The sequence below is a fragment of the Rhineura floridana genome, chromosome 1, assembly GCF_030035675.1.
Source record: "Rhineura floridana isolate rRhiFlo1 chromosome 1, rRhiFlo1.hap2, whole genome shotgun sequence".
Classification (NCBI taxonomy): domain Eukaryota; kingdom Metazoa; phylum Chordata; class Lepidosauria; order Squamata; family Rhineuridae; genus Rhineura; species Rhineura floridana.
Genome location: NC_084480.1, coordinates 293,358,893 through 293,479,774, shown reverse-complemented (window position 1 = coordinate 293,479,774; position 120,882 = coordinate 293,358,893). Strand labels below are relative to the sequence as shown.

Genomic DNA, 120,882 nt, shown 5'->3' with positions numbered 1-120,882 from the left:
CCTGGTTCATACATAACCCTAAGCCATAGTTTGTTTAATAAACCATGGGTTTTCCCACAGGCAAACCACAGTTTGTTCTCTAAAGTTTGTTTTGTTTTTCAGCTGCTCTTGCTTCATGCCTTTGTATTATTAGTATTACTATTACTGTATTAAATTTATATCCTGCCCTTTATAGCTTGGTTAGTGGCCGGGGGGGGGGGGGGAATGAAATGCACTCCTTTCAAGTTGATTCCGACTTATGGCAACCCTATGAATAGGGTTTTCATGGTAAGTGGTATTCAGAGGTGGTTTACGATTGCCTTCCTCTGAGGCTGAGAGGCAGTAACTGGCCCAAGGTCACCCAGTGAGCTTCATGGCTGTGTGGGGATTTGAACCCTGGTCTCCCAGGTCATAGTCCAGCACTAACCATTATGCCACACTGGCTCTCAGTGACTGGGGGAGGGGTAACCAAAGCATAATTAAGGAAGGTTGCTGAGTTCACAGATAATACCAAGCCAATTAAAAACAAACCAAGGTTTTTAAGCAAACAATCCATGGGTTGAGATCACGGTTTGTTAGCAGTAACTAACTCTAGTTAAGCCACTGGGTAGGGTTCATACCTAAGACACACATACAAACCAGGCCAATGTAGGTGAGCATTAAGGCACCTTTCAATAACAGATTTGACAGGTAGCTTTGTTACTCTTCTGAAGCAAAAACATTTGCCAGAACCTGCTGCTAGTGATCTAAAATCATGATTCTTCAACAAAACTTTAATGAGACACTAGTGAACTGGAATTGGTTAGCATATTCCATCCAATTACTGAATACAGAGACGGTTGAAATTAGGAGTATCCAATTAACTACCTCTCTGCAGGTAGGAAGTTATATGCCCTTTAAATGTTGTCCCAGCCATGTGGATAGCACTTGTCACAGCAACTGCTGTTGAGCATGGCCACTCCATTTTTAACTACTGCTACTACTTGAATTTCATGTATGTTATCCTGCCACTTGAGGATAACATGAATCACAGGAGTGGGGAACTGTAACCCTCCAGATGTTGCTGGACAGTAACTCCCATCAAACCAGCCAGCAGGACCAACAATCAGGAAAGATGGGATTTGTAGTCTAACACCCAGAGGAACACATCTTGCCCATCCTTGCTGGAACACATCACATTACGTGAGGTTTAATCCTAAACAAGTTTATAGCATACTACATCTATTCATCTTTAAAATGCTACATGCCTTGTATTTTTTTAATCAAAGCTTGTATTCCCCCCCCCCATTTTCATATTGTGTCATATGTTCACAAAAACAACTCAAGAAGCCAACATTCACTGTTTTTCTAACCTCTAATTCCAGGTTCATTTTTTAAAGGAGCTAACAAAAAGTTTTTCACATTTCAGTAAACAAATTTGGAACAGGAATACAGAATTAAGCTGAGAAATAACAGATTAAGCGAAAGCTTGGCATTCCAAAATATACTGAACTAAAACCGCACTTATTGGACTTAGAATCATAGAATAGCAGAGTTGGAAGGAACCTATAAGGCCTTCAAGTCCAACTGCCTGCTCAGTGCAGGAATCCAAATTAAAGCATACCCGACAGGTGCCTGTCCAGCTGCTTCTTGAATGCCTCCATTATTGGAGAGCCCACCACCTCCCTAGGTAATTGGTTCTATTGTTGTACTGCTCTAACAGGAAGTTTTTCTTGATGTTCAGCTGTGCACTTCTCAATAAACATGCATTACACACCTGCAACTGAAGACCAGGAGCTTTACGGTTTAGTTGCAATGTCACTGTCATTAATTTTTATAGCCTGGATCCATGTTTACTTTAAAAAGTGGGATTTACTCATGTAACTTAGGTCCAATTACTTCAGTGGGTCTACTCTGAATAAAACTTAACCACCCATAATTTCTGTAAATGCTATTCTGTAAATAGACACACATCAATCTTAAGCAAATTTGCTCAGCATTCATTCCACTGAGTTCAATGAGACTTTCTAAACATTGTCATTTTGCAAGTAATGAATACTTGCTATCAGGGTAAGACTGATTAGGATTTCAAGGTTCTCAACCAGAACTTGAGATGGGGGAAAAGGCCAAGACAGCACTTCTAGCATCTAGATTTCTTCTTTTCCTTCTAGGCCCTGATGCCACAGGCTATGAATATCAGAGGTACCTTTGATTCCCAAGACCACTTTCCACTCTCAGCCTCATAGGCAGGAAAACTAGCTTAGTGTATGGTCAAAACTGCACTGAAAAAAAATCACACAGTCTGGCATCCATTGCCATGACAACCTCATATCCCTCTGAATCTTGATTGATTCTTGTAGAAGCAGCATACGACTTTCAGTTCAGCCTCACAATACATGCAAGTTGGTGTAGGCCATGTCTGCAATAGGCTTAGACAGCCTTTCCCAATGAGGTGCCCCCCCATGTTGCTGGAGTACAACTCTCATCCCCGACTGCTGGCCATGCCGGCTAGGAATGATGGGAATTACAGTTCAAAACACCATGAGGTCACTATGTTGGGGAAGGGTGGGCTAAGAGTACATTCAATTTAGCATAAATTCTGAAAGACAAGACTTTTCCCCCCTATGTACCACTATTATGTTCCTTCCTGATCCTATGGGCATCATTTTTTCTCTCTGTTATTAACTGAAAGCTTAAGCATGTATTTTACAGCTACTCCTTCCGCTGCTGTACTTTAAGAGAATCATTAATAGAGATGAAAAAGATGTTGATACACATGCCAATCATATTAAGCCGCACAATATCCTTTTAGGGTAGGAAATGTCATCTCTTTCCAACACACACCCCCAGATTGGTAATTTCATTTTATTTTTTATTAAAATAGCAAGATTAAGAAATCAATGTAGCAAAGTACGCTTCCAGTAACTAAACATTTTTTTTTTTAAAAAAGAAGTGAACGTTTAACCCTAAAGCATGGAAAAATGTCTTCCAGTTTCTGGCATGATTCACTTAACACAACATGGTAAGGCTCAATGAAAGAAATCAAAGGCTGGCGTGTTGAGCAAGGAATGTTCTTATTCTCTGTAGAAGTTCTTTCTTTACACTGTCGGGTACCAAGGCTGAAAAACAAAAAATAAAATAGGTAGCAGGAGAGAAGAGTGGGAAAATATGTAAAAAAAATCAAACTGATGCATCAACAATTATTAACAAGTGTTGCAATACAGATACCTCTACTTGCTTTATTTTTATACTTATTTTATTTAAAGGCATTTCTATACCATTTAATATATCAAAAATCTTTAAGTGATGTATATAATACACATGAGCACACACAAACTAAAGAACTCTATTTGAAAACGCCGAGATTTATCCTGCCAGGCCCACGAGACACAACTTATGACCCACAATGCTCTACGGACTCAGCCAACCAGCCATGTATAGCAGTCCACTGGGTAACTTGATATCTCTGGCTTTGCTGCCTGCCTGAGACAGAAATGTGGCAGAGTTGCTGAGCAGCTGGCAGGTCACAGCGTGTAGCCAATGGGCTGTTTTTGGCTTGATGAGTCATAAGCCTCTTCTGTGGTGACACCATGTTTGTGAAACTCTCTTCCAAGAGAAATGCATTTTGTTTATTTATCGCTTCATGCTTAAAACAGCCTCCAAGCAGTTTACAAAAGAAATCCACCAATCTTAATGTTTCTGGGTTTAAATAAAAAAAAACCCTGTTCTTGTTTTTGTTCTGCCAGGCAGTCAAACTAGACTGAAGTCAACTTTGATGTTATCTGATCTTAACCGTATCTATTTGGCTTTCTGCTGTAATTCCTTATTTTATGTGCTTTAATTATTGCTAATTGTTTAATTTGCTGTTAACAATTGAACAATACCTAATCCAGCAAGGTGTTGGTAGGGAAACTTAACCTGAGGGTTGAATTCTTCTGGGGGCCACATTCTAATGATGGGTGGGGCCAGAGGAAAAAGTGGACAGAGCAATGGGAGTGACATTTAGTCTTCTACAGTAGCAACATTTCCAACACGCAGTAGTCAGAGTTCAACACACACACACACACACCTTCATCTAGGCAAGCAAGAAGCATTGTCACAGTTGACAGACACATTCCAGCCAGGAAAAGCACCCGAGGAGGGTGCAGAGTGAGATTGGTGAAGGATGTTGCCCGGAAACAGGGTGTGTGGCCTGGAGAGGGGTATGGTATGAGGAGAATCCCAAGGGCCAGACAGAGAGGCTGGGAGGGCCACATTTGGCCCCAGTGCCTGAGGTTTCCAACACCTTCAGTAAGAGACGACTGATGCGGAAGTGCATTTCCACGTTAGAGAAGCCATATGGTGCAATAAGAGTGTTAGATTAGGAGTGGAGAAACCAGGTTCACATCCCCAATTCTGCCATGAAGCTCATTGGATGATTTTGGGCCAGTCAGGATCTCTCAGCTTAGTTCACAGGATTGTTGTAAAGACAAAAGGGAGTTGGGAACCTTGAGCTCCTTGGAGGAAAGGACATATATATCGGAAGGACAGGGAAGGACGTATTGGTGGCGGAGTCGCTCTATACGTGAAAGAAGGCATTGAATCCAGCAAGCTCGAAACCCCAAAAGAGGCAGACTCCTCCACAGAATCGTTGTGGGTGGTGATACCATGCCCCAGGAGGGACTTAATACTGGGAACGATCTATCGTCCCCCTGATCAAAATGCTCAGGGAGACCTTGAGATGAGATATGAAATTGAGGAAGCATCCAAACTAGGAAATGTGGTAGTAATGGGTGACTTCAACTACCCGGACATAGACTGGCCGCATATGTGTTCCAGTCATGACAAAGAAGCAAAGTTTCTAGATATTCTAAATGACTATTCCCTAGATCAGTTGGTCATGGAACCGACCAGAGGAACGGCAACCCTGGACTTAATCCTCAGTGGGGACCGGGACCTGGTGCGAGATGTAAGTGTTGTTGAACCGATTGGGAGCAGTGACCACAGTGCTATTAAATTAAACATACATGTAACTGGCCAATTGCCAAGAAAATCCAACATGGTCACATTTGACTTCAAAAGAGGAAACTTCACAAAAATGAGGGGATTGGTAAAAAGAAAGCTGAAAAACAAAGTCCAGAGGGTCACATCACTCGAAAATGCTTGGAAGTTCTTTAAAAACACTATATTAGAAGCTCAACTGGAGTGCATACCGCAGATCAGAAAAGGTACCGCCAGGGCCAAGAAGATGCCAGCATGGTTAACAAGCAAAGTCAAGGAAGCTCTTAGAGGCAAAAAGTCTTCCTTCAGAAAATGGAAGTCTTGTCCGAATGAAGAAAATAAAAAAGAACACAAACTCTGGCAAAAGAAATGCAAGAAGACAATAAGGGATGCTAAAAAAGAATTTGAGGAGCACATTGCTAAGAACATAAAAACCAACAACAAAAAATTCTATAAATACATTCAAAGCAGGAGACCATCTAGGGAGACAATTGGACCCTTGGATGATAAGGGAGTCAAAGGTGTACTAAAGAACGATAAGGAGATTGCAGAGAAGCTAAATGAATTCTTTGCATCTGTCTTCACAGTGGAAGATATAGGGCAGATCCCTGAACCTGAACTAACATTTGCAGGAAGGGATTCTGAGGAACTGAGACAAATAGTGGTAACGAGAGAGGAAGTTCTAAGCTTAATGGACAATATAAAAACTGACAAATCACCGGGCCCGGATGGCATCCACCCGAGAGTTCTCAAAGAACTCAAAGGTGAAATGGCTGATCTGCTAACTAAAATATGTAACTTGTCCCTCGGGTCCTCCTCCGTGCCTGAGGACTGGAAAGTGGCAAATGTAACACCAATCTTCAAAAAGGGATCCAGAGGGGATCCCGGAAATTACAGGCCAGTTAGCTTAACTTCTGTCCCTGGAAAACTGGTAGAAAGTATGATTAAAGCTAGATTAACCAAGCACATAGAAGAACAAGCCTTGCTGAAGCAGAGCCAGCATGGCTTCTGCAAGGGAAAGTCCTGTCTCAGTAACCTATTAGAATTCTTTGAGAGTGTCAACAAGCATATAGATAGAGGTGATCCAGTGGACATAGTGTACTTAGACTTTCAAAAAGCGTTTGACAAGGTACCTCACCAAAGGCTTCTGAGGAAGCTTAGCAGTCATGGAATAAGAGGAGAGGTCCTCTTGTGGATAAGGAATTGGTTAAGAAGCAGAAAGCAGAGAGTAGGAATAAACGGACAGTTCTCCCAATGGAGGGCTGTAGAAAGTGGAGTCCCTCAAGGATCAGTATTGGGACCTGTACTTTTCAACTTGTTCATTAATGACCTAGAATTAGGAGTGAGCAGTGAAGTGGCCAAGTTTGCTGATGACACTAAATTGTTCAGGGTTGTTAAAACAAAAAGGGATTGCGAAGAGCTCCAAAAAGACCTCTCCAAACTGAGTGAATGGGCGGAAAAATGGCAAATGCAATTCAATATAAACAAGTGTAAAATTATGCATATTGGAGCAAAAAATCTTAATTTCACATATACGCTCATGGGGTCTGAACTGGCGGTGACCGACCAGGAGAGAGACCTCGGGGTTGTAGTGGACAGCACGATGAAAATGTCGACCCAGTGTGCGGCAGCTGTGAAAAAGGCAAATTCCATGCTAGCAATAATTAGGAAAGGTATTGAAAATAAAACAGCCGATATCATAATGCCATTGTATAAATCTATGGTGCGGCCGCATTTGGAATACTGTGTACAGTTCTGGTCGCCTCATCTCAAAAAGGATATTATAGAGTTGGAAAAGGTTCAGAAGAGGGCAACCAGAATGATCCAGGGGATGGAGCGACTCCCTTACGAGGAAAGGTTGCAGCATTTTGGGCTTTTTAGTTTAGAGAAAAGGCGGGTCAGAGGAGACATGATAGAAGCGTATAAAATTATGCATGGCATTGAGAAAGTGGATAGAGAAAAGTTCTTCTCCCTCTCTCATAATACTAGAACTCGTGGACATTCAAAGAAGCTGAATGTTGGAAGATTCAGGACAGACAAAAGGAAGTACTTCTTTACTCAGCGCATAGTTAAACTATGGAATTTGCTCCCACAAGATGCAGTAATGGCCACCAGCTTGGATGGCTTTAAAAGAAGATTAGACAAATTCATGGAGGACAGGGCTATCAATGGCTACTAGCCATGATGGCTGTGCTCTGCCACCCTAGTCAGAGGCAGCATGCTTCTGAAAACCAGTTGCCGGAAGCCTCAGGAGGGGAGAGTGTTCTTGCACTCGGGTCCTGCTTGCGGGCTTCCCCCAGGCACCTGGTTGGCCACTGTGAGAACAGGATGCTGGACTAGATGGGCCACTGGCCTGATCCAGCAGGCTCTTCTTATGTTCTTATGAAAGGCAGGCCTTAAATGCAAACATAAACCCACATGTAACCAGCACAAAAGCATTCTGTGGGTGGAGTACTGACCATGGGATGCTCCTACTAAAGTGGGGGCAGCTTTCCTCTTCCCTCTGTTCCTCCAAAATATTTTCTGGATGGTTGAGGGACCTTCCTAAGCAGAAAGGGGAACAGCGCAAGGGGCTGCAGGGGCGGGAGATTCCAGTTCCTTTAGCAAACTGAAGAGGCCCTTCCGTTCACCGAGGACTACTTAGGATCCAACCCATAATTAATGTGCATTAGAAAATATTGAATTAACTGGGATGCATTTTTGACACCAGTGAGGACACATGTCCAGTTGTTACAAGAGACTAGTTGCTCATTCCTAGAGCTGTGTTGATGCCACTGCTTTAATCTGTACTTTTTTTTCTTTTTTACAATAGCCTACAGCTGATCACATGCAAAACACTTTCAGTTAATTTCTTACCAATTTAGTATATGAGCACATTCAGGTACAGGCATCAAGATGAAGGAGAAGGGCCTCACATGCTGTTTAGAGTAAACTGAATTTTGCATTCTCCTGTAACAGGAATGGGAACCTGTGGTTCTTCAGGTATTGTTGGATTCCAACTCCCATCAGCCGCAGCCAGCATGGTCCAATGATCAGGGATGATGGGAGTTGCAGGCCAGCAACATCTGCACAAGCATGGGTTCTCCAATCCTTGTCCTGGATACAGCACCACATACATCTGGGTGAGATACAAATCAGTGCTCTACTTGAAACTGTCAAAGCAGTTTTACTTCTCTTACCTCTGCCTTTTGGAGTAATTTCTGCCACCAAATCATCAACAGTGACATGTTCTAGTCCTTTTTCTTTGATGACATCTAAGCAAGGTCAAAGGAACCACACAGTTTTTCAGGTTAGGTAGAAAGTGATAGGCCTGTCCAGGACAACAAAACTTGACACACATAGAACATGCTATTATGGCACAATCTGAAGCCCGTTCACATACTGAATTTGATAGAACATGCTTCCCCATCTCTCTCCCTTCCCCCCCCCTCCCATGCTGTGCTCAGGACTGCAATCTTGATTATATTCACAACTTGTTTTTTGTGACAGTACTTACAGGTATGGAGTACCAGCACCTCTTTTTTTGCTGCCCATAGTAGCCATCTTATGCTGTCACCTACAGTACATTTATCAAGATTACCGGCACCTCATTTTTCATCAAAAAACACTGATAACATATGAATCCATACCAGGATGAAAACACAAACACACTACACTCAAGTAGTGCTGTGCACCCAAAAAGAACTGTGGACTCTTTTTGATAAGTAGTGCAATCTTCATCCCATAGCACAAGACTTTTGAATTGGAGATCAACTAGTGTCCATATGTTACTCATACACTGGGTTGCACCCAAAACTGCCATTCCACATATACAACAGGCTTCTGCAATGGAACTTCTCTCTTCTGCAGCCCTCCACATATCCTCAAAACTTGCTCCAGAGTGTTGGGAGACCCCAAGGCAGATTTTGGGACTGCATGGGGAGGGGGAGAAGAGGAGGGGAAAGTCTCATGATGCTTACACAACATTGGATACAACCCACTGTGATTAATGTGGAAGAGTGGAACAAGCAGGCTCCCAGGACACTTTTGATCTCTTAACCAAGTTTAAGAGATCAGAAGTGTCATGTCTGCACTGAACCCATACAGAAAAAGAAAGGAGAAATATACTTGAACTAGTCAGTCAACACAATGATGAAGTCAACATAAAATATTATAAAATTTAGCATGTTGGATGCATAACCTGGGCCTCTCACAGGTATAAATATAATAAAAAGATAGGAAAATAAAACATTTTGCATATAGAATTCTTCAGTAGTCCATTATTATCCTTCAGAAGATGGAACACATCTGGGAAACAGAGGATCTGGTTCTAGAAGGAGATGGATCTAAAATGCAATGCTTAAAACTACTAGAATGGGAATGCAAAGAAACAGCCATTTTTTAAAATTTGTCAATATTTAAAATGTAGGTATCTGAGTATTCATTTCCAACTTTGCACTGATGACTTAGCTCTGTCAATACATTCACGATGTTTGAGATCAACTGACAATTACCTTTACAGTGTGCCTTCAACTGGTCTTTCCAGCCACATTCAATTAATTTGGCCCTCAGTAATTCTTTAAGGCTGTAAAAAGACATGTAGTTAGAAGTTTGCTAGAAAAAAGAATGTCAATTAATGCAGGTTAACAGAAAAAGTTAAACTGGACTTCATTTTCCCCTAAACTGTTTTTAAAGCACTGTAGAACTGCAATTTTAGTTTACCATGCATAAGAGAGATGAACAAATGCTTGGAATGTCAAATCTGTACTCTGAACCAGGGCTAGTTAACCTGCGGCCTTCCAGATGCTGTTGGACTACAGCTCTCATTACCCCCTACCATTGGCCATGCTGGCTGAGGCTGAGAGGAGTTATAGTTCAACAGCAACCCCTGAATTAGAAAGTTAAAATTGGCTCAGTTAAGGTAAAACAAAAATGAACTCCCCCTCCCCCCCTTTCTATTTTCATCCAAGGAGTACAGAGGAGCATACAGGCATACCCCGCTTTAACATACGCAATGGGACCGGAGCATGTATGTAAAGTGAAAATGTACTTAAAGTGAAGCAATTATCTATGCATGTACTGCACTGCAATCGCCACTAGATGGCAGCGGAGTCAAGCCATTAAGTGTCCGTAATTGCAAAGCACGCGTACGTTAAGCGGGGTATGGTGGCGTATGGAGCATGTACGTTATAGCGAGCAGACGTTAAGTGAAGCGACGTTAAGCGGGGTATGCCTGTACATTGTCTCTATCACCCACCAGTTTTGTCGTCACAACCCCATGTAGTAAGTGATGTTGATTTGGCTAATGGTTACCCATGGACCTTCATGGCTGAGCACCACTTTTTTTAAAAAAAAGTTACAGAATACAGTTGTTGAGATCAATATCCCTGATCCTTAACACAACCTTGCAGTTTTTGTTTCCTATGAGCTGCCTTAAGCCTCCTTTGAACTGATGTTAACCATGATTAACTTTATAAGACCATCAGTTTCAAAGAATCCAAAGTTAGTCATGGCTAACACAATTCCACTGATTTCAATGGGTCTTCTTCCAAGATTTAGTCGGATATACCACCCGTAACAAACGGTAACTTGAATCAACAAGCAGAAAGCTTTTATTTTCATGGCTGTATCAATTTCGTTCTAAAGGCAGGATTCAAGCCAATGAGTATACTACATTGTTCCTCCATCCACATAAGACATTTCTACCAACTCCTTTCCCCATCTGCAGCTGCCTCTCCAATGTCCCACACCATTACCAATAGTCCCCAACTCCCAAACTCAGATTTACAGGGGCTGCAGAGGGAAGGGGAAGGCAAGAAAGCCTTGTTACATGAATGTGAACTCTGTTCCATTCACAGAAGGGAAGATTCAAGCAAATATCTTCTATTACTAGTAAAGTGTAATCATTTCACACTGTGCCCCTGAACTTCACTTCTACTCACCCCTTCACTTCATCCAACACACTTCTTTTTCTTAAGCAAGGAGCATAACAGGCTGCAATCCTAATCATGTCTGTTCAGAATCAAGTCCCACTGAAATCAATAGAGCTTCCCCCACCCTCAGAGTAAGTGGGGTTCGGCTTGCCGCCAGAGTGATGCAATATATTCCTACAACCGGAATAGGAAACAAAGGCCACCTACCGTTCCCGTTCTCCTGTTTCAATGAGCTTCTGGTTAATGGTTGCTCTCATTTGTGCATCTTTATTCATTGTTTCCTCCAAGTCTATCTGTGTACAACCAATCCACTTAAAAAGAAAAAAGAAAGAAAAATATTGATGAACCGCACTGCCACCAAACATCTACTCTTCCATCTAAGCTGTGTGTGCACAGAGAATGCTGAATACAGGCACTCCACAGACTTCCGGGAAGGGTGACTTCGCTTGTGCCTGCTTTTGAGACGGGCTCCCGCCTCAAAAGAAGCTTATTCAGATATAAATCAGTCAGAACATTTTTTTTTTTGACTGATGAAATTTCTCCCGGGCAGGGAGAAACGTAGAGATCAACCTCAAAAGCCTGTTTTTGTTGGGAGGACTGGATTTCATTAATTTATGGGAAAGGTCCAGCCAGCAATGCCGGACGGACTTCCGAACAAGCTCTATCTGATTAATGCGATACGTTTATCTTTTCTTCAAAGAGAAAACGGACTAACAGGCAAGCACCCTTCTTTCTATTATTTTTTTTACTTGGTTTAAATTGTTGCAGCAAAAAGAGATTTGTCAAATGAATCAGCTTTAAAGAACTTCTGGGTGAGCTATAACTCTTCTCTGTTATTCACAAAATTAACAGCTTATCTCTGTTTCTATTGCAAAAAGCTGTCCTGGAAGTGCATTCTAAAGATATAAACAGAAGAGGGATTTCTATTCCGAGGAACATTATATTGTCTGGGACTATTCTCTTTTTGGTCTATTTTATTTTGACGAATCTGCTTCTTCACGACGCCACTAACTGTTTTGATGCTGGGAACTAAATTTGTTTTGTATTCTTGAACATAGAGAGATAAGGCAGGCTGCTCTGTTTATACTGTGATGTCATCAAGCCTGGAATATTAACCCAATTGTTGCTGAAATAAGAAGTGGTTCTTCTTTATTTTTGTTTTGTTTTCGTGGTTTTAAAAATGGCAATCAAGAAAGTGGCTGAGAATCTGGAAGTAATTATGTTTCAGAAAATAATGGATGAGATTGAGATAACGAAACAAACCCTGCGACAGGGCTGTAAGGAGCTGAAAATTGAACTGAGCAAAATGACGCAGGAGCTTAAAGAAATAGGGGATCCTGTGAGAGAGGAGAATGAGATCAGAGATGAGAAAAGAAAAAATAAAGGGAAGATACAAGCCCTGGAGATTGGAACAAATGTGGAATTAGAAAAAGATCTGGAGTTTATGGATATTAGAAATAAAATCTACTGTTTGGAATTTAACGTTATCTCTGAAGAAATTAATGAAGATATTAGAGATAAAGTTATCAATGGCTTGGATAATCTTCTGGACTGGAATGACATGATGGAGCTTGATATAGAGAAAATCTATGGAATTAACTGCAGCCATGTGACAATGGAAAAACTCTCAAGAGATGAGCCAGTGCATTTTGTAAAAAAGAAGAACAGAGATATGACTTTACAACAATATTTCAGCAACTTATTCAGAATTGATGGCAAGAAAATATTTGGGATAGAGGAAATTCCCATCAGACTCTTATTATATGACTATGGCTATGACAGCAAGATTATTATGGAATACTGATAATGGAAGATTGGACACTGAAATTACTGGACTTAACAGGACTATTGAAGATGGAAGATGGAATTAATAGGGATAATGGAATAATGGCTATTGAAATTATTGGACCTAACAGATTTTGATGAGATGGATTAATCGATATGTTTATTTGGACTATGGTTATGACAATAAGATTATTATTATTATTAACAAGATGGATTAATCGATATGTTTATTTGGAGAAAAATTGATAGATATATTTCTTAAAGAATTGAAACCTCTCTTTGACTTTTTGTGGAAAGAATAAAGTAATGTTTATGAGATTTGATGATTAATTAAGATAACTACTGGAGGAAAGTGATTTTATAATATAATTTAAGAGACAGGATTGTTATATATTGTAGACCTATAACTGATTTGATCTGCGACAAATGGGAAGTCAACATTTTATTTTTTTGTTTAATCATTTTTGTTTTGTTTTGTTTTTTGTCTTTGAATGTTTTATGATTTTGTTTTGTATGTTTTATGAAAATTTGAATAAAAATTATTGTAAAAAAAGAAAAGAAAGCTGAATACAGCCCGACAGGCATGTACGGCTGTTTGCCAGAGGACTTGATAACAAAAATGCTATTAAGCCTCAGCAGGCCAGAATGCAAAGCTGGATGGGCAGAGTCTGGTCAGCCAAGTGGTGTGAGTGTGTCACAAACTGCACTGACCTGTTCCAAGATTTTCCAATGCTTTGTTTGTTGGTTCAATTTTTATAGCCTAATTAAACAATAAAGCTATTCTTCCCATCAGACGCAAAGATCTTGATGGCAAGACAACTTCTGTTGTTGATTCCAGCCCAATGATTTTCTTAGACCAGAACAGTGAGATCACATACGATTACTATGTTTTATGAATAGATTTCACCCTTTCTAAATCACCCCATAGATGTGACTCTTTGTTCCCTGCATTCTGATCCAATGCTAATCCTAGACTGTCCAGCTTAACTCAATGCAATTACTCCCAAGCAAGTACATACAGCAGCCTTTGCCAACCTGGTGCCCCCCAGCTGAGCCCTGGCTAGGGTTGATGGGGGTTGCAGGCCAAAACATCTGGAGGGCACCAGGTTGACAAAAGCTGCTGTATACAGGATTATAAGCTAAAATAAACATCTGTCAACTTTTTTCATGAGACCATATTATTTTTTGGGAGGAGGACCTGTTCTTATGAAAAAAAAATATTTAAATGTTTATATTTAACATTTTCAGTGTAGTAAATTCAATAAAACAGCAATAAAACATTTCACTGGGGAATAGGGGAGGGGAATACGGAAAACAGAGGAGTAACAAAGGAATATATATGAAGGGGGAAAGTAGTATATTCAACTTCATATCAGAGAATATCATATTGTACAGTATAGCTACATTACTAACAATTATTCTTGCAGGAGATCCTTTAAGACAGTGGCTCTTAAACCTTTTTTGGGTCATAGACCCCTTTGAGAATCTGATGAAAGCTATGGACTGCCTCCCCAGTAAAATGCACATAAACATATACATACAAACGTTTGCATATAATTTATTTTATTGCATTGGAAATTGATTTTTTTGGTGCCCAGTTCACAGAAAGCCTTAAGTCCATCCATGGATGCCCTATAGTTCCATAGACCACAGGTTAAGAACCCGCTTTAAGAGGATCTGACCAGTTTCTTTAATATAAAGAATATTAATTCTTTAATATTAATATTCTTTAATTCTGGGAAATGCTAACTGAGCACTATTTCATTATCTGCTTCTCTCAGCAAGCCTGGGTGGAGTGGACATAACAGGCCCTGTTCCAGTATTTATTTACTGGCATTTCCCCACATGGAAAAAGTTTTTTGGGGGGTGGGGAGGGAGTTATGGAACTTACACATTGCACAAGTTCGCATGACACACTAAGCCAAACTATGGCTTACTGAGACCACAAGGATGTGGGAGCTCCTATAGAGGAGCTCACAGCCACTTTCCTACTGCTGAGTCCTTTTTACTTCCTTGCTGAGCTAAACCAAAATTTGGCTTAACAGACTGTGCAGACGGGACCCATGGTTAAGTTCTTTCTCCTCACTTGGCTCCAGCTCACAGTCAGCAAAGAAAAAACTTAACTACCGTATATTCCGGCGTATAAGACGACGGGCGTATAAGACGACGGGCGTATAAGACGACGGGCGTATAAGACGACGGGCGTATAAGACGACGGGCGTATAAGACGACGGGCGTATAAGACGACGGGCGTATAAGACGACGGGCGTATAAGACGACGGGCGTATAAGACGACGGGCGTATAAGACGACCCCCAACTTTTGAGAAGATTTTCCTGGGTTAAAAAGTCATCTTATACGCCGGAATAACAGCCCCCCAACCACAGCCACAACTCTTCAACCCGCTTGCCCCCATAGCAACCCGCCCCCAGCCGCAAAAAAGACCCTGATCCCCGTTTAAAAAGCCAGCATCCCTCTCCCCTTTCTTCCCTGCGTGGCCAGCGCTCCCTTGCCCCATAGCCCGCACCGACCTTTGCCCACCAAGAAGTGGATGTCGCTGAGCACCTCGTTCTTGAAGAGGAAGGCGAAGCGCTCCTGCACCGTCGGCTTCGTCGCCTGCCAGTTGTAGGCCGGCTTCCGCGGCGCCAGCAGGCCGGAGGCGGCGGCGGCGGTGGAGGGCGCCGAGGAGGAGGCCGCAGGGGCAGCTGTCGGCAGCGGGTTCCCGCCTCCCGCTGCTGCTGCTGCTGCCGCCGCCCGGTGGTTGTGCATCAGCGGAGGTGCCGGCGCGGCCTGCGGCGGCAAGAGCAGCGAAAGCGGCCCGCCGTTGGCCGCCCGAGGAGGAGCAGCCGCCGCCGCCGCGGCCCCGTCGCTCACCTAAGCAGCCGCTGGCGGAGGAGCAGCAGCAGCGGCGGGAGGCGGCGCAGGCGAGGCCGCCACGGAGGAGAAGGACGCGGGGAGGCTGCTGCTGCTGCTGCTCCCCACCCCGGCCGCCATTTTGCGGCGGAGGAGGCCACGCAGGAGATGGCGGGGACGGAGGAGCAATAGGGATTCCCCTCAGGGGAGGGGACGCCGGGCCAGGCTGCAAGCAGGAGAAATACTATATTCCGGCGTATAAGACGACACCCGGCGTATAAGACGACCCCCAACTTTTGTGAAGATTTTCCTGGGTTAAAAAGTCATCTTATACGCCGGAATATACGGTACATGCGCACTAAGCCAAGCCATTACAAAGGACCAGGGAGGAGCAAAGCAGCTGCAAGCTCCTCTCTGGGAATCCATACACTTGCATGGCCCCAGTAAACCATGGTTTGGCCTGTGTAAACCAGGACATTCTTTTATTTAATATGATAGCCAATATTTTCTAGCAAAACTAAATGTGGACTTTTTCCAGCTGTTAGGAATGGGGGAAGAGATCATGGGTGCAAACTGTAGCATGGTGGTGGGGGAAACTTTGTTTCTGCGCCATTTCCCCTACATTTAAAATAAGCCCCAAGGCAGCCATGAGCCACAAAGGGAAGAAAAAGGAAGGTACAATAGAAGTACCAGTCTTGTTTCTTCTATGAGGCTAGTAGCAGCTGGGGTGGAGGGGCAACTTAAGTTCAGGAAATAGTGCAGAAGAAAAAGGGTTAAACTCCCTCCTCCAACATCAGTCTCAATATCTCCCTCCCCTTCCTCCGCATCTGCTCTTAATCAAAGCAAAAATTCTTTTGGAGTTTTCATAACAGATGCCCCACATCATGTTTTGTTTGATTTTGAGTTCAGGGCAAACACAGATATCAGATGTGCCAACACTGGACTCTCGCATAATCTTGACCCAGGAACGGCGCAGTCTCAAGTTTAATCAACACACACACACACACGCACACACACAGCTGCCTTATACCAAGTCGGACCATTGGTCCATCTAGTTCAGTATTGCCTACACTGATTGGTGGCGACTCTTCAGGATTTCAGCCAGGGAGACTCTCCCTACTTGGAGATACCAGGGATTGAACCTGGGACCTTCTACATGCAAAGCAGATGCTCTGTTGCTGAGCTTCATTAAACCACAAGGCTATATGAAGGTAGATGTAAAATGAGAGAGAAACAGACAGGAGCAAGAAGTCATACATTTGACTTTTTAAAAAATGTTTTTAATTGCTGTAAACCGCCCAGAGATCTTTGGCTATGGGGCGGTATATAAATGTAATAAATAAATAAATTTTTGTCTGGAGGCATGACAAGAAACTTACATTTTAAGAAAGGAACACACAATACCCTGTTTCCAAACAGACGTCAATCACCGCGGATCTCGACACCACTGCTGTAAGGAAGAAAAATTTCATCGTTTTTTAAGTTACAGATTTTTCAGAAATAGTGACACAAGGTTATTCTGAAGACTAAACAAAATAAAAAACAGCATTCCTCTTCAAAACAGTACAGGTTTTCATGCAGCTGATTTAGCAGCTACATAGCTCTTAGTCTTTCTGCATGCGCAGAGAGCTTAGGGTGGCATGCAATCAAAGCTCAGCACAAAACAAGAGTTTGGAGGGCGAGAGAGACTTCAGCTGCATCTGTCTGCTTCAAAGATGCCCCTTCCCCCAAAGCCCTATAGCACATGCAGAGGAATTCAGGTGAGGGAAGGAATTATCTAGCTTCACTTTGCACTCGGTTTTGGAGAAGGAAAGAAGTCTCTAAAGCCCTTCTTGCTTCTAGTCTTCTGGGAATCCAACTCGGACCACTTTCATTTTCCATGATCTTTCCTTTGAGTTATTTTTGAGTGCAAAATAAACCCCTTAGGATAAATAAGGGTTGGTCTCTTGCACCCATTGCAAAGATCCTTTGACTGAGTTCTCTGCTACCCACAGAGAATTAGAACAAGCAGTGGGAATCTTTGTGCTTGGCATCTAGCGCAGAGGCAGTTGTTATTGGTGATTCGAGTAATAGACCACTAGTCCCACTGAAATTAGTGGGGCTTACTCCCAAGTAAGTATGCATTAGACTGGGGCCTTGAAACCATCCATGCTAGCACCAGCTTCAACAATATACTATTTCCCCCCTCTGTTTAATGAAGAGCTTGTGTAATTTGAGAACAGCCAAGTATATTAACGCAGACTAAACTTTTATCCAGTCCATCATCTTCTACCTTCTACTGAGAGCCTCCCAATTTGTTGCACAAAAGCTGTAAACATCAACATGATTTTTAGTTCTGCAAAGCTTCGGACAAGGAAGTAATGAAGAGGGCCCAAAGCTTTGGACAGGAGTAGAAGACTATTACAAACCAAATCAGGTGATCTCATTGTTTGTAACTACCAGCCTGAAACTATTTGAGCTCTTCTTGCAAGATGAGAACCTCACACCTGTGGTCCAAATCCATCTCATTCCTCAGTTTCTCTAGCTGGCTCATTGTAACTTCTCTGCATGACAAGTTTTTTACCTTGTCAAACCATGTCTCTATAGTCTGCATTAGCCAAGTTAGAGAAGGTCAACACCAGTTCAAGAGACCTCAGCAAATAATGTTGAGGAGAGGATCCTAGCAAGAGAAGCAGAACCACAAATGTGTGTGGCCACATTCACACTGCATATTTATTCCACTTTTAACAGTCATGGCTTCCCCCAAAGTATCCTGGGAAGTGTAGTTTGTGAAGGACTCTGAGAACTGTTAGGAGACTCCTGTTCTCATCACAGAGTTACAATTCGAACAATCCCCATTCCCAGAGAACTCTGAAATTGTAGCTCTATGAGGGGAATAGAGATCTCCTAACAACTCTCAGCAGCCTTCACAACCTACACTTCCCATGATTCTTTGGGGGAAAGCCATGACTGTTTAAAGTGGAATAATAGCAGAATAAATGTATGGTGTGAATGTGGCCTCTGTGTGTGCACACAATGAATTGTTACCACTAGGGTTGCCAGGCTCAGGGCCTGAGACTGATCCTGTATCTTTAGGAGGAGAGAAAGTCAGCAAAGTGCAGGTGTTCTTGAACAATGTAATGGGAAAAACCGCAAGGTGGAATTCTCCCTTCCCCCTGCACAACTTTTAAAGATACAGAAGACCTCTTGGAGGCCGGGCCTGGCAACCAAGAGGTCTTCTGTATCTTTAAAAGTTGTGCAAGGGGAAGGGAAAATTCCACCTTGTGGTTTTCCCCATTACAGTGTTGCAAGAACACCTGCACTTGGCTGACTTTCTCTCCTCCTAAAGATACAGGATCAGAGGCCCTGAGCCTGGCAACCCTAGTTACCACCCACTTTAACACCAACACACACACACACACAACCATCCAACTGGTAAGATTTTGACAGGTTCCCAGAGCTGAGAGCTAAGACATAATAGTGACCAGCCTGACAAGGAAAATGTGTAGGGTTTACAACTAGATATGTGATAACTCAACAGTTTTGGGAAGGACTGAGATTTTTGGATTACTAGGAATTGCTATTGCTGTTGCTGTCGGTCAGAACAAAGAACTCCTTGAAATTCTTTAAGCTATGAAGAGCTGCAACAGTGGGCTGTCAAAACAAACACCAGTGAGTTTTGAATACTTTTTGATTGCTCATATGTGGCTAATTCATCTGGAATAATACTGAAATGCATGAAAGGGCAGACCAGAATAACTTGCATAGTTCAGGGGAAAAAATACATTTCATATGTATATATATATTTCATATATTTGAAACCCCCTATAGGTGCTGCCAATAAATAACACTGAAATTGCTGGATCAAATAGGCAACAAGGCAGCTTCCCACATAACTTAGGGCAGCTCTACATTTTAGGAAACAAACCCAGAAGCCCATAGATAGGGTTGTGTAAAGGCAGGTACGAATCATCCAGGCTTTGTGTGTTCACCGAAGGAAAACTTTGGTGTGCACACACAGCAATCCTGTTTTCTGCACGTGTGAATTCAGCCTTAATTAGTAACCTATTTTAAATGCGTGCATATTTTTAGCTGCATGACAAATTTCAAAATGCATAAATTATGCACAGTGTACATCCGTAATCTATTAAAGGTATAGTAAATAAGGCGAAATTGCAGCCACTCTGATTTCATACTCAGAGAACAGGGAAAGCAGCAAGTTCAAAGGGGATCAGAAAAGTGAGGGAGGAGAGGGAGCCTCCTTCAGCCCCGGCGGCCAAGAAGAGACCAATGCCCGCATAAGGAGGTAAGTCCTCCACTACCATCCACCACCTACCACCAACAAAGGCGTTACCTGTCCTGGGAGAAAACTGATTCCTTCCCGTCTGCTACCGAGACCAGAACTAGCCTCGAACCCACGACACCGTCGCAGCCTCCCAGGCGGCTAGGACTTAACCCAACCAAAAAAAAAAACCCAACGCCCAGCCTCAACTGCTGCAGGTGCACTCGGGAAATGTAGTCCTTGACTACAGATCTCTAACCCCTAGCTACCGTGAAATAACTACACCTCCCAGGAGGCTCCGCTCTCCAGCCGCTCTTATGCCTTGCTCTAGATCACCCGAGATAAAACTATGTCTCCCAGAATCCCTTCCTGCCCTTTCCTCTCTGACATCCCGTCGCGAGTCCATAGAGGTAGAAGAAATGAGCACAGCAATTCTACGTAGGTACGCAGAATTGCGCTGAGTCAGGTCCGACTTCAATAGGGCTAAGCTTCAGTCCAAAGCACCCTTTACATGGGAGTAAGTCCATTGAACTCAGTAGGATTTAGCTATCCCACAGAGAGTTACTCCTTAGTAAGTGTACAGATCTACAGCACAATTATGTGCATGTCTACTTGGAGGAAGTAAATCCCATTGAGTTCAATGGCGCTTACTCCTAGGTAAATATGTTTAGCAATCCTAAACTGAATTACTGTATGAAAAAGCAACAATCCTGTAAGTGCATGTAGCACGCTTATTGGGTTAGTCCTCCACTCTGTTATCAGGAAGTAAACCCCAGTCAAATCAGTGAAATTTACTTATGAGTAACTTCCACAGAACTGGATTAGTAAAACATACTTTTACTCCACAGTCCTTTATAAATTTCCATTTTTTTGTATACTGGTATTCCATCTTTTTTTTAAAAAAATCAACAAGTAAAAAACCATTGAAAATACAGTAACAGCAAACATCAAACGCATATTTTTTGAAAGTAAACAGAAAGTTGCCTTGTACCAAGTCAGGCCCCTGGTCCAACTAATTCTCTATATCTCTACTCGCTGACTGGCAGCAGCTCTCGAAACTGGCTTCTCTTCCAGTACCAACCCTACCTGCAGGTGCCAGGGGTCTACCCGGTGTACGCACCGTACATTTGAAGCCCATTTTCCCTGCAAAGAATCCTAGGAACTGTAGTTTGTTAAGTGTGCTGAGAACTGTAGCTCGGTCAGAGCTATAACCTACAGTCCCCACGATTCTTGGGTGGAAATGTGCTTTAAATAGAATTTACTGCAGGGCTATGGCTCTTCTCCGATTGAGTGCAATTCGGCTTACTCCCAGTCATTATTGTTATTTAGATTGGTTAGTAGCTTGTTATTACCCGAAGGTCTCCAATCGACTTGCAACATAAGACAGGGAAAATGTCCCGGCACAGGACGCTAGCTTTCCTTCACCCTGATGCTCTGAATAGCTGCGAGTTAGAAACACGGGGGCGTTCAAAAACTACCATTCCCAGCATGCCTCCTCGAGCCCGTGTCTCAATACCCAGAAGCCATAGCGGTTGTAAGTCGCTTTCCTGCCCTAGCAGCGACTGAGACGTTCGCTTTTCAACAACAGCTTTATTGTCCGCTGGATTTCCTTTAAGAACAGGAAGTATGGAGACGGCGGCGAACTGTTCCCTGAGCGTTAAGCGGCTCCTTTTGGACCCCAAGTTTGAGGGCTACAAGTTGTCGCTGGAGCCGCTGGCCTGTTACCAAGTGGGCCTGGACTCGCGTGAGTGGCGATGAATAGGGTGCGGGGCGCGGGGCCACTTGCAGCTCCGTGGAAGAAGGCATAGCATGGAAATAAGGATTGTACGCCATACTAGAGTCATTGCTGATTCCTTTTCTCAGTTATATTAATGCTTATTTATGGTGGCTTTTAAAAATATGTTTATAAAAAAGGTACAATAAAAGTACTGGAATTTTTTTTGAAAGATATTGAATCATAGAATAGTAGAGGTGGAAGGGGCCTATAAGGCCATCGAGTCCAACCCTCCTGCTCGATGCAGGAATCCAAATTATAGCATACCGGACAGGTGTAATAATATATTGGAATGATATAAGCTGTTAAAAATTAATAGCAGGGCTTCGTGACCACCCCAAACGCTTCTTCCAGGCCAGTAACCTAAAGCTTTTTGCGTAAGAATCTTTTTTTTTTAAGTATGTCTGTATGTGCCTTCATGTTAAGAACATAAGAACATAAGAAGAGCCTGCTGGATCAGGCCAGTGGCCCATCTAGTCCAGCATCCTGTTCTCACAGTGGCCAACCAGGTGCCTGGGGGAAGCCTGCAAGCAGGACCCTAGTGCAAGAACACTCTACCCTCCTGAGGCTTCCAGCAACTGGTTTTCAGAAGCATGCTGCCTCTGAAGCATGTTGATTTTGACTTGTGACAACCCTATGAATCAATCATCTCCAGTAGCATCTGTTGTAAACCACCCGGTTCAGATCTTGTAAATTCAAGTCTGTGGCTTCCTTTATGGAATCAATCCATCTCTTGTATGGTCTTCCTCTTTTTCTACTCCCTTCTGTTTTTCCCAGCATGATTGTCTTTTCTAGTGAATAATGTCTTCTCATTATGTGTCCAAAGTACAATAATTTCCTAATTTTAGCTTCTAGCAATAGTTTTGGTTTAATTTGTTCTAACACCAATTATTTGTCTTTTTCACAGCCCATGGTATCTGCAAAGCTCCCCTCCAACACCATTTATTTCAAATGAGTTGATTTTTCTCTTATCCACTTTTTCCACTGTCCAGCTTTCACATCCATACATAGAGATTGGGAACATCATGGTCTGAATGATCCTGACTTTGGTGTTCAGTGATACATCTTTGCATTTGAGGATCTTTTCTACTTCTCTCATAGCTGCCCTCCTCAGTCCTAGCCTTCTGATTTCTTGACTATTCTCCATTTTGGTTAATGACTGTGCCGAGGTATGACAAGTTCAATATCCTCATTATCAACTTTAAAGTTACATAAATCTTCTGTTGTCATTACTTTAATCTTCTTGATGTTCAGCTGTAGTCCTGCTTTTGTGCTTTTCTCTTTAACTTTTATCAGCATTGGTTTCAGATCATTACTAGTTTTTATTAGTAATATTAACAGGGGAATGCACTGACTGACCAAGATAAAATAAAAAGAAGATGGAAGCAATACACTGAAGAATTATATAAAAAGGATGAAGGGATGACAGATTCATTCACGGAGGAACCGTATGATGAAGAACCAGAAATTTTAGAATGTGAGGTGAAAGCTGCATTTAAAATACTTGGAAGGAACAAATCACCAGGAATAGATGGCATACCAACTGAGTTGCTACAAGTTACTGAGACTGAATCTGTCCAAATTTTGACAAAGATTTGTCAACAAATATGGAAAATAAAACAATGGTCCACAGACTGGAAGCATTCAATAATAATAATAATAATAAATAATAAAATTTTATTTATGAGTCGCCTATCTGGCCGAATTAACAGCCACTCTAGGCGACGTACATCAATACAATAAAATACAATATAAAACAATGAGGGCCACAATCAATAATTAGACTAAGCACTACCATTTTGATTAATAACAGTATTAAAAGCTAACCCACCGCAGGGATCCCATAGGCCTGCCTGAACAGCCAGGTCTTCAAGGCTCGGCGGAAACCTATCAGGGAGGGGGCATGGCGAAGGTTGAAAGGAAGGGAATTCCAGAGGGTGGGGGCCACAATCAAGAATGTCCTCTCTCTAGTCCGCACCAGCTTCGCTATTTTAACTGGTGGGACTGAGAGAAGGTCTTGTGTGGCTGATCTCGTCAGGCGGCATAATTGGTGATGCTGGAGGCGCTCCTTCAGATAAACTGGGCCGAAACCGTATAGGGCTTTATAGGTCAACACCAACACCTTGAATTGGGCCCGGTAAACAACTGGTAGCCAGTGTAGATCTACTAACATTGGAGTGATATGATCATGGCGACGGCTGTTCTTAATCAATCGTGCCGCCGCATTCTGTATCAGTTGTAATTTCTGGACTGTTTTCAAGGGTAACCCCACATAGAGCGCATTACAGTAGTCTAAGCGGGAGGAGACCAGGGCATGTATCACCCGTGGGAGCAGATGGACAGGAAGGTAGGGTTGCAGCCTCCTTATCAGATGTAATTGATACCAAGCTGCCTGGCTCACTGCTGAAACCTGAGCCTCCATGGACAGTTGGGAGTCAAGAATGACCCCGAGGCTGCGGACCTGGTCTTTCAGGGGTAATCTTACCCCATTAAACACCTGGTCTATTTCTCCTAACCTTCTCTTGTCTCCCACGAGCAACACCTCGGTCTTATCGGGGTTTAGTTTCAGCCTATTCCTTCCCATCCATCCACTTACGGATTCCAGGCACTTGGACATGGTGTCCACAGCCAGCTCTGGTGAGGACTTAAATGAGAGATAGAGCTGAGTGTCATCCGCATATTGGTGGCACTGCAGCCCAAATCTCCTGATGATGGCCCCCAGCGGCTTTACATAGATATACATCCCAATTCCAAAGAAAGGGGCACCCAGGGAATGTAGTAATTATCGAACTATTGCCTTAATATCCCATGTAAGTACAGTAATGCTCTTACCATATATAGAGCGAGAAATGCCAGCTGTCCAAGCTGGATTTAGAAAAGGAAGAGATACCAGAGATCGTATCGCAAATATTCATTGGATAATGGATAATGCAGCCCTGGGCTCCTGCTGGAAGGAAGTGCGGGATATAAATCAAATAATAAATAAATAAAATAAACTGACCAAGGAATTTCAGAAGAAAATCAACCTGTGTTTTATGGATTACAGAAAAGCCTTTGATTGTATAGATCATGAAAAACTATGGAATGCTTTAAAAGAAATGGGGGTGCCACAGCATCTGATTGTCCTGATGCTCAAACTATACTCTGGACAAGACACTACTGTAAGGACAGAATATGGAGAAAACAATTGGTTCCCAATCGGAAAGCATGTGAGACAGGGGTGTATTTTATCACCCTATTTGTTTAATCTAGATGCAGAACATATCATATGGAAAGCGGAATTGGACCAATGAAGGAGGTGTGAAAATTGGAGGGAGAAATATCAATAATAAGATATGCAGACAATACCATACTACTAGCAGAAACCAGTACTGATTTGAAACAAATGCTGATGAATGCAAAGATATATCACTGAACGCTAAAGTCAGGATTATTCAGACCATGGTATTCCCAATCTCTATGTATGGATGTGAAAGTTGGACAGTGAAAAAAGCGGATGAGAGAAAAATCAACTCATTTGAAATGTGGTGTTGGAGGAGAGCTTTGCAGATACCATGAACCACTAAAAAGACAAATAATTGGGTGTTAGAACAAATTAAACCAGAACTATTGCTAGAAGTTAAAATGTTGAAATGGAGGTTATCATGCTTTGGACACATCATGAGAAGACATGATTCACTATAAAAGACAATAATGCTGGGTAAAACAGAAGGGAGTAGAAAAAAACACAGACATGAACTTACAAGATCCGAACAGGGTGGTTTATAACAGATGCTACTGGAGGTCGCTGATTTATAGGGTTGCCATGAGTCGAAATCGACTTAAAGGCACATAACAACAACCAATGGTATCGTCTGAATATTTTAAATTGATATTTTTCCCTGCAGTTTTCACATTTCCTTTATCTTGGTCCAATCCCGCTTTCCATTTGATATGTTCTGCATCTAGATTTTAAAAATATGATGATAAAATACACCCCTGTCTCACACCCCTTCCAATGGGGAACCTGTTGGTTTCTCCATATTGTGTCTTTACAGTAGCCTCTTGTTCAGAGTATTCCATAGTTTTTCATGATCTACACAATCAAAAGCTTTGCTGTAATCTATAAAACACAGGGTGATTTTCTTCTGAAATTCCTTGGTCCATTCCATTATCCAACATATGATTGCGATATGATCTCTGGTGCCTCTTCCCTTTCTAAATCCAGGTTGGACATCTGGCACTTCTCGTTCTATATATGGTAAAAGCCTTTGTTGTAGAATCTTGAGCATTACTTTACTTGTATGGGATATTAAGGCAATAGTTCGATAATTACTGCATTCCCTGGGATCCCCTTTCTTTGGAATTGGGATGTATATGGAACGCTTCCAGTCTGTGGGCCATTGTTTAGTTTTCCATATTTCTTGACAAATTTTTGTCAAAATTTGGACAGATTCCCTCTCAGTAACTTGTAGCAACTCAGTTGATATGCCATCTATTCCTGGTGATTTGTTCCTTCCAAGTATTTTAAATGCAGCTTTCACCTCACATTCTGAAATTTGTAGTTCTTCATACGGTTCCTCCGTGAATGAATCTGTCATCCTCGCGTCTTTTATATAATTTCTCAGTGTATTGCTTCCATCTTCTTTTTATTTTATCTTGGTCAGTTCACTATTCTTGGTTTGAATTTGCCTTTCATTTCTCTAATCATTTGGAACAGGGCTCTTGTTCTACCTTTTTTGTTATTCTTTTCTATTTCTGTACAATAATTATTGTAGTCTTTCTCGTTGTCCCTACGTACTAGTTGCTGTATTAAAGGCACATGAGGCCAGCATCCTGCTGAAGCTAAGCAGGGTCAGGTCTGGTCAGTGCCTGGATGGGAGACTGCCTGGGAACCATACATAAGCCGGCTTGGGTTTCTATGATGAAAAGAGAGGCAGGGTATAAATGTAATAAATAAATAATAATAAATAATATCACGTCTAATTTTCAACAGAAGCTCAAAATGGCTAGCAAATCTAAATATCAGTAAAGGTAAAGGTGTCCCCGCACTTGTAGTGTGAGTCGTTTGCGACTCTTAGGGTGACGTCTTGCGACGTTTACTAGGCAGACCGTATATATGGGGTGGGATTGCCAGTTCCTTCCCTGGCCTTTCTGTACCCCCCAGCATATGTCGGGTACTCATTTTACCAACCATGGATGGATGGAAGGCTGAGTGGACCTCAGCCCCTTTTACCAGAGATTCGACTTCCTCCTTCCGTTGGAATCGAACTCCGGCCGTGAGCAGAGCTTCGGCCGCATTACTGCCGCTTACCACTCTGCGCCACGGCGGGTATCTAAATATCACACAGTATCAAACTAGGTCACAGTCTCCATTCCTACCCATAATCATATGACCAGAATATTGATTTAGAGTGTATTAATAATTTCCCAAATAACTATCAAAACTAAAACAACATCAGAAATATACCAAGGGGGAAGAAAAAGAGGAGTTTATGAAAACATTTAAAAAAGGCACATTTTTGCCAGCTGCCTGGAACAATAGGAGCACACCTCACTGGATTCCACAGGGTGACCACTAGAGTTACTGCCAGCAGTGCTTCAGAGGATCAAAGAATCTCTTGACACTTCTTGAATATAAGGTTGAGTAATGGCCTTTAGAATGTATGTTTGTTTGTTTGTTTATTTGATTTATATCCTGCCCTTCCTCCCAGTAGGAGCCCAGGGCGGCAAACAAAAGCACTAAAAACACTTTTAAGACATCATAAAAACAGACTTTCAACTATATTAAAACAAAACATCTTTAAAAACATTTTTAAGAAAGCTTTGAGAACATCTTTTTTAAAAAAGAAAAAAGTTTAAAAACATATTAAAGAGTAATTCCAACACAAATGTAGACTGGGATAAGATCTCAACTTAAAAGGCTTGTTGAGAGAGGAAGGTCTTCAATAGGCGACAAAAAGATAACAGAGATGACACCTGTCTAATATTTAAGGGTAGGGAGTACCACAGGGCAGGTGCCACTACACTAAAGGTCCGCTTTCTATGTTGTGCAGAACAGACCTCCTGATGAGATGGTATCTGCAGAAGGCTGTCACCTGCAAAGCGCATGAGAAAGGGAGGAAGGAACAATCTTGTATTGCATAAAATAAAAGGAAAGGAAAAGAGTGTCCCATGCTCATCATAAGAGGTCCTTGTTCAAGTCTCAAGAAACTTGTTCAAGAAACTTCAGGGATCATCTGCTTCAACCCCTGCTAGTGCAGAAAACCCACTGATAGGTGACCATCCAGCCTCTTCTTAAAAACCTCTAACAAAGAAGAGTCAGCTGTCTTCCAGGGCACTCTGTACACAGTCCATTACCTTGTTCTATGAGAGATGTCTTCTTAATCATCTGTGGGATAGCCATCTTCAAATATTTGAAACTGGCTCTCATATCTAATCTTAACTGTCTCTTCTCCAGGCAAAAAATATCAAATTCGTTTCCTCATAGGACTTGGTCTGCAGGCCTCTTACCATTTTGTTGTTCTCCAGATTGTCAATATCCTTCTTAAACAGTGGTGCCTAGAACTGAATACGGTGCTCCAGTTGATGTCTGATCAATGCAGAATAAAACAGTGTCATTACTACTTGCAATCTGGACACTATGTTTCTGTTCATGCAACACTGTGTTTGTGCACCTGATTCTTCCTATTTAAATGCAGAGCTTTACATTTATCTCCGTTGAAATCCATTTTATTTGTTTTGTCCCAGTTCCTGATCCTGTCAATATCGTTTTGAACCCTATTTCTGTCTTTTAAGATATTAGCTGCCTCGCCCAGTTTGATGTCATCTGCAAATTTGATGAGCATCTCTGCTACTGCTTCATCTAAATCCGTTTTAAAAAAAAATCAGTTCAAAAAGTGCACAGTCTATTGGTGAGACTCAATATTGTGTCAGCAGACATGATGGGGCTTCCCCTTCCATTTCTCCCTCCTGTGGTCCCTGCGCCAGTTTGCTCCAAAGAGTCTCCCAATGCTCTGGAGTGGATGGGAGGGCAGATGCAGCGGGGAGAAGAGGAAGGGGAAGCGCTGTGCAATCAGAAGTTTGTTGAATGCCACCCAATAGCAGGAAAGTACAGCTTAGCCAGAAAATGCTTTCAGAAAGAGAAAAAGAACCCTTCACTTTCCTGTGAACTAGAGAGTTAGGCAGGTGATCTTCATTGGATGGGCATTCCATCTGAGGTGTTTGCTTCCACTAGTACACCACCCAAAGTAGCCACTGCTTATGCTATTGTATATAGAGGCTTTGCAGTTACGTGTGTAGTAGTGGGAACACTGCACAAAACCTTTGAAGTTTGAAATGAGAAGTCATCCTGAGTGGTGATGAGAAGCTACTGTGGAACTGTTGCCCGCAGGAGTGAAATAACAATGGCCCATTAGAGCCAGGACAGGACTAGGAGCTGGATATATGAATAGAGCAGGGAGTGAATACTTCTTTTCATTCCATTATTTGGAAGGCTCTGTAAAAAAATCCCAAGACAGCCTTTCCCAACCTTTGCGTCCCCAGATGTTGTTAGACTACAACTCCCATCAGCTCCAGAAGATATACTGTAAGCCATTAGTGAATTATGTAGTGCCTGCTGACTTTTGTTTCTCGCCCCCAGAATACTGGATTTGGTGGACACCTTGATTTGATCCAGCAAGATGGCAGTCAAGCAAGAGGCAGCATAAACGATATCACTTAACACAGATTAGTTAGCACTGAACTGTGAAAAAATCTTGAGTATATACTCTTGCCTAGCAAATTTGAAACTTGTGGTTTACTCACTATGAAAGGCTAGAAGCAGGCTAATGCAAGGTACCATGGTCCTTTTGAGCTTGTAGTAGCAGGAAGATACCACACTCTTTTGTTGATATTAATTTTACAATGTTCTAAAAAGCATACAACTTGAAAGTAGGGCTGATTGATTTGATTTAGATAGGTGGCTGGTGGTAAGATAGGGGATGGTCCCAAGCAGGGAAGAGAGACTGACAAGGCACTTGAAAGGAGTGAAGAATCAGTACATAAGAAAAGCCATCTAGTCCAGCATCATGTTCTCACAGTGGGAAACCCGCAATCAGGACCTGAGCACAAGAGTGCTCTCCCCTCCTGTGGTTTCCAGCAACTGGTATTCAGAAGCATACCGCCTCTGACTCTAGAGAGGCAGAATATAGGCTCCACAGGCTTTAGCACCTAGCACATCTAGCGTACTTTAGCATCTAGCACAGTGCATTACAACGGCTAAACAAGAGGCATAAAAAAATTAAGTGGTGCATGAAGACTCTACTTGTCAGGAGGGAGAAAAGTTTGGGAACTACCGGTTTAAAGTCCTGTGTGAACTGAACCACAGTGTTTCTAAGCTGTGACAGGTTTGATCCACAGGGTGGCAGTGCAAACCAATCTTGGTTAGAATAGCTAATGCTTTATGCTTAAGGATGATTGAGAGAGAAGTTTTATACGTTGATATCTTAGTGCACAGCGAATAATCCAGAGGCTATAGAAGACCACCAAGGCTTTCCCGGATGCTGACACCAGTTACCTGGCAGGTCATTTGACTGATCCTTTCTAAGGAAAGGAGTTGCAAAGGTTTATAGATTTAGATGTGTTCCAAAGCTAGCTTTGTTCACAAGACAGAGATTGGTGGGAAACTACTTAATTGATTTGCCCCAGGGCAAAGGTTCAGTGGCAGGCGGGGGGAAGTAAGCCTAGTGACTTTATTGTTGAACCTGTCTTGAAGAGGAAGTTTAGAGTAACCAGAATAATTGAGGGTACTACACTTGTGCAGAAGGAATTATGTTCCAATAGTTATGTATATGAGTGGTTAACAGTTATTTTTTTTTAAAAAAATATTCTCTTTCTTTTAACTTTAACAAAATGTGGATCCTTTGAAAATATACTCCTTTTATTTATTTATTTTAAAAATGTGAAAAGGTGTGCTTACAACACTAAATCATAGTTTAGTGTTAAGTAGGTGAGCCTTGGGCTTGTGTGCACTCCACAGCCAGCTCCTCCTCTAGTGCAACTTCAAGGAGGAGGTTGGAAGCATCTGCTTTCTTTTCCACTCATGGTTTGTTTTGTTCAATACAGGAACTGTATTTTGTTTATTATAGTTCATTATAACAAGCCAGGAATGTTGCCTATAATATGTTGAAACTAGCTAACAGTAACCACAGTTAGTCTGGCTTTGGACCTACCAACAAACTGGTTAGTTGGAAACAGAAGCAAATGCTTCCCATCTCCTTCTGGCCATGCTGGAGGGCATGGACCCATGCATATAATACAAAGCCGACGCTTTAATATTCATGCAATTCATTTGCTATCAGATGATGACAATTTCCCAGTATTCAGTTTGCCTGCATTTCAGCTTGCAGCACATTGAAAGTCAGCCATAAGAAACTGTTGGATATTGGGGAACTGGATTTGGCAGTCTAGTACACTAGCAGTGGAACCTTAACTGTTTCTTCTTTCTCTGTCTGTGTCCAGTAACGACTGCAAACCTCATAGAAATCTGCAAGTATGGGAGATTAGTGTGATATGTTGCTAAGATGCAGTACTGGGGGACTGAAGGAGGCCTGACCCTGACTGCAAAGAGAGGCTGCAGTCAATCTTGCACCCTCTTGTATCAGCTCCTGGCTGGGTCGGGGCATAAAAGCCTGGATGCCCTTGGGCGGCAGGTGTGCTGCTGGCAGGGTCACCCCTTGGGAAGTCCCTTAGGGAGTCGTGCGAACGCTACCCGCTGCTATTTTTTTAAAAACCAATCTAGAGGAGATTGATACTGGGGAGGGTGCATGGCACATGTGTCATTCCTGCTTACTGGGTCAGGGTATCACCAACATGTAACCCTGCTGCTGAAAGAATTGCACTGGCTGCCTATTAGCTACCAGGCTAAGTTCAAGGTTCTAGTTTTTGGTGTGCAAAGCCCTATACAGCTTGGGAACAGGATACCTGAAAGACCGTCTTACTCCTTATTACCCAGTTGATACTCTGCGCTCTGCAGGTGAGGGCCTCCTGCAGATACCATCTTATGAGGAGGTTTGTTCTGTAAAATATAGGAAATGGACCTTTAGTGTAGCGGCACCTACCCTTTGGAATTCCCTCCCCTTAAATATTAGGCAGGTGCCATCTCTGTTATCTTTTTGACACCTACTGAAGACCTTCCTCTTTCAGCAAGCCTTTTCAGTTGAGACCTTATCCCAGTCTGCATCTGTGTTGGAATCGTTTTTTAATATTTTTTTAAAGCTTTCTTTTAAAAAAAAAAAAAAAAGCTTTTAAATATGTTTTTGTTTTAATATGTTTTTAAGGGTTTTGCTTTAATATACTTTGAAGTTTGTTTTTATGATGTTTTAGAGTGTTTTTAGTGCTTCTGTTTTGCCGCCCTGGGCTCCTACTGGGAGCAAGGGCAGGATATAAATCTAATTGATTGTATGTTTGTGGGGCTTTGAAGTTGGGCCTCTGCAAGACTCCATTACGTCTCTGTTGCCTTTCCTTTCCTCTGAACTTTTGGGATACTAAGGAAATGTCAGCTTCGATGGCAATAGGAGAAAAGACCTAGAACCTTATACAAAGTTACATCTTCTGTAAATTTGAGGCAGCAGATGGCACTGTGGTGGTGTTTTCATTTTGTTTATCAGATCTGCTTGAACATACTTTTTAACATTTTTTAGTACTTTGCATAAAACATCTAGATCCAGTAATTCACAGACTTAAAAGAAAATTCTATTTTTCAATGCAATTATTATTCAGAGAGTGGTTGTTTGTTAAATATAATTTGACATTTACTTGTAAATAAATTTTTGTTTAAAATGGATGCATGATCTGATATACATTTTTCTGGGTTTTGTTTTTGTTTTTCAGCGGTTGCTGAAGTCAGGCTTCGAGATGATCAGTATACATTGGATCACATGCGTGCCTTTGGCATGTATAATTACCTACACCTGGATCCCTGGTACCAAGATAACGTTTATTATGTGGATCAGCTTGGAAGAGTCATGAATTTAAGCGTTACTCTGGTAAGGTTGCAATGAAAAAAGGAACAATGCCTCAAAGCAGGTTTGTCAAACTTAAATGGGTTGGAGGACAAAGTTCCTTACCCATTCTGTCCCCAGGGACCACCCCCACCATTTTTTGTCAGAAATATGAATTTTGCCTTGAATCTGCACAAAGTTATAAATTCTTAGCTCAACATTTAGTATTTTTTTTCTCCTTTTAATTGAACAATCTTTGTTGATTTGGCCTAGCAATTTGTGACCATTCTTTTAAGGGTGAAAAACAGCAATGCGGTTGTAAACTTTGAAGTGCAGGAGCTCATCATGACAGCCTCCAGGGAGGGTCCAGAAATGCAAACAGCTCTGTTGATCCATTTTCCAAGTCTCCTCTCCTCGCTCCACCCCTAGAGAGACCAGTACATAGCATAAAACATAATTTTATTAGGATCAGCTGATGGTCATAGAATTGTGAGCTGATTGGTCTTGTGGCATGACTGCAGTCCTATACATAGTTACTTGTGTAGTGTTACTTAGTGTAGTGACAGGTCGAGGGAGATACGGCGTTGTGAGGAGGACTTGCCAGGTAAGGGGAACGTGGCCTAGGCAATTAATGGCTGTGCCTTGTTCCGGTCCTCCCCACACCCGCAGGTTTGTTGGTTGCCCTATCAGCCAGCTCTCAGGCCTCTGGATGCTGCTGCTAAATGCCAGATCGATGCATAATAAGATCTCCCTCATTCACGATTTAATTGTGGATGAGGCAGCTGATCTGGCATGTATAACCAAGACCTGGGTGGGTGAGCAAGGGGGAGTCAGTCTCCCCCAGCTATGTCCACCAGGGTACCTGGTCCAGCATCAGGGTAGACCTGAGGGTCAGGGAGGGGGGTTGCTGTGGTCTATAGGAGCTCCATCTCCCTCTGCAAGCACCCTGTCCATGTGACTACTGGTCTGGAGTGTTTGCACCTTATGTTGGGTCAGCGGGACAGACTGGGGGTTCTGTTGATGTACCGCTCACCCCGCTGCCCAACATACTCCCTAGCTGAGCTGACGGAGGTGGTCTTGGGTGTACTGTTGAGAACCAACAGTCTGGGGGATGTCAACATCCATGCAGAGGCCACCTTATCCGGGGCGGCTCAGGATTTCATGGTCTCCATGACAACCATGGGACTGTCCCAATATGCCACTGGCCCAACACATGTAGCAGGGCATACTCTAGATTTTTGCATCTGGACATGGAGTTGGTGATCTGAATGTGGGGGGCCTTACATCAGTCCCTCTGTCATGGACAGATCACTGCTTGCTGAAGGTTAGACTTACAGTGGCTTTTCCCCTCTGCAAGGGTGTGGGACCTATTAAGTTGGTCCGCCCCCAGAGACTAATGGATCTGGATGGTTTCCAAAGGGCTCTGGGGAGTTTTCCAGCTGATAGGGCTGGCGCTGCTGTCAAAACCCTGGTTGAACTGTGGAATACAGATGCTGTTAGTGGGTGGTTCCTCTGACCAGATGGTGGATGTCCAACCTGTTCTGGATGGGGTTGCACTCCCCCTGAAGGAACAGGTTCGTAGCTTGGGGGTTCTTCTAGAACCATCTCTGTCACTTGAGGATCAGGTAGCCTCTTTGGCACAGAGTGCCTTCTGTCAGCTTCGGTTGGTGGCCCAACTACATCCCTATCTGGACAGGGATAACTTGGCTTCAGTTGTCCATGCTCTGGTAACCTCCAAATTAGATTACTGCAATGCACTCTATGTGGGGCTGCCTTTGAAGACAGTTCGGAAGCTGCAGCTTGTGCAAAATGCAGCGGCCAGATTGGTAACAGGGACCAGATGGTCTGAACATATAAAACTGATTCTGGCCCGCTTGCATTGGCTGCCTGTATGTTTCCGAGCTCGATTCAAGGTGCTGGTTTTGACCTATAAAGCCTTACACAGCTTGGGACCACAATACCTGATGGAACGCCTCTCCCGATACGAACCCACCCTTACACTACTTTCAAGATCAAAGGCCCTCCTCCGGGTGCCTACTCTGAGAGAAACTCGGAGGGTGGCAACAAGGGAGAGGGCCTTCTCAGTGGTGGCCCCCAAATTATGGAATGATCTCCTTGACGAGGTGCACCTGGCGCCAACACTGTTATCTCTTCGGCGCCAGGTCAAGACTTTCCTCTTCTCCCAGGCGTTTTAACATATGTTTTTAAATTGTTTTTATATTGTTTTGAATTTTAAAATTGTGTTTTAAATTGTTTTTAAAATATGTTTTTAAATTGTGTATTTGTTTTAATGTTTTTGATTGCTGTAAACCGCCCAGAGAGCTTCGGCTATGGGGAGGTATACAAGTGCAATAAATAAATAAATCTCACATTTCTGCTGAGGTTTCATGAAGGGGAAGAATGAAGAGGTCAAGATGTAGAATTTGGGAGGCAGTGGAATATCATTGGTGTCATATTCTAGATTCCTCCTCTGAAGAGCAGATGCCTCTTTGAAGCCTCCTTGGGGTCTTGTGTCCTAAGAGGAGGTGGCTATGTGTTTTACTAAGAGAGAATGTGTTCTACTGTACGCCAAAGGGCTCTGACAACAGATGTCATGCTTCAGAATTCAGACCATGGCCTCTGGGCTGTGGAATGGGTTTGGTGCAACATTCCAGATTGCTGTCTCTTGGGGGTAAAATGGAGATGGCTATTGTGAAGGGGTTGATAATGTTGTGGAGTGGGTTCTGCTAGACCTGAGTCTAAGACACTTATGCACAGAAGTCATTATAATTACAGGAATGTGGCCTCTCTGGTTTCTAGTCTGATTTCATCTCCTGGCTGAAAGAAGGGGAAGATCTGTCTAGGAAAACTTCCTAAGGGTGGTATCCAACTAAGTCATAGAATTGAGTCAGTAGACCCAATGAAAGCAATAATCACAGTGAACTTAAGTCCATTGATTTCAGTGGGTCTGTTTTGAGTATGATTTAGTCCGACACAACCCAATAAGTACTCCTAGTATTCATAATATGAACATACTTTTTTACATATTTTTTTCTGTAACTATGATACTTAAATATCATTTAACATATACCTGCTTGTAATATGTAATAAAGACAAAGAGCGATCAGTGAGATGAAATTGTAGAATAAATGTAAGATTCAAAAATGTGTGCTCTTGTGCTTTATTGATTTTAAATATGCACATTACTCAATTCCATTAATTATGTAATCAAATAAAAATTACACATTATCCAGTAATAGTGTTATTTCACTATTCAGTGATATTAATTAAGCTGCTCTGTATAACTTTCACTTTTCCATAACATCGACTGCACTGTGTTTCAGAGATAAGTATTGTACTCCAGGATTATACACTGTTTAATTATATTTATCATTCTGCATAATAAAGGTTGTACTGTTCCACAGTTTTGTGCTGCATATCTTAGTTTTAACCTTTTTTCAATTGTATATTGCTAGAGTGAATTTCACACTTATAAAGCTATTGTACCATTCAGTTAAATTAGTTGGAGAGACCAATATGTGACTTCTTTTTTTCTAATTTGAAGTTAGAAGTGAAGCTGCAGGCATACTCATTCTCAGATAGGTTTGTGTATCACTCTTGTCATCTCTAATCTCAGTTCAGACAGTCCCAGAAGGCAAATGTGTAACACGTGCTTTCATCTATTTGTTACTCTGTACTTCGGCTTACTATAATGTTTTTGCTTCCAGAAGCTTTGTCTGTGAGCCCTTTCAGAGCAGGCACCCACACTTAGTGAAGTGTTCTAATTCTTCTAAAATATAGTAATTCAAATGGAGAATGTTTCGGGTTTTGCAAGGAAAGGAAGACCTCTGTAGGTATCTCTGGGCCCTTCTAAACCCTAGTTAAGCTAAAGGTGAGGTGGCCAAGCTTCAAAGGCAGTAGCCTCGAATCCAGAATACCTTTGCAGCAAGTTCTGCAGTTGTTTCTAAAGATCTGGGAACAATATGTACTATTAGGAAGAAGCTATGAATAGATGCAGGATTGCTGGGCAGACATGGTGGTTGAGAGGTGGGAAGCCAAATAGATAAGGCCAAAAACAGAACAGGAAGTATGGATGGATGAGGCAGAGGCTACTAGAAAGAGATGTAGAAGGGCAGGGAAACTCAAGAACAAGGTCCTGCAATTGACTGAAAATGGACAAGGAAGGATATTCTAGGAGTGGATGGGACAATGGGGGCAGGAAGGTTGAAAAAGGAATGGAGTGATGGCTGCTGAACTTAGTATTTGAGTTGAACCAATCATCTAAATATATGACTACAGACTGAATCCTGTTGAATAGTATTGCAACAGTATAACCTTCAGAACAGCACAGTTTAGAATTTGGACAACTAATGAGGAAGAAAACTATTATTACTAAGGAATGTGATAGATGGATAATATGGTTCTGTAGCTGAGGAACATACATCTGTTCCAATGAATGATTGAGGTGTACAAAAGGAATAAGTAAAAAAAATGGCACTTTTTACTCAGTTTTATTACATGTAAGGCAGAAAAGTATAAAACATGATATGTCTCCAAACCCTTTGGAAGCATTTTTTAAAAACAAAACGCACACTGTTTTCACACACACGAAATCCCTATCCACTCTGAGTGAAGGTGCTTCTTTTCCTTCACTTCCAAATAATTATGCTGGCCTTGACAAGATGAGTTTTCCCTTCCTCATTTCTGCTACAGACTTAGAAATTACAGCTCCGAGTGAGGTGCTGCCCCAGAGTTATCTATAAACAGTTTCCAGCAAATAGGTCATGGTGTCATTCTGTGTGGGCCTGTGCCAGAAACACTGTGTTCATACGAAATGCTAACTATTGACAAACTGTTACCTTGGAGACCATGATGCTGAAAGGCTTTTTGGTCCCTGACAAATAGAAGCTGACTTCAAAGTAAGACTTTATATTAAGGAGAGAGTGGAGGTTGCCTGGGAACAAATCTTCTTCTTAGCCCCATCTGTAACTAAGGCTGCAATCCAATACATGTCTACTTAGAAGTAAGCTCCATCGGGTTCAATAGGACTTACTCCCAGGTAAGTGCATATTGGATTGCAGCCTAAGAGGGCATCTTAAATATCTAGTATTCAAGGACATTGGAAGCAAAGCCTATGCAGTCTAGGCTTCCAGACCATTTTCGAGGTTCAGTTCAAGGTGATAGTTTTTCCCTATAAAGCCCTAAACAGATTGGGACCAAAGTACTTGAAGAACTGTGCCTCTTATATGCATCTGTCCATGTGCCGCTCCCTTCTGAGGCAAGGTTGGTGGCAACATGCAAGAGGACTTTCTCTGTCTTGGCTCCCCATATGTGGAACTTGCTGCCCCAAGAGGTTAGGTTAGTTTCCTCTTTGTGTGTGTGTGTGTGTTATGTGCCTTCAAGTCAATTACAACTTACGGTGACCCTATGAATCAGCGACCTTCAGTAGCATTTGTTGTAAACCACCCTACTCAGATCTTCTACAGGTCTGTGGCTTCCCTTATGGGATCAATCCATCTTTTGTTTGGCCTTCCTCTTTTTCTACTCCCTTCTGTTTTTCCCAGCATTGTTGTCTTTTCTAGTGAATCAGAATTGCTTGCTATGTGTTTTTTTAATAATATGTTTTTAACCCTTTTAAATATGTTTTTAAAGCTTTTTTTAATGTTTTTAACGTTTTGTTTTAATGTATTTTAAGGTTTGTTTTTATGATGTTTTACAGTGTTTTTGGCATTTTTGTTTGCCGCCCTGGGCTCCTGCTGGGAGGAAGGGTGGGATATAAATCAAATAATAAATAAATAAAATAAATAAATCATGCCTTCTCATTATGTGTCCAAAGTATGATAACCTCAGTTTCATCATTCTAGCTTCTAGTGATAGTTCTGGTTTAATTTGTTCTAACACCAGTTATTTGTCTTTTTCGCAGTCCATGGTATCTGCAAAGCTCTCCTCCAACACCACATTTCAAATGAGTTGATTTTCCTCTTATCCACTTTTTTCACTGTCCAACTTTCACAACCATACATAGAGATCAGGAATACCATCGTCAGAATGATCCTGACGTTAGTGTTCAGTGCTACATCTTTGCATTTGAGGACCTTTTTTAGTATTTCATTGCTGCCCTACCCAGTCCTAGCTAGTTCTTCTGATTTCTTGACTATTGTCTCCATTTTGGTTAATGACTATGCCAAGGTATTGATAATCCTTGACAAGTTCAATGTCCTCATTATCAACTTTGAAGTTACACAAATCTTCTGTTGTCATTACTTTAATCTTCTTAGTGTTCAGTTGTAGTCCTGCTTTTGTGCTTTCCTGTTTAACTTTTATCAGCATTTGTTTCAGATCATTACTGGTTTCTACTAGCAGTATGGTAGTTTCTATGTATGTATGTATGGTAGAAACTAGTAGTATTTTCCTTTATTTGTGTTCTATTGACAGTTTAAAACATTCCTTTTTATAAATAAGTTTTTGATTCTATTTTTTAATGTAATGAACGTGAATACACTTGAGGGGTGGTTGCTGCTGATTTTAGTTGATTTGTTTTCATGTTTGCATTACTTTTTTATATTTGTAAGCTGCTTTGAGTGATTGTTTTATGGGCAGGAAAGCAGGGTATACATTTTAAAAACAATAATTCACAAAAGAGAATGTATTCATAAGCATGCATATATGCGTATATATTACTGCCTTTTATTTTTGTAAGATCATAAAAAGGGCCCTGCTGGATTGGACCAAGATTCCATCCAGTTCAGTTCCCTGCGGAGATCAGCCACATACTTCTGGGAAACAAACATGAAGGCAACATCTGTTTTTCTCTCTTAATATTTATTTATTTATTTATTTATTCATGAGATTTGTTAGATGCCCATCTGGCAGAGATTAATCACAACCAAACACAAGTACATTCCATATAGACATAATCAAAATTCTAAAAATTAGAAATTAAAAATTAAAAGCTTAAACATTTAACCCCCCCATGATCTGCAATCTGCCAGACTAAGTTTGAATTTAAACCCCCCAAGATCTGCAATCTGCCAGCCTAAATTTGAATTTAAACCCCCCAAGAACTGCAATCTGCCAGCCTAATCCCCTTCCCACGCCTGGGTAAAGAGCCAGGTCTTCAAGGTCTGCTGAAAGCATAGCAGGGAGGGGGCCTACTGTGTTAACAGATAACACAGTACTGAAAATGTATATAGTGATATTTTTACAATTTTGAGATTACAGTTTTTAACTTTGTTTCTTGCTGGTTTATACAGCTCAACTGTTATGTACACAGATACATAGACAGCACATTTAATGAGTGTTACATGTGAATAACTATATGAATGTACTGCTCAGCTATTGTGTGCACAGATCATACATTCGTTGAATGTTAACATGGAAACACCCCTTTTGGTAATTGTGTTCAACGATCGATGGTATTGGTAATTGTAACAAAACAGTCACCCTTCTTGCAGCAAAAATGTTTCCTATAAGCATGCCATCTTCAGTCAGTCCTGAGGTAGATGGACCGATGGTCTGACCCAGTATAAGATAGCTTCCTTTGTTTCTAAGTAATTGGCTACTAGACAGTAATTCACAGACTGCCTTTGTTTCATTGGTTGCTAGATGCCAAGCTGCTTCCAGATGTGTCAAATAATGTTGTCTGGATCTTTTATATTCTTAATGTTTTTTATTACGTTTATAATCTATGTAACTTGAGAAGCCATAATAACAGTGATTCATAATAGCAGCAGTTATTAGCACTAGCAAATTAATCAAGTTCATGAAACAATGTAATGGCCACTAGCAATCAACTCTAAATTTCCACAGTAAAGAGAAAAATATATATAATGGATGTATCTTATTAGAATAATAATTATATAGATAATTTATACGCCTATTTTCCTAGTCTCTAAAATAACATAGAAAAATAAGTCAATTTTAGCAACAGATGGTAGTATTCAACAAAATAAAACCACTAGAGCAAAGATTAGCGCTAGTACAAGGGAATATTGCCGTTCTCTCCTCCTCCCCATGCGCACTGTCTGCAAATCTGCTCTAGAGGATCAAGAGATCCCTCACAACCGATTTAGCAGGAGGAGATTTAGAGGGAGGAGAGGGGGAGAATGTTCCATTGTGCAAGGAGAAATCCTTGCACTGAACAGAATGTTCTCTTTAGAACTATCTTGAATATAACCCAAAGAGGTATCTCATCCCTCTCCAACTATTCTAAAATGGTTGGAATTTGTGGATTTTTCCAGTGCATGACAATACTAATACATACAATCACTAAGTTACTTATCCCTATGTCTGTTAGTTGTAGCATAACTTTTATGTAACACAGCGAAATCTTCTTTGCGTTCAGAAAGCTATTATATCCTGACATTTTTTAATATCTTATAATACCCCCTTCCAGAAAGGTTATGTATATGAGTGCCACCAGAATATATGCATGAAATGTGCCTTCAGTTACATCTCCAACATTTGTCTGGGATGTTTGGATGTATCTTGTATTAATCTGTATGGAATCAAATATCACACACACACACACCAGATTAATGGGATCTTCAAAATTCTTAATGTTGTATACTAGCTGTAGACTTTTCTGAATATGCCACTCTCCTGATATGAATTTCTCTTTGGGCTTGGGCTCAGTTCATATTTTACCTTTCTACTAAGGAGATGGTAAGAGATCTGTGTACCTGCTTTCATATTAGGCCAACTATTTATTAACAACACCAAAAGCCTCAACCAAGAACTGTTCATCAAGGTGTGTGTGTTGTTTGTCTGACAATTTCAACTGTGTTCTTGTTTCTTGCTTACAGGACACTGCCTTAAAAAAACCGAGAGAGATATTCAGGCTTCCTGCAGACTTGATAGCTTGTGATAACCGCCTTTGTGCATCAGTACACTTCACATCTTCCACCTGGGTTACCCTTTCAGATGGAACAGGAAGGCTGTATCTGATTCGAACAGGCAAGCGCGGTGATGGCTCATGTGAAAAGTGGGAAGTAAGTCTTGCAAATCCCAGCTTTTCTTTTTCCAAATGGTTGAATGTGCTCAGGCAAAGCCAGAAGTTACTACCTTCCTCCTTCTCTATTGCCGAAGTATACCACGGTTGGCCTTCCTGTGCAAAGGACTTCTGATCTCAAGAACCGTAACGAGGGTCATATTTCATTGTGCTAGAATGCTGTCAGTCAGGGCGGTATGGTGGCCAAGCCATGCTACCTTAGCATGTACAAGAGCAGTAGCAGTCTAGATAACCCTACCAGATGGCGAGGAGACTGTACAGCAGAGAAGGTGAAGTTGGACTAAAAGAGAGAATGGGGCAAGAGCCAACTGCAGGATTAGTTGAAAAGTCCATAGATCAATTTTAAATAGTGGCTGCCCAGATACCTCTGTGCAGCTGACAAGAAGGCCCAAAGGTGTCTTCCTAGCTTCTGGTACCTGGGTATGCTGCCTCTGAACCTGCTGTCATTTAGACAGGCATCCAATGACAAGAGCATTGGTTGTATCCAGTGTAGTGCTAGTGTCTGTTGACACAAGGATTTCCACATGCACAGCGAAACTTCCCCTCCCCTCCCCTCCCCTTGCATGGCCCCCTAAATCTGTTCTGGAGTTTTTCCTCAACTGTCCAGAGCAGATTTGGGTAGGGCAAGGGGTGCATGTGGGGGAACATGGTGGGACGTTCTCTTGCACAAGCATAAATCCTTGTGCTAACAGAATAATAAATAAATAATAAATAATAATAAATTTAATTTTTGAGTCGCCTATCTGGCCGAAACCACTCTAGGCGACGTACAACATTAAATTCAACAATACATAATAATACAATACATAATAAAATACAGCGCAGTCAACAATAACCATTTTAAAAAGCGGCAGTACAGGGCCATCAATAGACAATTTTAAAACAATATAAAGAAATTAGCCCACCCCGGGGACCCCAAAGGCCTGTCCAAAGAGCCATGTTTTTAAGGCTCGGCGAAATGTATCCAGGGAAGGGGCATGGCGAAGATCGAACGGGAGGGAGTTCCAGAGAGTGGGGGCCGCCACTGAGAATGCCCTCTCTCTAGTCCCCACCAACCTAGCTGTTTCGTTGGTGGGACGGAGAGAAGGCCCTGTGTGGCTGATCTGGTCGGGCGGCTTAGTTGGTGGTACTGGAGGTGCTCCTTCAGGTAAACTGGGCCGAGACCATATAGGGATTTAAAAGTTAAGACCAACACCTTGAATTGGGCCCGGAAAACAACTGGAAGCCAATGTAGATGAAATAACACCGGCGTGATGTGATCACGGCGGCGGCTGTTTGTAAGCAGGCGTGCCGCCGCATTCTGCACCAGTTGTAGTTTCCGGACCGTTTTCAAGGGTAACCCCACGTAGAGCGCATTGCAGTAGTCTAAACGAGAGGTAACCAGGGCATGTACCACCAGTGGGAGCTGATGAATAGGAAGGTCGGGTTTCAACCTCCGTATGAGGTGTAGTTGATACCAAGCTGCCCGGCTCACTGCCGAAATCTGAGCCTCCATGGACAGCTTGGAATCAAGAACAACCCCGAGGCTGCGGACCTGATCCTTCAGGGGCAATTTTACCCCATTAAGATTCAGGTCAGCAACACCCAACTTTCCCCTGTCACCCACAAGTAGCACCTCGGTCTTATCAGGATTGAGCTTCAGCCTGTTTCTTCCCATCCGTCCACTCACGGATTCCAGGCACTTGGACAAGGTCTCTACAGCCAACTCCGGTGAAGATTTAAAGGAGAGATAGAGCTGCGTGTCATCAGCATATTGGTGACACCGCAGCCCAAAACCCCTGATGATAGCTCCCAGCGGTTTTACATAGATGTTAAATAGCATGGGAGAGAGGATAGAACCCTGTGGCACTCCACAAGTGAGGGGCCAAGGGTCTGAAACCTCATCTCCCAATGCTACCTGTTGGTGCCTGTCAGAGAGAAAGGAACAGAACCACTGTAAAACAGTGCCTCCTATTCCTAATCCCTCCAGGCGATCTAACAGGATACCGTGGTCGACGGTATCAAAAGCCGCTGAGAGATCCAGGAGGACAAGAAAGGTGGATTCTCCCCTGTCTAGTGCGCTCCTCATATAATCTACCAGAGCGACCAAGGCTGTTTCTGTACCATGCCCAGTCCTGAAACCCGATTGGTATGGATCTAAATGAGTATATTGGATCCCTTTATTCCAAGTGTGAAAGAAAGGTGATTCCCCTAACCTTTCTTTCCTTGCACTGAGTGTCAGAGAAGCTCAGGAAGCAGCAAGATTATTATTATTATTATTATTTATTTAATTTGTATCCCGCCCTTCCTCCCAGCAGGAGCCCAGGGCGGCAAACAAGGCACTAAAAACACTTTAAAACATCTTAAAAACAAATCTTAAAATACATTAAGACAAAACAGCATTAATAACGTTTAAAAAATCTTTTTTAAAAGGGTTAAAAACATATTAGGCAATTCTGACACAGACTGGGATAGCTCTCAACTTAAAAGGCTTGTTGAAAAAGAAAAGTCTTCAAAAGGCGCCGAAAAGATAGCAGAGATGGTGCCTGACTAATATTCAAAGGGAGGGAATTCCACAGGGTAGGTGCCGCCACACTAAAGATCCGTTTCCTATATTGTGCAGAATGAACCTCCTAATAAGATGGTATCTGCAGGAGGCCCTCACCTGCAGAGCGCAGTGATCGACTGGGTATGTAAGGGATAAAACGGTCTTTCAGGTATCCTGGTCCTGAGCTGTACACCAAAAGTAGAACCTTGAACTTGGCCCGGTAGCAAATGGGCAGCCAGTGCAAGATGTAGGTAAGCAGGGACAAAACCACCTCTCTCCCCCCGCCCCATGCTACCAACCCCAAATGTACCAAGCTTGGATGTGGGGAGCATGGGGCTCACCTCTGCAATTTTGGCTCACCTTACAACTACTTGGAGTACCCCCCGTGTAGGATAGATGGCCAGTCCAGTTTTCTGTATCCCTGCATGTAGCTATCGTGTTCTGTGTGTGCACGTTGGGGTCTAACCACATTATATAAATAGCAGGTCCAGAAAGTGATGGAATTGACTCAGATGAGGTTTCTCCAATTGAAAGTTCTTGAGTGACTTTGAAAATAGATGTAGAAATGTCAAGAGTTGAAACTGTTTTTTTGTTAAGGTCTGAAGCTGCTGTATTCCAAGTCATTCTAGCCTGATGTTGCCGACTCTGACTAGCAGCAGCTATTTAAGGTCTTTCCCAGCCCTGCAACCAGAGTTTGTGGTAGTTTGACTAGGGATCATCTATGACATGCAGAGCCCATGTTGTACTGATCTTCATACTCTCCCATTTCATTTAATGTTACTGAGTCAAGTGTATCATAATGAAAGTACATTTGAAGTGAAATTAAGCAAATAGAAAAACGTTAGATGTAAAGGCTTATGACTCTTAGAAATATGTGTCATCATTCTAATGTATCTTGTGGGGTCGTTATTGTTCTTTAGAGTGTGCCTTTCAGCATAGATCTGTAATTTAGTTGATTCTTCAGATGTGAAATTTGATTTTGTTCATAAGTCATAGATCTGCAACTATAATTCATAGGGAAAATTAAATATTAATATATGCAGAAGAAGTTTGTGAACTCCATATTAACATTAATTGCATTTAGATGGGCACTAATCATAGCTTTACACCATAAGTGGTTTTATTGAGCATTGAGGAATCCACTTCACTTGCCTTATTTCCCAGCAGCTTAAGTTGACTGAACCATTTCTGAGAGAGAATGCAGCATAGCGATTTAACTATTTTTCTTCTTCGCTTCCTGGCAAAAGATATCATACTAACAGTGTAGATCAACTGTGTAGAATGTTCAAAATGCTTTGCGTAAGTTACTTCATTTATCCCAGCAACAATGCTACTGTAGCCAAGTCAGTATTATTGTCCCTGTTTTGAAAATGAGAGTGCCAAGATTTAAATTAAATAGTGCCGTACCTAAGCCCACCTTGTGAGCAAAGTAGAATTTGAAATGGGAACATCCTGGTGCTTGTTCTTATCTACCATACTTACCTGTTGCGAAGTGCTTCCAAAGAATACCTTGGTTTGTAGCCCATTTATTCATGCGGTTCACAATGCATCCTTCAGTTTTGATTCACATGAAACAGACAAGATGGCTTGCAAAGAGACTGGCAGTCACCCCAATCCACCCACCTGCATGTGAAGCATCTTGGAGTAATTTGAGCAGTGATTCTGGATGTTGGATAAGATGGAGTTGCATCCTAAAAAAGCTTCCTTTTTGGAGCCTTTTGTCAGTGGGGTTGAATGTGGCTGCAGTAGATGGCATGCCTGCTAAACGATCTATGGTTTCTTGAGTAGCAGGGCAAATCAAGTGTCTATGCATAACCAAACTCTATATATACTTGTTCCAAGATATATTCACAGTTATAGCTGAATTGAACCTACATGTACTGAGGCAGTCTACCAAATAATATTGGTTGCTGGCCGTCAGCAGTAGAAGATCATTGTGGCCTAGCTATGAGTGCTTCAAGGTGCTGGTTCACTATTGGAAACAGAATGTTGGAATAGATGGTTCCCTGTTCTAATTAGCTGTAGCAGAGTGCAAGTTCTCAGTATGTTCTCATAGTGGTCCAATAGCATACAAAAGCTTGCTGTTCTTCTTAAAGCTACCTCGATAATCAACCCCTAAGCATGAAATAATACCGGAATATAGGGGAGAACTAGATGCTGTCTGACACCAACCATGAAACCTGAAATGATTACTAGCCTAATCTCGAAGGACATTGGGGGTCTCGAAATAGGAACTCTGCAGCTTGCTGGAGAAGGGGGCTATTTGCCTGTTCTCTGTTGTGCTGCAGCACCACTCCTGCACATGGCCAGACCACCAGCATAATCTGATAACACAAAGAGCCAATAGTGATCCTGCTGGCCATATAAAGCTGCCACCTCCAATTCTCTTGTCCCTCTGGGAAACCAGTATTTCAGCTATGGGCTGAGCTGCTCTCAGGTCATCCATCCCCATTTCCCTTCAGATCACCCAGCCCTGATAGCAACTAATAACAAATTGTTAAGTTATGTTTCAGAATGTCTAGTGTAACTGCAGTAGGCAGTGATTATATGATTTCTGCCTTGTCCATTTTTATTTAAAAAAAATCCTTTTCTGGTACTAAGATAATTTTGCTTGAAATAGGAATTTAACACGTTTGTATAGTTAGGGTATTATATCTGTACATAGTACAGCTTGCCCGTGTACAAACCAAGCACTTGCTATTTTCCCAGATGAAAGAATAACAATATGTTTTCTGTGAACAGTTGTGTACAAAAGCAGAGGCATCCAAATTGTCAAGCACATAACTTGAATTTTATCTTTATATGTGTCTTAATAAATAAAATATATCGCCTGTCATTGAAAATTCCAGGGCGGTTTACAACAGTGTCCATAAAAAAAATCCACAGTAGAAAAATGTTAAAAGCTAGATGATTACAGTAGCTAATGATTATTTATTAAGACATTTATATGAAAAGAAAGCAAATTACCTCTTTTCTCTGCCTGTTCCCCCATGCTCAAAAGCCATTAGATGCACTGGTGCTTACTGGTAATGGAGCTAAGTTGATGGCATCTCATGACCCTTCTGCAAAACCTATGCTCTCCGTTGATCATGGGGCTTCAGAAAACCAGAGTCTGTTCATCACTCTGTAATCTGTTTTTTTCAGACTGTGTATTACCCACTCACTTATTAAGACAGTGGAAATGATCTAGCTGCTGAAACAAATGTCAGATTCATAGGCACCAGAATCATTTTCACCAGACATGAAACCTAAGTAAAAATAGTAGAAAAATCATATGCTTGAAATGAAAATGATATCCTTTCAGCAAGTTTAAAATTCAAAATCTTCAGGTAATTATACACCCCGTTTCAATAAACCTGGATGGATGCCTTGGAAACGTGAGGGCTGTGTGTGCCTCATCTGTATTTTTCAAAAGGTATTTCTAAAACTGAGGCTGGAACCAAAACCAGCAGCCCTGTGTCATCTCTGTTCTCTCCCCTCTGTGATGTGTTCCTGTCCCAGCTTTGCGTTTCTGTTTGATAGGAGCATAGGAAGCTGCCTTATACTGAGTCAGATCATTGATCCATCGAGCTCAGTATTGTATACACTGACTGGCAGTAGGTTTCAGACAGAAGACTCTCCCTGTCCTACCTGGAGATGCTGGGGATTGGACCTGGGACCTTCTGCATGCAAAGCAGATGCTCTTCCACTGAGCTATGGCCCTGCATGATTTGGAGCATGTGTTGTGCATTCAGAAAGCATGACCCAGTAGCATTCATGAATCATTCTCTCCTCAGATATTATTCAACGAAGACTTTGGGAGCCCCTTTGTTATTGTCCACAGCATTTCCTTTCTGCAGTCGGATGCCCATGCAGTAGGTGTACTACTACTGCGAGTAGAAAAAGATGAATTGGATATGCAAGGCAGTGGCTTCCATGTTTCCTTGGAGTGGGTTACAATTATGAAAACTGGTAAGGAAAGTAAGTATTTTACTTGGTGTGGCCTTCCTTGTGTGTGGAAAAAGAGACTCATGCACTGTAGCTTTAAATGGTTATACGTTTAGGATGTCTGCATTCCAATGGTTGTGGTAGCTGGAAAGAATTTTGTCATATTTCGATAGTTGAATGAAGGATATGAATCTGGATATGCAGAAATGGAATTATTTCTTGTTGGGGGCTGGCTGGAATCATAATACAAAAATAACAGAGGAAGGCAGCAAACCTAAGCATATTGCAGCTTAAGTTACATTTAAATCGGTGGGACTGACTTCTGAATAAACACTGTTTTGATTTAAGTCGGATGCCTTGGACATAGGGCTGCTGTGTGCTCCTCATCAGTATTTCCCATCTAGTACTCCCAAGAGTGCAACCAGTGTGTATATGCAAACATACAACCTTTATGGGGCTGGAAAAAGATGTTTGTGCAGGAGTGCTATCAAAACAGCAGCCTTGCAACTTCTCTCTCTCCTGAAAACATCATCATCTGCTAATAGCAACTCAATTGTCTGAGTGCCAGTCCTTATGTAGCCAAAGAAGCACCGTCTGTGCACAAGAGGGGATATGAGCAGGTTTGGAGGGATCCCATCTTTTGCAAAAAATGCAAGAGAATCTTTAGAGGGGAAATCCCCATTATTTTGAAGATACTTTCAGGCTGCCTTTTAGGGCCCAGCACTCTTCGCTTCCAACACATGTGGGGGAGGGGGTGGCTGGGGAGAGACCTTGCAAAACAGCCTAGTGAGGACTGAGCCTTCTCAGAAGGCACCGAATGCAAACTTACTGGAGCGGAAAGTAATCTAATAGAGGATATATGGAAGGGGAGCGGATTGAATGGATAATCCTGAACAGGAGCATTCCACATGACAACATATTGTCTTGCCAAGCATGTGATTGGATGTTACCATGGTGCTTTCCCCATCACTCTTTCACTTTGTTGACTGTCCCTTGCTGGGGTAGGGGTGGTTCCAGAATGATGATATTGCTCTTTCCTGCTGGTGCCCCACCCTTCCTTCAGAAGTATTTTTCACTGCAGTACCTGCTCTTCCATACAGATAGCTCCTGTGCACCCCACATGAAGACTAAATAAAGGAAGATCAAGGCAACATTAAATTTCTGTGTACTTCTCTGTGTCCACCACCGGCTAGAACAGAGACTCCATGTTACCTCGGGAGTTATCTTTTAGAATAGCTTACCTGCTGATGCAAACCACCTTATAGAAAAAAAATAATGTGACCTTTATTTATATTCCTGTGTTCACTAGTTCTGCTGCTTTCTGACTTTTTGCAAATGTTCTGCAGCAATTATTGGCATCTAATTTTATACATTTCCTTAGGTCTTCCAGACACAAGTGCTGGTTCCTTTAAAAATGCTACTGAGTCTGATTTTTAATTACAAAAACACAAAGAGCAAATGTAGAAGGGAAAAGGCTGGCAAATAGCCAGAAGACTAAATAAAATTCTTCTCTTTGGGGGCAACAAAAGGAATGTTTAATGTTATCAACCAGGATATTTAATTTGTCTGTGCTTCATATGAGTAAAAAGAGAATCCTGGCTTGCTGAAAAGTACTGTGTTTGTATGTTTTTGAAGGAGAAAACTGTTCTTGTAATACTCCTTTATTGGGGAGTTTTCTCTGTTTCCTTGAATAAGCTTATTTTTCAATTAAACTTCTAATTTTCATAGCTTGAAATGAAAATATCTTAGTGGGGATGCCTCAGAGGACGTGGAAGGTGGGGAAAAGAGGCTTATGACACAATTCCACATAGCTTCCAGTCAGAATAAAATGGAAGGAACTCAGCTTACGGGAACAATAAAGAAATGGCCTCAGTAAATTCTCTAAACTTGCAACAGATTTAATTGTCTTTGGAGAGAATGAAGTAATGAGAGCAGAACCAAGTGTGTGTGGAAAGCCTTAGAATGAATCCTGATGGAATGGGGTCAGAAGTAGATTCTGGAGACCATTTACACTGAAGCAGGCCTACAGTAAACAGCATTATGCCAGAAGACTTACAGAATTAATCTTGGAGATGCACGTTGTGTGTGTTTTGAGTTTTTTGCCAGTTTATGTTCTGTGACACACTATGATCCCGTGATCCTACAGTCAGGTAAAACTAACTTTTTTCAAGCACTGTTTGGTGTTCACTTGCAATCTGTCATACTAGTAATATTAAAATCCTGCTAGATTGAAAAACCTATAGACAGCTGTCTCAGTGATGCTGCATTGACTTTTCTATAATCAAGATCTTCTAGCTAGCAATCTGTTAATTTCTATTAATATTAACCAGCTAGCAAATTGAATGTTTGTCCTTGAAAAACTGGGGGAACCAGCAAATTCTAAGGAATTGTTTTATTTTTCCCCACCTTTTGATCAGGTGATCATGGGTACGAAATCTCTAAGCGTCGAGCTCTTCAGGGAAAGTCAGTTCCTCATTATGCAGCTATAGAGCCGAGTGGTGATGGCCTGATGGTTATTTCTTACAAGCCCTACGCACTTATACAGAATGGTGGGAACAAGCATGTCAAAAGTGAAAAGGAGAAGGTAGAAGAAAACAAAAAAGGTAACCTTTCATTCCTGACAATAAGTTAAAGACCACTAGCTTAAGATTTATTATTGCTTTATAGATTTCTATCCTACCCTTCAGGGTATATCTATCTTCACAAAGGAGGCTAACATATGCAATTGCAAAATATGACAACAAATTTAAGGACAAAAATTCCAAATGATTGAACTAAGATGGTAGCAGAAAACAAATAACAATTAAAAATAAGAACAGCTAATAACACCCAGCGCCATAAAATTTATCCTAATGGAGACCAGATTTTTTTTTACTTAAAGGATCTCCTGAATACCAGCAATGAAGATGTAATGCATATCTTCCTAGAGAGGGTATTCCAGCTTCAGTGTAGAAAATATGTTTGCAGTTGTGCAACCCCGGAAAATTAAAACATAGCTCTTGAATTATATTTTCCCTGGCCATCAAAAACATCTTATACTGCAACCAGAATCTGAACAGCTTTCGTATCACCAAAGTCTTTCACAGATGAGAGGCAGCCATTTGGAACTCCTTGCATGCCTTTGCAAGAGGGATGATGGTAGTAGTTAGTGGTTGTGATGTGTGCATCCCTATCCGCCAGTCTTGCAAATATAATGGGCAGCATCAATAAGGTTTTATATGCCACGATCTGCATTTAATAAACCTGCAAGGCTATAGAAAGCCACTTCAAATGACTAATGTAGTGTGTTCCTGTTTTTTGTGTGTGTGAGAGAGAGAGACCATCGGGTAAAAGTATTCTTCAGAGGATAAAAAAGATTTTATGGTAGCAGACATTATAAATGATGGTGGAGTTTGTAGAAAGCAAACCAACGCCAAAGTCTTAGCATCCAGGGAGAACAATGAATCCTGGTTTTAGACGAAAGGAATGAAACAGTAATAGATAGAGTAGTTTTTGCTTTTTCTTTCTAGGCAATATGGTGCCAAACTGGGATTTCTCATGTAACATCAACCTTGTGTAAAGGGGAAACGTTAAGTTCAAATGGGGAACTCCTTAGTGCAGCTGAACCCAGTAGGGCTCATTGTCAGCACCAATCAGCCCCCTTGGCCACATTAGGGATTTCCAAAAGCACGGCCCTGGAGTTGATATTTGTGTTAAAAATTTAATATGTCATACCTTCAATACAATTGTTAAATGTAAGTGGTATGATTTTAAACATATCTGTCGAAATCAGCTTGTCAGGTCTCTAAATTAACCAACATATGGCTTGTTTATTTAAAAGGCTGAATAGAGCTTGATGGAAACTAGCTGAGGATGTGGCAGACTAATAAGTACATGCCTCAAGACAAAAAGAGATAACCTGCAGGAGTTAGGAAAATTGTTGCTTTCCCTCTCCCCTTGCACAGCATTCCACATAATTGACTCTATGAAGCAATGTTGACTTCTGAAACCATAGGGAACAGTTGGGATGCTGGGTTGGTAGCATTACAGGATACTCTTAGTGTAGTGTTTTTGTTTTACATCTCCTCTAACTTCTGCTTTGTTCTTATACAAATTTTTCATGTTGAGGTAGAAAGATTTGTATACAGCTTAATGAAAGAGCAGCTGCATGGCTAACTCAGCAATGGTCCTCATTTTTGACTACATCGAATCTAAAGCATGAAGTTGTAGTATTATTATTATCATTACTATTTATTGGATTTGTTAGTCACTTGTTACTTGAAGGTCTTCAAGAGACTTACAACATCGTTAAAAACAAAGGTAAATAATACCATACCATAAAAACAAAATAATAAAACAACCACCACTCCCATACAGCCACAGAAAGCTTTAGTGGCACATAAATGCAAACAGCACCATCTCATTCTATCAGATGCCCTGGGGAAAAGATGTGTCTTTACCTGGTGCCGAAAAGATGTCAATGAAGGTGCCAGGCAGACCTCACTGGGGAGCATATTTCACAGATGGGAGCCACAACTGGAAAGGCCCTGTCCCTTGTCACCACTCTTCAAGCCTTCCTCACATTGTAGCACGCACTGCAATGCATTTGCAGCCTCAAATGCTTCAGAGGGCTTTCATCTTTAGCTTGTTGAGATACGGACTGCATGCCACAGTGCTTTTTTTGCCTGGCGAGCGAACGCACGCCAGGAGGCAGGCAAGCCAGTGTGCGCAGCATCAGGAGGTGGGGCTAAGTGTGGCCCCACTCGCTCACTGATACAGTGTATAAGTGATATTTCTGGAAGGGGCTTCTGTTTCTTCCAGGTAGCAGTTGTCATCAGGGACATACCTGATTAGGAGAATTTTCTCCGTGTAGGAATATACTGTGTTCTAACACAGTGGTGGTTGTGCAAGATCCAGACAGTGGTTTGTAGCCAAGAACTACTCTAAGTTCTACTCAGAATAGACACATTTAAATTAATTAACCTGTTAGTTATGTCATTATCATCAGTGGGTCTATTCTGAGTAGGACTAGCATTTGATACAGATCTACAGGTTACTTCATATATTGTAGATGGCAACCAAAACATTTTTTGCCCTAGCAGGGCTTTAGTTTTAAACAAAACAGCACATTCCTAGCACCGAGATTGCAAATTGCTTCTGTGAGCAGGGTACTGTTTTCTTTTGCTTAGATAGTGTTTAGTGCCCAGTACACTTACAAGCACTAGATTGTGGTTGCTGAGTAATAGCTGTTTGAACTGCTTTGTTGAATGTGATTGCGATATTGGCACTTATCTGTTAGTGCTACTGATCACTATGTCACTAGTGGCCATTAACACTTTTGCCTTGTTATCTGAACCATTTTTATAAAGATACCTTCATGTGTGACATCCAATTTGTGTAATTCTTCTCCCTCTAAAAGGGAAGGGTGACACCTTGAAAACTGGACTTTTGCATAAAGGAACTATGACAGTACCAATTATTATCTGCTTGGTTGAGGTGGGAGCTTTATGTCTAACATGTAAATCCTGCTGCTGTCCATGTAGCATCTAGTACAACATAATGGTGTCCTGATGTGCATTTCCATTTTTTGAGCATCCTCCTCAAATTGTTCTGTTTATTTATTTATTACATTTATATCCCACCTTTCCTCTAAGGAGCTCAAGGTGGTGGGATACATAGTTTTTGTTGAGCCCTCACCTGCCACCACTCTGTCCGTAACAGATGGGGGGCACGTTATTATTACCCAACACACTCTTATAGCAGTGGTGCTACTAGGGACTCTGCTTTACCCTCGGCCCTTGCTATGAACAACCAGATTTCAGGCAAGTCTCATACCCCCTGCCCACGGGTATATCTTTGTGCCTTTTTAAAGGTTACAGCTATGGGCTGCTCCCTAAACCTGCTACTTCTACTCTGAGGTAAACTCCACTGCCACCATTGATGGTGTATGAAAACCTTTGTTTATGTTTAACCAGCCTTATGCTCTGTTTGATAGCTGACCAAGAACCAGGTGTGTTTGAAAGGTAAACAGATTTTATTAAAGAAAAAAATAAATAAACAAGATTAACTCAGTTCTTAAGCATGTGGTTTTAGTTAGCTGTCCTTTCCTTCAAGAATAATAAGCTTAATAAGTTCCTCAATTAGAACTAGTAATAACACCTGTTTCTCTACCCCTCTATAAGCCAACCTTCCAACCCCCTATCTCACTTTCCCTGTCTAATTGTCAGTCAAGCCCTCAAATCTAAACATTCCACTCTCAGACACTCAGCCAATCACCATACAGCACACACCAAAATTCCATTCATTCCCTGCTCCCAGCACTCATCACTTGCTGTAACTATCTTAGTATAAACAACTTATATTTTCTATGATACAAAAACAGAAAACATTAACAATACGTGGAACATTACAGTTTTCCCCTCATTTTAATCTCACAGTAGTCCTGTCAGGTAGGTTAGGCTGAGATAATGACTGGTCCAGGATCACCCAGTGAAATTCATGGCTGAATGGGGATTTGAACCCTACTCTTCCAGATCCTAGTCCAGCTCTCTAACCACTGCACCACACTGGCTGTCCTATAGGTGTTCTTAGGGTTGCAGTTAGTAACCCATTATGCATTTCCTTTTTGTGCTTCAATTTGCAGAACCCCTCTACTACTGGCAACAGACTGAAGATGATGTGACAGTCACATTTCACCTGCAAGAAGACTTTGCCAAAGACGACATCCATGTACACTTTTCTCCAGGTCGTCTCATTGTGGCCCTGAAAGATCCCTTCATTCCTGTATTAGAAGGAAACCTTTTTTCATTGATTGATCACGAAAGTTCCACATGGGTAATTAAAGAAAATAATAGGTACTTGTTGCAGTTCTACATCGTCTGATCTAGTGTTATGCCTGCATAGCTGATGGTTCATATGTGATACTGTTGAGCTGGGACTGAGGAGAGCTGGAGTCTGACAACATCTGGACATCTGGAGGGATACTAGTTAGTCACCCCAAAGATAAAAGGTCGCCAAAAGAAGGCAAACATCAATTCACAAGGGGGGGGGGAGAGGCCATACGTGCTCCTGTCATGAAGACAGCAGCACCTTCCAGATGCAGAAACACATCTTGGATTTGAGTGTTGTATATGTCTACAGGTTATCATACTTTGGACACATAATGAGAAGACGTGATTCATTAGAAAAGATAATAATACTGGGAAAAACAGAAGGGAGTAGAAAAAGAGGAAGACCAAACGAGATGGATTGATTTCATAAAGAAAGCCACAGACCTGAACTTACAGATCTGAACAGGGTGGTTCATGACAGATGCTCTTGGAGGTCGCTGATTAATAGGGTCGCCATAAGTCGTAGTCGACTTGGAGGCACATAACAACAACAAAATAAATGGCCATGTTGCACATTTTGAGTGATTAAAACCTTTTCCTAAAGCGTTTTCATTCATTCCAAAAGAGAAAATATTTCATAAGTTTTTTTTACATTTTCCTGAAAATCTTTACTCTTTTGATTTTATTTTTATTTTATTTTATTAACAAAAGATTTTTGAAAAAAAATGTTTGTTTTCTTTCTGCTTTTTCCCCCCCCTTGGGCCTTCAAACCTCTGCTAAGATGATAGATTCCACCACCACAAACTCACACAGAAATCTATACTTCCATTCTTGCTTTCAAAATGTGAATATTTAGCACCAGCTTGCTAGGCACTGTGTAGAATACAGAAGATCAGAATACATTTGGAGAGGCATGGGGAAAATGGCAAGTAGCAAGATGGGATGGGGAAAGAGTTCAATTTTTGATTATGTGTATTCCATTGAGTAGTTTCAGATGGACTCCATGAGATGTCTGTGGATAATCCAACCTCATTTCCATTTCCTATAAAACAAGTGTGCGAGCCCAAGAAAGTGTCTTAACAGTGCAGTCCTATGCATATATACTTGGCAGTAAATTCTGTTGAATTCAGTGGGGCTTACTCCTGGGTAAGTGGGGTTAGGACTGCAGCCTTAGCCAAGCTTTATAATGTTAGAGTAGTCTTCATGGCAACACACACTGATGTACAGGTCCACGAAGTTGTGTACATAAGTAGTTCAATAGCAGCTGGACATTAATGAAACTTGTTCAGTTATTTAATGGGAACAAGCATTGAACAATGTCTCTCATTAGGCCTGTTGTAGTATTGGATTTCTTTGAGAGGTTTTAATTTATTTTAATGAAAGCAGCACTGTTTTCATACTAGTGATATGAACTATGGACTGAAAATCAAAGTGCTTTAGTTCATCTTGGCACAGAAAATTTAGAGACATACTGTTACTTCAGATGAAAGTTCTGAAAATCTATCCACTAGGAGATGAGCACACACAAAGAGATTTTTGTTGTTGTTTTAACAGGCTTAAACTTCTGCTTGGGAACAAGTTTAATTTACTTTTAATAAGCAAAACCTAGTAAATGAGCTATATAGGCCAAATTTAATTTCCATTTCAAAATATGATCTATAAGGAGAGAGGGGAGTAGATTGTAGCAGTTGGAAAGCCAACAGGAAGGTGCAGAAATTCTTCCCTTGCTATCATTCCAGTTATATGGAAGTTATTTTGCCAATTTGTTCCTTATTTTATCCATATAAGACATTTCATCCCTTGCAGAGACATATTTCATGTATTCATACCTAGCCATGCTTGAATAGGCTCAGTGAATTCAATAGTACCTGGGTTAGTTATGATTAACTTTTGGCATTGATTTTAGTAGGTCTACTTTAAACATAACTAAATCTGGGCCATTCCCAAATCTGCTCTGCAGTTTTTGGGGGAAACCCAGAACAAATTTGGGAGGGGTAAGAGGGGGAGATTGTTCCGTTGCACAAGGTGAAATTGCTTAGTGCTACATTAAATACAATCCACAGTTGTCATTTAGCTGTCACGGCTATTAAAGCCACTTAACTAGCAGGTCACTTAACAAATATCTTGTAGTTGTGTTCCACATCAATACAGGATACAGTTTTTTTTAGCATTGTTAAAGTGTAAGGTGGCTTTCATGGTCTCATTCCCATTTTATAAACATTGATCTAGATCCAAATGGCCTTGAGTGCATGCAGTAAGCTTTCAGAGTTCACCGCTCTGCTTACTGCTGACTTTTTGCTATTCAGAGCCCCTTTAGGAGTGGCCTTTGATTCTAGATGAGGAGCTAAAGTTGACAAAAAGAAATGGGGCAGTCCCCACTATGCGCATCCACGCATCTGCAAGCATGTCCACAGGCCTATGTCAATTCCAGGAACATAATACAGGCTGAGAGCTGGTACATCTTCCACAGTCTTGAGTGTGGCTGAGCAAGTATTTTAACCCAAAATTTCCCAGATTAAACATTCTGACTAGGTACTGCTTGAGACTTACAATTATACAATACAATTATATATAGCCATTTAGTCATGCATTTTGTAACAGCCTAAGCATTTAAAATTAATAGTTCTTTTTCTTAATTGTTTTGACACTGAAATAGCCTCTCTATTCATAGCACATGTTGGTCATGTAAGTGCAAGCTCCTTCAGTTAAATCACTTGTTGAAAGTAATAGGATTGTTTCAACGTTGCTAATATCCCCGTTTTCCCTCCAGATGTCACTGTTTTGGGTTAATTTGGTTAGCTTTTGTTTTCACCAAGCCAATTAAGACAGTTTTGACAACAAATGTGTTTTAAGTTTTTACTCCGACTTAAGGGTTTGAAAACGAATGTGTGGTAAGACTACATCTGGCACTCTAATTTTAGAAACGGAGATAAGTGGAGACTGATCTAATCTTCCAAATTCCTTATTTTATTGCATCTTGAAGCTTTTGAAAATATTGATTTTACTTATCACTCTTCTGTCTTCCGCCCCTACCTTCTACTAGGCAATAAAATTTATTTCTGAATGTTAACAGATATTTCTGTTTAGAAGAGGGAGAAATGGAAGGGGCATAGCTCAGAGGTAGAGCACATGCAGTAGGTCCCAGATTCAATCCCTGGCATCTCTTAAGTAGGGTAAGGAATGACCTTTCCCTGAAACCCTGGAGAGCCATTGCCGCTCACTGTACACCAGAGGTAGAGAATATTTTTCAGCCCAAGGGCTGCATTCCCACATGGATAATGTTCTGGGGGCCACACACCACCAGCAGGAAGGGCCAAGCCCACATAACGCACAGGCTTGACTCCCATCACACTCACACACACCATTCACACAATACAGCTGCTGCCTATGGAGGAAAAGATCACTCTCTTCCATCATGTTCAACGTGTTTGGCTTCCATACCACACTCTTGAGAAAGGGGCTTCCTTTTCTCAAGGCACAGTATGGAAATTCAGCAAACTGCCAGTTCCTCCAAGAGCAGTTTACAGTACAGTCCACAGAGAGAGTGAAAGAGAGCTCAGCTGAGCAACAGGAACCAGAGCTGCAGAGGGGTGCGGCCAAGGAATGGGAAGAAAAGCCAGTGGAGTCGATGGGGAGACCCCCTCCACTAAATCTACCCTGCAGGCCAAGGGTTTCCCATGCCTGCTGTAGGCAATACTGAACTAGATGGACCAATGATCTCACTTGATACTCACTTGGTATAAGGCAGCTTCTTGTGTTCCTAGGACTGGGAATTACTGGTCCAAAAACTTATGCTGAATTAGGACAGATTCTCTACATGTAAATGCTCCTAGCAAACCAGCCAGTGTAACAGAAATACACTTTTTTATGTTGGTCGTGTGTGTATCATATCTTAAGTTTCTCCAGTCCCTTTATCGGGTGAGAATGCTAATCCACATAAGCAATGACAGTTGGATTTTCTTACTCTGCAAATGTATTAGCAATCGATTACAAAAGAAGTTGTAAGAAGCAGAAATGCCAGGAATGTTGGGTAGCAGAGACCACATCACAGTGTGCCTTGGCATTCCAGCCCAGCTTAACTTTGAGAACAGCGTGATTATCCAAATGGCCTTGAGTGAATTAGAGATGGAAACAAAGTATATTTCTAAAGCATATCTGCATCAGGCCATGCTCAGTGATAACTATCCTCTGCATGTTCTTTTGGAAGTAAGTCCCATTTAAAATCAGTGGCGGTTTCCAAATAAACATGGTTATGATCAGGATACATGTTCCATTTAGAACTTAGGAGGTTAAAAGTGGATATTTTATTACTCATATTGCAGTAGTTAAGAGTTCAGGCTTGGATGCTAACATCTGTTCTGCACAAACAGAGCTTTCCTGCCACTTCCTTCCCTCTGTAGTCTCAATACCACCACCACCCAAAATCCAGAAGACTGTGGAGTTGAATAAGATTTGGTACGACACTCTTCCTATGTACACGTAACCCTCCAGAACAGTTTAGGATGTGGGACGTGGAGGTGCAGGTGCAGTAGGAATAACAATAGCAGCAAAAATCAGACACCTCCCTTGCACGCACAGATGTGCCTCTTGCAGAAGAGCATCTTAGCATCCAAATGACTTTTTTTTGCAGGTTTTAAAAATATAATTATAGCAGTGTTATATATAGTTTGACACTGTAGGCATGTTAATTAGTATTATCCTTTTTCCAACAGCCTCCTAGAGCAGGTAACACGCTGTACTCAAATCTTTATTAAATAAAATTTAGTCCCCTTATGGCAGTGACTTCTTTTAAAAATATAAGTTACATACTATCTAAATGTGACAGTTAAACTGTATACTCTCATAGTGAAGACTGAGGGGACAGGAGTTCTGAACTTCTGGCCAATATAGCAATGGTTTATCTGCTTTTCCAAGTTGAACAAGCTCTATATAAAGGCCAGTTTGACACTTGAACCTGAAATAAATCTTAGCACTCAGACTCTCAGAACTTTTAGGAGCTAACTTACTCAACCTGGAAGGCAAGAAATGCTGCCACCTTAGAGTCTGTAAGTCTTAAGACAGGGTTGATAAAATGTTACAATGAAATAATACTTTCAGATATGCACAGGGGGATCACATGATTGTAAGTGCTTCAACATCAGAATCTTCTTTCATATATTTTGCAAACAAAGCAAGATGGGCCATTTATATCTATGGGCATTAACTTAATTTGCATGATCTTCACTTTAAAAAAGAAAAGAGAATGAAACTGGGTTCATTCATCTCTGTATACAATATCTCTGGAACAAAATACCTTGTACATTGGATGTATTTGTGTATGTATTCAGGAAATTAGATACTGCCCTTCACCACATGGTCACTGATTGGGTTACAACATATCAGAATGCATACAGTGAGAGAGAACCAAAGTACATAGATTTTAATTAAAAACTCATATTACAAATTCAGATTTAAAGCTTGCAGACTTTACCTACTGAAGCAGAGCTAACCATCCGCATGACATCTGGAGGCGGACCCATTACTTTGCCAGTACAGTTAAAGCACTATGTTTGAGGATGGATGTTGCCAAAGACCATCTTCAATGATGGGTCAACTACTAGCGTCCTCTGGCCCCACTATGTTAGCGATCTGGATGTTTTCTGTGTGCATATTTGATATGAGTTTACATATTATATTTTAAAATTTATGTATACTCTTATGAAAGGCAGATGTGGTATACTGGTTCTTTAAGATAAAATATAGGAAATGTTTGCCAGGATGAGTGAAAGTATTTAACTATCCAAGTTGTATATGCTTGGTAGTCCTGCTCTGGGAATGCATGCTTTGTTTTTCTGTGTGTGGATTCATATTAATAAACATTAGCACTTATGGAAGACTTGGGCTGCTTCCACACTGCACTTTATTCCGTTATTCTGATGATTTCTTACCTGATAATTTGTGCATTATATTTGATCTTTCATATGATGTACCAGCTAGCTCCAGAATTCTAGTGGAATGTAGTGCAAGTTTAGTGCAAATTTCCATGATAAATGGTACAAGAAGTAATCTGTTAGCAAGGCTGGGAACTGGGAAGATTGTGGGTTTGACCAGTTTTTCGCTAGCTACAGCCACTCACATGACAGATATCCCAGCATGTAGTGTGTTCCTGCCCTTTAGTCGCATGGGTTGTGTTTTTTGTTTTTTTGCCTGATAAAAATTGTACTGGTATTCCAGCAGCACCGCAGATAGCAGCAGCATTTCCTACACACACACCTGTATTGATACAACAAAAATAATTTTAAAAGTTAGATCAGAATCGGAGAGGGCTTGCATGGTGACAGGATGAGATCTTAGATCTCCTACACAGTGGGAAACAGTGTGCACGTGTATAATGAGTGATGGACGAAAGCAAGCTGTGTGAAAGACAGTTGCATGAAATGCCGGTATGTCAGCTGAAAAAAACTTCCTTAACACAACAGATACTGCAGTGTGAAAGGGATTCTAGAAATTGGGACACAAGTACTACCTTTTTAATCCGTTAAACTAACACAATCAGCCCCATGTGTGAAAGCAGCCCTGGATGTCTTGAGGCTTGTCTAACTCTGGTTTTGGGAACCTTTGGCTCTCCAGATATTGTTGAACTACAACTCCCATCAGCACCAGGAAGCATGGCCAGGGATGATGGGAATTGTAGCTCAGCAATATCTGGAAGGCTAAATGTTCCTCACACCTTGTCAAACAGTATGCCTAAGTATCAGATATTATACCGCCTTTCGAAATGTTGCCTTCTTAACATGGCTTACATTAATAACAAATATTCATTTAGAAACAAACACATACAGTTGAAATCGCAACCCATTTAAATATGCTTAATACAATAAAATTCAATAAAACACCAACAGAAAAACTAGCAGCAGCCTATATCAGAAAATATTTTTTTACAAGCCAACAAAAACCAATAAGTTAGTCACAATAGCTTAGTTCAATCTCTGTGTTTGGCAGCATGTCTAAATAGTAGTTATTGGAGGCAAACCACAAAGGAAGGCTATTGATTTGCAGCCTATTAGGTTCCTCTGGCTGGAAAACAAGATGCCTCGCTTGGTAGTTTGTCTTCTGTTTTCATGTTGCGTAATTAATTTAGAGTGAAGGAACAAGCAGTAAGGAACTGGAAAAGTTTAGAATAGGGAGGATCTGAAGGCATTAGACGTGGGGGCAATTTGACAGCAGAAGTTCTAGGTGGATAACTCAGGTTTAAAGAAGCAATTTGATGATCTGTGTTGATTATTTTTAGGTATCTGTGCATGTGGCTTATTAATTTTTCATCTTGCTTTCATAATTGATTCATAATTGCTCTAGAATATCTAAGTAGTAGTACCAATCATGCCACCACTGTCCTTTACCCATTCAAAATATTTTTTCTCAATACAACTTTCACTGGATAGTTAATGCAATATGTAGAAGAACTAGCTTCACTCCTGTGAGAGTCCTATAACTTTTTAAATAATGAGTATGAGGAAGGAAAGAATGAGTGGCTTATCTAAAGTATGAATTTACTTACAATGCAGAGTGGCTCAATAATGATTAACTTGTGATTAAGTGCCAAAATGAAGTATTAATTCTCTGGCACTAAACAAGTTACTTTCCTACGAATTCCACTGGATGAATTTATCATGTAGAATTGGCATACATAGAGAGAGGCATGCTCTCTAAGTGGAAAATTTGTTTTATTTATACTGCTCCTACTCTTTGTTGAATGCAATCTAGAGGGAATGTTTTTCCAGATTAAAAAATTAAAAGGCCACTTGAAGTGTTGAGGCCTGGATTTCAGCAAATTTGTCGAGGTCCAAGGCACTTCAAATATATTGCATTCTGATAGAAGGGGATTTAATATCAAATTAACCTATATATACAGTTGGGAAAGAGATCTACAAATATTGCTGGAAGTTGAAGATTGGAATAAAATGGGGAGAGCTATTTAACTCTTTATGTGTCAATATAAAAGCTTTCATACAAAATCCTATGTAGATAGCACATGATCCCCTATCACAGGGGTGGGGAACCTTTTCTGACCAGTGGGCCAGATTCTTATCTCCCCCATCCCCAGAGAGCCAAATTTGGCAGATGGGTGGAGCCACCTACCTGTCAATCACCTGGTACCATAGTGACATCAGGTGATATTGCACTTTGAAGCAATGACTGTCAGGACTTCAAAGTGTGGGGCTGTTTGAAAGCCCTTTTGCAAACAGTCCCATGCTGCTCTTTTAAACCTCCAGTTTTTGCAGGTTTTAAAGAACAGCGCGAAGCTGTCTGCAGAAAGGCTTTCAAACAGCTCATGCTGCTCTTTATGCCTTTATGGGCTGGAGGTTCACCACCCCTTTCCTACTAGAACAGTGTTTCCTCAAGCCAAGTGCTATGGCATCTTGAGAACAAGGTCATTTTACTATGGAATTAACTTACGAATGGCAAGGCCATCTTGCACACATTAATTCCAAATTCTAAAATGTAGATTGGGAACCTTGTGCAATCAGTGCAAGATTCCTCTGCTTGATTTCAAGCGAATCCCCCTTTCCGTTGTAGCCCACAATGTTTACTAAGTGGACTCTGGTGAGGCTTTTTTGTTGGGAGGTGGAGGAGTACAGGGGGTTGTGCAGGAGGGACAGACAGGGAAAGATCCATTGGATAAGCTGCCTTCTGCTCATCCAATGCAGGCTACTAACAGAAATTTATAATTTTGTACCATGTATCTAATTTACCAATATTCATCTCTTTGTCTCTTCCCAGTTTGGAGATTTTCCTGATTAAGAAGGAAATGGGACCATTATGGACAGAGCTGATCATTGGTGACTCTCAGGGGGAATATGTCATGGATCCAACCAAGAGTGCCGCAATAGCTGAACGTCTGATGCATCTTACCTCTGATGAAATGGTAAAGTGATGAAAAAAGAAACCGCTTTCAGACCGCTTTATTACTCTCTTAGAGTAATAAAATATATCAAGTCACAGCACAATCTTTACATACTACAAAGTAAACCCCATTGAAGAGCGTTGGATAAGTCAATGTATCTTACTCCCTAGCACGCAGGTGGAGAACCATGCGGACAGCATGCAGCTCTACATGGGTACCCCTGCCCACGGCTGAATTTCTCTTCCTGAAGGCGGAGAGGACTGCTGTTGCAATGGGGTGGTAGTGGGAGGTACACAGGAAGAGTTATCCCTATGTGCCTTCTCTCCATTGCAGTCACACTTGCCTTAGACCTCTAAACAGTTGTTTGGTGGGTTGGGAGGAGAGCTTCTCTCTTCCTGCTGGGTGGGTAGGGGTTTGCCCTTCTTCAATCCAGCTCTGTGTGTTTGTGTGTGTGTGTGTGTGTGTGTGAGAGAGAGAGAGAGAGAGAGAGAGAGAGAGACAGAGAGAATGTGAACGTGTGTGCCAGTGCATGCTGTGGTCACATCACTGGCCTGTGAGCATCCATCCATTGCAGTGTTACCCTTTACACATCAAGCAAAACAGGGTAAGAGCTAGAGAAGATGACAAAGATAAGTTGCTAAAAACAGCAAATGCTGCATTGAGTTCCTATTCCTGTCTTTTATGGAAGATGTGTTGATGTCATTGCTGTCTTTACTGCCCCAACCTCTGGTAGCGGATGATGATAATGCAGAGTGCTGGTGGGAACCCTTACAGCAGCCTTGTCCAACCTTTGGGCCACAGATGTTGCTGGACTGCAACTCCCATCAGCCCCAGCCAGCATGGCCAGTGGTCAGGAATTATGGGAACTGTAGTCCAGCAACATCTGTGACCCAAAGGTTGGACAAAGCTGCCTTACAGCATGCATTTGCCTAACTATATATTATAGGCAGAGCAGGGGAAGCTTTCTGTTTTCAGCAGCATTTAGTTCTACCCACAGTCACTTGGTAAAGAGAGGTTCAGTTTTGCCTGTGTCTGCATTGGTGACAGCATGAGTATCTTTTGAGTAGAGCACTAGTTTTAAGGTGTGTTTAAGTCTGAACAGCCTGCACTGATTTCCCTATTGAAAGACTCATGTGCGGGCAGGTGGATGAGTATAACACGGCTCTACAGATACCTTGATGAGACTGCTTTCTTCTCTGATTTCTTTACTCCCTTTTAAAAAGGCAGTTTAAGACATGCTGTGCTGACACTGTGATGAGAACAGTGTCCCATGGCACCTTTTAAAGACTAACAAATGTCTTGTGATGTTAACACTGTGGGCTAAAGCTCTTTTCAACAGCTTCAGGAAATACTAAGATAACATGCCTTCCAATATTCCACAGATGATTCCTGTCAGAGATCCTTATTTTTGTTCACTGCTTTATGCTTCCTTTGTCTCTTGATCCAGGGAGATAACAGAAAATAAGTTTATGTATGAAACTGAGTGGAGGAAATACATCAAGAATGTAACTTTGTTTGTAGTTTATTTAAACCTGAAAAACTAACACCCAAATTTTCAAGTTTATGACTACTAATGCAGGATGCAATTTCCTCTTCACTCATAGGTGTACATATAAAGAGGGGTGCAGATGTGTTTTCCTGGCGGGATGTGGCAGGACGTGGCAGAGGAGGAAGCAAGAGAATAGGGCCCCCCCGGGCCGAACGATACAGTGGAGGCCTCTGCAACAGCCTCTCTGAGCAGGGCCAGACCACGAAGAAGGGACAGGAAGAGGAGACACCACACCGTGGGGAAGAGGCAGGCTGGGGCAAGTGAAAAATCTGCTTAATTCTGACCATGGGGGCTTGGAATTAAGCACCTACCTCAGCCTGCCTCTTGCCCCAGACTGTGATTCCTCGTCTTTGATGGTCTGGCACTACTGAGGAGGCTGTTGCTGCAGCCTCTGTTCTGTTGTTTGGCCCAGAGGGGTCCTCCTCTCCTACCTCCTTCTCTGTGGGGGTGAGGGGGTGGCAGAGCTGTGCCGCTGGTGAATCCACAATATGTATGTGTGAGAGAAAGAGAAAAGGGGCTGTGAGGGGCATGGCTACCTGAGGGGGCATGACATGAAGGGACCCTGCATTTCTAAATTTGCCACTACACCACTGTGTGTTAGTATTTCATTTGTATGCCTTTTATCTTTTTTGTATACCACTTCAAGATTTTGGGATGATAAGCTGTCTGCAAATTTTTTTAATAATAATAAATTTCATTTAATTCAGAAGAATGCAAACTGTTGCACCTACAAAAGTTTCCCAGGTAAAGAAAATATCTTACCTATATTATATTTTAAACAATTGAAAAGTTGGCCTACTTCATTCACAAATCAAATGCACAGTGTGAAAAACACCTCATTAGATTGCACAAAGCAATCTTTTTGTACCATCAGTAAGGGAGTAATTAGCAAAGCCATTAAGAAGGGTTTTTTTTCTTAAAATACATTTCCACATAATTATATCTCTTAAGTAGCAGCAGTTATCATACTGGTGAAATCAGTATGAGCCTTGATTTCATTACAAATAGACTGATTAAGAATTAAGTGTTTAAAACTTGGTCTAACTGGCTGAAACAAACAAACCATAGTTTTCCCCATCAAAGGTGCAATCTCTGCAGAGCATTGACAAATACAAACTATCAATACACAAAAAATAAGAGTGGGAAAAAAGGAACAAATAAGTAGATTTCACACTGTTATCTTCAGGCTTTGAAATCTCAGTCCCACCAAATGAAACATGAAATGGAATTGGATAAAAACCGTACGTGGTGTGGAAAAAATGTTATCTGAGGATGATTTGTACCTAAAACTTTCCTTAGAACTATTACTGTTTTAACAACTTACCTGGCAGTCTTGTCCAAGATTTAAAGAAGAGAGAATAGCAACTAATCCTAAATAATCCTAGAAATATTTAAATTCCCTACTGAAACACAATGTGCCAGCCTGTTAATAGGAATAAATTTCACAGGATTTTTTTTTAAGAACAGAAACAGATTTAAAATGGTTTAATTGTTGAGAATGGTATAACATTGCCCTACAATAAGTACTTTGTCACTTAAAATGGGATTAATAGTGAAATCAAATTAAAAATGAATTACACATTTTATTTCAGCTTGTACTTCGCATGCTACAGCTGTAGAACTGGACACAATAATGAGACCTGTAAAGTACCATCAAACTGTTAAAATGTGAAATGTCAGATCTATGCTTTTGTTCAGCCATTTAACTCATATTGAATTTGTTTCCTTCAGTGTTTCCCCACCACCACAAAAAATCCCAAATCTTATCTATAAATTTGTGTAAGGTCATGAAAGGTTTTGCTACAATCCTATTCAAGTTTGTTCTGGAGAAAGTCCTAATGAACCTTGTGTGACCTCCTCCTGAGCAACCATGCTTTGGATGGGCTTGCGCAACCCTCTGCACATAAAGAATCATTAACATGTTACCATGAGAAAATCCAGAGAAAGTTAGGCACGAGTGACCAAGGCAATGTTGCAACACAACACCTCTATCTGGAAGGTGTCAGTGCTAGTGTGCTAGTGGCGTATTGCTAGCGTGTGCCAGCCCTGTGCCCAGTAAGAATAGAACCAGCCGAAAAATATCCACACACAGACCGTTACTTGTTAAGAGTCTTTACTGACAGGATTTTCCAACAGATACATACACGATTGCTTTCCTAGCTCTCCTAACACCGAACACCCCCACACCTTGTAGTTTCACTTTCAAGGCTTCATAGCTGTTCTGTTTCATGCCAGCTGCAGCCTCTGCTGTGTGCTGACCTTGGGCACTCTCTGCACAGTGTTAACCCTTTACTATGTCTTTCTGGAAAACCAGACACATAGACTCCTCAGCAGCCTACAGAATTCAGGTGTTCATAACTCACATTACAATCAATAGGAGTTAAATGCTGCTCACTGCATTCAGGTCACTCAGATCACCTTCATTTTCAGTCCTAACTTTCATAAGCATTCCTGTGTTTCTCTGGATTCCACAAAATGAATTGTTCCCAGCTCAGATTTTAATTGCATATTTTTGTTAGGTTGGATGGCAGCATATTATTTAGTCAGCCATCTTATTGCTTTAAGAAGCTGTGCAGTTCCATATATCATGATGCTTTATTTCGTGTTTTAATATAATGGTAGAACGATCAAATTCTCTTCCTTACCTTAGTTATGAAAGATTCTCTCATCCCAGTTCTAAAGAAGCCTGTGATGATGGACATCCACTATAATGACAATCCTTAACAGCAAGAGCAAATGCAGCTTTCAGACTTACATGTTCAGTCATGGTGCAAAAATAATACTTAAACATGGTTTAAACTAATCATCCCAAGGATACTATGAAGATACAGCTTAGCTCAGCCTTCACCAACGTGGTGCTCTCCAGATGTTTTGGACAACAATTCCAATTAGCCCCAGCCAGTAGGTGGTCGCAATGGCTGGTTTTTCTTATCAAACTAAGCCCTTCCCTAGAAGGGCACATATAAGGTGAACCTGCCACATCTGCTTGCCAACTTGCAAGTATATAAGCTGGAGAGTTGGGGAAGCTTGTTTAAGCATGGTTTGTGCACATTTTGAGGAAATTAATGGGCTCTTACCACATTGCACTTACTCATACAACATTTAGCCACTTGCATCAGAGGGTATTACTACTTCAATATTTATTTCCTCTGATGTTCCATAAGCTTCCATGGGATTACACCCCTGTCAATGAGTAAACTACTGTCAGTAAATGTTAATGTGCATGTTAGAATTTAACTTTTAATCAAGTCATGTTTTGTTTTCAACGCAACCTGCTATTTTCCTTTGCTAGTCTTTTCTTTAAAAAAATATTTGATAATCTTTCCTAAAGAATCAGTCATTCAAAATTTCACAGATATTATTATTGAAAGCATGTTTCAGCTCTCTCAATTTAAGTATCTCATATTAATTTGTTACCCTTTGGAAGAGTTGGAGTGTGGTTGAAATCTGTTACTGATCCTTCGCATCCTTGCACCATTTGAAAAGCAAAACTAAAAAAAAACACCTAACTTTTGATTTTCATATCTTTGATCTTTCACTTCTGTGAGCCACAGAAATTTAGACATGGAAAATTCCTGGTCTTGTAAATTAAAAGCAACAAATCTAGGATGAGTGTTTTCTGAACTGCTGCACAGCCTGGCATTATATCTCAGCAGAGCCCCTGCATCCCAGTATCTTGTCTAGCACATTAAAGCAATGAGGAAAATAGTATAGTGTTGCCTTTCCTAAGCACGTCTTCTAGATTATACTCGCAGCTTTTGCTTTAGTTTTCTAGTATGAGAATCTCCTCTGGCCAAGTGTCTGTCCTTTTTGAGAAAAATGTGTTTCCATTTGGGAGCAATTGAGAGTTGCTCAGGAAGCCATACTCTTCCAATAAATGCCAGTTACCCAGTAAGGCCACGTCCTCCGCACACAGTTAAACCACTATTATACCACTTTAAACAGTTATGTCTTCCCTTAAAGGAACTGTATTTTGTTAAGGGTCCTAAGAGTTCCTTCACAGAGCTACAATTCCCAGAGATTCCTCAGAAGAGGGATTGATTTTTTTCCCTTAAAACACTCTGATTTGTAACTCTGCGAGGGAAATATCAGCCTTCTAGCAACTCTCAGCACCCTTAACAAGCTTCAGTTCCCAGGATTTGTTGGAAGAAGCCATGACTGTTTAAAGTGGTACAATAGTGCTTTAAATGTATGTTGCGGATGTGGCCTAAGTATATCTCCTGTTTTGTTTCTTTGTATTTGTTTAGAATATTTATATCCTGCTTTATAGCCCCAAGAGGCTCTCCAAAGCTGCTCACCAAAAAATCTCTAAATCACACTCAGCTGGAGTACACAAACAGAAATTGTATAGTGTCCATGTGGTGCATGGATACTTTTCCTTCTGGCCCTCCTGTGTTGAAAGATGAAGATGAACATTCCTGGGTTGCTTATCTGACACTTTGAATTATTCAAACAAGGGTAGCATGGCAACTGGGAAGTTGTAAACAACCACGGGGCACTACTTCTTGTTCATCGGTTGGTTCATGAACAAAAACACAGTGTTGGGTTGTCTTGTGACCCTTTTTTCTCAACTTCCAAAGTGAGTATGTTGCTGGAGCATATACATGTCAACCCCACTTAAATACAAAATCAGCATACACAAGCTGATTGTAGTTATATTGCGTATTCTTTTAACAGAACATTGATTTGACCTCTTTGCCTGCAGTGTTTAGTGTGTAACTCATTTACATTGCACAATATTTGTACTCCTGTACACAAATTGCTTTATCTTATTTGTCCTCACATCAAGCCTGTGAGTGTGGTGTTCCTGTCTTACAGATGGGCAGCTAAAACAAAGCTTATATTTTGGGCAACTCATTGCAAATAATTTCATGATGGGTCAGGTGCTGGAATCCAGTCTTATACGTACAAGGCTAAAACTTCATCCAGTGGAACACACTAATTGTCAAATTAATCCATGCTTAGCTATGAGATTTTATTTATTAAAGAATGTCTAGGCCATCCAAATAAAAGCACAATAATGATGGTAAAGCCAATGTTCATAACAGTGGGTTGGCTCCAGACCTGTCTGCTGTTTCACAAATAAAATGCCTCCTTCTGTTTGCAGAAGTGAGTTGGACCCAGTGATGGCTCCTGTTTCGTGAACTGAACGCTCCCAGGGCAGAAGGTGGGCAGTGGAGAATTTGCGAATCTCCCCTCCCCCCCCCGCGGAGCCCCCTGTCCCATCTGCTGTTTCAGTGGGTCGCCCAACCCTCCGGAGCATATTCTTTCAGGGTCATAGGAGGCTGTAGGCAAGAGGGGGAATCAGCAGAAATGGTCTTCCAACTTGTAGAAGCTTCTGCTCCATGCAACTCTGGATCCAAACCAATGTCTGTTATCAAGTGTTAGTTTGCATATGTTGCCACACATTGCACACTCAGGCTCTATCTAAATTGCAATCTTATATTGGGTTTATGCTACTTAAGTGTCCCAGCTTCCACTAAAGAATCCAAGGGATTGTAGTTTAAGTGCTATTTATTATCCATTAGAGATCCATAACCCCACTTCTCCGGACAGATTCTTTAGGAAGAACAATCTGGATATGTCACCAAAATGTTAATTTAGTACTATCAATGAAACCAACTTAATCAACTGATAGGTTCCGCCATCTCAGCTGATTAATGTTTGCATTGGAGCAATCCATAACATACTTTAGATCATTATTCCTCCCTATTTTTCTGCTTGACTTCTTGCTTTTGTTGTTGTCCCCAATCTTGATTTATTGTTTTGTTTGTTCTGGCAGCTCAGCATCCCACAGTGGCACTTGCAGATTACTTCTTGGGCAATATAACTGCTTGTTGAGGATACCAGTTGCTGGAGACTGCAGGAGGGGAGGGTGCTCTTGCACTCAGTTCCTGTTTGTTGTGAGCTTCACATAGGAATCTGATTGGCCACTGTGAGAACAGGGTGCTAGATTAAACTAACCATTATCCTGATCCAGCAGGCTCTTTTTATGTTCTTACGCAACCACCAGTGGTCACTGCAGGATCCTCCTCTGTTGTCATATCCTGTGGCTGTATTTGCCAGTACTTACTCCTTTATTTTATGTCCGCCTGTATGGCTGTTGTGATGAATGCAACTGAACACAGGGAAGGGGGCGTTCTTCAATTCATGAACTGGCTGCATGAATATCAGGGTCTCCTGTTTGCTCAGTATTTTATCTGGGAAGTCTGAACTATCTTTGTCTTGGTGAAGGTGCATACAATTTCCTATTGCAAGATTGTAACCTAAGTAGCTTTAGCCCTAGAAATTGTAGAGGACTCTTACTGTGTGCAATTGTGATTTCAAAGATTCACTGGGAGTACTATAGTTGTACTACAACTGTTAATTTAGGCTTGGAAGTGTCTAAAATAATTCAAATGATGCAGAGCTAGCATATTATGTGAAGAAGTAATTGCTGCCCCACCTGAGGTCTGAAATGGTACAGCCCAGGAACAATTGCTGTTATATCTGTTCTTTCAAATCACTCCTATTCCAAATGTTCAGGAAGACCTTGTTTTAACTGCCTTTGAAATATTTGGTACTGTCAGTGCTCTGTTTTAAAAAAAATGAGGTGCTGGAATTCATTTCTTGATAAAAGTGCTATAGGTTCCAGCAGTACTCTGTGCCAGTGTGTACTGTCACACAAAAGCATTGGATACAGTACATTTTTAAAAATATTAGTAGATACTTTAATTGTATTGGTTTTAATATGTGGCTGTTTTCAGAATCCAGACCCTAACAAAGAGAACCCTCCATGTAATGCCCAGGAGCTGGAAGAATGTGACATTTTTCTTGAAGACAGCACGAGTCTGTGCAGATTTGATGGTAACACCTTGAACGTTACTCATGTGGTAAGTATGAGATAATACTCTTGCGCTTCTTAATCACAGGAAATTGAACAGTCAGGAAAGACCATTTTCGAACGTGTGTAGCATGTAGTTTAGCTTAAAGCTGTAGGATAATCTACAATCAAGTTTTGTAAAGAGGACTAATAAGCAGAAATAATGTGCAATTGTCTTTGAATATAATAGATACTGCTTGTGGTGTTTTCCTCTGTTTGCTACTATAGTTTGTAAGTGTATGGCAAATATTCTTTATTTCTGTGTAAATGATCCAAAAAGCATATCATTCACAATATTTATTTGTTGTCATAAATTTATGGCCTTGGGCTTCTGAAAGTGGCAAAGCAAAAGAACAATAAAAATAGAGGTTAAGAAAATAAAGCCTACAAACTGAAACAACAACAGTACATTCAAGTAATGTGTTCTAAGTTAAAAACATTGGAGTAGTTCTTAAAAATTTAGGAAATAGAAGTGAGTTGTGCCTGTTTTCTAAATTATAGTAATGAGGGTTCCAGGCTTTCCAAAGGCAAATACCTAAAGGCCATGTTTGGTCTGGAAAGTACTGATTTCCCCCCCATAAACATAGAATCATAGGATAGTAGAGTTGGAAAGGGCCTATAAGGCCATCGAGTCCAATCCCCTGCTCAATGCAAGAATCTAAGTTAAAGCATACCTGACAAGTGTCTGTCCAGCTGCCGCCTGAATGCCTCCAGTGCTGGAGAGCCCACCACCTCCCTAGGTAATTGGTTGCATTGTTGTACTGCTCTGAAAGGAGGGTTTTCCTGGTGTTTAGCTGAAATCTGGCTTCCTGTAACATGAGCCCATTATTCTTTCTCCTGCACTCTGAGATGATCGAGAAGATACTTGCTCCTTCTCTGTGTGACAACCTTTCAAGTACTTAAAGAGTGCTATCATGTGTTCCCTCAGACTTCTCTTCTCAAAGGTAAACATGCCCATTTCTTTCAGTCTCTCCCCAGGGGACTGAAAACAAAGCCCTGTGATCATCCTTGTTGTCCTCCTCTGAACCTCTTCCAGTTTGTCTGAATCCTTCTTTTTATTTATTTATTTATTTATTTATAGAATTTATTAGTCGCCCATCTGGCTGGCTGTCCAGCAACTCTAGGTGACGTACAACATAAGCATATAATACCTAGACACTGAAAATCTAAAAACAATGAAGATAAAATCTAGCCCACCCCAAAAGCCTGCCTGAAGAGCCAGGTCTTCAAGGCCCGGCGGAAACTCATCATAGAAGGGGCATGGCGGAGATCATTTGGGAGGGAATTCCACAGAGTGGCAGCCACAATTGAAATAGTCCTCTCCCTAGTCCTCACCAGTCTAGCTGTTTTAACTGGTGGGACGGAGAGAAGGTCTTTTGAAGCTGATCTTGTTGAGCGGCATTGCTGATTATGCTGGAGGCGCTCTTTTAGATAGAGTGGGCCAAAACCGTGCAGGGTTTTAAAGGTCAAAACCAACACCTTGAATTGGGCCCGGAACGCAACTGGTAACCAGTGCAACTCCTTCAGCACTGGAGTAATGTGATCTTGCCGGCGGCTGCCTTTAATCAGGCGAGCCGCCGCATTCTGTACCAGTTGCAGCTTCTGGACCGTTTTCAAGGGTAACCCCATGTAGAGCGCATTGCAGTAGTGTAGGCAAGAGGAGACCAAGGCATGTACCACCAATGGGAGCAGATGGTTGGGAAGGTAGGGGCGCAGCCTTCGTATCAGATGGAGTTGATACAGCGCCGCCCGGCTAACAGCCGAGACCTGAGCCTCCATGGACAGCTGGGAGTCCAGAATGACCCCCAGTCTACGGACCTGGTCTTTCAGGGTCAATTGTACCCCACTGAGCATTAGGTCAACATCCCCTAGCCTTCTCTTGTCTCCCACGAACAGTACCTCGGTTTTGTCAGGGTTCAGCTTCAGCTTATTCCTTCCCATCCAGCCACTCACTGACTCCAGGCACTTGGACAGGGTTTCTACAGCCAACCTCGGTGAAGATTTAAATGAGAGATAGAGCTGCATGTCATCCGCATACTGGTGACATTGCAGCCCAAATCTCCTGATGATAGCCACCTGCGGCTTTATATAGATGTTAAACAGCATCGGGGAGAGGATGGAGCCCTTTGGCACCCCACAGATGAGAGGCCAAGGATCCAAAACCTCATCTCCCAATGCCACTCTCTGGTACCTACCAGAGCGGAAGGAACGGAACCACTGCAATACAGTGCCCCCTATACCCAACCTCTCCAGGCGTTCCAGAAGGGTACCGTGGTCAACGGTATCAAAAGCCACTGAGAGATCAAGGAGGACAAGGAAGGTACATTTGCCCCTATCCAGAGCCCTCCTCATATCATCCACCAAGGCGACCAAGGCCATTTCAGTCCCGTGTCCAGGCCTGAAGCCTGATTGAAATGGATCCAGATAATCCACTTCTTGCAAATGTGCTTGCAACTGCTTCGCCACCACCCGCTCCACCACCTTGCCCATAGAGCTTGTTCCACCTGAGGAGAGATTTCAGGGCATCTTGTCAATTTTCTTTACTATCCCTAAGAAAGATGGGTCTTCCCAGGTGGTACTGATTTGAAATTTCTGAATGAGTATATCAAGAATGAGTATATCAGGCAAGTTTCAAATGAAGACCCTCATGTTCATCAGAAGTGATACATTGAGGAATCTCCTCTTCTCAATAGAGCTCAGGGAGGTGTATCTTCATGTCCCGATGTACAGTCCCCACAGGTGTTTTCTGAGATTCGTGGTGAACAACTGTCACTTTCAATACAGGGCCATGCCCTTTGGCATTTCATTGGTCCCCAGGGTTTTCACCAAGATAATGGTGACCTTGGTGACCCACCTCAGGCTTCAGGGGGTACACATCTGTCCTTACCTGGATTACTTGCTAACCCACTCCCCTACCCTTCCAAAAGAATAGAAAGGTGATGTTGGCATGTCTCAAGGTTCATGGATTCTTTATCAACCAGGAAAAGTCACCTCTGTCCGGCCAGGTCAATTCAGCACCTGGGAGCAGTCTTGGACATAGTAAGGGAACCTTGTTGCTGTCTTTGGAAAGAATCAATAAAATTCAACAGGTAGCAACTGTGATTCTGAAGGAACTCTTGATGGATCTGGTGGAAGTTCTGGACCTTATGGTCTCAGTGATGCAGACAACTCTGTGGGTGTGGTACCACACTCTCCAACTCCAGTGGGCACTGTTGCTCTTTCAGAACAATATTGCCTCCTGTCATCACCAGAGGATGTTTCTGACCCAATATGTCTGCAGGTTTCTGCTGTGATGGATACATGAATACATTCTTCAGAGAGGGGTTTCATTTCCAGTTCGCCATGGACAATAGCGACCACAGATTGGTCTAACAGAGTCTAACAGGTTGGGAAGTCATATGCGACGGTCATATGGTGCAGGGAATGTGGCCTCAGGAGAAGAATCTCCTCCCAATCAATCTTCTGGAGCTGCATGCCATACACCTGGTGGTACAGTATTTCATAACTGTTAGTCGCCTCCAGGCAGTCTTGATAATGACTGACAAAGTGACTGCAAAGGTGCATGTGAACTGTCAAGGGGGCATGAGATCAAGAACACTACAGGAAGAGGCATCAGCAATCCTCACCTGGGTGGAGAATCACCTGGAATCACTGGTAGCAGAGTACTTACAATGTGTGGAAAACATGCTGACCAATTGGTTGAGTGAGGAACAAGTTCTCAATGGGGAATGGCAACTACATCCAAATGTGTTCAAAAAGATGTCACACTTCGGAAAGGTAACCATAGAGCTGTTTGCAGAACCCTCAGCAGAGGCCACAGATGTGCTAGACTCTCCATGGCCTCCAGGTCTGCTGTACTTCACTTCACTTCTGGCCAGAGTGCTTCAAAAGGTGTGAGAAGAGAAGGCGTCATACTGGCCTCACCAGCTGTGGTTCTCTGAGCGCCTCACTCATTTCTCCCCCATGGCATCTTCCTCCCAGGAAGGACCTGCTTTGCCACAATCCAGATCCAGAATGGCTAAACCTTCATGCCTGGGTATTGAATGGAGGCATTTAGTCAAGTCACATCTGTCAGAAGCAGTGGTGGATACCATGATGGTGTTTCAACGTCCACTGACCACTTGAATTTATGAGGGTACATGGAAGGTTTTCTTGGTTTGTTGCAAAAAGACAGGTATCCACCCTAGAAGGGCAGGCATCCAAGAGGTTTTGGCGTTCATGCAAGATGGCTTTTTCATGGGTCTAAGACCAGATACACTGTCGACAGGCCTCTGCGTTATCGGTTCTGTCATCTTCTCTGGACAAACCACTGGGCTCCCATCCTTTCTTAAAACATTTTTGTGAAGAGCAACCATTACAGCACCTTCAGTTCAACATTGTTATCTCACCGGGCATGTGCATAAGGTTCTAAAAGCACTCCAGAGAATGTTCTTTGAACCTCTGAAAACTGTTCCTCTTCCTTTGCTATCCTTCAAAGTTCTTTTTCTGTGGTCTATCACTTTAGCCCTCAGAGTCTCTGAGCTCAGCTCTCTCTGTAGACAGACACTTCACAAGGACAGAGTGATCCTGCGGACCATTCCTTCCTTTCAACCTAAAGTTCTGTTCTCTTTTCATTGCCAGCGGGAACTTATTGTACCTTCTTTTTGTCCGTCACCGGGTCATCCCACCGAAAAAGCATTGCACTACTTAGATGTGCAAAAGGCTTTTAGAATGCATATATCCAGAACGAAGCCCATTTGTTCTGGATCTGTCAAACAGATGCATTGTTCATATCTTTCCACCCCGCTTTTCTAGGGAATAAAGTTTCCTCCTCCATGCTGTTGTGATGGCTTAAAGCATGTATAGGGTTGGCATACAGATTTCAGCAGTGATTTATCATTTGGAGTTTATTATTATTATTTATTACTATTTATTAAAATTATATCCCGCCTGTCCTCCCACTAGGATCCCAGGGTTGCAGATGAAATGATCCCATTTCCAGATGCATGCCATAAATTAGATATAAAATTCTAATTTATTTCACAAATGAAATGCTGTATGTTGGAGCTCTTGCAGATCTTTGGCTCTGGACTAAGAAAATGACAGATGTCACTTTAAACACAAACTAGAAGAAGAAAAGTCACATTTTTTTAGTTTATTTGCAAACCTATCTCCTGTATCCTGTAAGGAGGTATATGCTCCCCATCACTAACACCAAGATTGAAAATTCTTGGAGTTAGTGAGGCAATTCTTTATTTTTGTGGACTATTGCTTTTCTAGGATTGCTCCTTTATGCCTTGATCAATGTAGCCTTGCACCTTCCCATTAATTTTTTTATCTGCCTACCACCAGTCCCAAGATGTAAGCACAACCAGTCAAGACACCTGTCTTTTAATTCACTTTTAGTTGCACTTGAGGAGGCTTTTCTTTCTCTTTTTTCTATTTTTTGAAAGAGACTTTTTTTTGGCCAGAGAAATCACTGTACCTTTACACCCTGGTACTTTAGAGGCATGCTGCTTTCAAGTAATTAATCAGTCTTTTGTGCACTATGAGGTTGGCAGTTTTCTGAATAAAGTAGATCTGCTGTCCAAAGAAGTCCCAGCTCTTTGTATCAGAGTTCTTTGTAATGCTTTTCTTCTAAGGCTGATTTTTTCAGTGTACTTTCTCTCCTTTTCATTACATAGTTGTAGTGAGAATAACAACTCATCTTGTTTGCATCTTAGCCAAAGGTTGCTGCCATTCATTATTTTGAAAATGTAGAAAGATCATTTAACTGTGACAGAAACAGAAGAGCACTAGTATGTTCGTGAGAGGGGCAAACTCCCCTTTATGCACAAGGATCAAATAATTGCCAGTTAGTAACCAGGAAAGATAAGGTCAATGCAAATGGTTTTGTTCTTAATATACGTTGGCAAATTTTAGAAGAACTTTAGACTCCTTTCAAGTAGAATGCTTACAATTGTTGATTTTAGTTGCATTTGCTTCTCTGAAACTGGATGGACAAGATACTAGTATAGTAATTATGCTATTTTGTGGGGCCCTACATGTTTTAGTAGTAATACTTGAGCATCAATAAGCATACTGAATTCATTTAGGACATTAACCTCAATAATTTTATAGATTTTGGGCTAAGCTTTTTATTTCCACAAACTGATCCATTTTCCTTCCAAAGACATGGCAAAAATCAAACATCTTTCTTTAGTGTGGGTTGTTAGCCAGTATAAAGGACAATCCAGTGCCCGCTGAGACTGTGGCATGGGCTTCAGACACACCTACCACCTCCATACCAGGCAATGCACGTGAGAAGATTTCATGAGAATTGCCTTGCTTGATCAGACTGGAGGTCACCTTGTCTAGCACTCTGTTGGCTAGCCAGGCACTGATAAACAGAATATGATAAAGACAACTTTGTTTCTCCCTAGTATCTAGTAACTGGAAGCAATACTTCCCCTGAATATGTAGCTTCCTTTTGGAGCCATCATGGTTAATAGTGCATAGAAATTTCCTCCTTGAATTTTTTTAATCCTATATTTAAAAAAAGAAGCTTAACCTCACAGCAAGGTATGCTATCTTAATTAACAGTACTTTTTATTACTCCTGTGATGGTCTTTTCTATTTGCTTTGTTTCTGATAGGGGAGCGATTGTAATTTTTTGGTAGGATTAGTAAAAAGAATCTGGTTGGTTTGATCAGAAACTGCCTTTAGATACATAATTTCCATGATGTATCTCTGGTGTGTGGAGTATAGTTTTGATAACATCATCAAGATGGCCACTATCAAAATTCACAAAATCATGCGTATCTCTGTAAATAGTTGATGCATTTTAATTTATAATGTCTAACTTTGTAGGCATTTCACAGAACTATAAATTTGATCCTTACAACTTTAACTCAAAAATCAATATTTTTAATAGACATTTGTGTATTTATAATATTCACCATATCTCTATATTAGTTTTGGGTGTTACACAAGTAATAAAGACAGAACAAAAATTTTCTACTGGAATTCATTTTGCGTGTGTGTGCATATTTAATACCTAATAGGTAAGCGTTTTAATAGGTGACAATTTTGTTGGTAGTGATATGTTATATAATTGCAGCATTATCAATGGTATAAAGTCATTCACTATGTTTGTTGGAACTATTAGTCGTTACTGTAACATAACTGTTCACACTTTGAATATCCTATTAGACTTTAGTTAACATGATTACCATCATCATCACCATAATCATCTGCATTATCAGAGTCTAAGAGGTCCGGTCCAATGTGAGAATCATTATCACACAGGTCATCATTTCCTCCACACTCACACATGTCTGCACACGGTAGGTTGTTGACTAAACATTTGCAAGGTGGACTGCATCTGTTCTTTACACATGAACATCTGATCAACTGCAGAATTGAATCTGGTGCACATGGCATATCACAGAGAATGGGAGATATCTGTCCATCCTTCATGGTCCATCCATGTTCAACAGGAGATGGAATTGTTGGGTGTGCTTGGTCATCTTCGTTCCAGATCATAGCTTGGTAGTTAACTCTCTTCATTGCAAGTATAAAATCACCTCATGTAGGTGGTATATTTTTCCAATTAGTCTGTTTCCTAGAAAACATGGACCAGCATAACTCCACAAGAGTAGTTATCCTGATATTTGGCTGATAGACCTTGCAAATGAATGCTTCTAATTTATCAGATACTTTGTCTGGGATTGTGTCTTGTTTCCTAGTGAATCTAAAGCAAAGAGGATGTCTGGTTGCTGTAGTGAATGCTTTCCAGTATGAAATTTTACCTTTCCCTGGAAAAGTACCTATGCAATCAGATCTGGACAAGGCATGAAATGCAGGCAATGCAGAAGACTTCAAAGGGCCTAGCAATTGAAATATATGTGCAAGCAATATAACATTTTTTGAAGAAGGAACAAAGTAAAACTCAAGAGGAAGTCTTGGGTACCTTGGCACAGCAAGAACCCAAATATCGTTGTCCTGTGCAGATATATGAATTTTTTTAGTGTGTAGAATTAACTTGGTATCTCCAAAGAACAATGTGAGGCAGTGTGGAATTCCCCTTTAAGACCTCTTTGAGACAGCTGAGAGTAATGGCCAGCTGAAGGGATGTTGCTCATTAAAAAGAGGTGGGAATCATAGTGAATTATGTCGAGGCCTAGGTATCTTCGTTATGCTTGTGTTGCTTTGTACATAGAATTTTTTTTTTATCACCTACTTTTTGTCTCGCCTCTTGGACACAACAGGCAGCCACGTCTGTACACCATGCAGCTACAAAGTCCTTTCTAGTCATTTTTGCATGCTGAAGCATCTTATAAGCTAGATACACAGCTAATTCATCTTTAGTGATAATGTGCAAAAGTAGCTTCTTCACAGTATCATTTGCTATGTTTGTGTTTTCCATGATTTTGTACTGGGTGGATGATATCCCCTGGAGTCTCTTTTGTCATGTCATACTCTTAATAGAATTGTCTCTGTATTGGTCAGGCACCAGGTATATTTCATTATGCTGTCAGTACTTGCTCTGATTTTTTTATGAATACATTAGCCAGATCTTTACATGTTTGAATATATTTTGATTTGTCTGTAGCTTGTAGCTCTGCCATACCATCAGTAATTGCAACAGAAAAGATGCTTTCAGATGTGATGCTATTTTAGGTGTTTTGGTGGTGTTTGTGTTGGTTGTAGAAGTGACATCAAAATGTCAATTAATTTGCTTTTTTGCTGATATGGATGCATAGTCTCATTGGTATTAAGCAGTGATCATAGTACAGAGGAGAATTCATAGTGGCCCAATGTTTCATGTAAATCAACTTGGTGCTGTGATCTAGCTACAATCTGTCGGGCAAATAGTGATTTGTCTACACTTAACTCTTCAACAACACCGGCCACATTCATTTTTATTTTCTTCTAGGCACTTGAACACAAATGTAGTTTGTTCTTTTTGATCAGATCCCATAGAGTCATGGTACTAGTTTCTGAGATGAGTCTCTGTCTTTTTAAATCTTCATACAATCTGGTACCAAGAACACACAATCGCCTAACATCTTTTGCAATTTTTTGTCTGAAAACTGCCTTGGTTGTAGTGTTAATGAGTTCAGGCCCATCATATGAAAATCAATTTCCAATCCGTTTCAGTTCAATACACAGTTTATTTATTGCTGTATTTTGTTTAGTGACTGCTTCTTTTGAGTTCTGATAATGCTTGTGCAATGTTGCTGGCCCTAATGGTATCCCCGCCACACCTAATGTCTCCTCAGATATTTGGTCAAGTATTGGTGCTGTTAAAAAAAATAATGGACCAGGGCCTTAGGATGCTGTGTGATACCTACCAAGCCTCCTGCAATCTTTCAAGTGCCGGAAATTACAGGCCAGTTAGCTTAACTTCTGTCCCTGGAAAACTGGTAGAAAGTATTATTAAAGCTAGATTAACTAAGCACATAGAAGAACAAGCCTTGCTGAAGCAGAGCCAGCATGGCTTCTGCAAGGGAAAGTCCTGTCTCAGTAACCTATTAGAATTCTTTGAGAGTGTCAACAAGCATATAGATAGAGGTGATCCAGTGGACATAGTGTACTTAGACTTTCAAAAAGCGTTTGACAAGGTACCTCACCAAAGGCTTCTGAGGAAGCTTAGCAGTCATGGAATAAGAGGAGAGGACCTCTTGTGGATAAGGAATTGGTTAAGAAGCAGAAAGCAGAGAGTAGGAATAAACGGACAGTTCTCCCAATGGAGGGCTGTAGAAAGTGGAGTCCCTCAAGGATCGGTATTGGGACCTGTACTTTTCAACTTGTTCATTAATGACCTAGAATTAGGAGTGAGCAGTGAAGTGGCCAAGTTTGCTGACGACACTAAATTGTTCAGGGTTGTTAAAACAAAAAGGGATTGCGAAGAGCTCCAAAAAGATCTCTCCAAACTGAGTGAATGGGCGGAAAAATGGCAAATGCAATTCAATATAAACAAGTGTAAAATTATGCATATTGGAGCAAAAAATCTGAATTTCACATATACGCTCATGGGGTCTGAACTGGCGGTGACCAACCAGGAGAGAGACCTCGGGGTTGTAGTGGACAGCACGATGAAAATGTCGACCCAGTGTGCGGCAGCTGTGAAAAAGGCAAATTCCATGCTAGCGATAATTAGGAAAGGTATTGAAAATAAAACAGCCGATATCATAATGCCGTTGTATAAATCTATGGTGCGGCCGCATTTGGAATACTGTGTACAGTTCTGGTCGCCTCATCTCAAAAAGGATATTATGGAGTTGGAAAAGGTTCAGAAGAGGGCAACCAGAATGATCAAGGGGATGGAGCGACTCCCTTACGAGGAAAGGTTGCAGCATTTGGGGCTTTTTAGTTTAGAGAAAAGGCGGGTCAGAGGAGACATGATAGAAGTGTATAAAATTATGCATGGCATTGAGAAAGTGGATAGAGAAAAGTTCTTCTCCCTCTCTCATAATACTAGAACTCGTGGACATTCAAAGAAGCTGAATGTTGGAAGATTCAGGACAGACAAAAGGAAGTACTTCTTTACTCAGCGCATAGTTAAACTATGGAATTTGCTCCCCACAAGATGCAGTAATGGCCACCAGCTTGGACGGCTTTAAAAGAATTTTAGACACATTCATGGCTACTAGCCGTGATGGCTGTGCTGTGCCACCCTAGTCAGAGGCAGCATGCTTCTGAAAACCAGTTGCCGGAAGCCTCAGGAGGGGAGAGTGTTGTTGCACTCGGGTCCTGCTTGCGGGCTTCCCCCAGGCACCTGGTTGGCCACTGTGAGAACAGGATGCTGGACTAGATGGGCCACTGGCCTGATCCAGCAGGCTCTTCTTATGTTCTTATGTTCTTAACGACACAGAATGGAACTGCAGTTTTCCTGACAACCCAGTTACCTTTTTCAAACTCCTTCCATATTTCAGGATCAGACTTTTTCAAAGTACATACTTCAGCAAGGTAGTAAGCCATCATCCCAGAGTAATTGTGTAGATCTAATGCAAAGAAATACCCAATGATTGCTTCTAGAGATGAAATGTGTGCATTCCAGTCACAACTCCTAATAGAGCTAATGGAGTGTCTTGCACGTACTCCACCATTGCCATGTACCCTCCTATCATTTTAAATGTTGGATTTGACTGTCCTTGGATCTCATCAAATTCCCTTATATGTCCAGAGAAAATGCAGTTCTCTGTAGCGGTTAACATATTTTCAATACCGCTTCCTTTGGTGAATTCAGATTTACCTTCTAAGTTTTCAACCTTTTTTTGAATTTCTTCACATGGATTCTTCTTAAAGAATGTTTCTAGGTATCAGTCGTACAGTGCAACGAGTGTATATGTGTGAGCTTTTACAGCATATCAAAGATGTTTCTCCATGATAATGTGATGCACAGTGCTCTCACTTTACCAAACATCCCACATTTCAGAAATACCAGATCCATCAATGTAAGTGCCAATTGCACAAAGTAACACCATGCACATATGTAGTTCACCAGGCTGTAAAACAAATCAGTCATGAAGACGGTGTTGAGATATTATTAGTTGCTGTACAGGCTTATAGAGACCAAATCTAATATAAGAACACATTTTGAGTTTGGTCCATAAATGTGTTTAGTTAAATTTTCCAGTTGGTGCAAGAATGTCAACTGAATTGAACGATCAGTTGGGGTAGCGGGATGATTGGCAGAATGCATACACATATTATTTGCTTGGGAACTTCTTGCAATGCTGTACAGAAAGCTGTCCAGGTGGAAATGTTCGGAGTATTACTTTGTTGGTCAGCTACATTGTGTACTCTCAATATGTAAAAAGCTAGATTTTGCTGTTCTTCTCTTTTTGCATAGACACCAAACCAAGTCTTTTTTGGAATATTTTCAAATCCTTTGCTTTCCAATTGAGAACAGATTCCTTAAAAACTGTACTCTTTGGCTCTAGGATTTTTGGACTATTGTAGTGAACAGTTATGCATGGCTGCTTCAGATGGTGTAATGGGCTGTAATTCATCTTCCTCAAGTCATAACAGTTGCATGGAGGGTTCCCTTACCATCTGGTACTCTCTGAATCACCCTTAAACTGAGACCTTAAAAATTAAAATCCATCCTCTAGTTATGGAGATATTGATGATTTTGTGAACTTTGATGGCAGCCATCTTGATGACATCATCAGTATTTTGTGTTACAAACCAGTTACAGCATGGAAATTATTGTTATTCTGTAGCTCTCTGATTTATCTTTAAATTGAGACTTTATAAATTAAAATCTGTCCACTACTTACAGAGATATTTATTGTTTTGTGAATTTTTATGGTGGCCATCTTGATGATGTCATCAAAACTATATGCCACATATGGTAAAGTTACACCGTGGAAATTATGTACCTACAGGTGATTTCTGATCAAATAAAACCAACTGCACATTCTTTTCACTAATTCTGCCACGGGGCATGATTTTTCTACATATGCTTTGGACTATTCTGTGTGTTCATTGTTGATGTCTATCCTAATGCCACTTTGATGGCATACACTATTCGGGACATCATCCCCAAAGAAATTGGTTCTCAGAAATCAAATGCTACCCAGCTACTCATGTTGAATTCCTCTAAAACATTACTTTAAAATAAGCTTTTACAAGGTGTAACTCACCAGTCATGTATGGCAACCGAAGAAAGGGTCAATTAAACACCCTCTGCTTGCTATCTGCCTGTGCCTGCAAAAACATGGAGGTTGTCAAGCACCTGAGAAGTCATTCCACATAGCTGATAGGTCATTAGCCATTATCTGCTAGACGCTTGACAACATAGTTGTCTTGATGGTCCTGCTTTAAGAGTTGCTCTAGACCCTTTTCTTCAATTTTTAGCATCCACAGTCTGCTCTCATAATTAAAAGTTGGCCTCACCTCTTCAGTGCAGGTTCCCCTTGCCTCAGTGTTCCTCAGTGCCTATGCAACTTGTTCTCTCCAATAAAAGTTGGTGTTTGGAAGAAAAATGACATATGGACAGCTTTAATGGATAACCTTTACTAGCTGTACAGGATGAAGACTTGCCATCCCAAGCCGTATCCAAGCTTGGATCTTATGTATTAGCTATCTGTACTTTGATCACTCTTTGAATGCAAAAACAGCCTTCAATGCAGGGCATCATACATAGTTGTTACAAAGAGACAGCCCCTGATCAAAGCAGCCTGCATTTTACTTTGAAATTAACTGCTTGTAAGAGCAGAAATGAAGATAGAAATTTCTAATATGATTCAGGCACACATTCTTGGTGCAAGGCTCTGTATTTACAACAGTACAGATAGCAAAATGCATTTAAGCTGCTATCAGCTGCTGTTGATGCCAATTAATGGTTAAAGGTAGTATGCCTCTATTCTGCAACATCTCCTTAAAAACAGTGCACGTAATTTTAGCATGTTCAGGTATAGATATGGCTGAATCTACTCAGTGTGGTAAATAGTATTATTTTGTTTGCCTGAATTTAATCTTAATGTGCAAGATAATTGTAACCATCTATACCCGTGTGTCATTTTGAGACACGGGACCATCGTTATGTGAATTTATCTTGTCTGGCTAAAAAATCTTCAAGAGATATATATTTTGTCAGAGATGAAGAGAAATAGCTGTCATTAGTGTCTCTTCATGTTTTCCCCCCTTTTCATAGTAATCAATGTGTTGTTATTGACTGCTTCCATTTTCGTTTTGTGTCTCAAAAGTAATTGCCATCTTGCAATCAGTAATTATTTTTCCAGACTGAGTATTAGTAAGCTTGTCTTCTTTGCCTCTCAGGGCTTTTCTGTTCTTTAAAATTACTGAATAGCTAGATGCCTTCAGCCAATGTTTCGACTGGTAAATTCCAAAGCAAGCAACTCTTCTCCCCCGTCTGTTGATGAAGAAAGATATCTCTTCCACCATCTCAGTGCAGACAGCCTTTCCTCCATCAGTCAGTGCTCGCTTGCCCATCTGGTTCCAAATTCATCCATCCATCATGTATGTCAAACATATGAGTCAAGATAGTCTTTGATGATGCTGAGCTGTATGGTAGTTCCACATGTGCAAAAATTGCATGGGTAGGCATGGTTGGGAAGAGCACCCAGCTCTCAAGCTGTTGCAAGGGAAGGTGGAGGACAAGTGCTAGCTTATTCTCCTCTTCCTCTCTTCCATTGCTCCCCCTCCCTTCTCCCCCTCCCTTCTTTTTGATAGATTTGCTTTTCATGGCAACACAATCACACTGGAAGAGTGTGTCCCTTCTTTAGTAGTGAGCAACTGTGGATTGATTTTTAGGTCATTGCAATTAAAAATCGAACCTTAGGCCAGTTTGAGATTGTGTAGGTCAGGGATGCGGAACGTTTGTTTTCCTCCCAGATTATGATGAACATCATCTGCAGCCAGGATAGCCAATTGTCAAGGATGATGGGTGTCATAGTCCAACAATATCTGAAGGGCCACAGATTCCCATTCCAGGTATAGGCAGTTCTTTTTATTAAAACCACATTACCGTAGAGAACAATTTACAGAGATGTTAACAATGTGGTCACTATAGATTCCTCTCCAAATATTCAGATCTTAGAATACAACAACTGTGAAATTGTACGGCTGCCTAATCATTCATCTGTTTTAGCAATGGGAAGTTTCCTACTAACAATAAGAAAATATTGCTAAGCTAATGCAATAATATACAATGCAGTTTATTACGGTCGTGGACCAGCAAAGCTAAGCTAATGCAGTTTCATCTCTTGTTATCCATTAAGCTTAAATGAACACCCCCGGGAGTGTCTTGAGCCTTCCTTGTGCAAGAATTGTGTGAAAGGGGCATCACACTATTCCTGGGAGCAGTAGCATACTGCCACTGGACATCTACATGGACTGTTTGAAGGGAAGAAACCTTTGCATGAATAACTTGACACATAGACTTTTTCACTGCAGACAGTTGGCATTAACCTGTGATGCCCATGTGCCTACCTGACGCTGGGGGTGGGGCCACCAGCATGGCCCTGCCCTCAATATTCACATGATGCCCCCTTCAAACTATTTATTTTAGCAGCATTTCATCAAAATGAGTCACAAGACATAATTCTAAGGTTCTTCTGGTGTCCTTTTTGAATAGGAAAGAATAATCCTTAACCTGCTGCTATCCAAGGAAACTGACCAGTCTCCAACCATTTTGGAAGCACCTGGGTGAGTGGGTGGGTGTATGTTGCAGCCTCATTGTGGAATTTTTTCCTAAGAAGCTTGGGAGGCCACCTCTCTTTTTATTTTTAAGAAGTAAAACCTTTTTAGTTTTAAGTAGCAAACACTTTTCCAACATATTTTGAGGAGAGAAAGTTGAATGGGTTTTGGAGGGTCGATTATGTGTCACTAGCTTTCTATGTTAATGCTTTCCTGATTAGGGTCCTGGTTTTAATCTCTCTTTTGATACTGTGTTGTTGTTTTGTTATGAGCTGCCCAGAAGGTTTGGAGGAACCATATGTCAGGATACAAATCTCAAAACAAATTAAATGCATGAACCAAAATATGTTTATCCTAAAGGCTGCCATGTAGAGAAGTGTCTTTTTGTCCTGCCTCCATTCAAAGAATATTGGATTATTCTAAAGTTTATGAATGGGAAGCAGCACATGCCAGCCAGCCACCATTCTGGAGTGTGTTAGTAATCTCTGTTGTGGGCCCTTTGTTGGATTACACACGAACGCTGTGTGTAATCCTCTTGTACTCAAGTTCCATTCTTATTTTTGCTGAACAAGAAGTGGTTTCCCACACATACACACACACAAAAAATCACAGGTAATTAAGGTTTTTAGAGTCTTGCTTCTTTTGCAAAGTTCAAATAAGCTGTGGCATGATCCAAGGATACTTTTCCATTGACCAAATTGTAGAAACATTCCAGATTATAAAAATTTGAATTTACATTTGTTTTGGAAAGTTAGCATAATGGGTAAGGTTTGGCATGTTAACATTTCTACAACAACATAATGCAATTGGCATTGAAAACAGCAACGTCCTAATAACTTAAAGTCTACAAATTTATTATAGAATAAACTTTCATGGACCAAAGTCCCTCTTATGCCCTAGTAAATTTGTAAGTGTTTAAGGTTGTTTAAGACATGGCTACTTGTCTGGATGTTATCAGCAATGGTCTCTCAGGGAAGTGAAAGCTATTTTATTCATGCTTAATACTCATGAGTTGACAGCAAAAGTACTATAGAAATGCAATAAATGTGTACAGTGAGCCTAGTCACAAGGTGTAGATTTGAAATTGCCTTGAAAGGCTGTAAATCACTATTGACCCAAAGCAGTGCAATTTAATGTGTCAGAGAAATATATGCTTTTTTCTTACATTTTTTTAAATGTTCTGAAATCTGCTGAAGAAAAAATAACATTTTTATAATTTATTAAGTACTTTTTAAAAAAAAAACAAATTATAAAGTAATAACAGGGATTACTAGATTTGTGTGACCTGTGTAAGATAAAACTTCATAGATGTTTTTGCAAAAGTGCAACTAGAGTGGGGCCTTATATTTATTATATTTATATCCCACTTTTCCTCTCAGGAGCTCAAGGTAGTATGCATGGTTTTTCCGCTCCCTTGATCATCGAAACAATCCTGTGAGGTGGTTAAACTAAGAAAGAACGACTAGCCCATCCTTTGCCAACCTGGTACCCTCCTGATATTTTGAACTCCAACTCCCCATCAGCCCCAGCCAGCTGGGCCAGTGGTCAAGGATGATGGAACTGTAGTCCAAAACATCCCCAGCACTTCTATATTGGGCCGGGAAGGTCTCCTGCCTTAAACCCTTGGAGAGTTGCTACCATTCAGTGTAGATACTACTGAGCTAGATAAACCAATGGTCTGACTCATATGTTCCTATCAGTGGAGCAGAGACTATAAAAGGAGGGAATCTCAAACCCAGGGGCTGAATGTGACCCTCCAGGCCTCTCTGTCCAGCCTTCAGGCCATGTCCCTCACTGGCTATGTGCCCACAGTTGTTTTTTTCCTGGCTGGTGTGTGCTCTTGAACTGCGATAACACATCTTGCTTGTCTGGATGAAGGATGGAGAGATGGTGTGGATGTGTAGAAACCTCTGGCCTTTGTGGGGCTGGAATGTCACCTGGAATGCAAAGGTAAGAGTTGCATCTGTTCTTCTCACTCTTGCCTCTGCTCCCAGCAACAATTGGTATGTGGCCCCAGAAGGTTGCACATGAGGGAACGTGCTCTTGAGCTGGAAAAGGTTTCCCAGTCCTGGACCATAAGGATTTGAGCGACCATTTTATCACTTCATTATTTTTGTTTCTGTTGGGCAGCTGAAAGTCTCCCCACCATCACCACTGCCCTGGAATTAGGGACTTCAGTATTAAGATTAGCTTTACTGTATTAGGGAGTATAGCCAACTGTGAGAATTCCAATAATAGAGGCATCTTCTTGAACTTAACTAATTTGTGTAGGAAGAGTGTATGTTCAGTGATACAGGCCTTTGATGAAAAAAATGATTATAATATAATCTGTTTTGAATGATCTTTATAGTCCTTAGAGGAACTTACATTTCTCTCCTAGCTTGTTCTTTCTGAGATTCCTAAAACAATATTGAATTAAAAGGACAGTAGGATGAACTCAGGCATTATTTATTCAAAGGAGTCAGCATTTGATATAAGAATCTGCCAACAACATTATTACAGCAGACAATGCATTAAATATAGTCAATGGAATTCTCAAAAATAGTAAAAACACTGTGGTTCCCTGACTTAGTAAATCATTTCTCTAGAAAGCACTGCCTTTCTCACTCTGTGCTGTTCCACTGAAACGTGTTGCGATTTTACCTTGTCTGCTTTCTTGCCCAAAATGGCAAACTGAAGCGCAAAAAAGAAAAAAGCTATCCAGTGCCTGGGAGCTCTGAGATTGAGAATACAAATTCAAAATACAAACGAGGCAAGTCCTTGCATTAGTGGCCCCATTTGCATATCGTGTCGGCAATTTTGTCTCTTTGTGACAAGTGGCGTAAAGAGAGCCTGTTTTGGAAGAGAAAGCGTAAGAGCCTTAGCTCAGTGAAATAGCAGTTGCTTTGCATGCAGAAGGTCTCGAGTTGAATCCCTGGCATCTCCAGGTAGGGCTGAGGAAGACTTCTTTATGAACTCTTGGAGAGACAGTGCCGAGCTAGATGGGCCAGTGATCTGTTAGCGTAAAGCAGCTTCCTATATTCCTAACGTAAGAATAGTTTTTTAAAGAGAAAAATTCTTGAAGCAGGTACTGAAATCACGGAACCAGACGTGTAGCAGATGGCTGTGGAATAAGCATACGGTTCTCCCTGGACTTAAGATGTTGGCTAGTCCTGCCTTTGGTTACAAATGCTTGTCTTGCTTGCAGCAGCCACATTGTTCTTTTTCTGAGAAGTAACTGCTGGTGATGTAGCCTGTCCATCTAAATGACATGCTTTGATCCTTCCTGGCATGCAAAGGATGCATGCCGTTAGACGTTGGCAAAGCAGGTAGGAGTTTGAAGTGGCATTATCGTCAAAAAATTCTTTACAAAACATTAGCTTTACAGATTGCTGCTGTCACAGTCCCAGCCTCTGCAGAGCTTAGACAGCTGTCCCTCCTCCTTTTAGACGTACGCTGTCCTTCCTTCTCCAGTCGTCTGTCGGACCAGGGAAGCCCTGCTCATCATGGGGGAATAAACAGACCCACCTAACACTCTACACCCATTACGGCATCTTCCATCTAGAGGCAGCCTTTGCCTTCCTCAGGCATCTTCTTTCCTCCCTGTCTTCCCGGGCTCCCATTGAGGCGTATAAGCCATCAACCTCGCCCTGGAAAGTTGCAGTCTCTTGTCAGCCCCACTCTCATAGAAACATAGGAAGGTGCCTTATTCATCCATCTAGCTCAGTGTTGTCTACGCTGGCTGGCAGCCGCTCTCCAGGCAGATGTCTCTCCCAGCCCTATCTGGAGATGCCAGAATCTTCTGAATGCAAAGCAGATGCTCTACCACTGAGCTACAGCTCTTCCCCACTCTCACTCAGCTGCAGTCCAACCTAGCTTGATTGGTCTACTCATGAACAAGCATCCACTTCTTCCCCACAGCTGCTTTTGAAAGAAATAGAGCTAGTGGTTCACTGGTTTCATTTGCCAATTTAACTATAAAGGTAAAGGTGTCCCTGCGCTTCTAGTGCGAGTCGTTTCCGACTCTTAGGGTGACGTCTTGCGACGTTTACAAGGGAGACAGTATATATGGGGTGGGATTGCCAGTTCCTTCCCTGGCCTTTCTTTACCCCCCAGCATATGCCAGGTTCTCATTTTACCGACCACGGATGGATGGACCTCGACCCCTTTTACCAGAGATTCGACTTCCTCCTTCCGTTGGAATTGAACTCCGGCCGTGAGCAGAGCTTCGGCTGCGTTACCGCCGCTTACCACTCTGCGCCACGGAGGATCTTGATATAACTATACCTGCTGTTAAATTTATAAAGCAAGCCTTTGCAATGTGCAAGTGGCATTTAAGAAAAAGAAACATGTATGGCTGCCTTTCTAAAGGAAGGTATGATTATTTCTCAATTCTCTACAGTTTAAACGGTTGCAGTCCAGACTGGGCAATGCACCTGCAAACTCCAGATTCTACAAAAAGAAAACAATTAATTGGTAGATGTATTCAGATGTGCTGTATGGTCTTACATTTCTGTTTCACCTTTCATTCTCACGACAACCCAGGGAGATAGATTGTGCTGTGAAATAAACCATTAGCCAGTGGTCATCTAATCCAACATGCCACACTGGCTCTTGAGCATAGAATTTTGGGACCATGAGGACGCAGTCTCGAATGAATCTAATGTTGCACTAAAACATTTCTTGATGCAAGTAACCCACATTTCGTGGCTAACTCAAAAAAGTAAATAAAAACCCTTTAGATTACAGCTGTGCTGGTGGTTTACAATACATGAGATCTGTTTTTGGAACCTGCACTATCAATTGTCTTTCTGGTATTTTTTTTAATGCTGCTAGTGTTACATTTGAACAGCTAGTATAGCATAAGTGGGGAGGAGAGCCTGGCTGGGAGTCCAGAGTCTGTGAGTTCAAATCCCCGCTCATGTCTCCTGGGTGTCAAGAGCCAACTAAAGATCATCCTCACAGTGAGTGGCTTGGGTTACGTTCCCTGCCACCTGTGCAACCGTCTGCAAGCTGCATAGTCCCAAGGAACCCAGTTGCCCCCCAGCTGGCAGTTGCGGACAAGAAAGGGGCTGGCTTGTGCAGCTGTGGCAAGTTGAGCAGGCCTTAGCCAGCCGGGAAGGACTAGCCTCAGAGGGAGGCAATGGTAAACCTCCTCTGAATGCCGCTTACCATGAAACCCCTATTCATAGGGTAGCCATAAGTTGGGATCGACTTGAAGGCAGTCCATTTCCATTTCAGTGTTACATGCAATCAAGCAAGTAAACTTTGAATTGGTACTAAAAGGATAGCTTTTTTTTCTCTGCAGGTAAATCTTGGAAGCAACCAGTATCTCTTCTCAACAGTGGTGGATCCCAAGGAAATGCCATGCTTCTGCTTACGCCATGATGTTGATGCTCTTCTCTGGCAACCACGCCCAGATCAGCAGGACAAGTGGGAGCATGTTTCAACTTTCAATGCCTTAGGTACTGGAGGAAAGTTTTTGTAGCATTTCTCTTCCTTCTCAAGCTGTACTCCATAACGCTTCCCCCACTTTTGTTCAATGGATTGTATTCAGTGTAGAGCTGTGGCGGTTCTTCTATCAGCACAAGGAGTTCTCCTTGAACAACAACAACAGTCTTTTCCCCTCAAACCCCTAAATCTGACCTGAGGGTTCCCAGAGCAGATTTGTGGATGGTGCAGAGGGAGGGGGAAACCCCATTGCACTAGCACTAATTCTTGCCCTAGTGCAACTATTTAGTTGAATACTGCCTCATATCTCTGCTCCCATACCAGAACTCTGTCACTAAAATTTGATAAATCACAGCAGTTCTGCAACTAGCTAAATGTTAGGCTGATTTCTGAAATGACTTATACTGGAATGACTTACAGGGATGACTAATTGACAATGGAGTAAATCAGTATTATCTTAATTACTGTCTCATCAGTATAACCAACTATCTGACAATGGAGAAGATCAGTATCATCTTAATTACTATCTCATCCACACACCAGGTTTTCTCCATAATTAAATAGAAATTAGTTTTATGGATGAAGGTTTCTGCAGTGGTGTTTGGAGAATACAAACAGAATCTATGCCTAGGGATAAAAACTATTTCAGGGCTGTATCCAGCTATGTTCTATTCAGGATAGACCCACTAAATTTGTCATGTCCATTAATTTCAGTGTGTCTACTCTGAGTAGAACCTAGTTGGCTGCAACCCTCAGACCACAGTTCAGGATATATTCCAAGCTAAATTCTCCAGGATAAAAATTTAAAACATTTGCCAGGCATGTTTTTACTGTGTCAATTTGAGTGCATTTTATTGAGCACACAGCTGACAAAAGGAGTGCTGTGGCATTGTCCAAAGGCATAAGAACTTCCTCTTATACCCTTTGGAATATTCCAGCCAATGTGATAGATTAAGATTCAGGATTGTGTCGATTTAAAAATTAAATAACCCTTTAGGGTTTCTTTAAGCTGGCAGATCTAGCAGTCTCATGTGTTTTTTTTATTTTTCATTGTTGAAAATAATGGGGAATTCTAAAGCATGTTTGTTTTAATCATCCCATAATTTTACTGAAGAATTCATATTTTAACACTTTATGGTGGATTTCCAAATCTTTGGGCCAGTTCCTGTACTGGTTTTGCAGGTGTGAGTGTACTTTCTATTTCTGTATATATCACTGACTAGGATTCAGAGGGCTGCTTCATGTATGCCAAAAGATATTGCCCATAATTTTGGGGTTTGTGTGTATGCTTCACTTAGGACATCAGTGCCTCAGGCCATATCACAATCTGTGTTTTGGACATCCCAACTGTGGCATGTGGCATTTAGGGTAGAGGGTGATGGTCCCACAACACAAGTCCAGAGTTGTGTCATGCATGTGGAGCTAGTTGCATAGTTCTTTGGATTCCAAGGAGCATGTGATTTTGATACCTTCTAAACCCCTTAGAGGGTTTGTTACAATATAAGTTTGTTGAATAAATAACTAAAATATCTGACTGACAGATTTACAAAAGTCTAAACTGATTCTAGAATTTCACAGGTTTCTTAGTGTGTTGGACCCATTTGTGCATGATTTACTTATGAATGTAGACACAATAATGTAATATAATGAACAAGCCAGCCCTTTCCCATTTTAGGTATTTCATCAGTCAGTTACTAGGCTGTAGGTACATTTATAGCGTAAACTTCCATTTTCTTTTGCTAGGACTGATACCACTGTTTCTCGAAGTCCAAATTTGTCTACCATTTCATTCACTGAGACACTCCGATATTTTGTCTACTTTTGGAAACTACTGTAGCCACTGCAAGTGGCAGACTGAGTAAACACAATTATGTTTGATAATATGACTGCTACAGTTGGGTCCAAATAGATGAAAAAGCATAGCTAGCAATAGGGTTTGTTTCTGGGGTAGGTTCCTGGGTTATTAATAACGGGCAGTAGTTGAAGCAGCAATCCATGGGAGCCCCACTTTCATCACACACAGTTTTCAAAACACACAGTACTGAAGGACAGGGCGATACTGTTCCATTAATGAAAGCACCAGCCCAAGTGAAACAAACACACACACAAACACCCCCTCCCCCCCCCATATATGTATATATCACCTTCATTGCTAACAAGTGATTTATTCCTGCAAGATGCCAAATATTGTTTCACCTTGCTTAGATACAACGAATCATTCTGTGTTTATTCCAGTAAATGTGTTGGGGGGGGGTTGTTTTTTTGTTTTTACTACTTAAGCGAAGTATCATGCAGGTTTCCATTTTAAAGACAATCACGCCTTAAAGCAAGGTTGGGGAGCTGGATCATGTCAGCAGGCTGGAGCTAAATCTCCACCATACCCCACAGACCATTTTGACAGGTAGGTGGGGCCACTCACCTGTTAATCATCTAACATCAGATGATGTCAGGTGATTCAGCATTAAGGGAAGAATCAGGAGCACGTGTCAAGTTGTCAAATTTAAAAAGTTCTGAATTCTGCCAGCAAGGAGAGGAAGAATTTGGGAGCACGCTTAGGGTGCTCTTGCGATTCTTCTTGTTCGGTTTGGCCCCACAGGATTACCTGTCCTGCAGTTGACATCATATGATATCAGGTGATGGACAGGTGGGCGTAGTTAAGGGAAAAGATTTGTTAGAGAAGGGGGTCAGTTTTTACCAAGTTACAAGTTGTTCATTAGTTTCACATTTTTGTAGATGGCCTCTTGGTATTCTGTGCTTAAGTCAAAAACACCTGGATTTCTGTTCATTTGCAAATAGCTGGAGAGCAGTCTGACAATCTCATATGGGTTTCATTTTAGTGCTTGTTAAAATAACAAACAGCATCTCACTCCTATCTTTACTGCCATTTTTTTGTTTTTGTTTTTGCAGTATCAGATAACAGCTTTGTGTTAATCTGCTTCAGTGTTTATTGTGGCATCAGTTTCTTCATATATAACTAGAAATAAGAAATGCCTTGCCAACTCAGTAACCAAGATGTAGCAGGTGTCATAAATGCAAAACCCTTACTCTGAAGCCTTTCATTTAGTTGTTGTTTACTTTGGACCAGTATGAGAATAGATTTAGACCATGCCATTTAAAATAATTCATAGGGTTAACTGAAAAGCTATAAAGAGCCAATTAAGACCATTGGAGTACTGGTATAATTTACCAGTGCCCTTCCCTGTCAGGAACCAGCGTACCACATTTGCCATAGCTGCGGTTATGAAAAGTTTCAAAGGAGTATCCCAAAATGGATTGAAGTAGTCTAGCTCCAAGGATACAAAGGCATGGGAGATGTTTGCCATGTCCGAATCCAAAAGAAAGACTTGCCACCTTTTTTTTTTTAACATTTTTTACTTTCTTTAAAAAAGAAAACTCATAGTTATTTTTTAAAATATGAAAATTGTGCAGATCTATGAGTGAGAATGCAGCATGTCTAAAATAACTCTGCCTCCTTTTATTGACTGTGTGCTCCAGGTTATGTGCAAGCATCAAAGCAAGACAAGAAATTTATGGCCTGTGCTCCAAATCACTCCTATTCTGCCCTTTGTGAGTGCCTGCGTCGAGTATTCATTTATCGGCAACCAACTCCACTGTCAACTGTTCTCTACAACAGAAAGGAGGGGAGACAAGTTGGGCAAGTGGCGAAGCAGTTGGTAGCAACACTGGAAACCCATGACCCTGTTTTGGGGTTTCAGGCAACAAATGAGAGATTGTTTGTCCTCACAACGAAAGTGCTCTTTATAATAAAAGTGAACACTGAGAATTAATGACCAAGCATATCCTCTTATCACTGTATTCAGAATTGGCTCAAATAATGACTGTATAAATTAATAGGAAAGTACAAAGGTGTACTGTCAGTACAAAAGCAACATATATTGCACCATGACCAAAATGTATCTTAGTATGTGCCTGTATTTAATAGATTGAGAGCGAAGTTTTAAGCTTTATTTTTAATAAATAGTTTATTATTTGTGCAAAATTTTTAGATCTGTTAAGGAAATACAAGAAAGTTGACATTTCTCTTTCCAGTGTGCCCTAGTGGCAGAAATGCATTTGTGAAATGGTTAATGTCCTGCTTTTCCAAATAGTTTTCAGTCACAGCCCTTTTAATAATAGTTGGTTGAATTTACATTCTTCATTTTTCTTTAGCTTTTTAAATTAATAAAGCAATGTCTATTGGGCTTGCTAAGTCAAATCAGTTCCCTTAAAAAAAAGAGACAGATCTACATGGAAATTCACCAAAATAATTAAAATGTAATTTGCAGCTTAGCCAGAAAGGGGTTGGGTTTTTTTGTTTTGTTTTTCCATTTCTTTTTAAATGTCTCCACACTTAACACTTACATTGGCTCATTGGACAAATGATAGTGAACATGAGCACCTACTTTTCTCTCCTATATTTTTTAAATTGCATCTTAAGTCTTCTCATTATGTGCAAATGTGGATTATGTTTGGGTTCCAGATGAAAATCTACAACCATTTTAGAAATAAAGTGGATTTTTAAAAAAGCAAATAAATAAAAACAAAGCAAATGTTATGGTGTTCTTTTCCTCTGGCATTGAGATAGGAGCTCAGATTTGAGAGAGAATAATGATGGGCTTGAAGGCTCTCAGTTCTACAGCTGCTTCCACTATCTGAAGGTAAGAGATAAGTCATTTAAACAGTGCCGTAGGTAGACTTAAGCTAGGCATCTGGGAAACAGAAGATTCAGCATTGTTCCAACAACTGGAAGATATCTGATCTGCAACTGTTAAAAAGGCATAGTTTTAAGCCTGACTCAAGGGATCCTGCTCTGCTCTGCCCTTATGCCCCGCAGTCTACAGATTAGTGAAACATCAGTTCAGAAGAGTTTAAACTTACCACAGTACTTTTCCAAATGTCCACTAGCCATTCAGCTATTCCATTTGGTTCTGACAGTACTGCTGTTCATTCCTGAGGATGATCCCAGGTTTCACAGATCATCATAATCATCAAATTAAATATTTGTGATACTATTAATGCACATGATGCATTATATAACAAGCAAAAGCACAGCTCCCTGTTCTAAGGATTTAAATTTCAAGAGTAGGTAGGCAAGAGCAAAAACTGGGAGAAGATGCCAGGTGTCTCTAGTGGTTCTGTGTGTATCCCAAATGATGAAGTAATTCAGGGCAGACACTTGTGTTCCAGAGTAGGAGCCATCAACAAAGTGTGGAAGCAGATCTGGGAGTCCCAAACCTTCCAAGTACCTCTGTTGCCTTGTTTTTTTCTAAAAAAGTTAATGCATACCTTTTCCCCTCCTTATCTTTCCTGAGAAATGTGAAGCCAAGCTGACTCAGGAAATGCCCAGAGCTTAAGAAGCGCGGGGGGGATCTCCCATTTTGCTGGACAGGTCTTTGTTGTTGTTGTTATGTGCCTTCAAGTCGATTATGACTTATAGCGACCCTATGAATCAGTGACCTCCAAGAGCATCTGTCATGAACCACCCTGTTCACATCTTGTAAGTTCAGGTCTGTGGCTTCCTTTATAGAATCAATCCATCTCTTGTTGGCCTTCCTTTTTTTCTACTCCCTGCTGTTTTTCCCAGCATGATGGTCTTTTCTAGTGAAGGACGGGTCTAGCTTTTAATTTTTATTGTAATTGTGTATTTTACTACTTTGCCACACTAGGCTCCTTTGGGAGGAACGGTGGAATGGAAAATGAATAAATAAAAATACAGTGAATTATTTTCCCAGTGCACTCCAATCACAGTGATTTGGGAGAGGGATGTTGATGTAAATAAACAGGAGTTCCTCAGACAGGTCATCATTCTCCAAGTTTTGACTGTGAGAGCAGGGCATCAGCTGGTGGAGTTAGGTAGCCTGCTTCTTTTCCAATCTTTTTTCCTTACAGATAGTTAATAACCATAGCGCACTCTCTTTTTTCTTCACACACACTACTTCCAGGACGAGGTTGCGGCAGCAAGAAAAAAATGAATTATTCATATTTGTATAGTAAAATCACCTAGCATGATAGCCCCTGGGCTAATTTGTCTGAACTTTGGCAAGTTTTTTACTCAGAGGTACCTCACTCAAGTTCCCCAGTTTTCAAACTGATTCCCAACACCACCAAAAAATACTAGGGGAGAGAAACATTTCTGTTTTTTCACATCAAAACAGCAAAGGCTGCCTTTGCGCAAGAACTAACACTGCATCTATTTTTATTAATTTTACCAGGCTTAATCCCCTTATAAAGGTTGACCATGCCTGCAATTTATGTCCCAATTTGTGCAGCAACTGAAAATGTTAGAGACTGTTTTTGTTATTAAATAGATCTTTAAAATGTTCTCTGTAGAAAGCCCCCTAGATAGATCTGCATGAAATTTGGCAATTAACCTGCTCTAGAGGAACTCCTTTGCCTTATGTGAAAATAAATAATATGTCTGTAGGTTGCTCATTATCAGTGTGGCAAACCAGATGTTCAGATTTAACAGATCAGATTCAGAGCCAAATAAATCAGAATGACATAGAGCAGATACAAAACAGATTGGGCTGCTTCAAAACACTACAGATACAAGATGACTCTTGTAATCACTGCACACTCTTAGAATATATACTGTTGCAGTTGCATATACCTGAGCTTAGTTTCTGTAGGAGTAGTCTAAAGCAGGGGTGCCCAATGGGTTCCTTCCAGATATTGTTTGGCTGCCAACTCCTATCATCCTTGACCGTTGGCTTAGCTGGCTGAAGCTGATGGGAGTCATAGCCCAGCAACATCTAGAACAGCCTTTCCCAACCTGTGTGCCTCCAGATGTTGTTGGATCACAACTCCCATCAGCCTCAGCCAGCATTGTCAATGGTCAGGAAAGATGGGAATTGTGGTCCAACAACATCTGGAGGCACACTGGTTGGGAAAGGCTGATCTAGAGAGCATAGCATAGGCTACCTCTGACTGAAATGATTAAACCATAGTCTTTGAAGGAAAAGTGGATTTTTAGGAAGACAAAGAGGGCTTCTGAACAATGCTCAAAAACAATTCAAGTCATTGATATTTTTTGCATAACCTATTTAAGATTGTTCTTCTCTGCACACATAAAATTGAGCACATCTAGTAGTGTGATCATGGCCCATATTAGATCTTTGGAAAACGTAACAAGTTTGTAGACATGATGCAAGTAAGATCAACTTATATGTGGTCATTATTTTTCCTTTGTCAGCAAGCTCGGCTGTGTAACTAGATTTTACTATTTGAAAAAAGGCTCCTAGATAAAAGAACAATTCATCAATTATACAATATTCCTCTACATCATACAACTTCACATTTATGAAGCCTAATGATTGGAATGCTAATTTCCTTCATCTCTTGTGACAGATTAAGCAAAACACCCTTCACATTTTTTCACATAGTCTTTATTATAGCAGATAATAAAGTAGGACAGTAAATGTACCTTGACTTAAAAAGGAGGTTGCTGACGGAGCAAATCTAACCAGAAAAACATTTTCTCTCAATGATACTGCTGTACATTTGTTCATAATGGAATGGTACTTTTAGTGAATCATAGTTTTGCGACACATCTGAAGGAAATCTAGTTCAACTCAAGTGTCCATAGATTTATCTCGACATCTAAATGCACTGTATCTCATAATGTATCACTAGCAAAGAGATGGAGCAATCATGTTGCATTTCTGCAAGTGTTTCCCCTCCACTTTAACAGATAGTTTAGTGGGAAAAAAATGCAGATGGATCAAACCATGAGAAGACAAACAAACCCACACCAAGGAAGTTTGGCAATCTAATCATGAAAAAATTCATCTCATGATTGGGAAGCCAAATCCTTCCTTTGGGCTTCTAAAAAAAATCGTTTTCTTGACTCGCTAGCACAAATCCGCTTTGTGCAACATTTATGGCAGCCTTTGCCAACCTGGTGCCCTCCTGATGTTTTGGACTGTGTCTCCCATCAAGTGCAGTAAAGGCTAATCTAAGGTCATTTTCAGAAAATGCACATTCTAGAAGCTGTGTGTGCCTCCATCCCCTTAGGCTTTCTTTCCATAGCAGCAGAACATGGATTATAGTTTATAATTGGGTAATAACAGTTGGTAAAGTTGACTTTGGTGGCCATACTTGACTGTTGGGGTGGCCAGTGCTTAGCCTACCACATAAAACCCCTTTAATCCATAACTCGTATTATTCATCAAATCTTTATTTGCTTATGGCCATAGGCCGTTGCAACATAAAACTATAAAAGCAGTACAATATAGCGTTTGTTCAAGAATACATTTGGCATGGATAGATAATTCAACAATTTATTTACACTGCGAGGTAGTGTATCTCTGTCTGATCTTTTTGGCGGCTAGAGCGAAATTTGCCACCGCAATGGTGATTTGGTTATTACTATCCAACAAAAGGGTGATTATCAGTTCATTATGGGAAAATCCACTAGTGTAACATGGAAGGGAAACCAGAAATTTTTCTCTGGGGTGGCTATAAAGAGGGCACAGTAACATATAATGTACTAGGTCCTCGGGGACCTTACAGCCAAAGATGCAAAAGCGATTTGCGAATGGGACTCCCTTGTAACGGCCATCCAGAACAGCAGTAGGCATGACTTGGAACCTCAGCTCTGTAAAAGCCTTGCGTAAAGGTGCACGGGTCAAGGTAGTAAAATAAAGTGGGGGAGCATGATTAAGTTTTATTTGGGGGAACCAGGAAGAGTAAGTGGCTGACACAATTGAGGCTCTATCCTGATATGCATCTTGGTCAAAGATCCAATTTTTGAGATCGGAGGGAGTAAAGCTTAAAAATCTAGCTAAAGTGAGATCATAAAGTGCTAGTAACTCCATGATTTTTCTCTCCCAGTCAGGCATTCCCTGAGGATCATTCCAGCAAAGCTTTATAAGGGAGGAGTCGTCCAAGGATCTAGATCTTTTCCAAAATCTTAGGAGGGCCAAATCAGTCCTGGCAGCCATGGACGGAAGGCCCAATTCTGCCCTTAAATGGGCGGAGGGAGTATTCTTGGGGAGACCCAAAATTTGCTTCATGAATTGATTTTGAAGGACTTCAAGTCAGTTTTTCATCGACTGTCCCCAAAACTCTGCGCCATATAAGATTTTTGGAAGCAATTTGGCTGTATAAATTTTTAACATTGGGCCTAAGAGTTGACCGCCACGAGAGTAAAAAAAATTCTTCAATTGGCCGTTTGATCTTAATGTTGTCAGCTTAGTCATTTCAAATTGAGGGGTCCAAGAAAGATTTTTGTTAATACAGATACCTAGATATTTAAAGGTACTAACTTGTTCTAATTGGTGACCGTTCAGGGACCAGGTGGATTTCGTCCTACTATACCTCCCACAAACCATTATTTTAGTTTTAACATAGTTTACTTGGAGATGGCAAGCCTCACAATATTCTTCCAATCGGGAGAGCATCCTCTTCAATCCCACTTTATTTTGAGACAGCAATACCAAGTCATCCGCATATAGCAGAGACGCTATCTTTGTATTTCCCACAGAAGGGGGAAAAAATTTGGGAGAGGCCATTATGGGGACTAGGTCGTTAATAAAGAAGTTAAACAAGAATGGGGCCAAAATGCACCCTTGTTTAACGCCCCGGCCGACTGGAATTTCATGAGAGAGTGCACCATTTTTACCAAGTTGGACCCTCAGCCTATTACCTTGGTGTAAAGATTGGATCTGATGTAATAACCTCAAGTCTATATTTGTGCGGGATAGTTTTTGCCACAGTAGGTCTCTATCAATTAAGTCAAAGGCCAATGAGAAATCTATAAAAGCCAGGTAGAGGGATTTGTAAGCCCTGGATTTAACTTTGTTAATGAGATGGAGTAACACAAAGACATGGTCAAGGGTATTCCTGCCTTTCCTGAAGCCCGCTTGTTCAACATGGATGAAAGAATGATTTATGTCCCAATCTGTTAATTTATTCAAAAGAGAACGACCATATAATTTAGATGTTACATCTAATAAGCTAATTGGTCTGTAGTTTGATGGATTAGCAGGGTCTCCTTTCTTATAAATTGGCACCACAATACTGGTACACCACCCCGAGGGAATGATGCCTGTGGTGTTTATTTTAGAGAATAAAGCAGCCAGGATGGGACTCCACCAATCAGGGTCGACCAGTAATAATTCTGGAGGTAACAAGTCCTCCCCAGAAGCTTTGCCAGGGCAGAGAGTAGATATTAAATCTTTAACTTCCGCACAGCTAACAGGTGGCCAGACTGGGAGGGAAAAGGGATCAATTGCTAGATTAGGGTTTTCTTTTTTTCCAAAAATTTTACGGAAGTGGGAGACCCAAGATGGCGAGGGAATTGGAGAATTTAAGGCAGTAGGATTGCAAATCATGCCACTTTGTACCAGTCTCCAGAACTCTGGGTCATTTTTCTGAAAAACCGCCAATCCCAATTCACTCCAACTGTTAGCGAAAAAAGAGTTCTTTTTCTCCTTAATTAGGTTTTTATGGGATTTTTTTTGGAGAAGCAAACGGGACAGAGCAGTTTTGGAATGATCACACTTTAAGGCCCTAATCTGAGCAGAAAGGGCCTTTTTACTAAGCTCACAGTCCTTGTCATACCAAAGATTATAGCCCTTATGTGTTCTATTTCTAACTGTAGTGGTCATTATTGGTTGGAGGGCAGCGACAATGTCCTTATATATCTTGTATATATTCTCTGGGGATGTGAGAGCCAGTTGGCGAAGCTCAGACATCTCGGGAGAATTCAGTAGGCAGCTGACTTTGGATGCCATTTTTTCTGACCATCTGAGACGTTTGGACCCAGAGAGGTTATTTATCAAAGGGACATGCGAAAACGCATTAATGGTATGAAAAGGCCCTTGGAAAGTGAGTTTTAAAGGGAGATGATCACTATCCATCCTATCCTCCACTGCAAACTCCTTTACAAGGGAGGACAGGGTGGATGAACCCAAAATGTAGTCTACCACGCTGGCTCCTTTGTCTGAAAGAAAAGTAAAATAGCCCTGGGAGGAATCTAGATAAGAACCATTGAAGCAGAACAGTTGAAACTTAATTATAAATTGAAAAAGATTTTGGCCATTTTTATTTATGACTTTATCTCTCGAAGACCGAGGGGGTAAGGTTGTATCGTTCGAAATGAAGGTAAGGTTATCATAGATTTTGGGGTAGTTTGTTCCCATGCTTGCGTTAAAATTGCCGCTAAAAAGAAAAAGGCTCAGAGGATAATCACTCATAAGTTCATCAATAAAATCGTTAAAATCTAACCAAGTTTGGGAGGCTAGGTTAGGTTGCTGGGGAGGGAAGTACACGTTAATACAAATGAGAGGCGGATTACCTGGAATTGTTAACTTAAGGGCCAAACAGGTATCCAGCTCAGTGTCTAGTAATTCAGCCCTTTGAATTTCTAAAGAAGTCGCAACCAAAATGGCTATACCCCCACTACCGCAGCCTCTATTAGACGTTCTCTTTGCCGACTTAGCCCAAAAAGTAAAGCCCTCAAGGGAGATTAGGTCATCATTTAGAAGCCAAGTTTCTTGGAGGCAGATGATATCAGAAGTTTTAAGGTAATTAATAAACTCTTGAGACTAATGCTGATGCTGAAAGAAGCATGAAGCAAAAGAGCTGTGCATTTCAGAGAAGTTTTGCCCTACTAATTTGAGTTCTGGAAGAAAAAAATATGTGGGGTAAGCTGTTTTTGAGGGGGTGCTTGTCCCCTTCCTCTGGTACCACCAACAATGCATACTAAAATATTTTAAATAATGAGTTATCTGGTTTCAAATTATTAAATGCTTGTCTGTGAAAGATTTCTGTAGAGGAGAACATTCTTCTTAGTTATTCAGCTCTCTTAGCCTGCAGAGAGGAAACTTCCTCTGATGAGATTAACTGAGAAATTAGTTCATGTGACATTATCTTAAACAGTTCAGTGTCTTCAGTACTTTAAAGACATCTTGGAGATCTTCTAAGTTAGAACTGCCAAGATAGTAGTTTTTGATATAACAAATAGCTTCATTTTATAGTGCGTATGACATCATATGCATGAAATTGTTTTTACAGTTACGATACCTAGCAAGTTTTTCTTTAATATCCATTGTCCTTCCCCTCCTTTGAACTAATGATAATAAAGTGCTTTCAAATGTTCAAAACAGTTCACATGCATTAGCTAACTAATCCTTATAGACAGATTTGACTAGTTTGCTAGTTAAACTTACATTTTACCAGATGTAAATAGGCAATATATATTATCAGTGATTATGTATAATGTTGTATAGGGCTTTCAACTGTTTAACATATTTCACATACATTATCTAGCTATAAGCCTTAACAATAATACTGTGAGGTAAGTAATTATTATTATCTCCTGTATGGCAGATGGGGGAATTTGGCTGAGAGAGTGCTTTGTCTATGGAACAGGATTCGAACCAGGGACTGCCTGATTCACAGCTCAGCCTCCTTTCACCACTATACCTTTTTTAAAAATTTTGTGATTAAATGTGTTTGCTCTTTTTTAATTTCAGATAAATTGTATTAAGGCATAGCTGAATGGTTGATGCCATTATATCTATTTTTTCCAAGAAACTGCCACTGACAAACACCAATATTTCAAAATGTGTAGGACATTTTAATTTACAAGTAAATAATTTACAGCAGCTGCTGCTTTGAACAGAGATGGAAAGAGATGCAATCCATTTCCTGTCATCTTCAGTGAAATTTGGTTAGTTGGGATGCATCAAATAAATATCCATTCAGGTCTTAGCTTATTCTCCCCACAAAATTTCTGAAAGTTATAGGAAAAGTTGAATATGCATCTCCTGGTAAGGTTTCTCTAGGAAAAAGTACCTAGCTAGCCATATTCTGCAGCATGGGCTGGGAACCTATGTCCCTCCAGGTTTGATAAACTGCAATTCCAAGGTTGGTTCATTAGGGTGAACTGCCCCACCAACCTCAGTCAGCCCCCACCAGCCTGCCAATTTATAGTCTAGAGGAGGGGTTTGCCTGTCATCAGTTCTGTCTCCACTTACTGTTCTTGCCTTCCACCCTACCAGTCCTAATGGGCACCAGCTGCCACTGACTCCCATCATCCCTGACCATTGGCCATGCCAGTTGATGCTGATAGGAATTATTGTTCAACAATATTTGGGGAGGGCCACAGACTCCCCACCCCGTCCTTATAGCATCATCAGTGACAATCCAAGAAGTATAGAGATAGGATGTACAAACAGATGGTACCATGCACTCTGTCACTTAGGCTGCAGTCCTATATACACTTAGCTTGGGAGTAAACACCATTGACCTCAATGGGATAGCACTGTTAGACAACTTCTGGGTATAGCCTCAAACAAATATGGGAAGCATTGCAAACAAACTTAGCATTTGCACACCTTTAGTGGGCATGTCCACAAAGTGCCATGATTTTGGGAAGGTTTATGGCAATACATACACATTTTGTGTGCCCATGGTCCTTCAGAGTCAACTGCTTGGATAAAAATAAGCATTCCCCCAAGAAATCTAACCCTCATGACTCCTTACTGCAGGTAAGATTCATGGGGCACTACAGGTTAATTAGGGTACCATCCATTAAAGAGTGATTTGAGAAAGACAATATTAAAAACTGATGTCTGAATTTGTTTTCCTCCGTCTTTTTGAATGATATCCAGCTGAGTCATACTTAGAGTATATCTATTGAAATCAATAGTTCAGTGAAGCTACTCTGGGTAGGGCTTAGCCGTTTGCCACCTTGGATTGTTAGCCTGTGGACAGGGAATGTCTTGTTTTTATTGACTGCCATATGAACTACTCAGAGCTTTTTTTGGTTGATGTGTGGGGTAAGCTTTTTTAACAAATATACCAATATTTATTAATTTTTTAAAATAAATATACTAAAAAGGAAAGCCCTATGGGGTCACGTATTCTGATGACTTCTGAGTTAACTTTTGTAACATTTTCAGGAAATCATGGTTTCGGGGGCTAGGAATGCTGTCACCAATTATTCCCACTGCAGCATTTACATGTGTTCTGGCCATATCTCGACTTGGCCAAATATTTATGAACAGTACACCACAACACCCTAACCTGCTTATTTTATACAGAAATTTATCCTGAGGTTTGCTGCGCTGTTACTCATTGTGAAAGGTGTCACATTGGATTTTTTCAAAGTCTGCTCATTTAACTTTGCTGAGGGCAAGGCATGGAATCTCTGTTTGAAAACTGAATGCTACCCCACACAGAGACTTTGCACTTTTCTACAGAATATTAAACTACTGGATAGTGGCACACAGAGGATCAACAACTGGGCCTTCTTTGGCTAAAACTGCTTTCTGCCTGTACGGGTCTGGAATCCAAAAAGCAATCTAGGCTTGGTACAGTAAAACAAAAATGAGGAACCTGTCACCCTAGTGTTGTACATTAAATCCCATCACCACTGACTATTGGCCAAGCTAGGGGGAGCTGATGGGAGTTGGACTACAAGAACATCTGATTATGATAACAGGTTCCCCATCCCTGCAATAAAGTAAAATCCATCCTTGAATTTTCATTCTTTGCTATTCTATAACTGGACTTGTGATAGCCTCTCATCAAGTGGTATCTATTATAAACCCTCCAACTAAACTTTTTATTAAAAAAAATAATTAATTGCAGACAGAAGCAGTGGCCTGAGAGGAACTGCATTGGAATGAAAGTCATGAGAAGTGGGGGGTGGGTGGGATTAGCCCAAACACCATGAAGTTCTGTGACCATTAGAAAGTAACCTTCACATAGGTAGGTTCTTCATGTAGGTAGACCGTCTATGTAACTCGTTAACTACCAGTTATTAAGTCCCTGCTTTTCTGAATGGCTCCTGCATGGCAGAAAGCAAAAGGACAACGGAGAGCATAGTTTAAAAAGGCATGGGAAGGGAGTTGTCCAGGTTGATGCTGACTAGAAGATGCAGTGAGTGTTACTGGGGAATGGATAATTAAGAATGAAGTAATCAAGTTTTCCCTTGAAGTCATCTTTCTTAATTCCTCTATTTTATAATCACTGAATTTAGGTTGTAAGCCTGCAGGTAGGAACATTTGTCCTATGGAAAGTATACAAAAACCCATTGAGAAGTAATAAGTAATCATTGTCGGAACATAGGAAGCTGCCTTATACTGAGTCAAACCCTTGGTCCATCTAGCTCAGTATTGCCTACGCTGACTGGCAGCAGCTCTCCAGAGTTTCAGACAAGGATCTCTCTTAGCCCTAGAGATGCCAGAGATTGAACCAGGGACTTTCTGCACACAAAGCAGATGCTCTCCCACTGAGCTTACAGCCCTTCCCCGGTTTTGGCAAACAGATTATCTTTTGAAAGATTTGAGTCCTTACAGATAACCACTCAACCGGATTGTGATAAAATCCCTCTTCTCCTTTAGCAGGATTACAATTCAGGTGAGCAAACTTCTCCAGGATGAGATTGCTCACGTTCGACTATTTTAGTAGCATCTCTGGTCACATCCACACTGTATGTTTAAAGCACATAGCTTTGCCCAAAGAATCCTGGGAACTGTAGTTTGTTATGGGTACTGAGTAAATTAACAATTCCCAGGTTTCTTTGGGGGGAGCCATGTACTTTGAAATGTATGGTGTAGATGTGGCCTCTGGCTGACTGGCAAGTATGGGTCATATGCAATGTAGTACTAAGGCAATCATTCCGCCAGCACAAGGATTCCTCCTTGCATTACAGAACAATCTCCCTTTCTCCTCTCCCACACACCCCTTAAATCTCTTCTGGGTTTCCCCCCAACCTTCAGAGCAAATTTGGGGATGGTGGCATAGATGAGGAAGGGGGACCCTGTTGCACTAGCGCTAACTCTAACTCTAGCGTTATTACAAAGGTTAGTTAAATACTGAGCAAATAATAATAAGCGCCCCACCAGGAACTCTTCCCCATTGTCATGGAGGCCAGTTCTCTGTGATGTTTCTCCATGAGAACCAAGAGCCGAGGCTAGGCAGTGTAGAAGGGGATACCACACCCATGAAGCTGTTTACACTTGCCAAAGGCTCAACAAGCTGCTTTTCTATCACCTCATTTAGCTAGCGGTAACCCTGGCAAGAGGTCAGTAGAGGCAGAATAAAGAGAAATTTCTAGTCCTGTTTCCTACAGTGGCCAGCCACAATCCTATAGGAAGCCCACAGGGAGGACAATGAGAGCAATACTTCTCTCCCATTGCTGTGGTAGAGCATCTGTTTTGCATGCAGAAGGTCCCAGGTTCAATCCTTGGCATCTCTAAGTAGGACTGAGAACTTCCCTTTCTGAAACCTGCTGCCAGTCAACGTACACAAATCTGAGTTAGATGGGCCAGTGGCCTGACTTGGTATTAAATAGATTTGTATGTTCCTACATAACTGCTATTTGGAGACATGCTGCCTCTGATCATGGAGGTAGTATATATGTAAGTGTCATGACTAGCTGCCATGGATAGCTTTATCCACCATGAATTTGTCAAATCCCCTTTTAAAACCATCTAAGTTGGGGGCCATCGCTGCTCCGTTGACTATATCATTTTGTCTGTCCTGAATCTTCCAACATTCAGTTTCATTGGATGACCCCAGGCTCTTATATTATCAGAAGGAGTGAAAAACTTCTCTCCGTCCATGTTCTCCACATCATACACAATTATATACACCTGTATCCTGTCCCCACATACTCACATTTTTTTCTAAGCTAAACAGCCCCAGATAAGTCCTGGATCAAGCTTGGATCCCAAACTTTGATGTTGGCTAAATGTTTATTTAATGCATTGTATCCCAGCTCAGGGCAGCCTACATGGGATGATCCCATTTTATCCTCATAACGATCCTGCTCTGCCCCCACGAGGCTCTGCCTTCCTGAATGTAAGATTATGAGTATGTGTGCAGCATTATGTACTGCTGATGACTCTGAAAACAAAGTTCACACTGGTAGAGGCTTGAGGACTCCTTAGACTGGCATTAATGGAGATGTTATGGTGGCACTCTTGTTGAATTCTAACAAGAGTTTATTGAGGATGAATGACTGCAAAGAACATTGTTGTGGAATAGGAGTATCCAACTCTGGCTGTCAAGTCTTTTGAAAAAATTGCCAGAAATTGCTAGGTAAAGATTTAGGATGCAATCCAACTCACCTTCCCACCAGGCTGGGGTGAGTTGGATGCAGTGGAATGCCAGCAACAGCCCTCCACTGCAGCGGAGATGTGGCTCTGCCAGGAGCCTGCCAGCACCGCCAGGGACAGCCAGCCTGATGGATGGATAGCTGACGGAAGCCCCCAAAATGGGGCATTCCAGAGGTGTGGCATGGTGGAGCTGTGGAAGGGGGACTTATGCAAGATCCTCCTTGCATTCAGAGCTCTCCCCTGAGTCCTGGTCCCCCTTCAAACTCTGCCAGCCAAAAGGCAGTTAAAAAAAATTAAATTCCCATTATGGCCGGGAGGCCTGTTTGTCGGAGCCAGAGCTCTTCCCAGACAGCGCATGCATCCAGCTCCAGACGGAGCCAGTGTTCAGCTTGGCCAGCAGCTCCCAACGGGGAGGAGGATCCTGTGGAGCTTTCTGCCGTCCCCACCTCCACCGGCTTCCCACCACTTGGATTCCTCAGTCCGTGATGAAGCACTATAGATATGGATTTATGATGTAGCAGCAAAGGCTGAAGGGATTTCAGTTCCTACAATGTTTAAAGAGTTACTCTGCAATCCTAACCCCACTTACTTGGGAGTAAGCCTCCATTGAATTCAAAAGGACTTGCTTCTCAGTAGACATCATTTTGCCTTGCACTGTTAAAAGTTAGGGTTGTCACTGAAAGACAAATGGCAAGAGTGAGAATTTGGACTAGCTGGAAAAATATATTTGCCCTGAGGGTCCTAATCTTGTAAGAAATGCATTAATTCAGTTGAGAAGCCAGTGCATGTATTTTTAAGTATGAAGAAAAGATATGGATGCTTACTCCCAACATTACATTTCTTTGGGCTCCCCCCCCCAATTATTTCCGAGTCCCTGTAGTTTTGGATGGTGGTGAGATCTGTATTGACGTCTGATGTTTGTGGGTGTGTAGATAATGTATACGTCATCTGTTTTTTCAGCTTTTGGATTTGTTATAAGGCTTTTATTGTTCCATATGTGTATAGCCTTTGGGGAAGTTTGTATATAGTGTGGTAGATGTTGCAGCTGTATTGTGAAGGGATGAACTGCCATTCTAAAGAATTAGAAGTCTATGGAAAACTCTATTGGGGATGGGTACATGTCCAGAATTGGGATTTCTCTGCTGTCCTTGTAAACCAGAATGAGTCCTACCAACTCGAAGAAAGTCAGGACAATTGAAACACTGAAGGCAACTCAAACCCTCTTTCCCATCAGCCACATCATGGGTGGGGAAACCCTTTCAGCTTGGGAGCCACATTTTTTCACAGACCACTTTCCAGAGGCTGCATGCTAGTGGAATGGGTGGGCCAGAGTCAAAAGTGCATAGAACAACGGTTGTAATCCTTACGTTTGTGTAGTAGGCTACATTCCAACCCCACAAAGCTTAGAGGCTTCTACATGCCCACTTGCATACACACCTCTCCGTCTTCCATCCCAGGAAGCAAGAGGCATTATACGGAACAGCCAGGCAAAAGTATTTGAGGACAGCATACAGAAGCACCAATGAGGGGCATGGCCACGAGAATGGGTGTGGCCTAAGAAGAGTCCTGAGGGCCAGACAGAGAGGTCTAAGGAGAGCCACATTTGACCTCTGGCCCTGAAGTTCCCCATGCCTGAGCCAAATCATGCATTAATGACGATGCGGGAAGAGGATAATCACGTAGCGAGCAGGTCCTACTGTGGAGGTTATCTAGCTGCTCATAGCCCTCAAAGAACAGCAGAAACTCAGAGTCAGGGATTGAGCTCCAGGAGATACAGTGGACCAAAATGAATAGGAAAATGAAGCAGAACCAGCCATAGTGGGAGAGGAGCAATGGTATTAGCCAGCCCCAAACCCAGAAGTGGAACTTTAGTTAATACCAAGTGAAGTAGAGTCATTAAGTGTATTTCAGGCCAAAAGGATGAAGCGGGTAGGGAGGATTCAGCTGAATAGGATGAAATCCTTTAGCTACTATATATTCCTTGTCTAAACAGCGTTGTCAAATGTATATGTCAGAGCTAGGCCACAGGAAGCCACCAAGCGAAACTTGATGGAAGCTATTGTTACCCAGGCAAAGTGACTCCCAGCTTGACCAGGAAGTCTCTAGAGCAGCCTTTCCTAACCAGTGTGCCTCCAGATGTTGTTGGACCACAATTCCCATCTTTCCTGACCATTGGCAATGCTGGCTGAGGCTGATGGGAGTTGTGGTCCGACAACATCTGGAGGCACACTGGTTGGGAAAGGCTGCTCTAGAGTCTTTCTGGTTCAGAGGGAGCCAATGGCCAGCCTGGGTGGATGGAGTCACTCCAGAGCCTAAGGACCTTTTACTGCCAAGGGAAGACTGTCATATTTGTAGATCACCACATGGGAAAGCAGTATACAGATCTGTGTGTTCCCCCCTCTCTAGATCAGTATTGTCTACACTGACTGGCAGTGGCTGTCCAGGATTTTGGACAGGGAGTCTCTCCCAGCCTACCTGGAGATACTGGGGATTGACTCTGGGACCTTCTACATGCAAGTCAGATGCTCTACCACTCAGCTACGGCCCTTCCCCAAAGGAAGGGTCTCCTGTTGAGGGGGCAGAGATAACTGCAGTTACCCTGCCCCCTTCTGTCGTATTTCTAGTCATCTTCCATGAGTTGGAGAGTGACTGTCTGTAGTGGGGTACCTACACAAGGAGGACAGGCTTCCCGCTGCAGACAGTTGTCCTCCAACTCACGGAGGACAATCAGGACCACAACAGAAGAGGCAGGATAAGCATGCTTGTCCCCATTTCCTCCACCACAGGATGCGGCAATAAATGCTTTAATAAGGCTTTATCAGTTGCCATTCTCCACCAGCTGTATGTCAGACTTCAAGGTGACAGAGGCTTCACCAGCTCCAAAATTGGGTAATAGTAAAGGAATTGAGGCTCTCTGGTGTATAGGCTGATTTCCCCTACCATTAAGTAATCCCAGCCCAACCCCACAAACCTCTCAGATTACAGAGCAGGTCTTGAGCACCTGTGAGGTTTTTTCTCTCTCTCTCAATGAAGGGGCCCTTCATTGTATTTGTAAAAATACCACCAAGCTCCCAGAGCCCCCTTTGGACAGATTTATTGCCAAGATATCTATAGTCTTAAATTCCATTGTTAATAGGGACTTTCACTCCATTTTATGTGATGATATTCTCTCTTCTAGTCACTGACTCTATGCAATTGATATGCACTGTTAGGTTGCTTTTTTGTAGATCTTATTCATTTTATGGTTGGACTTGAAGCCCAAATCCAGAAATCTAAAATGATATATAACTGGTTGCAGGGCTTTGGAGGAATGTCCCTAGCAAATCAGCTTATTAAAGCTAGCCAGTGTACGTCTTGAGTAGGAATTCAATTCCGTTTGCATTTACAGACAAACTTACCTCATTCGCACTTTCCAAAACAACATGGGAACGGAAACTCAGCCATCCTTCAAAAGTTGCACTTCTCGATTATTGTGATGCAGTTCTCCAGCCAACATGTGCACCTGTTGTCCAACAAGGGAGCCAGCAAGATAAGCTCTCAGCCTTAAACCTGAGGGAAACTCTAATGGCAAAAATTCAAAAATGGCCACATTGTGTTGGGCAAAACAGCTCCCCACCCCAGAAGGGCTTATTTCCAAACTTTGATCATCTCTTCTTCCCCTTTGGCAATATCCATTCTCTGCAACCTCCCCACTTCCTTGAGGAATTTAACGTCTATTTATTAACAGTGGTCTGCTTTGTGAAAATAGATCCCTGCATAGCTTTTGAGTTTTGTTTATGCAGATCTTTGGGATTTGTCACCGACTGCATTGCTTTCAAACTGAGTGGAGAAGTATGGAGGAGCCCAGCCCAGCCCAAGGTGTTGTTTTCTTCCAGCTCCATAGGATCCTTTTTGTTTTCATTTATTTTCTGCTTGCTTTTATAGCCTACCTAAATCATGAGCAGAATTCTGGCCGTTCTTCATTTTTCTCAAAACAGGCACAGTGCTAGCCGGAGGCTAGAGAGAGAGAAAAAACATAATCAAAAGTTAAAAGGGTATTTTATTCTGAAAAGAACAGTCAGTATAGAAAATAGTAGTAGCCCTTAACAGAAGGTTGTGTGTTTGCACACACATTCATCATGTCTCGATACATGGCATCTTTAACCTGCAATGCTATTTTTTGTATTCGGCGGAGGCTGGTGCATTGGGGCTAGTGGGGCACTGTCCCTCCAACCTCAGTCTGCCCTCAGCCAGCCTGCATCTGCCTGCCACAGGGTAGCTCTGGCTGTCCATTTCTTTCTCCTTTAGTCTCACTGTTGCCCTTGTAGAACTCAGCTGGGAAGAAGATGGGGACGACACTAGAATTAGTTGGCTGTGCTTGTGGTGTGGTTGGCTCTGGCTCCACCTACTGTTAGGCTCCCTACCTTCCACCCTGCTAGTCCCAATGGGCAGCAGCCACCACTGATTATATCAGCCTTTCCCAACCAGTGTGCCTCCAGATGTTGTCGGACCACAACTCCCATCAGCCTCAGCCAGCATTGCCAATGGTCAGGAAAGATGGGAGTTGTGGTCCAACAACATCTGGAGGCACACTGGTTGGGAAAGGCTGGATTATATGATGTAGAACAGATACTGGAAGCACATGTGTCGATGCCTCAATGGGTTACTGAGCTTGATTTCCTGAAAGTAAGGTTTAGCTTTGACGCGTGACTCCTTATGAGTTTCTTGGGCTTAGGCCTTTCCTGGTGAGCAACTGAAACAAATGGTAACTATCTACCTATTCTGACTTAGCAGGTAAGTTCTTTGATGTTGGTAAGTAGTGGTAAGTAAGTCTCAGTGCAAGGACTAGTGCAGCAGTGGATCTAGCCACAATTAATTATGATCACATCCAGATCAGATTACTTCAATGTGTTCTACATCATGGGGCTACTTGGGAAAGTGTTGGGAAACTTTAGCAGGTGTAAAATGCATCAGCCAGAGTGTTGGCTGGGCTCAGTATTATTTAAGTTACAGTGAAGTCCAATGTGCTGGTTATGTGCAATCTGCAATAGCCCATAAAGTCAGAAAGAACTCAGGACCAGGCTGTTTGAAAGGCTGTTCTCATAGAATCATAGAGTTGGAAGGGGCCTTGTAGGCCATCGAGTCCAACCCCCTGCTCACAGCAGGAAATCCACAGCTAGAGCATCTCCTGCAGATAGCTGTCCAGCCTCTGCTTGAAGACATCCAGCGAAGGGGATCCCACCACCTCCCTAGGCAGTCGGTTCCATTGCCGAACTGCCCTTACTGTCAAGAAGTTCCTTCTAATGTCCAATCTAATGTCCAATCTCCTTGCTGCATGAGTTTGCATAGCCATTACATTAATCACCAGGGGCCTTCAAAGGCTTGGCTGGCCAGCACATGTGGCAGGACCTTCTTAGTAGCAGTACCAAGACTGCAGAACTCTGTCCCTCAGGAAACTCAGCTGGTGCTCTCTCTCTCTCTCTCTCTCTCTCTGTGTGTGTGTGTGTGTGTACACCTTCAGGTGAATACTGAAGATGTTCCTCTTTCGCTAGATATTGGTCTGCCTTGTTTATTTCAGTTCGTTTTCTCCTGTTATAGATTGTTACTGTTGATCTAGTTTTTAAGCTGTATTAACTGTGCTTTCTTGTTATGATTTGTGTGTGTATTGTGGTTTAAGCTCTTGCAAGATACCTTGAGGAGTCTTTGTTCTTGAAAGGCAAGATGTAAAAATCCTAAATCAATGAATACATGTGAGGGTAAAGGAAAGCAATATCACAAAGGTTAGTTGAAGTTTCTCATTGAATATAAAGGTCACAGGATATAGTCTGAAGGTACATGAGGCCACCACCTTCCTGAAGGTAAGCAGGTCTGGGTTTCCGCAGTGTCTTCTTCCTGGGAATCAAATATATATGTCACCTTGGGTTCCATGACAGAAGAAAGATGGGATATAAATGTATGTCAATTAAAAATAATAGTTCTAGCCTTTTAAATACTCCTGAGATTATATGTCTCTCTCTCTGTGTGTAATATTTTGTCACTGGTCAGGTCAATCACTTAGACTTCATGAATAAAGCACATGCCAAAAAGGGTAATACAATGGCATCCTCTTGGTATGCAGAGTGCATGATGCAGATCGTGAGTTTAGCTTAATAGGCTGTTGTGATTTATTGTAAGGAGCAACAGTATCTATGCTCTGGTGACCATGCACCTGGACTCTTGTAATGTGTTTTATGTGGGACTTTCCTTGAAGACTGTCTCCAGCTAGTTCAGAATGCGGCTGCTAGGCTGGTAAGTAGGGCAGCCCATGGAATCATGTGTCACTACTCCCAGTACCACTACACTGGCTGCCAGTGAGCTACCAAGGCCATTTCAAGATTAGCACTAGCAAATAAAGCCCTAAATTGCTTGGGACCCAAGTACCTAAAAGATTTCCTTCCCCAATACCAACCATCTCAGACCCTACAATTATCCGATGAGGTCTTGTTGGTGGTGCCACCACTAGGGACTCCCCAGTTGTGGAATGCTTTCTCTGATGAAGCATGTCTGCCTTCCTCTTTATTGAATTTCAGGAGGAATTTAAAAACATTCCTGTTTCCCCAGGTGTTTGATGACTGAAAGTCACTGTTTCTGGCAACCCCAAAACCACTGGTTAAGAGAAAGTCTTTGACTGTTTTAGATTTTTAATAATAATAATAATAATAATAATAATAATAATAATAAACTGATGTATTTGTCACCTTTAGGTCCTTTGGCAGAAAAGGTGTGATATAAATATACTAAATAATAATGTTGTGTGCCAACCTAATCTCTGAGTGGTGAGAGATCTCCAGGGTTCCCTGCACTTACCCATGGTTGGTTTCCTTGGAAAGAATGTTAGTGGAGACTGTGGTGTCTTTGTAAAATATAGTTTATTTATTTACACACATTCCAACCTGAGCTTAAGATGGAGGGGTTCAAGGCATCAGCAGTCCAATAGATCTTGCATTTTCTAGCAGGCTTACAGGAGGCATCCTAAAACCATGGTGCAAAGAGCCAGCCTCTCTTCCTACCTCCAGTCCCCAGCCTTTCTTCTGACTCAACTAAAAACACAAGCCTCTCTTTTGGCCCCTGGAGGGAGGGGGTCTCCTGAAGAATTTCAATAACAATAGGATCTCCCTGGCCCATGCACCAGGGCACTTGGCAAACCCACCTGGCCACTCATTAGGCTAACAAATGAGACTTATCTAACCAACAGAGCGGGACTCTCAGCTACAGAGCCCGCCTCCAGGTGCAGGGTTCCAAATCAGAGACTGGAAGGGGACTCATAGAAATCATCTATCTCAACCCTCAAACCTGTAACACTAATAATTATTAGTAATAATAAAATAGTAGTGTGGAACATTATAATTATATTTGTCATCTTCTTGTGCTAGAAAACCAAATATTGTCATATTTGTTAAACTAGTTGGCCTTTTATATGTAGTAATAAGGCAAACCATTTCTGGTTTTGATATCACAAGCTAGGTGGAACAATTCATTGCTGCTAAGTGTGGCTTGATGCAGCAGGTCCCTTTTTAGCAAGAGCATGGATTTACAAAAGGCCATTATGTGGCCACACAGCAGAGATGAAGTGGGGAAGAGATATGGCTTCCAATATGCTTCCGAGCCAGATTCAAAGTGTTGGTACTTACCTATAAAGCCTTATATGGCGCGGGACCACGATATCTGTCGGAACGCCTCTCCCGATATGAACCGGCCCGTACACTACGGTCTACTACGAAGGCCCTCCTCCGGGTTCCGACTCATAGGGAAGCCCGGAGAGTGGTGACAAGATCTAGGGCCTTCTCAGTGGTGGCCCCCGAACTATGGAATGGTCTCCCCGAGGAGGTGCGCCTGGCGCCGACACTATCATCTTTTCAGCGCCAGGTTAAAACCTTTCTCTTCTCTGAGGCATTTTAATTCCTGTTAATTGTAAATTATTATATTTTGATTTTAGACTGTACAGTTTTGTGTACAGTTTTGTGTTATTTTTATTGTATTTTTAATGTTCACCGCCCAGAGAGCTGTTGCTAGTCGGGCGGTATATAAGCTTAATTAATTAATTAAATAAATAAATAAATAAAATGATGAGAACAGCATTATTAGCTAGACTCCACAAGAAATGTGTCATGCTGTAGCAAAGATTGAAACTGATGCCACAATCATGCTGCTGAGGATTTTCTGATGGAAAAGCTCAAAGGAGCATCACACTTATTATGACACTAGCTTTGTTAACAGAAATGAATGGGAAGGATAACCAATGTTTCCAGTTATTGGTATCTTAGAAGTATCATTAGCTGCTGGTTGGACAGGCTACCTGAAGACTCCCTGCTGGCCACCCATTAACATCCAGGCTCCATGCATTTAACAGGAATCTCTATGTTGCCAGAAGCCTGGGCAACACACCTACACATAAGCTCTTGGATGATTTCAGCTGTCCTCTCAGTGACAGCATCAACAATTCTCATTGTTCATATGAGTGGGAAAAGAAGACATCCAACAAAGCACAAGAAACAAAGAGAGAGAATTTACAGGTACAGGAAAACAAAGCATTTATTGAATTACTGTTGTTTTAAAATACAATGTGCACATGTTTCAGACTATGCTCTTGTTCGTGGCAATGTTTTTAAAAATAGGCAATTAAACCTCCAACAAAATCAGACCTCTGCATAATTGACATACATTCATTATAATCTTCTATGCTGTTAATTTTTTTCATAAACATTTAAAAAGTGCCCTGTATTTGATTACCACAGTATTTTAGACTCTGCTGGTGACTTAAGACATGTTACTCCACTAGGAAAATATTGAGATATCAGTTATAACAGATTTATTTATTTATTTATTTATTTATTTATATCCCACCCTTCCTCCCAGCAGGAGCCCAGATAACAAGATAGCCCTGTTATCTTTGGGGGGGGATTACAGTATCAGTTTGGAGATCCATCACTTCTAAATGGAGGGGAGGAGGGAATGTTTACAATAACTAAAAAATAACAACATTTGTCTTTTACTATAAATATTAGTCCATACACCAGAGCTTAAACATAAGTTGAGGGTCCTTCAGCTCATGGGGCCCTAAATGACCACCCAAAGAGTGGCAGATAATGGGGCAGTAGTAAAGAAGCCCCATGGCATCAACTGGATAGCATGGGCATGCCAGAGACCTCTGGGGCTAACTTTGGTCACCACAGCATTTTTTCCTGTTTATTTTTAAAAAAATTATAATTGGGGCATGGCTGGGCATGTACATGGTTACACATGCTTATCCTACTGTTTTTACTTTAAAAATATATTATCCTTTTCTATCACAAATTGGATCTTATTCCTAAGGAAATATATTTAGCATTGGGGCAGCAGATGCAAACTCCATTTTATCCCTAGAGTTAGGAGGGCGCTATGATTGAAGTGAGTTTAACATGCTAAACTGCATGTGCTCTGAGTATTCTTTTCTTTTCCTTTATCAGGGTTGGCAAACTAGTTTTTATTTTTAATATATCAGGAATGCACAAGCAATTGTGAAGCATGCCATGCTGATGATGGAAGAAGGTCAGTGCTGTGTGCTTCATAACTGAAGTCATACCCATGGCCATCTAAAAGAGGAGCCCTTTAAGGCTATTGAATCCAGGGATTAATAGTACTTAACTGTGCCACTGCGTACACAAGTATAGCCGCCTCCCATCATGCCTTTGTTGAAATATGCACAGGAGGAAGAAGGGTGGAGCCAGCCAAGTGCAGGGGCATTAGGACAGGGGGCACCATATTGGAGCAGGGCAAGGAGGTGTGGCCCCGTGAGCCCTCTATGTATCGGCTCTCCATTGGGAAGGTTATTGCATGGACATAGTGTAAAAGTACAATATTTATATCCCTTCCCCCAGCAACAGTGAAATCGGCATTGGGTGAATCAGACATTGTGGCATGAAGGTCCACTTGGAAGCTGAACATAAACGGAACTTCCATACTACCTCATTTTGCTTCATATGCAATTCTTTTCAGTGCAGTCAGGTCACAGATTCCACTGCCACTCATCAAATTTCAAGTGTAGACAAATCAAGTGAGGGTTACATATGTGTGAATGAAGCTAGAAGGGCAAATCATTGGTGATTCAGGTCTGACATCAGAGCAAAATCACTTCATAGAAGCACTAGGGCAGGGGTGGGCAACCTTTGGGCTCCCAACGTCATGTGTGAAGTGTCTGGGTGTCTGGGAGTCACATGCCAGTGGGACAGCAGTAGGTGGAGCCTGAGGCCATTCACACACATATCCAGACTCAATTTATATTCTCACACATTCTTATGGGGAACATGTGCATCAGGCGAGATAGGGTCACCCTCGTCTCCTTGCATGTCACCCTCTCATCACAATTTAAATGGGGATGATGGGATGATGGATGGCCCTCCCCATGCATCCTCCTCCCCATAACAATCATGCTCCCTGCCCAGCCCACCAAACCTTTGGGTTGTGATGCTCAACCATAGAGCATGCCAGTTAGAACTCCAGTTACAAGCTCTACTTGGCACACTCTATGACTAGCTGTCTGAGTGCAGTTGCCAGAGTGTCAGCTAGAAGATGTTCCATAGAGCAGGAAGCAGGAAATCTAATTCTGGGCAGGGGTGATCATAGAATCATAGAATAGTAGAGTTGGAAGGGGCCTATAAGGCCATCAAGTCCAACCCCATGCTCAATGCAGGAATCCAAATCAAAGCATTCCTGACAGATGGCTGTCCAGCTGCCTCTTGAATGCCTCCAGCATCGGAGAGCCCACTACCTCTCTAGGTAATTGGTTCCATTGTCGTATGGCTCTGACAGTTAGGAAGTTTTTCTTGATGTCCAGTCGAAATCTGGCTTCCTGCAACTTGAGCCCATTATTCCATGTCCTGCACTCTGGGATGATCAAGAAGAGATCTCGGCCCTCCTCTGTGTGACAACCTTTCATGTACTTGAAGAGTGCTATCATATCTCCCCTCAGTCTTCTCTTCTCTAGGCTAAACATGCCCAGTTCTTTCAGTCTCTCCTCATAGGACTTTGTTTCTAGTCCCCTGATCATCCTTGTTGCCCTCCTCTGAACCTGTTCCAGTTTGTCGGCATCCTTCTTGAAGTGCAGAGACCAGAACTGGATGCAGTATTCAAGATGAGGCCTAACCAGTGCTGAATAGAGGGGAACTAATACTTCATGTAACTTGGAAACTATACTTCTATTAATGCAGCCTAATATAGC

General features: G+C 41.5%; 2 protein-coding genes across 7 annotated transcripts; one reads left to right on the top strand and one right to left on the bottom strand.

Moving 5' to 3' along the window:
* Nucleotides 1-2,813: 2,813 nt before the first annotated feature.
* Nucleotides 2,814-21,218, bottom strand: ENY2 (ENY2 transcription and export complex 2 subunit). 5 transcript variants are annotated; one of them, XM_061605205.1, is made up of 6 exons: nt 21,101-21,218; nt 16,867-16,937; nt 11,058-11,161; nt 9,432-9,502; nt 8,118-8,192; nt 2,814-3,077 (listed from the first exon to the last, which is right to left on the bottom strand). In XM_061605205.1, exons 3-6 carry the CDS (start codon nt 11,123-11,125, stop codon nt 3,001-3,003), a joined length of 291 nt encoding a protein of 96 aa, XP_061461189.1. In that variant the 5' UTR covers nt 11,126-11,161; nt 16,867-16,937; nt 21,101-21,218; the 3' UTR covers nt 2,814-3,000. The 5 variants fall into 5 exon arrangements, with proteins under 5 accessions (XP_061461189.1, XP_061461219.1, XP_061461201.1 ...); XM_061605235.1 differs by lacking the exon at nt 21,101-21,218 and adding an exon at nt 20,835-20,907; XM_061605217.1 differs by lacking the exon at nt 21,101-21,218 and adding an exon at nt 20,740-20,822.
* A 28-nt stretch (nt 21,219-21,246) lies between these two features.
* NUDCD1 (NudC domain containing 1) lies at nt 21,247-97,147 on the top strand. Of its 2 annotated transcripts, none has more exons than XM_061605173.1 (10): nt 21,247-21,492; nt 32,374-32,528; nt 41,267-41,452; nt 47,776-47,959; nt 50,344-50,529; nt 54,549-54,759; nt 63,496-63,640; nt 71,915-72,040; nt 92,450-92,606; nt 96,088-97,147. In XM_061605173.1, the coding sequence occupies exons 1-10, from the start codon at nt 21,375-21,377 to the stop codon at nt 96,378-96,380; spliced, it is 1,761 nt and encodes a 586-aa protein (XP_061461157.1). In that variant the 5' UTR covers nt 21,247-21,374; the 3' UTR covers nt 96,381-97,147. The 2 variants fall into 2 exon arrangements, with proteins under 2 accessions (XP_061461157.1, XP_061461167.1); XM_061605183.1 differs by having other exon boundaries at nt 21,248-21,492; nt 47,776-47,950.
* The last annotated feature ends 23,735 nt before the right edge of the window (nt 97,148-120,882 follow it).

Bases quoted from the DNA above. Each gene is read 5' to 3' on its own strand.
- ENY2 (XM_061605205.1), bottom strand. From the start codon at position 11,125: ATGAATAAAGATGCACAAATGAGAGCAACCATTAACCAGAAGCTCATT. The intron at 9,503-11,057 runs GTAGGTGGCCTT...GTCTTTTTACAG, and splicing joins GAAACAGGAGAACGGGAACG to CCTTAAAGAATTACTGAGGG. The intron at 3,078-8,117 runs GTAAGAGAAGTA...TTTGTTTTTCAG, and splicing joins AATTACTCCAAAAGGCAGAG to CCTTGGTACCCGACAGTGTA.
- NUDCD1 (XM_061605173.1), top strand. From the start codon at position 21,375: ATGGAGACGGCGGCGAACTGTTCCCTGAGCGTTAAGCGGCTCCTTTTG. The intron at 32,529-41,266 runs GTAAGGTTGCAA...TCTTGCTTACAG, and splicing joins TGAATTTAAGCGTTACTCTG to GACACTGCCTTAAAAAAACC. The intron at 63,641-71,914 runs GTAAAGTGATGA...GGCTGTTTTCAG, and splicing joins ATCTTACCTCTGATGAAATG to AATCCAGACCCTAACAAAGA.